The 144,179-nt window shown below is 44.7% G+C and overlaps 3 protein-coding genes and 1 long non-coding RNA gene across 6 annotated transcripts; 3 read left to right on the plus strand and 1 right to left on the minus strand.

Moving 5' to 3' along the window:
• Window positions 1-3,885: 3,885 nt before the first annotated feature.
• Window positions 3,886-6,566, plus strand: LOC146752878 (growth/differentiation factor 9-like). The gene is made up of 2 exons (XM_085531020.1): window positions 3,886-4,422; window positions 5,447-6,566. Exons 1-2 carry the CDS (start codon window positions 3,999-4,001, stop codon window positions 6,394-6,396), a joined length of 1,374 nt encoding a protein of 457 aa, XP_085387146.1. The 5' UTR covers window positions 3,886-3,998; the 3' UTR covers window positions 6,397-6,566.
• A 5,754-nt stretch (window positions 6,567-12,320) lies between these two features.
• Window positions 12,321-14,306, plus strand: LOC146752879 (liver-expressed antimicrobial peptide 2-like). Its single transcript, XM_085531211.1, has 3 exons — window positions 12,321-12,471; window positions 12,875-13,011; window positions 13,955-14,306. Exons 1-3 carry the CDS (start codon window positions 12,415-12,417, stop codon window positions 13,989-13,991), a joined length of 231 nt encoding a protein of 76 aa, XP_085387337.1. The 5' UTR covers window positions 12,321-12,414; the 3' UTR covers window positions 13,992-14,306.
• A 480-nt stretch (window positions 14,307-14,786) lies between these two features.
• Window positions 14,787-51,777, minus strand: LOC146752880 (AF4/FMR2 family member 4-like). Of its 3 annotated transcripts, none has more exons than XM_085531208.1 (19): window positions 51,668-51,777; window positions 40,920-41,046; window positions 35,670-35,706; window positions 33,901-33,949; window positions 32,568-32,588; window positions 31,961-32,015; window positions 30,913-30,950; window positions 30,411-30,570; window positions 28,962-29,897; window positions 28,193-28,281; window positions 26,865-27,102; window positions 24,891-24,988; window positions 24,255-24,318; window positions 23,970-24,106; window positions 23,496-23,567; window positions 22,294-22,387; window positions 21,736-21,779; window positions 20,677-20,897; window positions 14,787-20,101 (listed from the first exon to the last, which is right to left on the minus strand). In XM_085531208.1, exons 2-19 carry the CDS (start codon window positions 41,040-41,042, stop codon window positions 19,983-19,985), a joined length of 2,595 nt encoding a protein of 864 aa, XP_085387334.1. In that variant the 5' UTR covers window positions 41,043-41,046; window positions 51,668-51,777; the 3' UTR covers window positions 14,787-19,982. The 3 variants fall into 3 exon arrangements, with proteins under 3 accessions (XP_085387334.1, XP_085387333.1, XP_085387335.1); XM_085531207.1 differs by having other exon boundaries at window positions 30,411-30,573; XM_085531209.1 differs by lacking the exons at window positions 40,920-41,046; window positions 51,668-51,777 and adding an exon at window positions 37,563-37,783 and having other exon boundaries at window positions 30,411-30,573.
• Window positions 51,778-117,062: 65,285 nt separating this feature from the next.
• LOC146752881 (uncharacterized) lies at window positions 117,063-123,575 on the plus strand. The gene is made up of 2 exons (XR_014940342.1): window positions 117,063-117,198; window positions 120,609-123,575. It is a non-coding gene; the product is annotated as an uncharacterized LOC146752881 (long non-coding RNA).
• The last annotated feature ends 20,604 nt before the right edge of the window (window positions 123,576-144,179 follow it).

Here is a 144,179-nt window from a genome sequence, read left to right on the forward strand (position 1 = left end):
GGCGCTCAGACCTTTGCTGCTCAGAGGAGACCCCGCAGTGACCGCAGGAATTAGCGATGCGGCTCAGACTGCGACCACACAGATTTTAAAGCCCAGAGAATGGCATGTCGATGCACGGCAGAGCCACCTTAGCCACGTAACGCCGCTTATTCAATCTACAGCAGGGCTCTTTTCACCACGGAGATAACATCACATGAGACACAATCATCGTCAGGACCATTTTGAGCAGACAACAGGACGCTGTACCTTTAGCGCTGTACAGATGAGAGCAGCATCCCTGGGAGGGATTTCCGAGAGTCCGTTTCCAGCCGGGACCGCTTCAGGCAGGAATCAGCGCAGTAACACCCGCACGGCAGCTCCCGAGAGCACAACTTCGGAACTTCCCCAAGCACTGCAGTGTTTCACTGGCCCCTCAAATCGCTGCATAAGCGATCCCTCCCCCTCCGCCCTTCCCAAATCCGTCTACCTCCGTCAGTCCCAAATCGCTTCCAGATGGGTACACGCACTCTCAGCTATTGGACCCGAGCGGCGCAACTCACGGAGCGGAGCCGACCCCGCTCGGCCCAATCCCCGCAGCGCTGCGCTCTGCCGGCCCGGCCCCGGGGAGGCACGGAGGTGGGGTCACAGGGAGACACGTGCGGCTGGAGCGGAGCTGCTGGGGAGAAAGGAGGAGGAGAACCCCCACGGACACGGGGAAAGGGCGAAGCGGCCGCCCCGAAGTCGCAGGAACGGGCAGCGCCGGGCGGAGCAACGGCGTGGGCTCCGGTCCGTGGAGTTCGGAGCGGCCACGAGGGGCTGCTTCACAGCCCAGTGCTTTTATGGCTGAGGGTCACACAAGGACATGCACGGCAGCACAACAAAACGAACGATTCCTTGTTTTCCTACCAGCCGGTGGCTGCCAGAACGGCTGGAATTGCTATTTTATTTAAAAACTATTTTAAAACATCCGAAAAACGTCACACGTGGGTACTGTTATTTACCTACCCCATCAGCTGCCCTGCGCCAGGTGACAGCGGCAGCATCAGTGCCGTGCTGCTGCTTGTAGGTACCTTCCAACGTGAGGACATGGCAGATCTCAGCTCTGTAGCAGCACAAAAACAGGAGGAAGAAAGCCAAGCATCAGCACCCACCTCCTGGCTTGTCAGGAGGGGGTTCATTTGGGTTTTTGTCCTTCCCCTTTATATAGAAAAAGTAAAATAGAAAAGGGTGAAGGTCTTCTGCCAACCTGTCTCTGCATATATTACGAGCGCTTTGGTTGTTCTTAATGACCAACCAGCACACTCTAACCACATGTGCTTTTCCCCAGACCATGCAGCTGATGACAGCACTGCATGGTACCGCCCTACAAAGAATCCACGCTAACAGCAGCACTGCAGAGCCACCACCTCACCTCCTGCCTTCCTCCTTAACAAAGGGCACAGCCTGAGCTGCCCCATGGCCCTGGTTGGATTGAGCAGCCAAGGAATGAGCTCTCATCGTTCTTTTTTAATGAACACCTGATTACAACAAGGAGAGACCCACCAGCTTCTACGCAGTATAGGCTGAACGGGTGAGGATGTGAGTGCCATGTTTGAACACTACGTATCAACATTTATCACCTCACATAACATGGCTGATGGGAAGCAATGAGTGGATGAGTTGTAAACCAAGATTTCAGTACAGAAGAGCTCTAAGTGAGCACTCCACAAGCACATACCTTCACTGCAGCAGGACTGAAGGGACTGGATGAAGCCAAGCAGCCCCAGCAGCCCATGAGCAGAGGAGGGCCAGGCTCCATTCCAGTGGCCAAAGCAGGGCCGTGCTGTGCCAGGCAGTTGTTTTCACCAAGGGTGAAGTACAGCTTTTCTCACATTGCTGCCTATTCAGTCACTGAACTCTACTAAATGAACCAACTGAATGACTACCCTGCCAAGAACAGTTATTAATTCCAGTGGTACAAACTGCCCAGTCTCTCAATGCTGTGCTATATGCTCAGCTTCCTGCTGGTAATGCATCCAAAGGAGCAACAGTGCACCTATGCAGTGTGCCTTGCTCCTGGCATGGAGAACACAGCTCATCACAGCACTGCGTGCAGCAAGCTTCATACTCAGAGCAGGACACAGCTCCACAGCAGGCACTGAGCTCACAGTTACAGTGTAGAAGTAGTTAGCTACAGACCTACAGCATTATCAAGGGACCTTACAGAGAGCACCTGTTGCTTCTTGTATTTCACAGTACTCTGAATCAGCCCAACAAGCCCAAGTAAAGCACTTGGTTGGGGCAGAACAGCTGCACCTGCAATTGATGCTTCCGCTCTCTCATGGAAACAAACAAATGTCATTATCTTGCTACAGGGCAAAGCACCAAGTCTTCTCTGCTTCATAGAAATTCAAAGATTGCCATTAGTTTGTGATAGTACAAATGAGGTACTTGGTGTTTCCCAAGGAAGAAGAAAGAAAAGATATTGGAGAGCAGCTTTAATAGTCATGAAACAGCAGAAACCATCATCATCATCATAGTCTCGTGCGGGTTGGAAGGGACCTTAGAGATCATTGAGTCCAGCCCCCGGGATTCGAGCCTCTGTGTAGCAGAGCGGCACTTCTACCACTTGCGCCACAGGGGGGATTCGAACTCCGGGCCCCAGCGTTGCAAGGCGGCATCCTTAACCACTGCGCCACCGGGGCACACATCATGTTTGTCTGACGTTAACACAGGGAGGGAATGGTTTACATGCACAGGAGAGCAGCAGATCAGCTCTTCAGGTGTCACTGAAGGATGCATTTTTAAAACAAACAGAAGTACCGACCTCATCCAAAGCGCTGTTACACAGATGGCCTTAGACCTGATGGCATCCCCTTATCTCATCACAGTCAGAACAGCTCTAAGAGATCTAAGCAAAAAGGTTATGTTGTTTCACATTAGAGATTGGTTGTTGGAGATGGAGGGAGAAAAGCAAACGACCACACCTGTCATTGACATATGATCAGCTAATCTCATTTATTGCTTGGCTGCGTGTACATTTATAATACAGATAATTAGCTCATACATAGTGCAAAAGCGGAGCTCATCATTGGTTCCCAATTACATACCATCCCCAAGTATCTTTGCAACTTGGAGTTATCATCCTGATAGTTACTCCCTTGCTGAGTTCACAAAACCATGGCTAGTTTCTCACCATCACAGGGCATCCTGTTGCTCTTGCTGTCCTTGCAGGTGGTACAGCTGCTTGTTTAGCTGCACTGTGTTTATGACCCTTCTCAGCTAACTAGCTGTCAATAACACTCCAAAATTGGTATCTGAATTAAACCTTCCATTCCAAATGAAAGAATTCTGTAAGTTAATTAAGCATTCTCTGAACAAGCACACCTTATTTAGAAGCCCTAAGATGCAAAAGCCAGATTACAGGTGACACTTCACTAGATTACCGATAGCACAGCTCTAATTAAAACCATCTGGCATGAAAACACGTTTTCCTTACTAAGTAAAACAAAACTCCACCCCTTTCCTTACATCATGCAACGAGTTTCTAAACACACCAAGCACTCACTACTACTCCAGATGGAATCTTTAGGAGCAACAATATTTAGCATCTTATATATATTTAGCAATGATAACTGGTGCTGTTGCTGAACTTCCTTTAACAGCTAACACCCTGATACCGGAGTGCCGGCAGATCGCGCTCACTCAGCCGGACCGGCGGCATCACTTGGGCTCCCGGCTCCCCCTGGGGGCTGATCCACGAACATGGTGCACTGCAGTTTTCACCAGGTGGAGAAGTTTAACCCTGAGAAGCAGCGTTTGTTGGTGAGACGCTTCCACGTGCAGAGACTCAGCCCGGCCGCACACACACGCACGTGGATTCCACAGCCAGCTGCGGATCTTCCCCTTTGGTTTCAAATCACAAAGAAACCTCCCTTTAGAGTCACAGCTGAAGCATATATAAGGGCTCGCACTCGTGTGCGTTCGTTTTTTCTTGAATATTTTGGGGGAGGCGTTGTTAGGCTGCAGCTCTGAAGAGCATGGAGGGTACCTGGAGGGTCTGCGTTTGTTTCTATTGCTGCATTCACTGGTTTTCTTTCAGCATCCAGTGCTCCCCCCGCTCCAGGGGTCGCGCAGCTCCAGACAAGGGCTCCGGGCTTATGAGAGCTCCTGAGCTCCGCGAGCTCTACCCGCTGCTGCGGCTGCCCAAGGGAGCGAGCCGAGGCTGTGCGCTCCTGCCCCCCCTGCTCAAAGTGCTGTCCGACCAGGGATGGCAGAGCTGGGAACGTGGGACCCCCAGGCTCCAGCTGGACTCCCGAGCCCTGCGGTACATGAAGAGGCTGTATAAGATGTACGCCACCAAGGAGGGAATCCCAAAGGCCCACAAGAGCCACCTCTATAACACTGTTCGACTTTTCACCCCGTGTTCTGAGTGCCAGCACTGCCACAGGGACCTGATTACAGGTAGGTGATCAGGTAGGTGATTTACAGCACAGGCTGCTGGAGGCGTTTTGGTTTTTAACAGGCAGCCTCATGCCAATGTCTCCTAAATACAGCAGCAGTTAAAGCAGTGGTCTGAATCCAAATCAACTTGGAGCAAATTTGGAGGCTGATGTTGAAATTCATAACTTTAGATAAAAAAAATCATTAACATAAAGTTGTAAGTTTATTAAGATCCACAGAGACCACATCTGACTCTTAACCCTTTGCTTCTCTGTGTTTGAAGATCACTTAATGCACTTGTGTCTACCAAAGAACAATCTCTAACTCAGGAAAGCAGCAGTGCTGAGCAGTAAGAGAAGCAGCAGTGCTGAGCAGTAAAAGAAGCAGCGTGCTGAGCATTCAGCTCTACACCTGGAGAGAAGGCCAGCACGGGGCTTCATCAGCCTCAGAATGAGACAGAAATTGCAGTAAATACAAATAACATCATGGGAAATGACAACAAACAGCGTGTACTACAGTAGGGACAAATGAGACAGAAATATGCATTCAGAATAGCTTGGAAGCTGTCATTCTGTTTCATGAGAGAGAAGCAAACTGACAGAAATGACTTTCTGCTTTGCTGTTAGTCAGCATCACTGGCAGCTGTTGGTCAGGAATGTGTGAGTAGGAACAATAACTGCAGCTAATGCTAAAAATCTAAAGTTTTAAAGGGAACATGGCAGCACACCCGTTAGAACTTACATCATTTCATGGTTTCCTGCACAGTCCAAAGGCTCTGGTTCCTTTTTCCCCATTGGAACTGCCAACTTTGTGTGCTGTTCCTTAACTGCACTCAGTGCCTCTTAGAAACCTTGGGCCTTCTTGGTTTTGTTGATAAGTTTTGGTTCTGACTGAAGTAGACATTCCATATAATAAAAATATGGGCATCTAAATTGGTTTCTTCTGCTGCTTACCAATTTCTGGTGATCCACTATGTCAGAGCATTTATGTACCGGTGGCAAATCAAGATGCATTAACTGTGCAAGATCTTTGTTTCTCTTTTCAGGAGACCTTCACTCAGTGGATCTGCTCTTCAACCTGGACCGTGTTACTGCTCTCGAGCACTTACTCAAGTCTGTCTTGCTCTACTCATTTGACACCTCAGTTCCCACTTCTTCCTTTACGAGCACGTGCCATTTGGCTGTTAAGGAGCATGATTCTTCTAGCCAAGAATGTCCCAGCATTTCACACTCTGTAGCTTTTAGCCTGCACTTTGAAGTTAGAAAGCGCAAGTGGATTGAGGTTGATGTGACTTCTTTTCTGCAGCCTCTCATTGCTACTAACAGGAGGAATATTCATATGGCTGTGAACTTCACTTGTCTGATGGGTAACCCACAACATAACACTAAACAGGATAATCTCATTAATATGGCTCTGGTCCCCCCTTCTCTTCTTCTTTACCTAAACGATACCAGCGAGCAAGCTTATCACAGGTGGAACTCACTTAGACACAGAAGGAAAAGCCCAGCGCGGCCCAGGCAGAGGAACAGCCTGTTTGCTGATGTGACAGGTGACAAAGGAAGAGAGAACACGCAGGTTAAAAGGGCATCCAGGCATCGAAGGGAAGAGAATCTGAAGGAAGCTCCAGCAACTCCGCCTCAAAACCTGAGTGAATATTTCAAACAATTTCTGTTTCCTCAAAACGAGTGCGAGCTTCACAGCTTCCGTTTAAGCTTCAGCCGGTTAAAATGGGACAAATGGATCATAGCACCGCATAGATACAGCCCTCAGTACTGCAAGGGTGACTGTCCAAGGGTGGTTGGGCACCGTTATGGCTCACCTGTACATACAATGGTGCAGAACCTCATATATGAGAAACTGGACTCCTCTGTTCCCAGGCCCTCCTGTGTTCCTGCTGAATACAGCCCTCTGAGCGTCCTGACCATAGAGCCTGATGGCTCCATAGTCTACAAAGAATACGAGGACATGATAGCTACTAAATGCACTTGTCGGTAGGGGGTGCACCTTAACCTGCTTCACACTTGCTTTAGGTGTTTTGTAATCTCAGAATATTTGTGGTGTTTGTGTAATTCTGACGGCTCTTTCAAACTGAATAGGAGCATGGAGTTAATTAGTGGGTGTTTATATAATAGCACTGTTTTTGTAGCCACTCGGGCTTTCTAGAATGTGGAAATAAATGTAAGTATCTTTTTATTGGAATAATGTTGCATTTGAACAGAAGTGGTTTCAACTACCAGGTGCCTATTTTAAGCTGTTTTGGTACAGATTTAATAATAAATAAAATGAGTGCCTATCACACATATCACTTGAATTCAGTGTCTGCTAGTCTTACTTTATATAAAGAAATCCTTTGTAATGGCACTTCTGTTAAGCTTCTGGATAAGAGGAAAGGCTCATGTTAAAATTATTCTCAGTATTTCATTCTTTTTCCTTTCCAAATTTCCAGCCCCCCCCCCCAGTGTTTTTCTTGTAGTAGGAATGTTGCAGAAAATGCTTGTTTCAGGATGAGAACAACTCATGCTAAGAGAGCTTTGGCTGCAGCTCACACAAAGGGGGCTGCTTTTGGTAGGGATTTTTTAATAGAATATGGTGCTGTTTTGAGTGTGGGGGTTTTTTTAGTTGCGAAGAATAGCTTTTAAAACAATTTGTGAGCATGTTGTTGCGTAAACTCCCGTTCTCTACCAGCCCTTAACATTAGATCATGACTCACACGGCTCCGTGGGGCTTAGGCTGGGAGCACAGCCTGGTGGGGACAGCACGGAGCCCAAGGACTGTACATGGCTCACAGGGCACTGGCAGGGCAGCAGACGTGCTTTAGTCCCTCGGCATGAGCCTGGAGCTGCGGTGCTGCCTGACACAGCCCAGCTCTGCCCATTGCGTTGGCCTGAAGCTGCTGAACTAAAAATAGTGCTGACTTTGGCGCTGTGTGAGGTTCATCTCACCAAGGGCTCCAGGCGAAATGGTTCCACGTCAAACAAAGTCCTGCCTCAGCTTGGTGCTGTGTCTGATTGGCTTTAAAAAGGGTTGCTTGCTGAATGTACGCCACTCCCACCGATCCATTCCAAATGATGGGAGCTGAGCTCTGCCAAACGTGTGTGTATTTGAAGCCGCCTCCTTTCACATTGTGGCTGCGGCTCTTTCAGCAGTGACAGATCCTGGCAGCGCCCTGTGGTGCCTTTTCTCACAGTTTTTAGGGCGTTTTGGCGTTTTTAGGGGATTAAAGATGCTGCGCACCCTGCAGCTGGTTCAGCAGAAGCGAACACGGAGATGTGAAGTTATTCGCTCTTTATCACGAGTGTGGAAAAGTCAATGGAGGACAAAGCATTCAGGCTGTGGAAGCTGTAATGGGGGCAGCTACAGAAACGTATCACCTCATATCAGAAACGTGATGGATCCGAGGGCGCATCCTCTGCGCAGTGATAACGCACCCATTGCAACCAATGGCGACCAAGGGCCGCCTCGCCGCCAGGAAGCAGAAGCAGCATGTGAGGTTCCGTTCTGAGTCGCGCTGCAGCGGGGCGGTGTGACAAGGTGACACGGTCCGGCCATGGGCATCCACTTCGGGAACCTGGCCCAGGTGCGGCACATCATCACGTACAGCCTGTCGCCCTTCGAGCAGCGCGCCATCCCCAACGTCTTCTCGGACGGGCTGCCCAATGTGTGGTGGCGCTTCAGCTCGCAGGTCTTCAAGGTGGCGCCCCGTGAGTAGGAGCGGGGCTGAGCGGGGGCCTGATGGAGCTCGGGGGGGCACAGTGAGCAATGGGGTCTTATGGTGGCAATGGGGCTTTGTAGTGGCAGTGGGGTCTTATAGTGGCAATGAGGCTTTATTGTGGCAGTGGGGTCTTATAGTGGCAATGGAGCCTTATGGTGGCAATGGGGCCTTACGGTGGCAGTGGGGCTTTATGGTGGCAATGGGGCTTTATAGCGAGGTGTCATGGCTGTGTTGCCGTAGAAGCACAGCGGGCAGCCCGTGCTGCTCTGTGCCGTGCCCTGTGTCAGTGTTTCCTTTCCGTTTCCAGCCTTCCTGGGCACCTACCTGCTGTACTCGTGGGGCATGCAAGAGTTTGAGAGGCTGAAGAGGAAGAATCCTGCTGACTATGAGAACGACCAGTGACTGCACCGCTCAGTGTCACCGCTCTGCGTTACTTGTTCCATTGCTCATTCACGGAACCAGAGGGACAAGGAGATAATACATAATAATGCCTAATAAACTTTAACTTTGGCCTGTATCTTTATATGAAGTCTGTGTCTTACATTGTTTAAGGTGAATTATACCCCGTTATCTGTCAGGTGAATGCCATACAGAGATAACAGTACTAAAATCCTCTAAGCTCAAATTGCTTTATTTCACATTTCTCTCTGACTCTATTTTCTAGATACATTTCTCAGTGTATTCAGTTGAAGGCAGCCCTGGCTACAGTACAGGTGATGAGAAATAGCAGAGCATTGGTGAGCAATTTGATCTTTTTATCCTCCTCTCACTGGCCACTTTTTGCTTGAATTAGAACATATTCCAGTCTGTGTACCTGTGAAGAACAGTCTGATATGATACTGACAAAAATTGCCCAGCCTGACTGATGGTTCAGAATTGAATATGAGCTTTGATCCTTTATACAGTTACCAGGTTATCATATTTATTAATAATAATCAGATGATAAACTGCAATTCTGATGTTTGGTTAGCGTTAACTGGCTGAATTAAAAGCAGTTCCTAGGGAACTACAAGGAAGTAAAAGGATTATTTTAACACCCAAAGATGATTTAAGGAACTCTATTACTACCATTAAATTTTCAAATGCATGACTACAAAATTCACCCCGGGGCTCTTACATGTATGACACGTTTCCCTCTGCAAAGTCCAGAACATTTGGCCCATTCCTTTATCTTTTATTTTTCTTAGTGTTGAGCTGTCTGCCTCAAATTCAAGCAAAGTAACACCTTTATCTCCCTGTCACGCTATTCCTGTAGCTGGTACTGAAAATTTATCTAATCTGGAGAGTGTGACGTTCTTCTGTGATAGATCGTTTGTGGGTTAAGGGCTGAGCTGTCTGGAAGTCAAAGATGCTCAGTCTCTCACTTCAGCAAGCTGTGGATATACACTTCCAATAGCTGCAGGCTTTCTTGTTCTGTACTCCCAAGTGCAGTCTGAGGTTGGCAGAAACAAGCAAAGCAAGCTACTCAGTGCTGTAAGTTCTGCTAAAAATAATCTATTTCAGTTCTATTTCTACTTAAGCAAGGGAAGAATAAACTGGGTTCTCCAATTCTGAGCAGCCAAACATGTCGGCAGCCATACTTCATTCAGAACTCTTGTTTGGGTCTTATTTACTTACCCTCAAACAGCAACAGGAGTTGATTCGTAGCCTGAATAACAGGACATCTAAGGTTTCGTACTGTGGGAGTTTGAGTCAATACTTCCTTTTTGGTACCTCTCAGCAGTTCTGTTGAGCATGAGCAGCTCAGAACAGAGCCCAGCCTCTCGTGAGGTCTCTGCTCCCATTCACAGACAGCTGAACTATGTCCAGACCAGCTGCTAGACTGCTGTAAACAGGTGGCAAGTTCAGCTGCCACTGCTGAGTTTACCTACAACCCAGCAGCCCCGTGAGCTTCAAGCGACAGCACCGCTGCCTTCATGCTGCAGGGTCAGCAGCTGGGCTGGAGCTGCTCCCTGTCTGTTCCTGCTGCTGGCAGCACCTGCTGCAATCCCGCTGAGCTGTTCTCATCTCTGCAGTTGCCTGCGGGCCCAGCCGTGCAGCAGGGAGCAAGAAGCAAACCTGGCACATTGACATGCTGCTGCAGTGATGGCTCCCACCTGCCAGGTGGTACGTGGGAGCTCAGCTGAGCAGCATTTCAGAGTCTGAACAATGCAGCTGAAAATCAATCTGTCCCCTCATTTATTTCTGATGTTCCTTCACTAAATGCTAAAAGTGGCAACACAGCAATGTTTTACATTCTTTTCAATTGTTTAAACAATTGCAGTGGCTATCTACTGGCCTGCAACAGACATCTGGACTGCACTGCATTTGCACACATGGAAACAATCAGTCCCTTTTTTTTCTTGCACAGATGAAACAGATGCAGCCCAGAAGGGATCTGCAACTACAAAGACACTATAAAGAACTTATAATACACAACAATTTTGATGTATCATCACACGACTAGTTTTAGCTAGCAAAAAATGCTGAGAAACAATGACATGCTGGAGGCACTGCTCTTAGAGTTGAGATGCCATTCAAACCTGTGCTCCACAGGTGAAGGCAGTAATTAAAACTCAGTTGTATGTAAAGAAAGGATTCAGTAGAAGAAACAGTTGAGAAATTCACAGCAAAATGTAAAAAAAACAACCAACCAACACTGAAGTTCAGCTATTTGATCTGCAGTGATTATGTGAGACCCAAGAATGCAAAATAAAGACCAGTTTTGATTCCTCCTCACAGGGAAGCAAGACAAATAAGGGGAAGTGGGAAAATGTAAGAGGAACGCCAGGAAAGGAGCAAATCTTCCTGCAGTGGGTTGGAGGCAATATGCTGCAAAGGGCTTTCATTTAATCCCAGTGAAATTTGGGCTTCGCAGTAATCATTTGTAGGCTGGAACCTGACAACCAAGCAGGCATTATCTTAATCTATGTAACTTGCCTTCCACGCTGGCACTTATGCCTCCATATTGGGCAATCACAGAAAACTGTAGCCTACTGCATTCACATTTGGATTTATAATGTAGCTGAAGCACAATTATTTTGTACAGTACCTGAAATATTTGTTTTTAAACAGACTGCTTCCAAATCTACGTGCAGAGCTTGACACAGCTATACTGGTGTTCTGCTACTCTGCAAGTGAAAAAAGTCATTTCCTTGACAGATACAGCAAACCTGGACATACGTGGTAGCTGGGTGCATGAAGCATCACAGCCAAAAAGGAGTAAATAGTGACAAGGTGCATTTACAGAGTAGTAATCTTAGACACACACCTACTCCTACTTGTCTCAGTGGGAGACAAGTGGGGGAAGCATGTTTCAACTTTGATATTTTGGAAGAAATGGGAAGCAGTATGTAGTGCTTTTTAAACATTATTTTCTCTGGGCTGTTGGCAATCTTCTATCACCACAGAAGAGTTTAAGATTTCCCTTAATTACAGTCTGCCTGTCCACATCAGTGGGAGTTTTGTAGGCACCTTTCAGAAGATGAATCGTGAGGTAGACTATGAGATACAGAGGCAGAGTACAGCAGAGAGCATTCATCTCCATAAACCAGTCTTGCTACATAGAGCAACTCACCTCCATAAAATCCTTGCAGCCATCCCTTCTACTTTTTTGCTTAGCTATCTAGAGATTAACTGCACATGAGGATCCTTGAAAGGACAGATCTGTGATTTACCTACCAAGTAATAACATTATTTTGACATTCCAAACCCCACATGGAAAATATTATATCTGATTCTCAAGTACTGCTTTGTGGGAATAAAGGTTAAATTATTTGCTTGTGATTCTTTCACACACCAAGAATGAGAAGCAGAGTCGAAAGTTTGATTCTCTGCTCAAAATACTCTCAGGAGAGCAGTATTTACCTCCCAGCTGGCAAACTCAGAGCTGTGCATGCTGTGAATGTCACAGAAGTCAAATAAGGTTATGGCTTTTTGATCTTCACCATGAGACTGTTGGCCACCCACACTTTTACTTGCAGGCACACAAGGGAGTTCTGGTAACATGCTAGATAGGTGTTAAAGAAAGAACAGTTGGCAAATCTGGTAAGCTGACCAGACAAAGTACAAGTGGAAGGAGAGTAAATCATTAGCTAGATAGATAGGCCTTGAACCAGATCGCTTCAGTAGATGCTAACTTTGTAATTCCCTCTTGCTCCTAAATGAACTTTGTTCCTGTAATGACTGACAGCTGATGCAACGATAAGAGAATGAAGCCTATAAAAATCTGGCTGTAGCTTGGGAAGTTCTATTCGGGGCTCTTCCAACCTCCTCCACCCACAGCTGCTCCTACAGTTGAAGTGGCAGCTCATCCTGTGAAGATGCACTGTTGGAAAAGCATGGCATTCCTTTTATTCTTCTCACTGCTGCTCAGTCAGGTAAGCACAGATTACTGTTTGAAGTGCTAGTTCAGACGTCAGACAGCAAAGACGTGCATGAACGAGAGGAACTGGCAGGAGTCAGCAGTGTGGGTAGAGCTCTTTTGGGGGACTCAGCATCCCAAAGAAGCAGAGTGTCTGCCTAGTGAAGATGGGTCACTTGCTCAGTTACTTTTCAGAGTAATTGTGCCTTCCCTCCCAAAGTAACTAAAATGCTGATTTTTAATAACTATTTCTTTAGGACTCGGATACAAACAATTATGCTTTAAGAGAGCAATGTCTGAAAACAAGGAAGATTTAAAGTCCTTCACTTAGTAATGCTTAAGATGATTGACCCGAGCATCAAAATGACCCTCTGCCCACTGCTGCTGCATGTTGCTGACAGTTGGCTGCTCTGTTCCAGGCACACTCTGCTTCCCTGCACCAACCACAGCCCCTCCAGAGACAGAAGCGGATGACACCTTTCTGGAGAGGAGTCTCACTGAGACCCGTTGGAGCCTCATGTAGGGATAACAGTGAATGCATTACAATGCTATGCAGGTACTAACCCTAATCAACATCATGGCTTGGAGACGTTTGATACTGTGTTATGTGGAGGAAGTTCCTACTTCTTCTCAATCAATTAAGATATGAGATTAACTCTGTGCATAAAAGAAAAAGATGCCAGGAATAAGGATGGAGCAATAGATTGAGACCTCTTCTGTTGGCAGTACAAACAGAACAGAGTCCAAGTGCCCTTGATGACAGGCCTGAGCCATTGCAGTGCAACCCCAGAAAAGTCATCTTAGAAAGAGAAAAAAGAACACAGAGTTAGAGACTGAATTTAGGTACTGAGGCCTTAAAAATTAATCCTTAAGGCCAAAATAATTCACTTTAAAGCATATATTAATTAAAAGGGACTAGTTCAGCTCTCATTTTGAAGAGAGCTAAAATACTAAAGCAAAAATTCCTCAGTTGCCATGCACACGAAGTATGAGTAAATTGTCCAAATCCATATAAAAAGTGATGTTGAAGTTACTTGGTGACTGAAAGCTGATTTTGTGGCACCTACTGTACTGCCAGAAAGCAAATGGAAGAAGAGCAGAACATATACATCATCTAGATGCAAATGCTACAGGAAATGGTAGTCAGGCTCCTCTTTTGCATGCATTTGAAATGCTTCTTGTGGTTCTACCAACTAGTATGGATGAACTGTAACAGCAGCTACAGGAAGATAAATAGACAGAAAGGTGTCTCTTATGGGTAACTTGTACGCCACTATCTGACTACTGGGTCAGACCTGGGTAAGCTGTTCTTTGCAGTTACCATGAGAAGCAAAGAATGTAAAACGAATAAAGTCAAACTGAATTAAGCCAGCGAGATAACAGCAGCACCGCTGCAATGGCTGAGTAAGATGAGCACCGCTAGGGCTGGATAGACTTGTGTAAGCCCTACATGGCCGCCAGTCTGAGCTGTCAGTGCCTGATGATGTTTTGTCCTCCAGGAAGAACCGCTGCTTCCTTAGAACTGCCTCCGAGTGACCTGCCTCTAAGAACACCCACTGCTGTTACTGCTGCCACGGCTCAGCTCTACTTGTGACGTATTTATTGACCACTCAGAAGCTACGACAGCAAATCAGCAACAAGTACATTCGACTTTCCTGCCACAGGAACTGGTAAAAGGACTTCAAAAAGATGGAGAGCATTCGCTCACCGGGGTTGTACCTCTGCAGCACGCACTGAGGATGGCCAAGCTCAATAAAAGGACTCTGCATCTCATGTTTGTTTTGTTTGTAATTGTTCATATATATATATTTATTTTAAGGTGCGTATTAAAAGTTTATATTCCGCAAACTACCTGGGTTTCCCCTTGCATCCTGTGACCACAGTGTCTGCTGACGGCACATCAGGCACTTCAAGCAGAAGTGCTTATTTCACAGTGGACTTTAGACATTTATCGTTCAACCTGGCAAGTGTGTAAAGTTGATCACGCTTCTGTCTCATTTCAGTCTCAATAGCTGAACTCTTAGCCGGACTTCAAATAAAAGCCTGTTAGAAGAGAGAGCAAACAAACTGATAATAATAGTGCTAGCAGATTCAATATACTAAATATATCTGGTGATAACTGGAAGAAGTATTTACTTTTAAATTATTTCTAATCAAAATTGCCTACGTCCCAAGCTGACCTCCCCGTCTGAATAATCCCATTATTTCAACATACCTCACATACTGGACGGTATCTTCCCTTGTTATGCAGAGTGCTGGGGTCAAAAAAGAAACCTCTGCTTAAAAATACAGCAGCAGGGAGCACGCAGCCCTTTCAACAGACAGGACCACTTTGAAGTTTAATACAGAAAATCTATTTGATATTTATTAAACTTAGTTTCTCCAGTTACAGTTTTGCATTGTACAAAGCATTTTAATGACACAGTAGTTAAAAAGATCTTTACAAATTGAAATGTGATACCCTTTTCTCCAAATATTTTAATTGCCATAAATTTGTTTAAAAATACACATTAAACGCATGTTTCAGACACTAAACTTTCTATAATCTCAATACCACAAAATACATAGAATATACTATACAGATGTGGAAAAAATCTAGTTAGTATATAATACTTTGCTCACCATTAACAGCTTTATTACGTGAAATGCACATACTGACTTAGAAATCCTAATTTGAGCCCCAAAGTACCCTTTGAAATTTCAAATGTATTGCAACAAATAAAATCACAGTTGGTGTGTTTCTTTAGGTTTTGGTTGAAGACGGACGCCTAAATATTCCCATAGAAACAAAACGTAACACATGGACTTGTCATGTACAAAGTGTGAAACAGAGACATCCCATTAGTTACTAGCAGTACCTTTCTGTATGATTCACAAGGGCTTCATTTATAAGAGACAGGTGAAAAGTTACCTTCCCTCACCCACAAACCCTCCCCCCAAAAAACCCTTCTTCATCAAATAATAATTTCAATTAAGATAAAGGATTTTTAATAAATATATAAGCACTTTATCCTCCATATACAAAATTTCTTAAAACAATTTAAAAGGGGGACCAGATACAAATGTCAGGAACTGTGCTTGCAAAAGTCACGCCTGGTCCTTAGAGTTGAGTTTTCAGATGTGTAACATCAATGCAGCCGAAAAGAAGCGCTGCAGAAGTACTGTGCACCCAACAGCACCGATTCCCCGGGCTGCATATAAAAACCAAGTCGGGGAACACTGCATTCCAATTTGCCCGTATCAGCTCCAATAGCAAACGCAGAGAGGTATGACAGGAGTAGGTACGTTTCCATTAAGTTTCCAGATGAAATTAAAACTTTTACATAAAGATGGCCTATATAAACCCTAACGCTGTAACACAGCGTTTCAAATTGTTCAGTATAGTGTATTCGATTGAAACTCAGCTGAGATCGGCAGAGAGCAAAGAACTAATGCTGTCGATAGCTGATCTAGCAACGACCAGAGCTCGTATTGAGAGAAAAATGTACTTATTACATCGCTAAGCCCTCCCTCCCTGCCTCCCCCCACCCCCAATACCGCTGCTTTCAAATGGCATCGTGGCATCAGAAACCAATTCCTTGAAAAGTAATGGAGTTTGACATACATCACGATTCCCTGATTGATTGATTGCTTTTAGGTAACTTTCACACTGTGGAGATTTGCCTCCTGGAACAGCTCTGTATTTGTCTGAGTTGGCCACCAAAAGCTTTGGCTAGTCTTCACACTTCAAGATATCCAGCATTAACATACAGGTTTCCATAACACTGTTTCATTAGATGGAATAATTTAAACCCTGACCAAAATTTTTGTCAGAAATCTAGAAATTTGGAAGTTGCTTACTCCCCAATGGGTAATTCAAACTTGACTTGCTCAGGCCCTTAACATAAACGCTGCGGTGACAGTAAATATCTGTTAGGTAACTGAAATATTAAATACAGCAAAGGTAGTCTCTTTTTCCAATAGTTTCCCATTCTGGAAAACTACATCATTATCTGCCTACGGCTTTATTTTACTTGCCCCGGGCAAGCACATCATTCCCATAAAGTACTGACTCTGTATGTTGGGGCCATTCATAAATACATTTCAGGGCTTTTTTTTTTCTTCTTCTTTTCCTTTGTTATCACAGCATTCAAGCCTCAGCAATCTAAAGGAATATACATTGCACTCCTGTATAATATGCAAGATTTATCACCAGTAAGATGGTGACTCAGCACTCAATAAATAATATATCAATATAGTCAGTTGCACCATAATCTAAAAACAAGTATAACATATACTTTGGACAGACTGATTTCATATATATATACATATATGTTAAAAGACACATACAATACAAATTGCATACTGCCATCAAAAGCCAAGAAGAGCCATTCACACGCTCTACTTTATGGCTAATAGTTTCAAATCAAAATAAAAGTATCGGGCTGTTTTACTCTGGTGTCCTGAAGATTTGTTTATAAGTATAAATGGTTGCACCTTACCATCTAGGAACCTGCAAGTTTCACAGCAAATCCAAATAATAGTGATATCTGAGCAAGCCTAGTCTGATTAAGCCATTTTTAAGATTCACCAACTGGGACCACGTTCGGTAAGGGAATTAAGATCTCAGTGTTGATATGTGCTTAAGATCCAATCGTCTAGGGAATCGTTGAGGAAGCTGGGAGTGAGGGATCCCCTCCTCAGCCACCAGCGCAGCCTGCCTTAGTGCTGACGCTGTCTGCATTTCCACTGCTGTTGTGTAGAGGTTAACAAAAGGACAGAGTTGGACTGTTAGTCTGCATCGTGGCACCGGGATGGAAGCATATTCAGTATTTGCATTTTTTTAATTGCTATGAAATCTGACAAAGTACACAACTTCTGTCTTAGAAACAATGGTAAAGCCCAAATCAGATATGCTTTTGGAAGCGTGAAATTAAGTGTCTCTGATTGAAATAGCCACAGATGAGTAAGGCATTTTTCAAATAACAAGACCACTGTGTATCTCCCATACAGACAGAAAACCTGGGCAGCACTCCAGGGAATGTTTCCCTGTGACGGATTCTGTCAGCCATTCCAGGTCCACATTTTAACACAATGTAAGAAGTCTTTCAGTTACCCAAAGACCCACTGACCTGGGGACAAGCAAAACATTTTTGTAAGAGACAACTGCGTGTAACACTAAAAGGTATTTGTGGGACTCTAAGGAAATAAAAAGAGAAAATAAATTCCCAGAGATGAGACCATTCCTGCTTACAGTCATGGTCACGGTGCACAAAGGAGCAAGCTGGAAGCAGCCGCACCGGCCGGTGCAGCACTACACAAAAAAAAACAACTATGAATGCAACTCCTACAAACGTATTTTTTATATAGCGTCAAAAGAGTGCTAGGCACTTTAGAGTATTAAAGGAAAAATTAGTTGACAGTGTCCTATTAACCAGGATGCAGAGTCTGAGGGTACAGAGTTTTGTCTCTAACAGCAAACACGAAAAGAATGCAATCTTGCACAGTGATTTAATAAAAAGGATGCTCCAACCAACAGACCTGATCAGTGATTCAGCTCTAACAGGAAAAGTCACAGGTCCGCTAACCAAACACATGTTGGTTCGTATGTAGCAAAGCTCTTCTGGAAGTACAAAACACGCTGGAACACAAAGGAAGCTCTACGAATATGCAGCTACCTTTTAGTAGGTTACTCATTTCAAAACTTCTAAACTCTTAAAGCCCATAGGACATACTGCAGTACTAAGTAGCGTAGAATTCTATTCCTTCTTTCGAGGTTGCCATGATTTTGGCACTTAACCATGATGACACAAAACTTTAGTGCAATATTTTTTCCTGAACGTGCACGTTCATCTCTGGTACAGAACTAAGGGTTAAATGGGAGATAAAACAAAGCAGCATTCCACAATCGCACTCTAAAGTATTCAGAGCTTGACTCTTTAGAAGACCACTGCAATGAGAAGTCAGTTTGCATGACAGACACTGGTACTTTTGAAAAAGAAATGGAATTTTACCCAAGTACTGCAGAAGACCACTGCATACAGTACACCTGGTCCTGCTGTAAAACATCTTGTAAACAGTTCATAAAATCTTCATCTAAAAGTAAGGCATAAGGCACACCAGACATGTTAGGGGCACTAAGCAATACTGAAAGCAGTAGCATTTTAAACCTTTGACTCAGACAAGCACCTCATGTGGAAAGGTACTTTGGTTTTGAGAGCAGTCGACTGCAACTCCATAAACTGTTTCTGTTACACCAACTCGCTTCCCTCTCAAATGAATATTCTGCTCCATCAAATGCATCAAACACGAATGGGACCTTCATTAACATGGGGTAAATACAAGTTTTAAATCCATTCTGCATCAAAACGATTAGACAACTTCCCTGTAATAGCAGGTGTGCTCCCCCACCCCACAATGGCTGTTGCACTGTTATGCTGTAGTGTCCATTAACCACCAGACATTTTTTCAGGCAGAAAAAAAAATGGACCTCCGTCTCTACTTAAGATTCCTGATTTTCCAGTCAATGAGAAAGTTGCAAATGGCAGTTCTGGTAGGAATTTAACTACTGTTGGTTTTTTTCACCACAAAACTGCTGATTTTGCAAGTGTCAAAAAATGACAAACAAAATGCGTTTTAAATGAAGAGAGATTAAAAAAAAAGCACAAGATTGTCCATTTCAGAAACCTTTCCTATATGCCTTTCCTATCAGACCGAAGTTCATCCCTACACCATTACTCTGATATTACATTCAAATTGTTTCATGATTTGCTATAGTGTTAACCAATGGTTTGAAACTGCCTTGAAAGCAACCCAAGTCAGAACCAGCTAAATTTTTTGTCCATATAAATTTCTTTAAAATTCATTTAAATGAAGTATTTTAATACGTAGAAGAATATCTGGAATTTTTTCTATTTAGTACAAATTCTGCAATAATAAAACTCTAGCTGTCATTTATTAGTTGATCATAGGCATTAGGCATGAAAAGTATGGTGTTTCTACACGTTAGAACCTATCAATCCTAATTCCTTTTACAGGTTCTACCACCACAAGACATTACAGAGTAACAAAGCTCACAGAGTACTTAAATAAAGTGTCTATGTTTAATTTTTCCTAAGTACTTGGAAGGGTAAAATTTAGGGAAGAAACAGCTAAAAACTACCCAAAAACTGGGCTTTTCAAAATTAAAATTAAAAAAATTAAAATAAATAGGATTTAAACCGACTATTTACGTATTGTGACGGGAATTCCAATGACTGATCCATCCATGATAGATTAGCCAAGCTACACCTTTATATGTCGCAAATTTAAAAATATTTAAATAACTTAAAAAGGGAATACTGAAGGAGTTCATTAACAAGATCGTTTTGGGTTAAAACACAAAACACAAATCAAGATGGGAGACATGTGAAAGCATTCTTTGTTTTTAGTGTCAACTAAGCAATGTGTTATGGCAGTCTTCCTTATTGACATGACACAGTGTTGTGGAGATAAATCAGAGGCAGCAAGAAAAATGTGTTCAATTTTCCATTCCTTCAGTTCGAAGTATCACTTGGCATCCAGGCGCAACCAGTGTAGTCCCTGACAGGTGTAACGCACTAGGTCTGTCATGATGCTCGAGTTAAAAACCAGAGGGCCCATAGCTTTATCCAGTTCGGCAAAGAACTCTAAAACAACAGAAACACAAATTAGGCACAGTCGTTCTCATTGGCTGCCGTAAGTGAAATATTGCTCTCCCTAAAAGAACACCACCTCAGCACAAACATTGCAGATCAAGGCAAAAGAAATGAAAGACGGCTGAAGATGGCAGAAGAAAGAGAAAGAGATCCTTTCTAAGCCCATTTCTTTACTGTTTTGCAGAAGGTAAGCATAATTACACTGTGGCCTAACTGTTACAAAGCATTCTTGGCCTTCTCCCTCGAATGTGTATATTCACTCCAGGATTTCAGAAAAGGAAATGCACCAAGTTCTACTTCCTAAAGAGAAAAACTTGCAGGAAATGCAAGACTTATTTATTTATTTTAAGCATAGCTGGTAGGAAATGTTAGATCTCCAACACCACCTGACAACCAGGACAGCCAGCCCAGAGCATCGCTGTCACCAAAGGAATTACTTTCCATCTTTCTTTTACAAAGGACCCAATTATTTATCATTATGCACTGTTAACTCCAAAATTGAAAACCTGTTAGAATTTAACACAATGTATACATCTTAGGTTACAACTTGCTTTGCCTACCCTTACCTTTCTGTTCTTTAGACAGCTGTTCAGCTTGGTCCCAAATTTCAGTGGCATAGAGGAAGTTGGATGTAACTTGGACGTAGCTGGCTGCCATCTGATGGATCCTCTGGGGGATCGTCACCGAAGACCCACTCCCTGAAGGGTTGGCTGCCCCAGAGGAGTAATTTCCTGAATTCCCTGGAGACAGCTTTGGAGAGACTGGAGACGGCATACCAACAGGCTTGCTGCTTATCCAAAGGAAAACATTACATTGTAAAACACGCACACAGATATGTCAGGTGTGTCATGCAAATGTCTTCCTACAGCTCAGAACATGGGATGCTAAGGCACTCCTACTTCACACACTGAGAACTCAGGACTGGCCCTAAAACAAGTGAGCTTTTGAAAACCTCTCATGTTCCTCCAGCTCCTGTATTTTAGCCTCACAGCCAAATCAACATGCAGCATCTTTCAATCAAATCTGTTGTTTAAATAAATTGAACCTCACATAGTAATAATGAAAAAATTAAAGCAAGGCAATTATACTGCTGTTGTATTTTCAAATAACATGATGCATATCTGAAATGCCCTCCTAAAATTCTGGTTTTTGTTTTGTTTTGATAGAGTAATCTATAAAAAGTCTGTTGTCAGGTTTCAAGAACAGAAGTAAACTGCTGTACCATGGAAGAGCTTACTGTGAAAGCACTTGTAGCCATCTGGGCTACAAGTGCATCACTGCAGCACTAATAAAGCTATTGTTTTGAGAGCAAAAGCATTACATAAAACAACAAACCACTGAGACAAGTGACCTGTGTGTTAAGGACACACTGAGAAGTTTTTTGTTCATTCCTCCCAACAAGGAGTTGCCTGAGAATATCTCTGTACAGCACATTTCTCAACCTCTTATCAGAACACTTACCTGAACAAAGGGATCAAAATCTAGACCTTAGAACAATTAGAAATTAGAACAAAAACAACAGAAGCTCAAGAAAGTAAAAGCTGCTCTTTGAGCACCTCAAACTCACAGTTTATGTGGAGAATGAGCTATAAACATAGAAATACAGGTAAACTTTTACTACCTACCTTCCCATACCAGGTGACGGTGCTTGAGAATTATTATAGGAATTCTGTTGGGAAAAAGTAAACGTATGTTTATACCTCAGCTAATTATATTTTATCTGGTTGTTTAATTGCTCATTTCTGAACATGAGTTCTCATGGCTTTTCTTTTAAGCATATAATAATATCAAAATATCCTAAATAATATCAAAGTACTTTCAAAATTGGGAAAAGCATCCATTTCACTGATGACTAAGACACAAATCAGCAAAGTTTTAACTTTGTTATATCAACAACAAAATTAAAATTCTCTTTGAAGCCAACTAAATTTACTAAAAGCTGCACCAAAATATTAATAGGAAGCTATCATTAGGACCAATGGGTTGATGACATCATAGTCATGCTGTATCCTCCCAGCTTTAAACTGCTCAGCTTGAATGTACTTTCAAGGTCCATTCCTAAATTAGGGCATACTGGAAGTTCACGTGCAGCAATCTGAACACCAGGCAGAGGAATTTTAAGTAATGTAGAGCTTCAATTTGATTAGTTTTTTAATATTTGAAGAAAATATATATCCAATTACCTTCAGATGTTCAGTCAGAGTTTTAGAATATTTCAATGCACTTTCCTTTTTCAGTTTGAAAAGCCTTAGGTATAGTAGAGATTGGCACCGAAGACTAACCAAAGACAGAACAACAAAACATTTCCAGTTAAAGTCAAGCTTATCACAACATACCAAAAGTCAAAAATGGAGTACCCATGTTTTTAAAAGCTTTTCTCTCCCAACACTAAACAGCCAACTGTCAAACTGTAACTAGACAAAGTCCCACACCACCTTTACTTCTCAAGAAAGTAAAGAACAGTTTTGTGCCTTAAGCTGAAACTAGGTTGCAGTGACTTTACTGATACAGCCTTCACTTTTTTCTCATGTCAGGACACACTGAATCTGGTGCATGCTGCTATAGTCCTCCCTCCCTTTTCCACCTGACACAGTCAGCTTTGTTCAACTGCTTGCTGCAGCCATTTAATTAGTCCAGAAGGCAAATGACAATTCTTAACAGCCATTTCAAGTTTTGCCATATCACTGTGTGAACACACAGCAAAGACCCCAAACCCTCCTTCTGCTACTCCTCCCAAATCCAATAGATAGTTTCCTTTCCAAGAAAGTTTCAAAACAGAACTGGAAATTCATTCAAATGAGTAAAGCAGTGTGCTCTGATTATGTTATTTTACTAAAATTAAAGCCAAGACCAGACAACAGTTTGCTTGTTAATGTAATCTCAAAGTTTCCCGAAGCATTTAGGTCACAGCCCAACATCAGCTGACCGTGCAACCAACTCAACAGTAGTCTGTTATTTTGGAACACTATAATTTACAAAGAGAGCAAATGAAGAGCTCAGTTCATCAACAGTAACTTTATCAAAACACTAAGGATAATGAAATTCACAAAGGCACCTCTATCATTTTTAGCCATATTAACAATTCCATTGCATGCGACAAGTTACCAATGACATCACGTTCTAAAATAAAAGCAGTAACTGACAGAACATTATGGAAGTCAAAGTTGAAGTCAGTCAGTCATTTTCTTAATAGCTGAAAGACTTTGCTGTTGTTAACAAGCCCTTACAGTAATCGATCTATAGCATCAATGGTACTGAACAGTCAAACAGAAAACTCCTATTTGGTTCAAAACACCTGAAAACTCAGTGTAAGACAGCATTTCACAGACTGAAATCTGTGTGTGTAATTAATCAGTGTGTAATATAAAGTTCAGGATACACGTACCAAAGCACTGCTAGCCTTTTGTCTGCAGCCGTAGCATCTGGTGCCAAGTAATTCTTCAGTTTCATAGTGTACCTATAAACAAATCACCAACAAGAAAACTATCAAGTAAATGAAACATTATACAATCATTTATCAGCCACCAAGTTCTTATGAAATTCAACTTTCAACTCCTTCACTGTTTCAGGTCTTTCCCTCAGACCCTAAACAGAACGTGGCTAGGCAATAATTGGAATAGTTCTGCTCTGCACATGTCACAAATTGTTAAGACATCACAAACTTTGGAATAAAGGATCTCAGCCCTCAAGAATACACTTGAAGCTTCAGTAACTGGAACAAAGTGGCTAGTGATCCGTTCTTAGTGCAGAGCAAGGGACTCCAAAAGTTAGTGGCAGAACATGAGTAAAATGCAGAAGCTTTGATTTCCAGCCCTCTTCCCCAACCATCTGAGTTCTGTGTGTGCTTTACAGCGCTTACTTGATTAATTCCACAGTTTCTGAATACATAGTGAACGGGGACTTGGATTCCTGAGCATTTTTCTCCAATGCATTCCCACACTCAATGAATGACACCACTGCATCTAGGTAGTACACAGCCTTCTCAAACCTGTCAGACTGAGAAGATTGGATAAAAAAAAATAAGGAAAATATTGAGAGGAAATACCAGAAAGTTCTAGTACAGACAGGCAGCAACACAGCACAAGCAGTAAACAAACTCCAGCATAATGTGCAAATACTGGATAAACATTGTAGATTTGCTTACCAATGCATCTGCATTATGTTTTAACTTCTTTGCTTGCTGTAAATAATGATCAGCTGAGTAAGTCCTACAATAGAAGACACATTTAAGGAGTCAGACCACCTACTCTGTACTTCCTTTTATGACAAAAGTTTGTTAATGTTACAGCTTTCACTTCATCCCCCTCTAACTCAAGTTACAATAACAGGAGGTACTGCATCACAATCCCATTTGGGTTCAAAAAATGAAGGCTCCTCTTTGCTACCAAAGACAACAACTGCTCACCATGGGCAAAGCAGACTCTGTTAAAAGAGAACAGGCAGCAGTGATATCCTGAAAGTGTGTGATGGATACATCAACACTTAAAAACAGGACAACCCTGGACTGTTTAGATCTACTGTTTGGTCCATCCACGCTCTGCAGGAACACACAGGGCAGACTAGAGTTTCTCCTCAAGGAGTGCACCATCTGCCAAATATTTGGTGCACAAAGCAGGCAGAGAAGCACGTTGCTGCAGAACAGCATGCAGATCTCCAGAGCATGAACTAGTATTCAGCATCTTTTGTGAAGCAAACAGGACAACCCTTCTCCACAGAAGAGCTCACTGTGCTGCAAGATTAGCACCCCCAAAAAGGGAAAGGCACCCTCTGCTTTTCTTACCTGTCATCAAAAACAAGTTTTGCTCTTCTGGACTTTGAGCTCTCTGTAGATGGAGCAGAAACAGGAGGGCAGTTCGATGAATTGTTCAGAATCTTCTCCTGAAAGGAAAATGGTCACCGAATCATGTCAAGACTTTTTTTTTATTTTTATATTCTCAAAGACAAAGAGGAATTTACTGTACACATTTTTCCCATGATTTCACACTCTGTAAGCAGTAAGTTCAGTTTAGTAGCTGCTTTAGCTGCCATTCACCATACAATAACACAGTTTCCCTGAGGCTTTCATCTCATGCTGGCACAGGGGATGACACAGAGGCTATAATTAAGCTGAGCCCTACTACACTAGGAGATCTCCCTTATTGCTAAATCATGATTTTCCACTCTGAACAAAGAGGCTATATATACTTCTATGACTTCTCATGTCTTTCAACAATAAACTACTGAATGTCTCTGGGTAGAAAAGATTAGTATTTCAGAAACACCAACTTCAAGGAGAAATAACAGCTGTCTTCACAACATGCTGCCCTTGCTCCCCTTAATTTTACATGGCTCAATGTGACACTTCAGGCTAAAGAAGGGACATCAAAACATCTTGTGAATTCTAAGTGAATCTCTTCTCACTAGATCAACAGCATAAGGCAATTTCCCAGCTTCAGTGTGCTTTCAGTTCTTTGGAGTCATCGTGACCGAAGGCCAATTACACAGAGTATTTAATAACCTGCCTTTATCAGATCCTTGCTAATTAGAAGGATCTCAAAGTTGCGAGGCACTGCACTTGCACAGCAATGCCCTAACTACCAGTGTAACATAAAACACCACCAAAACATGCAGGGAAATGCAGCATTTCCAAAGTATGAAAAGAAAAACATCAAACAAGTTAACAGCTGGTTTAGGGACAGTTCTATGCTGATGAATAAGGAAAGGCCAGAGCAGCAGTCTATGATGCAAATCTGCTATCTACAGGCTTCCTGTAAGTGCAGACACCGATGCACACAACCTTCCCAGGTTTCTAAAATTTCACAGTAATGGCATGTAAATTAATCCAGCAGGTCTCCCAGTTTAAATATTGCATGGACTCCACCCTAATGACTAAGCTACTTTCTGCCACTGCCGATGGCAATTTGCTGCTTCACTCCTCCCCAAATCAATTACCCTTCCTGAACACTTCAGAGCAATCAAGGAGAAATGGTACATTTGGAATCCCAAAGATAAAGGTGAAATCCCTCCAACTTGAACATATTACACTCAAATCTGGTTATACAACAGAAATTACTCTATGAAGATACCCAGATGTGCTCACAAGTTTACTCCTGTCCAGTAATACACATTTATATACTAATGAAAAAGCACATTACATATCATGACCTTACACTATCATCATCTTATAATGTTTTTGAAACCCTTCAACTACATATGTTCTTAATCTAAGTTGCTTAAAAAACACTTTCTGCATCACCTTTTCCACAGTGTTTTCTCTACTCTAACCACAGAGAGCTCTGTACCATCCTGATCTGGAATCATATGAACCTTTCTAGAATCCTAGGGTGAAAAATGAGAGCCACAGCTTTGTATCTCAGCACTGTGCACGGACCCAGCTCCTGTTCTCCTTAAAACGAGGACAAGATCTGTACTTGCTCCAGCGACATAAGAGTAACCTCATTATTCATTCAGTGTGAGCAGATCTGTAGTGATATTTCTCATTAACAAATTAAACAGCAAATACGCAGCATCTGTCATCAAAAGATGACTAAATGCACTTTAGTAATTAACATAAATATTTGGTAGGAATAAACATTAGCATTCGACAATCTCTCCTAAGTTATTTTCCAATTTAGAGTCTAAGCACCACGGTACGAAACAAGGCAAATCTGAAACTAATTACATTTCAACAACTGCAAATTATTTAGATGACACTGCACGTCAAAATGCAAAGCCAAGAAATAAGTTCAAGGCATTCACAGAACAAGCCCTTTACCTTTGTTTCTTTAGCACTGCCAGAACCTTTTCCCTCTATCTTCCTCTGTTTAGAAGATGAGCAGCTTTTACTGCCACTGCTGCTGTCCTTACTAACATTGCTGCTGGACTTCAAGGATGATGACGGACTGGCTGTCCTCTTCCGGGACCCGTGCTCTTGTTTGGAATCCTTCTGAAGGACTGGGGCAGCAGGAGATGGCAGTAAATCCTTCTCTTTAACAGCACTTGGTTTTAAAGACCTGGGCAAAATGAATACATTCAGTTTTGTTTTTTACTTTTCAAAATAGAAATAAAACAAAAATCCAGCATCACTTCTTTTTTTCTCTCCACACCCTTCCCCCATTTAAGCCTTTTCCCTCTCCTTTCCCACCCCCCAAAAAAAAATAATAAAACAAGATTTTTAATGTTAAACATAGCAAGACAGATTCAGAGGAAGCAAATTATCACCACAGTAACTAAACGTTACGAAGCCTGATTAAACTAGTTTTCATCACTTTATCTGTTCTGACCTGAAAACGCAGAAGGCAAGTTCTAACCATAAAACCACATCCCTCAACAGTTCTTAAAAACACCCTAAACACTTGTAATGTTAGAAATGAATGCCAGCATTAGCGCCAGTCTGTCTATTGCAGACAAGTCAGCCTAACAGCTCAGAAAAAAGATGGCCCAGATAACTGTTCTCCAGACGCCATTGGCCTTTTGGTACAGTCTTACCTTGGCTGCTGAGGATTCCAGTTGCTAATTCTGGCATCCCTTTTCACAGAGAACAGTACACAAAATAACTATTTACATGAAGTTTTTGAAAAACCATCTTGTTGCATTTAACCAAGTGCCCTTCAGAAAATCACACCAGCAACAAAACAAAATATCAGTACTAAAGGAAAAAAAACATGACAGACGAGCATCCATTTTTTCTACATTTCTTAACAGAAACAAAGAAGGCATTTAACTCAGAAAGACTTCTAGCATCTGTAGCCAGAAGCTGCAGCTTCTCACACATCAGTAATTCAACAAATATTCGCTGTAGAGAATTTTTTTTCCATGATATAATTATATCAGCTGTCTGTTGTTTGATCTGAAAAAGGTGAACCCTTCATAGTAGGGTTTACCTAGTCAATATTTTCAGTTATGGATATGAATTTCCACCAACAACTAATGGAAACTTCAAACTGAAGAATCAGAAACCATGAAATATTACCCACTGATTAGTAAGGAGACATTTTGTTGTGGAGGAAGGAGAAGAAGGTAAGGGAGAGATGGATACAGGCATGAGTCTTCTCCTTGATCACTCTGAGCCTTCAGTGCTGAAAAGACAGGCAAGATACTCACTCCCTACTGCTAGAAGTCTTGTGTCCTGATGGAGCTTTTTCTTCCAGTTTTGTTTTCTTGCTTTCACTGGCTCTGTTTTCATCCTCATTCTGAATACAGCAAACAAGAAACACATCCAGATAAATGTCTACATTTACAACTTCACGAAGACAGTAATTTTTCACATTTAACGGATTTAATTCAGTGGGCGTCTTGCAGCGTACAGAATAATACCTGTACAGGCTACAGAAACATCCCCTGAAGCAACTACCTTGTATCATATATTTGAAAAGTGGCAGTCTCAAGTTGTTCATTTTATAACACGCATATCACTATGAAATAACAAAAATCTGCCAAAGGCTTTGGTACGAAATCAGATTTTATGCTGGGGAGTCAAACACAGGTGTCTTATGAATGCCAGGAACTGTAAAACCCATGGAGTCTGTAAGAGATGTTGAAGACCAGATTTTTATATAAACCTAATCCTAAAGTTGAAGAGTTTAAGAGGATACACAATCTGTGCTACCTCCAGGAATGCAAGCTACAGTGCTAACACATCTAAAGGTACAACCCTCTGCCTTTCATGAATGAAAACTCCAATATTCCCTATTACAACGGCACAGGAAGGATCAATTTATTCTACATAGAATAGGTAGGCAAAGTAATCTCCTAAATTACTGAGCCACTGCAGTGAGGTATGACATTGGTTACTGGGCCATATGCTTAACCCCTTTAGCAAGATACTAAAAGGCTAAGATAACAGGCAAGATTTTATTTACGATACTGTTACCTGTTTATGTTTCCTTTTGCCTTTTGTGGAACTCTTATCAGAAGGCTGCTTCTGAGATTCTCTTGCATGCTTCTCTGGCACATTTTTCTTTTCCACTTTGGGCACATCAGCATCCTTGTAAGGCTTCCCTGGTATTCTTGATAAGAGGCTCAGGTATCCATTTTGTGAAGGTACCAACTTCACAATAAGTGGGTACCTTTCATCAGGATCGCTGAGTGGTGAAAGAAGCTCTTTCTCTTCCATAGGAGAGAACATTCTTTGCCGAAAAAAGCTGTCATCCTCCTCCATGGAAGATTTAACAGGAGTCCTATTGCTCTCGGAGTATTTGGGTGTTTGTGATGAAGGAGGCAGGCTTTCATTTTCATCTGAATCAGAGGATGAGGTATCTGTTTCTATGAATTCCCTGGATTTCTGGGCAGATTTGCTTGAAGCCTTGTATTTCTTTTTCTCTGTTGTAGGCCGAGGGGAAGATTTGGGCTCTTTCTTTATATTAGGTTTTCTGGAACCTTTAGTGGCTGCCTTATGCCTGTTTGAAGGTATGTTTGTTGCCATGTCTACTGGGGTTTCACTTTCTATTTTAAGACCTCCTCTAGGCTCTTCAACAGATGTCTTTTCTGCTTTCTTGGGCTGCTTTTTACCCACGGTCCTCCTCTGTGTTGAGCTGTCACTCTGGGCAGGTGATTTCTGCCTGCCACGACTGCTCTCTGAGCCCTTTTGGGTGGGTTTGGAATCTCGCCCTGGTGTTGAAGAAATCGAGTCCTTGGATCCGCTTTGATCAGCGTACCCACTTCCTGTTCCCTGATCCCGTCCCTCTTTTTTGTAGCCTTGTGAGGATGGGATGTTGCTGTCCACAGAAGAAGCTGGTGACACTTTATGTGAATTAACTTTGTTCAACCAGTTATCCAGTTGCCACTTGTTTATTGGCGGTGGCTCCGGCTAAAAACAAATTTCAATAAAGCACTGTTAGATACAGTGTTTCACGTGGCTTCCATCTTTTCTGCAGCCCTACTGTGCTGCAAGCCAAAGCAAGCGGTGCACTCGAGCATCTGAGGTCAGTAACTAATGAAAAATGCATATAACTACAGATAGCAGGTCTGCTTTTTCCTTCAATCAGAAGAACTGCAGTCCACAGGAAGCACTTGCTGCCATGGCATTCCAGACTAAAAGCTACTGGTCTTTAAGCTACTGTTCCCATGTCTTCTGCACTCCAACAGATAACTATGGTAAAAATCACCTCAAATAGCAAATGTGTGCTTATAGAAAATATAGTTATCATGTCAAATTACAGGTACTTTAGCAAAAGAATATGTGGAAATATGTGGAAATAATTCTACACTTGACAAGTTTTTGTTTAAAAAAAAAAAGAGACCGAGAACATGTTCATTTTTTTCTGCTTTTAAAACTCAGGATTAATGCCTGATGACAGCCCAAATGCGTGACAAATCCTACCTCAGGGGATGCACTCTGTGATGGTTCATTAGCTTCACTATCACTGGAACTGCTTTCACTTTCAGAGTCAGATCCTGAACTGCTTTCAGACCCACTGTGGCTGCTTGAGTCATCCCTTGAATTATCTGCTCCTTCACTGTTATGTTGTGAAGGTTCAGAACTACTGAAAACAAAAAGGAAGAAAAATAAACAAACATTACTCAGTGCAAAGGCATCCTGGAAGTTCTTCCATTAGGAAGAATAAAATGTAATATTTTAACTAACATTTGCTAAAGAGTTCAACTGAGCACAATTCACCTTGTTCCCCTCCTCCCTTCACAATGTTGTCAGTATAATATTTGCAGAGTATGTGTTGGCCACTGATTAAACTCTAATCACCTTCTGGTCTAATCAAAGACAAACAACTAACACTGATTTTAGAAACGAGATCAAGCCAGAAGCGCTGACTGGACCAAACATCACTACCATTGGATTGCAGCATAGAAAGTAAAGGAATGCCTACCTTCCAGGTGTGCTCCTTGGAACTGTTTTATCACAGTCCTGCAATTAAGAAGAAGAGCATGAGGCTTCTAGAAGCATATGCAATTACATTGCAAAGTATTGATATCAAGTCTTAAAGATTCTAAATACTTAGCCTGAAGAGTGCTCTAATTCAGAAATACAGAGGTTTAAATTTGCCTGCCTTTGGCTTGTACAAAAGGAAAAATAAATCACAGTTCTTTTATCCAAGCTTTTACCACAAACGTGTCATCTCAGAACCCTCCATATTCTGACAGTAGTTCTGAGATTTCCTATTTTCTCCACTCCCCCATGCCATGTTTTAGAACCAGATGATACAAATTTTTACTGTGCTATTCCAGAAATGTTCTATGTCCCAGTAATTAAACAACTAAATGCACCATCTTCAAGTTTTCCATGTGAAAAAATAACAAACAGCGGAACTGAGAACAGCAAAAAAAGCAGCATGGACTTCTGCTGGGTAGCACAGACTCAAGAGGTATGTTTAATTCAGCAGGCTGAACACCATCTCTGGCTGGAGATGCACAGAGTTAATATTGCCAAGGAGCAAAAGATACGATAAAAATAAAGGAGCTGCTAGACTTATAGTTACAGAAACAACCTGGGAGTAAAAGACACACACAGCAGCTCTTATCCCGAACAGTTGCTGCATGGACATCTGTGTGCCATGCACTCTTTAGCCAGCACAGAACATGAGGGGCTCTCCCTTAGGTGGCAGCCCATTGTGTGTGTTAGGAAACTGACTCTGTTTCCATTCCACATTTAGAGAAAGCCCATTTGAAATCATCAAAGCATGAGTCCCTAGGTAAAAAAAAAAGTACTGTTCTCACAAAACCAGATCATTTTCCTCACATTTGCATTTTAGAGTACCTGAAGTTTGTTTGAAAACTTGCTAATTGTTTTTCGTAGCTCAATTGTAAATTCTCCTTCAGCTGTTCAGTTTGCTGTTGGACTACTGAACATTGCTGATGTAACAAACCATCAATACACTTGGTTTATTCTACTGAATCTTTGGTATCTTGTGAACATACCTGCTCTCCATCGCTGTCTTCGCTACTGCTAAGTTTTAAGTCATCTTTCAACATACTAAGTAAGTAAAAGGGAGAAAGTGAGACAAGTTTTTCCATGTAATTTAATTACATTCAAAGCACTCTTCTATATTCCAACAAGTTACTGTTTATGCTACAGAGCTGGGTGTGTGGGTGAAATCCACAAGTTACCATTTAAAACATTTAATGTCTAAGAATGGCAAGTTAAGTCATTCTTTAAAGAAAACTACGGGCTGTAGTGCTTTGATTCCTTTGTTCGTTCTTTAAAGTTTAGAAAGGAATTCTGACACGTTTTACTAATGCAGGTGGAGCTAAAACATCTGCGTTCAACCTCTTACACACCACGGACAAGAATACTGTTTCCCATTGAATTAAGAAATGTGATTGCTTCATGTCTAGTGGCAAAATCCCAACTGTTCGACATCATAAATTTTCTACTATTCTTCAAAGGTATAATTGCTCCTATTTAGGGTAGTCATACATACACATACTATTTCATGACACTGAAAGTACAGGAACACAAAGAAAACATAGTGGGGCATTTGTGCTTATTTAAAAACACCTTCGTTACAAAAATAAAACGTCTTACTCTGTCTGGTTCGATTCACATCTGGAGAAAGAAGATAAGAAAGGATTAGAATACTTCCCAATTTCACAGTACAGCTGTTCTACTTATAATCTGAAAAGAAACAGCAACCTCGAGAATCTACTTAGACATCTATTTTCAGCTGCTACCCTTATCAAAAGATGCATTTATCTCACTTTTTAACGCTTTCTTAACAGAGCACAATCGCTTTATCGGAAATTCTATTGACACAGCAAACATCTCCTCACCCCTCTTCCCATGCACCTCACTTTAACTAATGTGAAGTGCTAACTCCAGTTCTTGCATCTTCCTACACCCTCCCATTCTGGAACCAGCACAGCCCTTTCATAGAGGACTACACTGCTATAACAAAAGAAAAGCCAAATGATGAACTCCTACTGCTACCACTTATTGAAGTGGCTGTGTATAAACATCTGAAACCTCATGTTTTAAGGAACTGACATAGTCTATAATAAATAAATAAATGAACAAGCCACTCTTCAATTATTTCCCATTTCTTTCTCACAGATGATTTGTTTTTTAATCTTATTAATACTAAAAATGTAAACAGAAAAACTAAACTTCATTTCGTAACTGCATCACAGCAAATACTAACTTAGAATACCTTCAGAATCTGCAGTTGCTTTCAGTAAACATTCCATCAGGTGGAATGGGCATTTTTTGTTTGGAAATTGTATTTAAACAGAATGTAATCAATTTTCAGGTATGAATAGGGCAGAAGACAGTTAGATTCTTCCTGCTGCTTTTTTATTTTTTCTTTCTGATGTCTGATTAATGAAGCATAATGTTAGGTCTGTGTACGCAAGTAATAAAAATGCCTGTCAGTCACTTAAGAGAATGAGTAACTACTCGTACAAACTTAACTAGATCTCAAACTTAATTTACTGTCTCCTCTAATAACAGAACAGTTCCTCATCCTATTTGTGCAACTGCAACAAGCTGCTTCCAGCTGACAGCTTAGCAATGCACGTTTAGTAAATCCTGTCCCATCCTGCCCATTCTCACACACTGATACACTTCCAGCTCACCAGCCAATTCCTAGGGCCAAACTCCTGCTCAGTATCCTACAGCTGAGAAGAAAGCAGGGGGATGGAAGGAAGGCACAGCGCACCTGTTACACCGGTGTGCCATTATTTGCCCTACTGTTCCTGAAAATAGGTTGAAATCAACTATTTTTTCCCTCTCCTGTCAGTTAAGTGTAAAGCATGGCAAAGAGTGTGCAAGAACTGACACATTCTGGTAAAGAAACAGCTACTTCCAGAATCTTTTAAAAGTTGACTGTTACGTGAGAAATGTTTTCTCAACTGCTACTTACGATTTGGATTGATGGCCATTGGATGTTTTTGATGAAGGATTATATCGTTCTAGAAGGAAAAAGAAATAACGCTGTACTCTTTTGAACACAGACAGCAAAACAGTCACTGCAAAGTGGACAGAACTAAACAGGCTTAGCCAAACAAACTCAAGAATGGCGGAGTGAACAGGAGAAAGAGGGACCAGCTGACGTCAGGTGCAGCCTCTCACACATTGACCAAGTGAGAGAGGAGCAGAGACAGACTGCCAAGAGAAGCAATGACCTTAATCAAGAAAATCTAGAAGGCTTTTTTAAATCGTTGCTGTCTAAACCAACACACACTTAATATGTTTCTGAAGGTGTGAAAAACTTCTGCTTCTATCAAGGTAGGATACAAGTGACAATCCTGAAGTAAAAGAGGATAGGTCTAGCTTAGATATTAGGAAGAAATTCTTTAGTCAGAGTGTGGGGAAGCCCTGGCACTGCTGCCAGAGAGCTGTGGGTGCTCCATCCCTGAAGCCAGGCTGGGTGGGACCTGGGCAGCTTGGTCTGGGGGGAAGCTTGGAACTGGATGGCATCTAAGGGACCTTAGAGCCCAAACCCTCCCATGAAAATTATTCTATTACCCTCTACATGCTGAGGAGATCAATTAAATCAAGTTTTTAATCTGTTTCAGCATTCCTACGCAGCTTTTTAGTGAATGAAAAGTCTTTAAATCCAAAAAGCAAACTCATAAACCAAACCCTACAGTTAGAACACTGTGATATAATCTGCTTTTTGGTTTGTCTTCTTTTTCCTTCCCTGTTCTTTAGTTCTAGTAAATTACTAAACATAGCACAACAGAAACAATATCTGAGGTTGTTGGAAGTGTCACAGAAAACTGAAAATGGAGCTGAGAAATGGTTCTGTGTTTTTATCTATTTGGCCTCCCTGATGACATACCTAAAGATCAGCTGTTTCCAGAATGTAACCTATTGGCTAGCCTTATGGAATTAAGTTTTAATTTGTTTCCTTAATTCCCCACTGTATTAGGAGTTTAGATTAAGCTGCTTGTGAATACCTAAGAATAAACCATTCCGCTTTTACTATTTAATCTGTTTAATCACTTTGACAGGGACTGGTAAGACTGTTGGAAGGCAACAGCACAAATCTAATTCATTTTTGCCAGATATGTTACCTGGTTAAATGCTTCATTTCAGTAATATTCAAAATGAAGACACAGTCAAATAGGAATAAAAGGTGCATTTGTCTAGACTTTGGAAATACATTCTGGGATAATACACTCAAGAATATTAACAATTCTTGAGCAGTTCTCTTCAATTTTCATATCCATAATGCGAAAGTGGACAAGAAAAAGGAAGAAAATGCATTGTGCTTTTTCTATTAAAATATGAACTTCGTTGCTTTCCAGCATACCCAGGGGTTTTCTCTGTGGGTGTTTTCACACTCAGCTATTTTCAATCATATCAACCAAGGAAGCCTATTTTTCGAGAATTAAAAAAATAACAACAATTTAAAGAAACAATTTTATTTTTTTCCCCTTTTCTAGAAGTTATGAGTGAGTTACACAACAGTTATTAACTTTCCAGTTCTCAGCAAGAAGCCACAAATAAAATCAAGTGTTTATTTCATAAGTCTTGAGAAAATACGGACAATTTTTACGTGCAACCCATTCCATTACCAGCCTGGAGAGGTCTCATGATCTAATGGCCTGACTTCTTAAGGGGTACTAAGAATACTCAGTTGTAACAAAAACACTGCACATAGGAAAGGAAGTTTAATGTACTTACTCTGTTCTCCAGTGCCAAAACTGGACTGTTGAGACTCCTAAGGGAACAAAAGATCACAGGAGTTTTTTCAAAGGGAATTTTAACATCTCAAAAATCATGCCATAATCAAGCTATTGTTCTGACTTTAAAGGATGGCACATATCCTTTAAAAAACAACAACAAAACAAAACCAACACCTACTCCCAAAGAAAACCAACATGCTAAAAACAAAACCCAGTGGTAACAACCAAACAGAAACAGGGAGCCCTTTCCTGGGCCCAAGCTGCCTTCCCCAGCAGTGACAGAGCAGCGAGTACATGGGAAGAGCATCCTTAGCTCATCTGTCCCACTGACCCATCTGTCCCTGCTTGCTTGCTTGGAAGATGGGCCACGTGCAGTTGTCATACACAGTACCTGAATCTCCAGAAACTGTGCAACTTCTGCAAACCCTATCTTCCCTTTCTCACCTTCATCCAAATCCTCATGTAACTGAGCAACCTGGCTGTATAAAAGCCAACAGACAGTGATAAATACCTGCCTCGATATACAGTGGATTTGCTGTCTATGAAACTAGCCTTGAAAGACAGAGCCTCGCCAATTCTAGCACTGGTAAGATCTCTGTATTCCTGTTCCAGAAAACCCAATTCTGCCTCCTGAAACACAGTACGTTATCAAACACTTGAAATGTTAAAAAATAAATAAATAAACAAATAATCAGAGAGTATTGTGTTACTGAAAACCTACTTCTAAGCTAGTGTGCCATTTTAAAATAGGACCTTCCTGACCTCCTTTTAAAATGAGGACAACTGCTGACCTTATGCATAAAAACAGAGAATGTTTGAGTCAATTCACCAAGCTGATAGATGTACTCTGTGACAGTGAATTGCAGGGGTTTGGGGCACAGCTGTGCAGCAGTCTTCACAAACAGCCAGCTCAGTGACGTGATGCAATTTATAAATGCAGTTTCCAATTGTAACTTCATAAACACACAAAAGCTCTACCTGGCAAGGCATACTTACATATATCTGACTTCCTTTAACATTTTTATTTCAAAAGTGGCAGCAGTTGAAATCATGACTTGAATGAGTATTGTCAGTGGAATGGAGAAAGAGTGCAATTTTCTCAAAAACAAAACCTCTTAGGGAACTTTAAGATGTTCCCAATGCCCTTCATCTTTACTGACTGAAAGAAGAGACATTAAAATCAACCTATGGTTAAACTGCAAAGTCAAGATCAAGTTGCAGAAGTCTTCTTACTTCAACAGAGAGCAAAAGCCGTACTCTCTTCAGAATACAAACTGATTCTTATCTTTCACACAGGTTCAATGAGTACAAGCATGATTCCTCAGTTTCCTTTTTCCTGTCAACTAAGACAAGTAGGTAAATACTTGATAAAAGTACCTGATAAAATGTAGGTAAAACCAAAAAAAAGACCCTACAGTAATCAAAATACCACATATGCAGAACGACTGCGCTGTGCTGAGCACAAGATGAGTAACTGGGATTGTTCTCATCAATGTACATACCATAAATTCTACAGAAAGTGTCTGCCTCAGTGCTTACCTCAGCCAGCTTCCTATTTCTAAGGCAGTATTCCAGTTAAGGGCACTTTAACGAGGTGTTATGCTTAAATGTGCAACTTCTTCCAAATAACTCACCATCTATTTTGCCTCTGAATACACGTCTCTCAGAAACTCAAAGATTAATAAAGAAATAAACAGAAATATATATTTTTTCAAGTCCAATTTCTTGAGAAAGAAGAAATTAAGAACATTTGGAAGGATGGAAATGCTTTTCACAAAAGCACAGCAGATTGCTGAAGTTAAGTGGAAGACACTTCAACAGGTAAGAAACCATTGCTTGGACTCTGACACAAAATGGTGATTAGAATGGTAGTCAGGTACATAATTCTTACCTGTCCATTTTTGGTTTGGCTGTGGTGAATAGGATCCATTTCCATTTAATATCTGACAACCCAGGTCAGACCTCACTTTTAATTCTCAGAATAAAGTTTCTGGATCACAAGGATCACAAGGGATCGACGCAACTGACTGCTGCCTTCACAACTACTACAGCACGGGACACTGAGCAAACCCAGAGACCAGTGCACCTCTTCAGAGATGTCTGCAGGTCACCGCTCAGGTACACAGACATAACAGCTGTCAGTGACATCACACTCCCTGTTCTATGATGGAAAGATTCCATCCAATAAGAAACAGCTGCATTTCTGAATATATTTTACAAACACACCAGTCCTCCTGCTCTGCATTTTTTGACTGTGAACCCCTGGCTTTAAAGACTTACACAGGATGAAATTACAGAGCGTTAGGTGATGGGATAACATTTTTATCAAGAGTCAGGAATCTGTTTTTCACAGCACCCATAAAACTTTTTATGACCTATTTTCATGAAGTTTTATCTTCTGATTCAAAGACTTCCTGATAATTATAAGATATATTTATAGTAATGCAGACAGGCCCCAGTCAGGATTTTGGGTCCCTGCAAACACTTGCTGCACACAGGGAAAATGATCTTATGCCAGCAATCTTAGACATAAAATCCACCCATCCACCAAAACGAGCCTCATTTTCTACATGTAGGCAAAGTGTACCAGACTTCTGCACACAAGAGAAATGCTGTGAGATGCTGCAGCATATAACTTGTAAATAAATAGAAAGTTAAGGAGAATAAGATTTTCTAGAACAGTGTGGCTTGATTCAAGTAAACCAGCGCTGTGTTCAGCCTTCTGAATTCTGTTCCGGGTCTAGGCTGTACAAGCCTACGGCTCACTAACTTGCTGGAATTTGGAGAAATCCCACTGCCAAGAATGACAGAGGGGAGAAGGCAGAGGAAATTACAGACTTTGGAAACAGAGAATTTGACAAAGTTCCATGGCTAAGATGTACGCACACAAAATAAATAGGCTGGCAGAAAGTTGAAAGGCTCAGGGCAGCCATACATGGAATTTTTTCGCAAACTTTGTGAAGAAACAGAATCCAAGGTTGACAGATTCAGAAAGAAAAACACAGCCTCCCTTTTGTGTTCAGACGTCAACAAGGCTGTGCAATATTATGCAGTTCCTATCTGCAGCACAAAGGCCTTTGTATTTCTGCACACTTTCTTTCCCCCCCTGAATCAAACAGCCTCTGAGAGAAGAACGTAGGCAACACAGGCTGCTGACACCAAAGCTGCCCATAGCTCTGGGCTACCCAGGCAGTGACAGTACCAGGACCATCCAACCTTCTGTCAGCCTGTGGCACTTTGGTGGATGTGCACTTACAACACACAGCCTGGAACATTTGGCCAAAAAGCAACCATGAGTTGTAGTCGGAGCCTTTTGGAAAGCTCCATTCACACACTGCTCTGAATTCTTAAATGTTGAAAAGCTGGATAACTTAAAAAATAGTCTGTCTGTGTGCTTCAAACAAAGAAGTAACTAACAACTCTATTAAAATCTTTGATCAAATTTAAATGCAACTTTGCCCTGTTATCATTTTCTCATTTTATTTCATATGGCCAACAAAGTATCTGTGAAGAAGATTTATCCTTCAGCCTGGGAAGACACAAAAACAGCCAGGACACAGAACTCTAAGAAAAGCATTATTTAAAGCATTGCTTTTTAGGGAGGCAGGTGAAAGGAAGCAAACTAAAATGTCAGCCATATCTATTTATCAAAGACTACCAAGGGCTGAATGAAAGAACTGCCATTAGCAAATAAAAAACCACTTCTATGTGTTCTTCTGCATACAGGCCCCTTTAAAACTGCCCTCTTGATTGCACGTCAAATAGGATTTCCTATACAGAGGAGATTACCACTGTCTTAGCAGAGGCTGAGAAGACACCTGTTCATAGAAAATAATGACTAAATCCCTACAGGCAGAGAAGAGAAGGAAAAAGACCAAAATGCTTTGCAATACTTCATACTTATTTTGACAGTTTACACTTATTTTGATAGAAAGAAAGCCAAATGAAAAGTGTCTATTGATGCCCAATCCATGCTTATTCTCTAAAAAATGAAGCCGTTGTTAAAATCTACACAGTCAATAGAGTTTTTAGTCCCATGCATTAGAAGGTGAAGGAAACAGGCAAGCAGCCACACAAGTGAAAAATACTAATTAAATGGCCTGAAGATCCCTGTATCTTAAACCCCTACAAAGAGTCACAGTGACCCAATTCTCCCCAACCAACCACAGTAATGCAGTTCTTTCCCTCCCTCTGCTCATCTTTTTCTCCCTCAAATTTCCTCTTTCCCCTGAGAGGCAGATGAATTACAGCTGACTTCAAATAAATGGATCAATCACTTCACAAACTCAGTTCTGTTATTTTCTTATATTCCAATTCTCATTCTGGGCAAAGAAAGTGGATTTATTTAATCTGCAGCCAAATTCTAGGCCTTCAGCCAAGTTTCAACAGGGATTTTAAGTAGTACTTCTGTACAGCACCACTTAAATTGACCAAGAATAGTTGAAACACTAACCAGTGCTTCAAAGAATGTATAGGTGAGCTGCATGGAAGACTTTAAGAACTGTAGACATTGTCACCTTAAAGTCTATAATGTATTGGTCAGACAACGCTTTACTTAGCAGTAAAATAACATCAGCTCAACCTCACCACTCAGTTATGTAATTTTTAATTGGTATTTATACTGGAATAACTTGTTGCCAACACAGTTATAGGGGTTCTTTCCTGAAAAACCAGTTGGGGTTTTTTCTGTTGTTTCTTTTTTGCCCTTCAAATCAGTTTTACTGTATCCCAACCAGCTTTAGTTAGCTTCATACTTGTAGGTTTTAGTTATCAGGCACAGCAAACAGAAGGGAAGACAGGAATCAAAAAACTCACAACTTCCCTCCTGAGGGAGAAAAGTCTTCAGCTGCAATGTTTGACCTCCCGCAAACAAAACAGAGATAAGGGAATGGCTTTGTTTTCAAAGTGAGTTTTGAACTGTATAATGAAAACCTTCAATGGTACCACTTAATGACCACTGCAGCAGAAGCAGAAAAAAGGTTTTTTCAAAAAATAAATTATCTTGTCTCATTATCCCTTTCCTCCCTTGAAAATAGTCCCTGCTTCATAAGTATTAGCATAAATCTGCCTATGGAGATGATTAGTAACTAACTGTCCATCCTTAGTTTCAATACTTGCTTAAATGCTGGTTAAGGTGACAACTGGGACCTGAAAAGATTTCAGATATAAACAGATTTGTAGCACATATTTCCCTACAATTTCCACTACAAAACAAAAAAACACATTTGTACAAATGGCAGAAACTCACAACTTTGTACGGTTCAGCAAAGAGAGGAGAGTTGGGTGGAAAGGCTTCTTCACCCTGCTGGATTTCTTGATTTCGCCTTTCCCTTTCTTTCATACGCAGCACATTTCGGTCTTCACGGTTCATGTTGCTGCAAAAAACAACCAACAATTCCCTGGTCACAGAAGGAAAGAGGAGGATGGAAGCACACCCTGTTCTGCAAGAGATCCCAGGTAAGAACCCCCCGCTGACTGCAGCTCCTCAAAACTGAAAAGAAGTTTGTCCAGCTTAAAACATTTCACATTTAGAGCAGCTATAACCTACAATCTGTTCCTGACAGGGACAGTTTATGCACTTAAATAAATAAATCACAGAGTCCTCAGGCAAACAACTGGAAGTTGGAGCCTTCAGCTCTGTTGGCACTGCGATGCAGCAGTCAGGAGTTGTCCAGGCTCCAGGAAATCCAGAAGGATCGGCCCCTCTGGTAGCCCAACAGACAGCACACATTACAGTGCTCTACTGCAAAAATGTAGATCAAAAACATAGAAATCTCACATATTACAAATCTTCCTTGGAAGCCTGGCCTTGCTGCTTGCATTAACAGCAACGTGTCAAATTGCAGAAATGCAAAATCCACAAACAAGTCAGCAATGATTTCCTTTGAGGTTCATAAAGCACCAGGACTTACAGGAGTAAACAAAATAAGGTATAAATAAGGTCTCCAACTCTTTTTTGTACGTGTCATGCTGTACTTTGCATTAAGAGATTTATAAAAGTGGCTTCTTGATCTACAAAATGATGGTAGGTGCATCCAGAACATAAATACTATTCCAATTTAAGTGTAAAATGAAAAAGGTGTCTGCTCAGAAAGTCATTATTTCATATTTTCAGACAGCTGCCTGATTATTAGAAATACAGCATCATAATCCTGCCACAGAGCTCATCTGAAAGCTCTATGAAACCAGCTGTTCCATTCTGGGCACAACTTCCACCTACCACTCAGCTTTTAAAAAAACATTATTTGTGCTTTTCACCTTAAAATCATTTGAGCCTTTCACTGCAGTTTCTTACTCACTTGGCTTCATTTTTTCCTACTGCTCTGCCCACAAGCACATCAAAACCAGAAGAAATCCCCGGTGTAAGTTTAAATGTGTGATGCTTTAGGGTGTGAGTTTGTTGCATTTCCCTGAGATACCTGCACTGTAAGCAAGCTAAAAGCATCAGCATCATCCAACGTGACGCTGACATCGAGCCTAGGAATGTGCTAACTTTTAACGTACATATGAAAATCACTTCTTCTCTAATTGTGCTAAAATCAGTTGAACTCATGCAACTGCAAGTGAATGCAAGTCTGCCAGCTGAGGGAGGGCCCTGCACGCTGCAATGCAGCCAAGCTACAAACTACAACCAATGTTCACAGTGATGGCAGAACGTAAACCTGCCTTGAAAGTTGGAGGTATAAACAGCTTTTTCTTTTTTCCTCCTTCAGATTTCTTGTATATCCAAGACTTAAACAGCAACAAATGTCAGACTTAATCACAGATAGTGACCTGTTAAAGCCAACCATTAGGATCTATGCCATTTTACTATCAAAGGCAAAATGTTTGGCAGGGAACAGAGTATCTACACCTACCTGTGGGTAGTTCATTCAATAAAAAGCACTAAGATAATGAATCATATGCAGCTATCCCTTTAGAAGATAATTACACTTTACAAGTAGAGAGTTACACTTTAACACGAAGATCTTCACTGAGCATCACCTTTCAAAACTGTATCAACATCTGTTGAAAAAAACAAGTGTACCATACAAAGATATAAAAACAAATATAAAGGGAGTTACAGTACTATTTGAGTATAAGCGTAAAAAGGTCAAAAGAGTCAAAACAGTTTAAATCTGCTCTCCACTAAATATCCCAAGACAGACGGAAAATTTGATTTAATATGCTGTTACCCTTTTTTTCCTCCCAGTACATTTCACTTGGGTCTCTCAATATGCATTATGCTACATTTATATTCCTAGTTAAAGAGTCATAACTTCTTCAGAGCGAAGAAGCAGCAAATGCCTGCCATGAATCTGTGCAATGAAGTGCTCCTTAAAAAATCAAAAATGCATGAAATGATCTAGAGCTGAAAGCTGAAAATCATCCATGCCAACCTTCAAAATTACCATTGTGTTTACAAATGTCATAGGAGAATATGATTTTAGTTCCCAGGATTTCCTGTCTTCACAATGAGAAAAATATCTGATATTTAGCCAAGACTTTGTCTTGAGGCTTGTATACAGAGTCATGTCCACAGCATGTGAACATTTGGGTGAACACTTCCAAGGCACAGCACGCATGCCAGTGCAGCTAAGTGCTTCTACCCTGACCTGGCCTCTGTTATCCTGATGAATTTTCATTCAGTGAAATGAAGTAGGATTCTTGGGGTGGGACATCGCAACTGCTTAACTGCACACAAAAACACTCTGTAACAGCATAAAGGAACATGAAGCTGTACTTAACCTTTTTAAGTGGGCTTTTCCTGCAGCCATATTTCTCATAAAGTACAAAGAGGAGAGTAAGCCATACCCTTTATCCTTTTCTGCATGTACAGCACCACACCACCCAAAGCAAAACACTGCTAAATACGTATTAATTCACATGGTAATACAGAGTGAATAAGATGGAAGTACAAAGATAGTAGGACTCTTCTGTTACCTACAGCACTCTGCTAGCTGAGTGTTTTCCTGGGAAACAACCAACTGAATACCTGTAGAAAATTATATTCTGAATCTTTCCTTTTGTGGACCCTCCTTAAATGAATGGAATTTCAGACTTAAACCCTATAAAACTGCAGAATTAAAATTGAAAAACTAGGACCTTAACATTTCTGTGCAAATCAAGATGAATCTGAACATTTGTAAAACATGACCATCTTGGGAAATGAGAAATGTCTTTGGATATTTATTATGCCACAATTTAAAAACATTCTGAAATCTCAGTAGCTTGGGCCTGAGTTAGCTCCCAGTCAGATGGAAAGATTTTGTTTAAAGCTGTAAATCCTTCTAATGGTATTTAACTGTTTGAGTCATTGGAGAATTTCCTGTCGGAGTGACAAAGTGCGTAAATAAAAACTAAAGCATCTGAAATATCAAAGAGATCACAGACACCTTTGGCTTCAGTCTATAGGAAAAAGCTCAATTGCCTCATCTCAGTGCAGCGCCCAGCACACAACATCAGGGCAGAACACCAGACAGAGAAAGCTTTTTTGTGTGTGTTTACACAAACAAACCCAGTAGGGAGTGTAACTGACTAGGATAGTTTTCAAGATCCCTTCACAAAAGCGATCCCAGAAATGCCAAAAAGTGTAGCACATATTTAGTCTGAGACTGAATTGAGGAAAAAGCAATCACTTCTTTCAGGTGAACACTCCAAAGCTAATGGGAATGCCTTTTTATAAACGCCAAGGCAACTTTTAAAGATTGAATATTAGAACTAGAAGTTATTTTTGCTGCTGTAGGTGTCACAGAGTTCTCTCTAGAGCTCACTCCGGGACAGTGGGCACAAACCCGGGGCAGCAGGAACAAAAGCCCCCCCCCTTTTCTCTAGCGGCAGTGCGGCGTGGCCCGGCCCGGCCCGGCCACGTGCGTTTAGGGAGACGGGGAAGGGAAGGGAGATTACGATTAGGTCTAACAAAAAATGAGGGAGAAAAAAAGGTGATCTGAGAACGAATGGCAGTTTAATAACCTAATAATGCTAAACAAACAACAAGAGAGTATCAACAAAGAGAATACCAAGTCCCCAATCTCACCGGTGGAGCTGTGGAAGGCAGGAAGCTCTGACCACGTTGTCTCCTCGCAGGGAGCCGGCCAGCAACCCCCGTCCCCTTCCTCACTTCCCTTCCGGTGCCCCACCCCACATGCCCATTAAGGCAGCCCACAGAAAAAAAAACTTGTCCCCTTTACTCCCATTATTAGCATGGTGTTCTGATGTGGAATACCAACACCAACCAAATTACAAAACCATAACATTCCACCCCTTATTACACAACATCACATCATGCCTAACTTTTATCAACATATAAACAGAACAGTAGTTAACATGCATTACATATGTACATACAGATATATATATATATATATATATATACACACACATGGAATCACAGGCTGCACTCCCCCAGCATCAAATTTCCCTGTGGCACACACTGAACATCCCCATCCTTCTGCATCACCCACCAGGTGCACCCAGGTCCCTGTGCAAAGACAGTTCCACGGAGGGGCCTCCCCTTTCCAGAGGCTGGAAGGACCCAAACCGCTTTTCCCAGCATATTCTTTACATGCACCACAGGAACCTTGTCTCCCTCCACGGTACGCAGGGAGTTGGACTGTGTAGGGCCGTCTCGGTTGGCTGATCCTCGGGTGTTTACCAGCCAGGTGGCTTCTGCTAGATGTTTCTCCCAGTTCTTAAATGTTCCACCACCCATTGCTTTCAGCGTGGTTTTCAGCAAACCGTTGTGGCGCTCGATCTTACCAGCGGCTGGTGCGTGATAGGGGATGTGATAGATCCACTCGATGCCATGTTCTTTGGCCCAAGTGCTCACCAGTGAATTTTTGAAATGAGTCCCATTGTCTGATTCGATCCTCTCTGGGGTGCCATGTCGCCACAAGATTTGTGTCTCTAGGCCTAATATGGTGTTTCTGGCAGTGGCATGGGGTACTGCATATGTCTCAAGCCACCCGGTGGTTACCTCCACCATGGTGAGTACATAATGCTTACCATTACGAGTCTTTGGCAGGGTGATATAATCAATCTGCCATGCCTCCCCATATTTATACTTTTCCCATCGCCCTTCCCCCCAGAGAGGTCTCATCCTCTTGGCCTGTTTGATCATGACACAGGTGTCACAATCATGGATGATCTGCGCAATAGCATCCATAGTTACGTCCACCCCTCGGTCTCTAGCCCACTTATGTATTCCATCTCTGCCAGTCTCTACCAGTGAGGCTTATCTCGGCCTCCAACACAGACAGTTCCTGCGAACCCCCAGTCACCCCATGTATATGTATCCGTTCTGTCCCTTCGAAACCTGAGGGTATCAGAGTGCACTGTGCACCGGTATCCACCAGTGCTTTATATTTTTGTGGTTCTGATGTGCCAGGCCACCGAATCCACACAGTCCAATACACTCTATTATCCCTCTCCCCCCCCTGGCTGAGGGCAGGGCCCCTCTATTGGTTGTCTGCAGCGGTAGAGGCAACCTCAGTAGTGGCTGACCTCTTTTGTAATTTTCTTACCCGTGCTCGCAGTACAAAATTGGGTTCGTCATGCCACTTCTTCATATCCTCTCCATGGTCACGCAGGTAGTTCCACATGGCACCACGTGACATAGGCTCACTGCGGTCCTTCACTCGGACAGGTGTGCGTTTGCGTCTGACAGCTGAGACTGCCACAGGTTCACTGTGGTTCCTTGCCGCAGACCAGCTCTTCTGCATGTTGTCCTGTCTTCTCTCCATTTGGTCCATTCTATCCACCATTTTACAGATGGCTGCGATGGTGGTACGGTGTGGCAGTAGTGAGTATTCGATATTTTGCAGTGAAAGGATGAGCTCAAAAATTTCAGGTCTCCTATCCAGCTCATCATACCTGTTAGAGTTCGTTAATAGTACACTGGAATACTTCCCTGGTGCTGACCGTATGAGTTTCTTGCATATTTCCGGAGTACCGCTCACCTTTTCTGGGTCATGGTAATCCTCTGGGTCCCCAGGGTCAAACGTGGGATCGAACAGCATTTCTGCCACAGCCATTTCTCTCAGGTACTGGATACCTTCCTCAGCTGTACTCCATTTTTCCAGTACAGGCTCCAAATCACTTTTGAGAAGACAGGTTGCCTTTACAGCTGATAGAATCCTCTCCCCGAGATTGGCGACTCCATCGAGACATCTGCTGATCCCTCTATCAATAGATGAGTCTTGAGCAATGTTTCCTAATTGACGAGCCTCATCGCAGCTTAGGGACATGCAGGCGGCCCCATTGTCCCAACACCGGAGCAGCCAAGTGACAAGGCGTTCACCTGGGAGTCGGGCAAACTCCTTTCTCGCACTTTGGATTTCAGTAATTTTCAGAGGTTTACGAGTAGAGGAAGCAGTGACTTTTCCCTCATCATCACTATCTTCTCCGCGTCTGTTAGTCTTCTGGGTTGCCTTTCTCAGTGGTTTTGGGGAGGGTCCCTCACCAGGATCTTCCTCTACTTCCTCCATCCGTTCCAGACGTGAGGGCACACGCTCCCATCTCTGGCCTTCATCGTCACTATCTTCTCCATGTCTGTTAGTCTTCTGAGTTGCCTTCCTTGGTGGTTTTGGGGAGGGTCCCTCGCCCGGATCTTCCTCTACTTCCTCCATCCGTTCCAGACGTGAGGACACACGTTCCCATCTCTGGCCTTCCACTGGGGCGACTGACACTGATGCTGGTGCTTCCTGTGGTCGGCTGGGATTAACTTGTTGCCTTCCCCTTAGGATTTGGATCTCATTCTCGAGACTCTCTATCTTTTTCATAAGCCATTCGTTCTGAGATCCCCCTGATCTCCCACACTCACTCAGGGGTTCTATTAATTTCCCAAGGTCCCTCTGGTGTTCAGGGGTGAGATTACCTGATACTGGGGGTCCCGATGCTTCTGGCCCTTTTCCTGAGTCTCTCTGCACTATTCTTTGCAAGTCTCTCTGCAATTTATAGTAAACTACTACAATCAGAGAGACTAACAACACAGTATTCCAATTGACACCCCAGTCATACTTAAGGAATTCAGAGCATTCGTGAGCCAGTTCAAGCACGGTGCCTGTGATGTTCGTTAGTCTGGAAGGGAGCCAGGCAGATATCTCTATCCCTGCCAGCCATTGGCTTAATAAATCTACCCCTACCCCCAACATCAGGAAGTCCTTAAGCCAGGACCACAGGAACCTAGGGACTATCAGTCCTACATACAGGGCTGCTGAAAAAAACCACCTAATTACTGCCCAAAACATTGCCCTGAGCTCTGCCTGCATCCTCCACCAAAAATGTCACGGAGTTCTCTCTAGAGCTCACTCCGGGACAGTGGGCACAAACCCGGGGCAGCAGGAACAAAAGCCCCCCCCCTTTTCTCTAGCGGCAGTGCGGCGTGGCCCGGCCCGGCCCGGCCACGTGCGTTTAGGGAGACGGGGAAGGGAAGGGAGATTACGATTAGGTCTAACAAAAAATGAGGGAGAAAAAAAGGTGATCTGAGAACGAATGGCAGTTTAATAACCTAATAATGCTAAACAAACAACAAGAGAGTATCAACAAAGAGAATACCAAGTCCCCAATCTCACTGGTGGAGCTGTGGAAGGCAGGAAGCTCTGACCACGTTGTCTCCTCGCAGGGAGCCGGTCCAGCAATGCCGTCCCCTTCCTCACTTCCCTTCCGGTGCCCCACCCCACATGCCCATTAAGGCAGCCCACAGAAAAAAAAACTTGTCCCCTTTACTCCCATTATGAGGCATGGTGTTCTGATGTGGAATACCAACACCAACCAAATTGCAAAACCATAACATAAGGAAACAAACATTTGGGGAATGGCAGAATGGGGTAAAATTTACCGTCACGTCAAGAAAGTTGAAATTTCACTCTCATGTTCTTGGTGTGGTTTCTGCTATAATTATTTGGCCTAATTAAGCTTTTCCCTGACGAAAGCCTAGAAGTATATCACAAGAAGGACCAACTTACCCATGACCTTTTATTTGTCTTACTCAAGCATCTCCTCCTGACCAAAACTGACAATAAAATATTCAGCCAGACTACAGGTTTGAGCAGCTGGGTTGTTTCTAGGATCTCCTGCAATCATAAGCTTGTAACACACACTTGTCTTTTGACTAAGTGTCTTTTACAGTGCAGTAAAACAACAGGTTTTCACATGGCTATTCCTCATTTACCTTGCTCTGAACTCATTCACAAACCATGCGGGATCAGTCCAGGGAGAAGGGGAGGAGAGGGGAAGGGAAAGGGGAAGTCCACTGTCCTCTAAAATCAGGCTTCTTAGCCTAAAGCTCAACAGCAAATAGCAGTCCACTTCCCCACATTGCTAGACTCCGAGCATTTAAAGAACATCAGCTGACCTCATTATGAGCTCTAACATAGCCAAAGGAATTCACATATTCAAATATTCTCTTGAGTGATGAGAAATATGGAGCATAACTTCAGACTTCTGCTGTTAAACTCTCATTTCTATCATCAACCAGGGTAACAGTTCAATGCTGTTTTAGATGGAAGACTCATACTTTAAATAACTCAGCTCATTAAGGCTTGGATTCCCTACTACAATTAGCTAAATTCCAGTTTGGATCATGCTTCACCTTGGATCACTTAGGGATTCAGCCACTTAATGGTACTAACTCAGTTTGTCTACAGAGAAGCTGTTTTCTATAGCAACAATAAGCTGGGATTGCAACTGGATGTCGGGAAAGCACAAATCCCGCAGTTATCCTGCACCAACATCCTCTCCTTCCATCAGAACTGCAAGTTTTTAAACCAGACTCATGCAAGCTTGCATGACACACCTTGTGCAAAACTGTTGGCAGCCATCAGGACAGCCAGTTGCTTCCTGTATAGACACTGTTCCATCAGTTTGGGTTTTTTGCCTCGCTAGAACAACATCCAGTGGTGAAAACTCACACAGCTGAAGCAACCACGCTGATATACCGCAGTCACTGGAGGTGCTCAAGAGGCACGGGTATGTGGCACTGGGGACGTGGTTAGTAAGTACAGTGAGGGTGGGCTGGGTTGGGCTCAGCTATCTCAGTGGTCTTTTCCAGCCTTGGGTGCAACTTGTAAGAGGGAATGAAGCAGCAAACTGCCCAGCACTGAGCTGTATTCTTCCGACATGTGGTATCAATGAAGTGCTGTATTTCCCTATCTTCTCTGGAACTATTATTCATCTAAACTAACTGAAACAGTAAGCCTGAACCTAGATATAAATCAGGATCATAGTCACCCGTGGTTCCTTATATATTCAGAAATACACTCTAGAGGGTAATTCAGTGCATCTAGAAATTAAAGTAGTCTCTGAAGGTCTTTGTATTTTCCAATGTCTGTTGGCCGCAGAAGTATGTGAAGTGATGGACATGGCCCAACGATCAGCACTGACAATCAGCTGCAAGTTAATATCTGCGGGTTGTTTGGCTTGTTTGCTTGTCTGTTTTATTTCCTACAACCATTCAGTTTGGAGAAAAGATGAGCAACTGCCAATAGAAGTGATAAGTGAACATTTTGGGACACAGAAGCAGAATTTTGTGACAACTGTCAGCCCAGAATATGTTGATGATGAAGTTGTCCTAACAGTGCATGCCAGTGATTTGACAAACCCTGCTCGGTATGACACAGTTTGTCTTCAATTTTTGGTATCTTTGATTCCCAGTTGGCTCTTAGGCAAAAAAAAAAAAAGCCACCCAAACAACCTAGTCCTCATCTCATCCTTCCCATCCAGCTGCTGCCTCACAGAAGGGGTAAAATAAAAACTCTCTTGGACTAGCAGAGAGATTTACAATGGAGTAACTTAAGTAAGGATGGGAGACTGAAGGTGTTGGGGAAGACATCCAGGCTTTAGCTACAGGGCATGCATGCAGAATCACAAAACAAAGGCCAGTCAGAGAAATCAGAGCTTCGTCAGAATTAATGGGGTTGTTTCTACATGCCCACCCTATCTGCCAGTGTAAAACCTTCCAATGAAAAAAAAGAAAGCTACAGATGGGTGGGGAGAATTGTTGGTGAAATTATTTGTGATATTTTTTGCTAATAATATGCTTAAAATCCTGGAGCAAGACTTAAAGTTAAGCAACTCACTCTATGTAAGTAGACTTACAGAAGGGAACCATAAAGCTTATGGAAGGGAACTGTCAAGCTAATCCACAGCTAAAACAGAGTAGAGACGAATTGCAGGAGCTTGTTTACTTTGCAGAAGTGTGAGCTTTAACCACTGCTGAGCTCCTAGTACAAAAGTCTGAACCAATGCAACAAACCAACCCGTCCATGTTGTACAAAAGAATGTACTGACACCACCAGAATACAAAATTCAATGGCTAAAAATACCAGCAAAAATCATCCAGCCCTTCTCCATTGCTCCAGGACATGCTCAGCTCTTTGTGACACAGATATTTCACTAACCTTTTCTGAAACCCACCGTGAAGGCTTCAAAGCCCCTCCAAATGACATATCCAGTCATCCAACCATTAAAAGGCTTTTCTGTTGTAGAACTTGCATCTTTGTCATTGCAATTGAAGTCCCTTATTTCTGCACAGAGAACAGATTGTTTGCTTCCACTTTCTAAAAGCCTTTTATATACTCAAAGCCTGCTATCATATTATATATGAGCACCTTCAAAGAGCCAACAGAGTCAATGATTTCATTGGAAGCATCAGATTTTATGACTCGCAGTAAGTGATCACCATAACTCACACTCACATCTCCTGCGTGTAGAGGAGATCCTCCTTGCATCTACAAAGATGCAAGAAGAAAAGAGGCAAAGAAGGGGTAAAATAAATCCCATTTTACATTTGGGATGCTTAATTCCAGCCTTGAAGGCTGATTTGCCCACTTAACAGCTGTGCTCTTCAGAAGCAGTTGTTCCACAGTTATTTAGAGAGAAAGACAGGTTTTGTACTTGGTTGTTAACACAAAGAACAGCATAAACACACAAATGAACTCAGCTTTGCAGTGTTGTAATGGCTGATGAGGGAAGCCAAGGATCCTTCCACACTGTCAGCCTTCATTTCCAGAGACATACCTTTGGGGGTGATGGTAATGCTGCTCTTGTCATCTCTGGACTCACACAAGTACTCTCCCTCATCCTCAGCCCGGATCCCTCTTATTGTCAGGGTTCTTCTGACCCCTTCCTCATCAATCTGGAAACGTTTGCTGGGTTTGATTGCAGCTGCATTCCTGCGCCACACCACCTTCCCTGTGGCATGGCTCACTTCATAGCTTAAAGTGACACTGCCTCCAATCTCAGCATTAACAGCTTCGAGCTTCTTGGTGAACTTCACTGGGATTTCTAAGATGCAGAGGAAAGAAAAGAACTATGAGAATGCACAAGTTAACAAACGTGTTCTACAAAACCAAATGAAAAACCCCATGAACAGACACACTCGGGGATCATGGCAGGCTGAAAGAAATCCAAAAGATAGAAATCTGGAGATATTATCAGCATGGAATTATATTATCATTCTATTTCTGCAATGTAAGAACAGCGCCTTAAAGAGACTTAAAGACTACCTTCCAGTGTCTCTAATCTTCTACCTAATGAGATGTGTGGTGGTTTTTTGCTGCTATTGTCGGTTGGTTGGGATTGTCTCTTATTGCTGGTTTTATTGTTCTGTTTTTTAGCATCAGAGTCTAATTTGCCTGACTACCATTAAAAATCTGTACAGATGGAAGAACCCCAGCAGCCACAGTTGTATTTCATGTCACTGGAGACACAGCCAATGGAATCAGAGATCTGGGAATGTGACACATTCAACCTGTTGACATGACCTGCTAGCAACCACTCCCATGCAGTAACAGCCAAAGGGAGCTGGTGGGGTGCATGCCAGCTGCAGATTTCTCCAGTGTGGGTGTCTGAAGGGACACAAACCCCATTCTACATCCTCCTCATCAGCTCTGACATGCTTAGCAGAGTCAGGAAGAGCTGAGGCTCTGAACACAACCTACCAACTGCTTTAGGAAGAGATAGAAACTGGGTGATGACAGTGAAAAGCAAACACCAGAAAAGAACCCATCATAGTCCCTGAGCTCTCAAGTGGCCAGCAGAGGACAAACTTGGATCTCTGGAGGCAAGAAGGTCTTTTCTGGTCTATGCTGGGGATGCTACAGCAGCTGCAACAGCAATTCAAGCGTAAAGGTTGGAACAGCTTGTAGAATAGACCAATCTTCTTCACTTCATCCTCCCATAAGAAAAGAGCAGCTGTAAAAAAGGACACAACTTGCAGGCTTCTACCTCCTTACCTTTCACTTCTAGAATTCTAAAACTAACTGAGAAGTATTAATACGCTGAGTATGGCCTAAGTAAGGCATATTTTCTATTCATTCTACTCCCAATCTCTTGGCCTCTTCATCTTGTACAACACTTTGCCACAGAACTGGGCAGTTCTGGGACACACAGCAGCAGAGAGGATTGTCTTAATCACCTTCCTCCCTATCTCTTTCTCTGCTCTTCAGAACATCCCATGCCTGCTTTCAGCTTCTGCTCACTGACACAGATCAGGTGATGAGGCATGCAAAGATGAACAAAATCTATATAGAAGTTCCTTAGTCAAAAATATTCCACAGCCACATTTTCACCTCGCTACCACTACATTAAAAAGGAGAATCCAATTAGTGGTGTGGGTCATTGATGTTGTTCCAGGGGGAATTGTGGCTGTTCATGCCCACAGTGTAGAAGACAGACAGTCTTCCTCTAAGCCACATAAACAGCTGCTTAGTGTTCCCAAAGCGAATATCAGCTCTTCTGTTGAAACAAAGTGTCAAATCTAGGCAAGAAAGAACCTAGGAACTGAAGGAACCAAGAGGGTCCTTGAACACCAGTCCCATGGTTGCAAGTCACTATGCAAACATATTGAACCCAAAAGAACATCTGTCCTGCAGGCAACCAAAACCTGAGTTCCTTTTACTTAAGACCCACTGTGAAACATCAGAACACATAAACATGTGATAGTCAAACCACTGGCTGCCTTTTCATGACACAGAACAGTATTCCTGGCTTCCTGATGGAAGGTTGGGAACATGCAGCCAAAGGGACAGGATCAAAGGCCTCCCTGAAATCTAGAAAGATTACATCCTTTTCCTTCATACACTGAGTCGGTGGCCTTATCATAGAACAAGATTTGATGACCAAGACTGGTTGCACACACGCTCCCTCACCGATGTTTAGGCCACCAGACTGTTTACCCAGGCAGAGCTTCAGCACACAGAGGCATTTTGACCAGAACCTTGTGCTGAGCTCTAAAACTTACCCCCAGGCTTCCTGACTGTGTGGTACTGGCACGTCCTGTTTGGGATGGAATTCTCAAGGGAATGTGCTTGTCACGAGCCTTCTTAGACTGAAGCAAGAGATAGGTTGCCACAACTGGTCGTAATTCTGCTAGAAAACAAGAGGATGTAGATCTCTTCAGAAACATTGTCAGTACAAAGACAATTTCTGCATGTCTGCCATATTTTCCCCTTGATGTGCAACCTTCACGTCTGATCACATTAGGGTAGTTTCAGGCCTCAGCTGATTCACACAATATGTAAGAGATAAAGAAGCAGACTATTCTCGTTTTTGCTTGAAAGTTAGTGTATTGTACAATTGCTGGAAGTGAAATCTAAAGCTGGTGCCAGAATCTCTCTACTGAAGTGAATGGCAAAGCTCCTACTAATTCAGTTTGCACAGCATTTCAGCTGGACTCCCATTTCTGGGGCCAAGTTTCAGCCCAGCTCCAAGGAGCATCGACATTCAGCTGGATTTTCAGCAGCTTTTTGACTACTATGAGAACCGTGGGTACAATGCTTGAGAGACTCAGTGTAGTATAATAAGCTTGAATTACTTATCAGGCATTAGAAGTCCTTTGAATTAAGACTGTGATAATATCACAGACTTGAACTGAAGAACTTTTTCCCCTTGTAGGTCGATCGTTCTCTTTATTCCCTGTACCTAAAAAAGAAGTAACAGTGACTCCACAATTGATCTTGCCTAGATAAAACTTACATTTTACATCTAGTCTTACTAAGGTTATATGGAAATCTTAACAATCCTTCAAATTCTACCACTTTCTATTTAACAGAAAGACAACTCAATTTCAAGAGACAACTTTCAGATTCAGGTTAAAGCCAGAGTACCCATCATGTTTTAAATCTCTTCTACAGCTTGGAATGTCATTATTGACATTTATACAGCATCTCTAGAAGCACTCAGTTCAGCTTTTCTCATTTATTTTCTAAAGTTACTGGAATTAATTTATTTCCTGAAGTATTTGTGAACTGTAATTCCCCAAATTTGCTTGGTTGTCCTACCTGATGTGTTGATATTTTCCACCTATCAGTGAATCATTTCAAAGCAGGGAGTTAAGCCAGCATGTGACATCTGCTGTTCATCCATCAGTTTCTGTTTTGAGTCTGCCTGGACTTCCAGAGATTCATAAGGATTTCAGCATGGTAAAAAAATAACAAAAAGGCTGAGAAAACACAATTAAAGGAGAAAAAAGGAATAAATGTGAACTTCAGAAATGCAGTTATTAGGTAGACTATGAAGTTCTGCAGTGGTAACTTACCTCTGAAAGGTGTGAAATATTTCATGTTTGAGAATAAGTGAGTGTTAGAGTCTGTTAATACAGTAAGGTTATTTACTGTAGGAGTGGGCTTAAATACAGAGAATTACTGACATACGTTTATTACCTCTGACGTTAATGCTGATCTACTCTCTCTTCTCTTGTTGTGAAACACAGAAAGCTGTTACACAGTCTTCATCAAGGTGTCCCAGCTGCAAGAATAAGACCTATACTGAGGAAACAGCTTTCAAGTCATCTCACAGCCCAATCTCACCGTGGTAGTGTTCTGCTGTGCAGCAGTCAATAATTAGCCATGATTTCAGATTCTTTTTTAAATAGTGTTATGGCTACATATTACAAGGAGTAAACAGAAAGAGTCGTCCAACTTCAGCAACTAGTCCCTCTGTGGCAACAGGTCCTGAGTTCTGAATTCAAGTACAAAAGCCTGTCAGCAGATGAGACCTTTTACTAGAGCAGAAGTGACGCTTCTATCTCTTCTTGATTCCTAGTTCCATGGCGTGCACAGCATGCTGTGCTGCATGCACAGCACAGCTGTTCTTCAGAGCAACAGTGGCACCCAGTGACCAACAGCAGACATTGTCTGCAAATACACAGCAACTTCCCAGGATCTGCAGCAACAATCTCCCCACACACTCCACTGCACACAGACACTATGACCCTGATTAGACTCAAGCAGCAGACTGAAAACAAGTCAGAGTTTTAGATTCCAGGATATTTCAGGACCTATCATGTGTGAAATTCAGTTACACAACAGTGATTAGGTGCCTGCGTTTCAAGCAACTTTCAGATCACGGCCATGTAAAATAAAACAAATTCAGTGCAGAAATAGCAAGCTTGTACCTTAATACCTATAGGATTATCCATGTTATAGTGCATTCTGATTGAGTTCTAAAACTTTCTCATCCTAGATCACTTCAACAAGTTCCACCAGTTCAAGCAATGCAGTTCTGAGATCCTGTGTATGTCAGGCAGATAGAATTGAACAGTGCAGGAATAATCTCTGACAGCTTTAAGAGCTCCATTCTGCTTACAAACTCTCAGTCCAAAACTATTCACAGTTTTAAGGCAATGAACACCTGAAGCAGTTGGATCATCTGCCATTTGCCACATTCTGCTTCTTGGCATCACGATTAGCACAAAGGGTTTTCTGCTGTCCTGCAGAGATTGTGTGGACAAAGTCCTGCTTACAAATGGACCAAGTTTCAGTGTACAGCAGAGTTTGTACCAGACTAAAAAGCCAGTTCATTCAATTCATGTGCTCAGGTTGTTATGCACTCCGAAAGGAAACAGAACTAACTGTTGGATTCTGAAGGCAATCTGTGGGTTCCTACATTACCTCCTGATTCTGGAAGAGGAAATTCTAATAGCAAATGCAGAACTTTGATCTTTGTAGACATGAGAAGAGCTGGCATTTAGGAACATTCATTTCAGGGAAATCAAATGATGTGTCTATATTTTTACTACAGATAGTATAGGGAGCAGCCAGTTGAAGAACCAGATACAAAAAATCCAGCCCATTGGCAGGAAAATACTTCTCCTTAAATTCTGTATGCTATCATGGTACAGAATTAGGCTACAGTGCCACATAGGCCAACCAAGCGTAGAACCAAATCCACAAAATACTGGTAGACAAAGCAGCAAAAACAGGGACAATATTCAGCAGACAGGCCTTTCTACCCACAGCTCAGCATGTTCTGCCATCCGAAAAGCAAGGCCTCTTGTCAAGCTCAGCTATTTCCCTTCTCAGTGTATTCTAGCACCACTGATGCCCACTGGTATCCTCCTGTAGAGTGCCATCATATTGTCATCATCCAAAGGAAAAACCCACACAGCAGAGCATACAGCAGTACACCCATGCTCCAAATATCCGCCTGAAAAACAAAAAGACAAGCTTACACACCTGAAGCACCTCAAATGGCTTCCTGACAGACTGGATTGTCTGCCCTTGCCAAAGCCCACATATAGCCCATGAAAAGCTGGCTCTTTCCCTCAGGAAATAAAACCTTATCGTCCCAGAGAAAGCATATAACCCTCATTCAATTGCCCTTCCACTCAGCTTAGAGCACGACTAAAACCAGCACCTTCACCTTAGCTCATCACACTGCTGCAGTTCCTTTTACAAGGATTTCACTGGCAAAAATGAAATCAAAGCCGTCACAAGGGATTTAGCACAGTTACGTGTTACTGGCTACGAGAGCTGTCAGCACAGTCACCTGTCTGGCTTTGCTGCTGTTCTATTTATGTATAGGCACAACAAGGTTCAGACACCTCACAGTGCAATTCTCACTTTGACTGTAAAGAAAAAGGAGGCTTGAAAAGCAGTGTGTGGAAAACAAAGAAACAAGAATTAGAACAACAGTGGGGCCATGGCACTTGTAGGAATTGCTCCGCCTTTAACAGCAGAGCGATTCAAGAAGTACGAGGGCATCCCAAACCAGACCAGTTTGGACAGATTAACAACTTGTCATGGTTTTGTAATTTTGCTATCAGTATCAGTATTCCACATCATAACATCATGTAAAGTATGGATACTTCTATTGAATGTGCAGTCCACAGAAGAAGACTACATATCCCATAGAACAACAGGGTTAATGATAAGTCACGGGACCAGGACGCTGTATAATCTCGTTCCCAGGCTGGAGTGCCCTGCTTCTTCTCTCGAACTTCTTGGAGAGTGGGAAGCGTTCCAGCCGTGTCGCCTAGAGTTCACAGTAGGCCTCTCGGTTTTCGGGGACTCTCTCTCTCTGTTTCGTTCAATTTGTTAGCCTCAATTATATTATATTGTGTTATCTTGTATTTCGGTATCATATTTAGTAAAATAAGTTTTTCCTCCTTAGATTGTCGCTGTTTTATCCCACTCCCTTTTTTCCCCTCCTTTCCGGGCCCCGGGAGGGGGGCCCACGGGGTGGCTTCCCCTGTCACGGGCATAGGTAAATCTAAGTAACCCGTGACAGATTTTTTGGTGGAGAATGCAGGCATAGAGCTTTTTAGCTTTTAGAACAACTCTCTCTTTACTCTTAAAGAGTTTCGTTAGGGGAGTGTTATCTTTTCGTAGCTGCTCACTGAGAACGTGACCTTGAAATACCAGACAAATTGTCAACATTAAGGGCTGCTGTACATTCTCAGCACTGCTATCTAACTTTTGTGTAGAAAACAAAGGGATTTCTTTCTCCCTTAGAGCAAAGCTAGCTAGCTCTGACTTTTACAGAGCCTGCCAGCTATGAATCCACTCTTCATCCCAGTTGCTCTGTTTAAGGGATTGAAAGCAATTATGATCTTCTTAAAGTATTGGTCAACTATTAACACCATAATTTGGTGTTGTGGAATTGTGCAGGTATATAGCCTAATAAGGTGGATACTGATGGAGACACCTGCCTGGTACTTTTATGAGATGTGGTATGGTCAGAATTTTGGCACCTACATCCCAGATGGAATTGTGAATCTTACAAACACTTGCATCCCAGATGGAATTGCGAATCTTACAAGTACTTGCATCCCAGATGGAACAGGCAATTTTACAAACACCACCATGTTTAATTCATTGTACAGGCTAAAAAAACCCTTTTTATTTAGGTTGTACTCTCAGATTTCCACACGCCTTTCAATAACTGAGATAGGGTTCATACTTGCATCCATGTTATCACTATTAATGAATGCATATATGTTCCTATGCATTCGTTCTATGCGGAAGTCTCCTCCAGAACCAGAGAATGATGACTGGCAGGGAATATGGAAAGGTTTAGGAAAAGTCTTAGAAGCATGGGGACCCGCAGTGTCATGGGATTTCACTCTTGAACACCTAAGGGACCCTAAGAAATTAAGTGAGTATTTGGGTCAGAGATCTAAGGAGGTAAACCTTATGTGGGGTTTGGCTTATGCATACCGTGCTTTGTATCATACTATTCTGGAGAGAGAGAGTTTCCGATCTGAGATTCAAGCCCAAGTTAATTCTGATCAGTCACAGGAGGCATCAGTAGCAATATCAGTTGCCCCTGTGGAAGGCAAGAAATGGAAACGGGTGTCCACGCGTCTAGAACGAAAAGAAGGAGAAGCACAGGGGGGGGCTGCAGAAGACCCAGGTGCCGGGCATGGAGCAGTACCGAAAAAAGCAAAGGCAAAAACCAAGAGGCATGAAGAAGAGACTGATGATGAGGAGGAAATCACCTATTGTCGACCTCTGAAGCTGACTGAAATCCAAGGCTCAAGAAAGGAGTTCACACGGCGTCAAGATGAAGGTATCCTTGCTTGGTTGCTTCGCTGCTGGGACAACGGGGCCAACAGCTTGTCTCTAGATGGTAATGAAGCTCGCCAACTAGGAAACATTGCCCAAGATGCAGGTATCGACAGAGGGATTAGCAGATGTTCGGATGGAGCTGCCACTCTCTGGTTGCGGCTGTTAGAAGCCGTGAGAGAAAGGTACCCCTATAAGGATGCTTTGAAGCCTAAATTTGATAGTTGGAATACCGTCCAAAAAGGCATTCAGCGCCTGAGGGAATTGGCCATGGCGAAAATGTTGTACAGCCCTGATCCAAGCGAACTTGACCCTGAGAGAGTGAGGGCCGATCCTGACATGTGGCAGAAAATCACAAGTACAGCACCAGAGAGAATGGCACAGTCATTGGTAACAGGTTCTAAAGGGTTCGTGGACAGATGGCCCCGAGTTGTTGAGCTGATTATAATGCTTCAAACCACCGATCAGCAGCTCCCTCAACTGCATGCCGCAGTTTCTGCCATCTCACGGCTAGAAAACCGAGTAGATGAAATGTGCAAGAAATTGTTTCCATCAACTAATTGTAATGATGATCCCGTAATAGTATCAGAAACAACTGATGAAGGTCAATCCTCATACGGGCCACCAGGTCTAATGAAGGATCTGATCAAAGTATTCCAGTCCTACTCCTCACCTGCATCATCAAAAGTCTCAGCTGTTAAACGCACACGCTTCCCAGCTCGAGCAAAGAACAACAGTACGATTGCACCGCGTGTTTCCATGTGGCGCTACCTACGTGACCGTGGAGAAGACATGAGGAAGTGGCATGATCAGCCCACGTCTGCACTACGAGCACGGGTGAAAGAACTACTAGACATACCAACCACCAGTGGAGTTGCTCCAGTCATCACAGGTAACCAATAGAGGGGCCCTGCCCTCAGTCAGGGGAGGGAAAGGGATAATAGAGTTTATTGGACTGTGTGGATTCGATGGCCTGGCACATCAGAACCACAGGAATATAAGGCGCTGGTGGATACCGGTGCACAGTGCACCCTAATGCCCTCCAGTCATGAAGGGACAGAATCAATCCATATTTCTGGAGTGACTGGGGGCTCTCAAGAATTGACTGTGCTGGAGGCTGAAATAAGCCTCACTGGCAAAGACTGGCAAAAACATCCTATTGTGACTGGCCCAGGGGCTCCATGTATACTGGGTATTGATTACCTCAGAAGGGGGCATTTCAAGGATCCTAAGGGGTATCGATGGGCCTTTGGGATAGCTGCTGTAGATATGGACAACATTAAGCAGCTGTCTGTTTTGCCTGGCCTGTCAGAGGACCCGTCTGTTGTGGGGCTGCTACGAGTAAAAGAGCAGCAGGTACCGATTGCTACAAAGACAGTGCACAGACGGCAGTATCGCACCAACAGGGATTCCTTGCTCCCCATTCATGATTTGATTCGCCAGTTGGAGAATCAGGGAGTGATCAGTAAAACTCACTCACCTTTTAACAGTCCCATATGGCCAGTGCGTAAAGCCAGTGGAGAATGGAGGCTGACAGTAGACTACCGTGGCCTGAATGAGGTCACACCCCCATTGAGCGCTGCTGTGCCGGACATGTTGGAACTCCAGTACGAGCTGGAGTCAAAAGCAGCCAAATGGTATGCCACCATTGACATTGCCAATGCCTTCTTCTCTATTCCTTTGGCTGCAGAATGTAAGCCACAGTTTGCCTTCACCTGGAGGGGCATTCAGTATACTTGGAACCGTTTGCCCCAGGGGTGGAAACACAGCCCAACCATTTGCCATGGGTTGGTCCAGACTGTACTGGAACAAGGTGGTGCTCCTGAACACCTGCAGTACATTGATGACATTGTTGTGTGGGGTGATACAGCAGAAGAGGTTTTTACAAAAGGAGAGCAGATCATCCAAATTCTTTTACAAGCCGGCTTTGCTATTAAGCGAAGCAAAGTAAAAGGACCTGCCCAGGAAATTCAGTTCTTAGGTATAAGGTGGCAGGATGGACGTCGTCACATCCCAACAGATGTGATCGACAAAATCACTGCCATGTCTCCACCAACTAGCAAGAAAGAGACACAATCTTTCCTGGGTGCAGTAGGCTTTTGGAGGATGCACATTCCAAACTACAGCCTCATTGTAAGCCCCCTTTATCAGGTGACGCGGAAGAAGAACGATTTTGCATGGGGCCCTGAGCAGCAGCAGGCTTTTGAACAGATTAAACAAGAGATAGCCCGAGCTGTAGCACTGGGGCCAGTACGGACTGGACAGGATGTAAAGAACATCCTCTATACTGCTGCTGGAGAGAAAGGCCCCACTTGGAGTTTGTGGCAAAGAGCCTCAGGAGAGACCCGAGGCCGACCCCTGGGATTCTGGAGTCGATCATATAAGGGGTCTGAAGAGTGCTACACTCCAACTGAGAAGGAGATCTTAGCCGCGTATGAGGGGGTTCGGGCTGCTTCCGAAGTAGTCGGGACTGAAACACAGCTCCTTTTGGCACCTCGACTGCCAGTGCTGAACTGGATGTTCAAAGGACAGGTTCCCTCCACTCATCATGCTACCGATGTCACCTGGAGCAAGTGGATTACGCTGATTACACAGCGAGCGCGAATGGGAAACCTCAATCGTCCAGGAATCCTAGAGGTAATCATGGACTGGCCTGAAGATAAAAGGTTTGGAACATCACCAGCAGAAGAGATATCACGTGCTAAAGAGGCCCCACCATACAACGAATTACCAGAAAATGAAAAGAAATATGCCCTATTCACAGACGGATCATGTCGCATTGTAGGGAAGCATCGCAAATGGAAAGCTGCTGTGTGGAGCCCCACACGACAGGTTGCAGAGGCCACCGAAGGTAAGGGAGAATCAAGTCAGTTTGCAGAGGTAAAAGCTGTCCAGCTGGCCTTAGATGTTGCTGAACGGGAGAGGTGGCCAATGCTGTATCTTTATACTGACTCATGGATGGTGGCAAATGCCTTATGGGGGTGGTTACAGAGGTGGGAACAAAACAACTGGCAACGGAAGGGTAAATCTGTTTGGGCCGCTGAATTATGGAAGGACATTGCTGCCCGAACAAAGAATATGGTTGTAAAGGTGCGTCATGTGGATGCACATGTGCCCAAAAGTCGGGCTACTGAAGAACAACAAAACAACCATCAGGTAGATAAAGCTGCCAAAATTGAGGTGGCTCAAATTGACTTGGACTGGCAGAATAAGGGTGAATTATTTCTAGCTCGATGGGCTCATGAGACCTCAGGTCATCAAGGAAGAGACGCGACATATAAGTGGGCCAGAGACCGAGGGGTGGACTTAACCATGGACGCTATTGCGCAGATTATTCATGATTGTGAAACATGTGCCATAATTAAACAAGCCAAAAGGATGAAACCTCTCTGGGAGGAAGGGCGGTGGCAAAAGTATAAATATGGGGAGGCATGGCAGGTTGATTATATCACCTTGCCACGATCTCGCAGTGGTAAGTGTTATGTACTCACCATGGTAGAGGCAACCACTGGGTGGCTTGAAACATACGCAGTACCCCATGCTACTGCTCGAAACACCATATTAGGTCTTGAGAAACAAGTCCTGTGGCGACATGGCACCCCAGAAAGAATTGAATCTGATAATGGGACACATTTTAAAAATTCCCTTATAAATACTTGGGCCAAAGATCATGGCATTGAGTGGATTTATCATATTCCCTACCATGCACCAGCTTCTGGTAAAATTGAACGATATAATGGGTTGTTGAAAACTATGTTGAAAGCAATGGGTGGCGGAACATTTAAGCACTGGGAGAAGAATCTGGCAGAAGCCACTTGGTTGGTGAATACTAGAGGATCTGTCAATCGTGATGGTCCTAGTCAATCTAGCCCCCTACACACTGTAGAAGGAGATAAGGTCCCTGTTGTACATGTAAAGAACATGTTGGGAAAAGCTGTTTGGGTCCTTCCAGCTTCTGGAAAGGGCAAACCTATCCGTGGAACTGTCTTTGCCCAGGGACCTGGGTGCACTTGGTGGGTAATGCAGAAGGATGGGGATGTTCAATGTGTGCCACAAGGGAATTTGATGCTGGGGGAGTGCAGTCAATAATTTTATGTATTTATATGTATATATGTTTGCATGTGTAGTGTATTTTAGTTATTATAGTTGTACATTTAGTTATGTTACATGTAATTCTACTGTTTAGCTATCATAATTTTACATACGTGTATATATATGTATATATATATTTACCATGATGTAATAATGTATAATAAGGGGTGGAATGTCATGGTTTTGTAATTTTGCTATCAGTATCAGTATTCCACATCATAACATCATGTAAAGTATGGATACTTCTATTGAATGTGCAGTCCACAGAAGAAGACTACATATCCCATAGAACAACAGGGTTAATGATAAGTCACGGGACCAGGACGCTGTATAATCTCGTTCCCAGGCTGGAGTGCCCTGCTTCTTCTCTCGAACTTCTTGGAGAGTGGGAAGCGTTCCAGCCGTGTCGCCTAGAGTTCACAGTAGGCCTCTCGGTTTTCGGGGACTCTCTCTCTCTGTTTCGTTCAATTTGTTAGCCTCAATTATATTATATTGTGTTATCTTGTATTTCGGTATCATATTTAGTAAAATAAGTTTTTCCTCCTTAGATTGTCGCTGTTTTATCCCACTCCCTTTTTTCCCCTCCTTTCCGGGCCCCGGGAGGGGGGCCCACGGGGTGGCTTCCCCTGTCACGGGCATAGGTAAATCTAAGTAACCCGTGACACAACTGCAAGTAGTGGGTTCCAAAATTCCAGACATGAAATCAAAGCTGGAAAAACTCTTTGCATTTACATCTCTCAATTTTTAGTACATTGTGCATTACAACGGAAACAATTCTTCACATACAACTTGGAAGCTAAAGACAAGTCTGACAAAACAGACTGCACAGAAATGATGGATAATGAACAGAGCAAATTGCTCTTTCAAAAACTTAGTAATAGAAAGAGATCTCTGAAGTTGCTGTTCTGTAGAGCACCAAAGCAGTCACTTGAGGCAGTTCAGGATTAGCCTGAGACAAACCAGCCAGCTGTGTGAACTGAGACCAATTGCACTTTTCTAGTCTGTGGCCACTGACAGCTTCTGAGAGCTACCAAGCAATGCAACCTAGCAGAATTCAGAAGGGAAACCAAGAGAGCCTACCTGAGCTCCACTGCCTTGAAATGCTCTGTGGAGAGGGAAGGGAAAGAGGGGAAAACAAACACCGCTCTACATCCCTTTGAGCCAATATACGCTTTGCCCTGGATTAGCTCTGGTCCTGCATAAGCTGGGCTTCCACAGCATGTGTTCAGGTGGTAATAAAGGCCTGCCTGGAATAACACAAAAAATAGAGAGAAATGTTTGCTTTAACAGAGTTTATGTCTTCTGATCATAACACTTCAGAAGCCTCAGAGGCTTCTTCTCCTGTGTATATTTTCATTCATCTTAGATTTTGCTTTCATTCAATGTGACCTCTCTAGGCAAATATTGTCTAACACCATGAGTATCACATAAATGTGCAGATCTCAAGCTGCTCACTTATCTAGTACCCTTGGCATGATGCTTTATTTTCCTCAGCTGATCATCTAGATTGTGCCTGTTGATTGTGCAACAACAGCCTGTTGGTCTCGATTACCTGTGAGAGGCTCTAAATTTGGCCAGGAAAAATCATTTAAGGATAAGTAATTATCTGGGAGTCAGTAAGTCTTCCCATTGTTTCATAACAGCAGAGATACACACACACACAAACTCGTGGAACCCCACTGCTTTGCACAATCCTGTGCACACTCACATGTGTCATGCACTGATTTCCCAGCCAGTCCTCGTAGGGTCTCTTACTTAGGACAGGAGTGCAGGGGAGCAGCCAGAAGCTGTTTGCATTCCCTGCTGTCTGCTGGGCAGCTTTGCTGGAGATGCTTGGGTTGCTTTGTTTTTCCTTGGGAGGTGGGAAGGAGCTTTGGGTTGGAGGCACATCCCGTGCCAGAGCATCCCAATGGCACGTGTGGGGCACTGATCTGCAGCAGATGAAGGGGAGGAGGTCCCAGCACAGCTCTGCACCATGCTCTGCCACACTGGGCAGCTTGTTCCTGGCTCAGCAGCGTCATCAGACAAGAAGCAGGGAAGGAAATCAAGGATGGGGGGTACCATCAAACGCAGTTAGTGCATGCCTGTGCAAGACAAACAGACCCAGAGCTTGCGGGTTGTTCCTGCTTTTGTAGCATTTGTGTGCTGTAGCTGAGCAAAAGGTTCTGCTGCTTGAATCTTCTTCTGCAAGAGCCGCCTACCGGTAAATGTCTGCGGGGATGTACTCGGTGTGCACTTCTGAAGCCATTTGAGAACCTAGTCGTTCTTGCTGCAGGACCCCTGTCTTCTGTTAAAAGCTGAACGGTCCCCAGAGCACCTGTTTCCATCAGCTACCACCATCCAAAGCAGCCAGCCTTCTTACAGTCACCTGGCCCAAACATCCCTTTTGCTCTACACTTGATTCATGCAAGAGATGGGAGCTCGGCACGCACACCATCCTTCCAACACCCCATCCCTGCAGCAAGGGATCACAGCGCTGGCACAGCTGAAACAAAAAGGGTGTGCGAGTTTCCTGTTAGCACTCAGTGTGAACAAATCTACCAATGAGCAACACCGTGAGTCCCCACTCACCTCAGCACAGGTCAACCTGTAACCCCAGCCTTCCCCTATCCACGTGCACACACACACCCGTGTGCCACCCTGCCTGCTTTGCACACCCCCATGCACGCACTGCATCGTGTGCCCTCCTTTGCATTCACAGACATGTGCCAACCACCCCTGGGAACACGTACGTGCCTACACCTTCCACAAACACCCCTTTGTGTGCACCTGTGTGCAACCCAACTCCTCAGCACACACACACGTTTGTGCCACACTGTCCACGCACTCACCACGTGCCCTCCAGCACCCAAGGATTGCAGAGATGCTCCAGACTGTGCCAGAGATGAAATATCACAGTGCTGGGACATTATTGATCACTAAGGAAAACACTTGGAAGCATATTCAATCTGCAGAAGCTGTAATTACTGGGCACAGTCAGCTTTCCTATGGCTCAGCTGGAGGAGGCGGGTGCTCTCAGACATCTGAGACACTTGCACAATGCTGGGATCATTCTGATGGAAACTATGTCTTCAGATATCATGGTTAAAACCATCCAAGATGATCATGCAGAGCCTTAGCTCTGGAGCAGCACTTCTTCCCCACCCTTCACTACTCCAAGCAGCTCCAACAAACTTCTCAGAAGAAATCCAGGCCAGCACAGACCTGGCAGACCAGAACCAAGTGCAGCTTGTGTGACGGCAGTGCCCACTCCTTGCTTCCACCCTGCTCCAGCAGGTTAAGGAGTCTGAGCCTCACTGGCCTTTGACAGCTCAAGACTTTCATCATCTCATGACAACATTTCTCACTAAGATACACCTCAGGCATTGAATTCTCTTCTCACTACCTCCTCCCAGTCCTTCCCTAGGAACAGAAACCATTCAGATTCTACAGCAAACTACAGCATCTGCACTGCAAGAGCACACTGAACCACCTGCAAAAATGAAACGTGGTTTTGGAGAGTGGGTTTGAAAACACACCTTTAGACAGCTGTCTCCCTGTAGCCAAAAGGAAACCAAGTAGCAAAAGAAGAGTCCAGCCTGAAACATGCCCATGCTACTAGCCCAGGTTTTTCACAGTCAATGCAGAATCCATCCTGCTCTTGAGCTAACAAATGACCAGTGGGTCTCCTTTGCTCCACGCCTTCTCCTTCAAAGCCAGAAAAAGAAAGAATAAACAAGCAGAAGAAACCCAGACGTACCTTTCCACACACAGAGCAGAAAGTGGAACAGCAGTTGTCTCCTTCCTGAGACATGGTGGGGAGCATCCCAGAGGAAGCCCAAGTTCTTTGCTTCTCTCCACAGGGACTTCAAGCACTCTTGGCAAGAGCTGCTTTTGTTCTTTCTTCAATTGCTTCCATCACCAGAATCTCCTTTGGAAAAGGAACCCGAATGAAAGAATCAGCAAATGAAAAAGAATGAGCAATAACCACTTTCCCAGTTTTCTTCTGACATGCAATTTAGACTCTCAACTCTGGCAAGGTCTTAAAATCAGCTGGTTACAAGAACTGTCCCAAAATATATCCAGCTTCTGTACAGCTGCCGTTATTTCTGACAGCGAGTGTAATCACAGAATCATAGAATGGTCCGGGTTGGAAGGGACCTCAAGGATCATGAAGATCAATCGCCTCCCTGTCCCTGCTGGCCATCCCCTCTTCTGATGGAGCCCAGGGGACCATTTGCTCTCTGAGCTGCAAGAGCACGCTGATGGCTCACGTTCTGTTTTTCATCCACCAGGACCCCCAGGTCCTTCTCTGCGGGGCTTCTCTTAAGGACTGCTCCTCCCAGTCTGTAGAAATGCCTGGGATTCCTCCAGCCCAAGTGCAAAACCTTGCACTTTGCTGTGTTGAACCTCATTAGATTCACCTAGGCCAACCTCTCGGTTGAGCTCCCTCTGAATGGCATCCCTTCCTTCCACTGCGTCAGCCGCACCACTCAGCAAACAGCAGAGGGTGCACTCCATTGCATCATTGGTGTCACTGATAACCATGTAAAAAAGCACTGGTCCCAAGACAGACTCCTGGATGACACCACTTGTTATCGGCCTCCACCTGGACACAGAACCATGAATCACCACCCTCTGTCTGTGGCCTTTCAACCAATCCCTTATCCACCAGGTGGTCCACCTGTCAAATCCACATCCCTCCAGTTTAGAGATAAGGATGTGGTGGAGGGCCATGTCAAAGATCTTGCTCAAGTCCAGGTCAATGACATCTGTTACCTTCCTTTTGTCCACAAATGCCGTCACTCCATCATAGAAGGCCACCAGATTGGTTCGGCATGGCCTTCCCCTGCTAAAGCCACGCTGGCTGTCTTGGATCACATGCTCATTCCTTATGTTATCAAGCATGTCTTTGAGGCGGATCTGTTCTTCACCATCTTCATCACAGTTCTACATATGAATCAAATAATTGGTGTTGGTGTCACCAAGAAAACCTTTGTCTTCTACTCCTGCTGCAGCTTTCACCAGAAGCAAAGGGAGAGGCCACCTCCTAGATCCAAATTTTAAGAAACCAACGCCCAGTAGGTGCCATCTGAAATAAAATAGCAGAGAAATTAAGATGACTCTTCTGCATCCAGCTTTGATCACTTCTTCACTCAGGCACACCACCATGTGTGATCAAGGAGATGCTGCCTCTAGGCTGCATTCAGCTTACAGACTGTGTGGGAAATCACAGCTTGAACCTCTCATTAATCAGCTGAGGCAAGTGTTGGGTCAGCTGCGGGAGCACAGGTGAGAGTAATCTAGCTGTGCTCCAGTAAGGGGTGGACCTCAACTCCACCTCCTCTGAGACCTCATGTAAGGGCTGACCACCACTGGCGTAGCATCTCTTGGAGGTTGCTCCCCAGTTGAGACTGCCTCAGCTTTCTGATCAAGGTATCAATATGGGTGAGTTTCCCTTTGCTAATAACCTTTAACTATTTACCACTATCTTGGTTATCATCTTTTTACTGGCCACCCTTACAGAGACCATAAGGGTTTGGGCTTCCAAACTCTCAGCAAGCATTTGGATCAGCCAGCTTCCTGCTGGGGAGCCCCCTGCATCACTGCTGCCTATTCTGGTACTGTACCCGCAGATGCTTCAGAGCTCATTAGCATGGACTTCCTTCCTCCCCTCAGCAGCTGCTCCTGCGCTCACCTTCATTCCTACTCAGATACCGGCTGCTTCCAGCACCAGCTGACCTGCAATTCACAGAAAGGAAATGTGGGAGTCATGCAAACGCACAAGCCCAAGGCTGCGTCACCACCACGTATGGCAGCCTCAGGAAGTCAGCTGCAACTACAGCCTTTGTCAGAATGGAAACAGGCACCGTCAATTAAGTGTGACCTCTGAACTCACTGCCACCATCAGAAACAGGCACTGAAATCGTTCACTTCACTGCAGCTGGTTATCTCCAAATTCTTTTGCTTTTGGGAAATGATGGACATGGAATTGAAGGACACCAGAAAATTGATACCTACTTCATTGTAGGTGGTTAAGCTTGGAAGCAAGACTTGAGCAAGAAAAGCTTCTCAGCTCCTTGTAAGGCACTAAGTGATGGGATGATTTCCCATCCCTGCAGAAATCCTGACCTCTGCCACAGGTGGGTGAGTGACACAAAAGTTGAGCTGCCCATTCAGAAGCACATGGAGCAGGCCATGGAGCGGTTACATACCAACACATGAACAGGCACTTTCCCATTGGAAGGGAAATCCCTTCTCCCTGCCATGCCATGCCCACACCGCTCCTCAGGGCTGCACTGACAGCACAGACAGAATTGAAACATCTTTTGTCATCATTGTGGTTTTTCACAGACCCAGACAATGAGATACTGGGTTGCTGTGTGGGCTCCAAGGCGGCACTGCCATTTCCAAGCCATTGCTTCCTAGGGGCACAGAAAGTAAAACACTTTAACAAAATCTCACCCAGAGATTGCTATTTTACCATTCTTCCATGCAAAACAGGAGGACAATACAGCGGATTTGTGCAGCTGCATCAACACCCCGGGTGCTAAAGGAATGCAAAGACAGAAATATCAAAACTACAAGGAGGGAAGCTATGTTTAGTAATATCTTTTCTCATTTACAACAGGCAGTTGGCACTACTAAAGGAAAATCCCAGGCCTCAGGTTCTGACAGTGCGACAATCTGGTACGGACTCAGATGTGAGTGATCCAAATGGTTTATTCCAGGTTCTAATATCACTTCTGTGCATTCACACGTTTTCTCTCTTAACTTCCCCACAGCCTTCACATGTCCACAGAACATCCCACAAACTCTCCTTTACGGCGCACGTAGGCACTCATCCCACCAGAGCCATCAGTCATTCCTAGCCATGTGCTTCTCCTCCAGTCACGGACAGTATCACACGGCCATAATGCATCTTAAATGACTTAGTTTTTCTGTTCTTTCTGGAGGTGTCCTTGGTTCCTAGCCTTACCTTCTCATGCCGTTCATCTTGCTCTGCAGCTCCTGCTCTGAAGAGTCTTCTTATGTTCCCACGTGACAACTAGAAAATGAAGACACAGCCCCTGCCACCAAGGTCAGCTCTGCAGCACACGTTACCTGAGGAGCACTTGGCTACTCATGCAAACTGCACAGTGCAAGGAAGATTCTTGCATGTTGCAATTCTTCTTCTCCTGGCTCAGAAATTAGTTTTCCTACCTAGTAAATGTGAAAATAATAATAATTAAAAAAAGAAAACAAAAGTCTGACACAAATCAGACGTGATTGTTACTATGAAATTCTGGAGGACAAGGGATTTAACCTCTTTATGAAGAAGCTGACTGCAAAGGACTAAGAACAGCCATGATCACATTGAGAACTTGCGGGTAAAATTCGGGACTGAACCAATAATGGGCTTCTGGAGGTGAGGGTCTGCTCCAGGCCGCCTGGTCAAGGGAGCCTGTTGATGGGCCCTGCTTACTGCAGCTACCAGAAGCACCGCGCTCACTGACTCTCAACTTGATGGGGGATTCCAGTCAGGCTGGGAAATCAGCATGGCTGGCTGCAAGCTGTCTGAGACTGCTGGAGTGCACTGGGAATAACTTTGTGGGCCAAGCATTAAGCACACCAAGCAGAAGGGAAGCATTACTGGACATGCTGCACAGCAGGGGTTAAGACTGGAGGTGGTCAGGGCTGTAGTGACCATGCCCTCCTAGAGTTCCTCATCTCAAGGAATGCGGGCCTGGCAAAAAGCAAAGTCAGGACCCTGAGCTTCAGGAGAGTCAGCTGCAGGCTGTTCAAAGAATTCTTGGATGAGGGACACTGGAGAACTGCTTTCAGGGGCAAAGGGTTGAAACATTCCTTTGTCTGCACCCCTGTGCAACCCAACTCCTCAGCACAGCCCTGTGCAAGCACACATTTGTGCCACCGCGCCCACGCACTATCCATGTGCTCACACACACTCACACAACCACATCCCTTAGTGCAGCCCTGTGCGCACACACACTCACACATGTGTAACCCCTTCCTTTCACTCCCACAGTGCACACACACACCGGTACCACAATGTCCTTGTGCAGCTCCAACACTCTGCACACCCCTGTGCACGTACATATATGTGCATGCTCGTCCTTGCACACATACCCACAGACCTACACACACCTGAGCAACCCCACTGGTTTGTGCACTCATGGACACAAATGTGTGTACAACACCATCCATGCACAAATACACACACAAACACACACACACACACACACACACAATCATGGATCCCCACTGCTTAGCACAATCCTGTGCACACTCACGTGTGTCATGCACTGATTTTCCAGCCAGTCCTCGAGGGGTCACTTACTTAGGACGGGAGTGCAGGGGAGCAGCCAGAAGCTGTTTGCATTCCCTGCTGTCTGCTGGGCAGCTTTGCTGGAGATGCATGGGTTGTTTTGCTTTTCCTTGGGAGGTGGGAAGGAGCTTTGAATTTGAGGCACATACCGCGCCAGAGCATCTCGATGGCATGAGGGGGATCAGGGCCCCTCTATTGGTTACCTCGGTGGCTTGCAGCAACTGGAACTTTCCCCCTTTTGGAAGGGTTCACCTTGGTGGTTGTTTTGTGTTTTAATTCTTTCACTCGTGCCTGATGTAGATGAATCCACGGGGGTACCAGATGATAGAGACCATGGTTCCCACGATCGCCTATTGAGAAAGCTAAACAACGTGAGTTCCTCCCGACTCATATCATCAAAAATCTCAACCATAAAAAAGAGACGTCTTCATATTCAAGCAAATGACAACAGTAAGACCATGCATGTTCTTTTGTTGTATTTCCTGTGTAATCATGGGGAGGATATGAAGAAGTGGATCCACTGATGAAGAAGTGCAGAATCCACTTCTGCACTTCAGGCACAAGTTCCTTAGAATTGGAAGAGAACCTTAAAGGCCATCTTGCCCAGCTCCCCTGCAATAAACAGGGACATTCACAGCTAGATCAGGTTGCTCACAGCCTGGTCATTAGTCATCCCGGAGGCAAAACACACACTGAACGATTTCTCCCTGCAGTCATAAATCCTTGGAGACAACAGCATTGACACTGCATGTTACTGAAGCAGTAAAAGAAATTGCTCTTGTAACTCTCCTTGTGTTAAGGAAAATGATGATAAAAAGCAATGGAATGCTTTGGCAGGACACCAAAACCATTCACCTTCGTTGATATCTGCTGCAATGGAACCTTCCACTGGAAGAAGCCCCTGATGACTTGTCACCCCATAGTGGTGAGCTTGAGAAGCAGGATTGCTGCACAATAGAATGAACTGTAGCTCCTAAGCATCTCTTACATCCAGGAGGGCTGTGATCAGACCCACCTATCACCTTCAGGTGCGCTTTCTGATACCCTGTCTGACTTCACTGTCACTGTGCCAGCATCCTCAGGCTTAACCTGCTTCATTGTCAGTGTGCAGCAATTGCCAACATTCTTGATGTCATTTCAATTGTTGGTGTAAAGGAGGTTGCCATTCAGGAACCATTCCACGTCCTCGTCATCATGGGACAGCTCGCAGGAGAAGACAGCAGAGCTCTCTTCTTCAATTTCCACATCCTGCAGGTGCTTCGTTACTTCTACATTGTGGGCTGTGGGGAAACAAGGTGAACTGTTACCACTGTTACTATAAATCATACTGGGATGTGGTAGAATGGTTGGACTAGATGATCTTTGTGTAATCTTCTCAGTGGAGATTATACATTTATAAAGTTAGCAGGAGAGAACAGCAGAAATCAACCTCAAGAAGAGAAATGTGAGGTGAAATAGGACATGGAAGAGGCCACCCTCCCTGCTCATACCTTCAGCTGTCAGCGTGGCCTCAGTCTCTGCAATTCCTGCCTTGCACTTGTACACACCAGCATCATCGGGCTTCAGCTTCAGAATCTTGAGCTCTGCTGAATGCTTATCCCTCTTGATCTTGTACTTCTCAGAGGGTTCAATGGGTGTGTGGCCCTTGAACCATTTCAACACCTTTGGAGAAGGCCTGAAGTCACAGGACAGGATGACAGAATGACGTTCCAAACCTGTCTTGTCCTCCAGCTTCCTGGTGATTTGTATATGGTAATCTGCAAAGCAAGGGTGGAAGAGAAGAAAGGATGAGGACAATTGGAAGAAGAGGAAAGTCTCTTGCGTCTATTCCATTCCATTTCATTTCATATTCACATCGGTTCTTTGAACCACTCTAAAGATAAAACAAATGATTGCCTATAGGGAATGCCTTTGACTACATTTCCATAAAGTAACACTGTATACTATATACCAAATGCAAGGTCCAGCTCTTGCTTATTAAACTGCTCCCAGTTGAGGCAATTATTCAAATAAGAGTGAGTTGAAAATATAACAAGTACTTTAGGATGTGAATGGAGACTCTTATGCTGGGGACAACAGCAGATAAAAAGCCTGGAAGTTTCTTTCAGATGAAATCAATGACAAACTGCATCAAATTTAGGTGCTACCAAACTTAAACTTGTCTAGTTCAGAAATACAATTAATTTCACCTGATTTGACTTCTTTGCTATAACCAAGGACAAAACCTCAGCTCTGTAGATCTGAATAGTAAGCACATCACAACTATTCAAACAGATCTTTTACTGAGATGCAGCTGTCTCATTTAGTGTCCAACGACTTTGAACTGGAAATGGAGCAGACCAAAGCAGAATCTAAACATGGCTTCTACAAGGACTGATCAAGTGCGGCCACCGTCAAATTCAAAGTACCTGATACAGAAGGATCACACTCACTGTCAGACAAAACCTCTTTGGAGAGGTGAACTGACTGCCCTGTTCACCCCCACTTTGGAAATAACTGCACTCATTTCCTACCTGCTCCTGGCAGTGTGGGATGGTGGGATAGCATCACACTTCCCACACTAAGCTTCCCACCTGTCACTTGTTCCACCCTAACCTCAGTCCCAAAACAAAAGGGGAACTCCCTTCTGAACAATCTTCACTTCATTTCAAATGTCCTTTCTGCTTGACCTCCAACCCACCCCCCACTCAGGAGAAAGATCCCCCTCTTACACCCTACCATCTTGCTGCATTCTGATGTTGTCATCAGCCTTCAGCTTGTTGTCATCTTTGTACCACTGGCTCTGAACCTCATCATGTGAAATCTCACAGACAAAAGATGCACTCCCATACTCATTCACTTCCACATCTTCCAGTGGTTTAGCAATCTTGATATCTCCAGCTGTGAAACAGTAGAGACATATTTGTCACGGTATTTCTTTAACTGAGTGCAGCATCTTTTCTTTACACACATTTGCATAGAAAATAAGTAGGATTATGTTTTATTCTAAACCATCATCCATTCCTGAGTCATTTCTCTCTTCAACACAGTCAATGCTTTATTGCCCTTGAACTTAAAGATAGACTTACTAGCTACAATGGAGCTCCCTGCAAACAGTTTTCACGGAAACCAGAATCTCATTTATTCTAAAACTCTTCAAGCAAAATTAAGGGTAGAAAAAGAATAGAATGGAATGAATCTTTAAGGTCATTTAGTTCCAATCCCCCTGCTATAGGCAGGGACACCTCCCTCCAGACCAACTCTTCTCCTCAGGGTCAAGGCTTCTCTCAAATCATTCTCCTCTAAGCCTGTGCCTGTGCTTGGGATTGCCCTGACCCAGGTGCAGGGCCTTGTACTTGGCCACACTCAAGTTCATGAGGCTGCCAAGGGCCCACCTCTCCAGCCTGTCCAGGTCCCTCTGGGTAGCATCCCTTCCCTCTAGCACATCAACAGCACCGCTCAGCCTGGTGTCATCTGCAGACTTGCTGAGGCTGCATTTGATTCCACTGGCCATGTTGCCTACAAAAATGTTAAATAACACTGGTCCCAACACCACCCTCCACCTGGACACTGAGCTATTGACTGCAGCTCTCTGAGTGTGACCATCCAGACAGTTCCCTATCCTGCAACTGGTCCATCCATCAAAACCATTATTCTCCAGTTTGGTGACCAGGATGTCATGCAGGACGGGATCAAATGCTCTGCACAAGTCCAAGTAGATGATGTCAGTTGCTCTCCCATTATCCACTGATGCTGTTACTCCATCATGAAAGGCCACCAAGTTTGTCAGACATGGCTTGACCTTGATGAAGCCATATTGGTTACCACAAATTACCTCATCTTTATTTTCCAAACTATGCCAAGGAGAACTAGACAGAACTCTACAATGTCGTGTCACTACAAACCTGTCTGAACCATTGGCTTCTCTGCATGCTCATCACTAGTCTCTCCTTAGCTTGTGTGCCCACAAACAATGTATGGGGAATGTCAGCCACAAATCTTACCTAGGGGACATCTTTGCTTCAAAATCCTTTGAACATCACACAATCCCTTTTAACTCTCCAGGTCTGCACTTATTTATGTCAGAATCAGACCATATTTCTGTGCTGCTATATCCCTTTCCTTCTAAAGGGCCTGGATATAACTTGGATTAACATCAGGAGAAGAGTTCCTGTATAGAATCATAGACTTACCCAGGTTGGAAAAGACATTGAAGATCATCAAGTCCAACCGCAGCCTAACCAGTACCCTAACTCTAAAAACCCTACACTAAATCATATCCCTGAGTTCCACATCCAAAAGGCTCTTAAACACAACCAGGGATGGCGATTCAACCACCTTTCTGGGGAGCCTATTCCAGTACCTAAAATCTCTAGTACCTAAATCTCTCTAAAAGAGCACAGGTATTAATCTGACCAGAAAGGTTCCTGTTTGTTCATAAAATGTGCCTTTTCCGCTCCATCTTGCATAGGCCACTGGGCACAGGGTAGCTGGGAGACCACAGAAAAAGTGGTTCTGTGAGCAATAGGGAAACTACTGCCTAATCCAACTCCTCCAATCTCTGCGCTCTGCCAGCATGTCTAAATAGGGTGGCAGATACACACAGGAGATAAATATTTCCACTTCCCTCAGCCAACACTGCTCTGAATTTCTATGGGACACACAGTTAGATGAAAAGGCATTTGACAAAGAAGGAAATGAAAGAGTTTAATCTGCTGTGTCATTCTCTCGGTAGCCAGAATAACTAACCCTCGCCAGTGTTAGTTCAAAGAATAGGCAGATTTTATCTCCTGACATGAGCAGTAATTCAAAGAAGCTGGTATATGATCCAGTATCCTGCATATTCACTGCAGGCAGGCAAAGACATTATGAGATAAGGGAGATCTACACATCACTTGTTATGAACACCTCATAAAGATAAAACCACACACAAGAGGAGAGTTTATGAAGAGGACCACTCTTGGACTGCTTTCCAAGAGGCATCAATTAGTAACTCTCTTCGCTCATTTTTCACACTACTCTACAGTGTCCTCCTGAGCCCCCTTACTCCTGTTGCCAACTGCTGATGCAGGGAATCACGAGGAACCAAGGATTCATAGTTGTTCCATCAGTAGTCCTTGGTCAGCTCTCCCTCCCTGCCCCTTCTGTTTTGATCCCACTAACCAAATTTTAGTTAGTCTGAAAAGAGGATGGAAACCTCCGCAGCAATTAGTTTCTAAATATCTTGCAATGGGCAGCTTGTAGGAGCCCCATCTCAGCACAGGAGGCAGGACTGCTTAGCCCATGCACTAGTGCATTTACCAGCACAGATGTAAGCCCAGATCTATGCACACCAAATACAGGCTCTCAGTTTGCACAAGGAGGCATACATGGAGCTGAAGTATTAGGCAGATATTGTGGTGGGGCAGCAGTTATTGAGATGCCAGACACAAAGGACACAGATAAGGTGGAAACTCAGCTTTACCATTATGACTGCTGATGGAACATCTAATTTCACTGCTCAAAAGAGAACTTACATATAACTGGAAAGGATGAAATTCACAGGGGAAACCACACACAGACACACACAAAAGCAATACAAAGGAGATGAAGGATGGTTCACATACTAGTGATTCACTCTGAGACGCAAGCAAATGAAAGAGTATCCCCAACCATTTGCCTCCTGAAATGCTAAATATATAAACTTGTTGCAGTTATAGCTCTGCCAGACGTGAGTCATACACTGTAAAACCTTATGGGGTCAATCAGTTTAACTTCAGAAATTCATTACACCACCAGAAACAGACAAGTTTGACCAGGCTGGTTCATTTCAGCTCTTCAAAACTGTTGATAAAACTGCCCGAGAGCTGAAATGCTTACCAGCAAAAGCTAAAAACTGTAAATCAAATGTAATAGGCTGGCTTTGTCTACTGTATAGAAATGATGCCTGAAAAAAAGAAAAGAAAAAAAAAAAAAAAGAACCTAAACCAGAACAAATGGAATGGCTGCATAAAACAGCCAGTACTGAAACAGCAACCCAACCTGGTTGCAGAATGAGAGAGAAAATGAGAGTTCACCAAAGTCATGGGACAGGACACATGTTCATGTTCATGCTAACACTGAACCCAAGTGGCCACATGAGGACAGCATCTAGTAGGAAATCAGAAAAAAGCATCCTTTCAGGTGGCATCTACCAGGGCACAGCAGACCCATGTGTTCAGTAACTAGTCTGATGCTTCAGAGCCCACTGATGAGCTACAAACTGGGGTTTGACCAGAGCAACACACGGAGGGAAAATGTGTCTTGAGCATAAAGAAGAAAGAGAAATATATCCAAAATGACTAACCAAGAAATGCCAAAACTGCCCATGAAGCATTTCTACCTGTGTTGTAAAACACCACAAGCGGATTTATTTGCTCTTTCAGTTAAACATACCATGAACCTTTAGGGTAGCTGATGTCTTGTCTTCAGCTGCTTGGCACGTGGATGTTCCCTGATCTTCATATTCACACTTGTGAAAAACGAGGCTTCTCTTATTTCCCTGGGAAGTAATGCCCACTTTTTTACTTTGACGGAGCTCCTTCCCATCCTAGAAGGGAAAATATCAAGTCACATCTCCATGAGTCCTTCCATCTCTGCACTGAGCAAAGGGAGCCTTCAGATCTATGCTTAATTCACCCACTCCCCTAGAATTAATTGAACTGTGCTTACTGGAACATATGCTGAAGCTTAAGCACAGTGCAAGGTTTTCAACATGTAGGAATGGCTATAGAAAATTCAGAAATTCTGGCTGATCTATGACAGCTTAAAGCACTGCGGAGGACTGTTAACAAGCCTGTTTGGACATCACCTTGAATAAATGACATTATCCCCAAGTAAGGAAAGGAACAGCTGAGCACCGGGGAGGTACACAAAGGGCCAGAGCAAATTCTCACACTGTCAGGTGCAAAGAAAACTCAGATTTCACCCTAAAACCCAGATCACAACAAGGCTACAAAATCCTGGCTGAGAGTTTCTGTGTTAGAGTTGAAGCTCAAGACTGTGCTCCAACCAACAATATTTTGTGCAGCAAGACCTCAGGAGTTCACAAGAAACACAAAACAAACTTCCATTTCAACTTGATAAATGAACTCAGGACATAATAACAAAGAGTGCTGATCTGGGCAATTAAAAGCGCATAAAGAAAAGAGAGCAGTGCAAAAGCTATCAGGCAAAAGCTCAAACTCTCATCCCTTGGAAGTGAAATTAAAGGCTCTCATTCATTTCCAGAGAAGTCAGAAAGGAAAATACCATTACATGCCATACCTTGAACCACTTGACGTCCACCTTGGGCCTGGACAGCTCACAATCAAATGTGACCTTGTCCTTCTGAGTGACGCTAATGTCTGCCAATGGTTTGCTGATTTTCACAGGCAATTCTGAGAAGGAGAAAGAAGGATGTGGATTTAGTTGGGAATGAGGTCTCTAGGAGCATCTGGCATAAGGAATAATGAAAGGCAGTGCCAACTCTCCATGCTTACTAGAACTTGTCAGTAACAACAAAAAAACCTATTGTTTTGAGCACATTATCATTACTTGTGCTAGGGACAATAATGTTCCAACAATCCTCTTGATATATCAGGGATACTCTGGTGGCAATGGCCCAGTGCATAACATTCTTATATGCATTATTGACATAATTGCCAATAGAATATTGGCATAACTGCCAATAGAAGTGATAAGTGCACATTTTTGGACACAGAGCAGAATTTTGTGACAACTCTCAGCCCGGAATATGTTGATGAAGAAGATGTCCTAACAGTGCATGCCAGTGATTTGACAAACCCTGCTCTATATGACACAGTTCGTCTTCAATTTTTGGGATCTTTGATTCCCAGTTGGCTCTTAGGCAAAAAAAAAAAAAAAAAAAAAGAAAAAAAAAAGTCACCCAAACAACCTAGTCCTCCCTCATCTCACCCTTCTCATCCAGCTGCTGCCTCACAGAAGGGGTAAAATAAAAACTCTCTTGGACTAGCAGAGAGATTTACAATGGAGTAACTTAAGTAAGGATGGGAGACTGAAGGTGTTGGGGAAGACATCCAGGCTTTAGCTACAGGGCATGCATGCAGAATCACAAAACAAAGGCCAGTCAGAGAAATCAGAGCTACGTGAGAATCAATGGGGTTGTTTCTACATGCCCACCCTATCTGCCAGTGTAAAACCTTCCAGTGAAAAAAAGGAAAGCTACAGATGGGTGGGGAGAATTGTTGGTGAAATTATTTGTGATATTTTTGCTAATAATATGCTTAAAATCCTGGAGCAAGACTTAAAGTTAAGCAACTCAGTCTGTGTAAGCAGACTTACAGAAGGGAACCATAAAGCTTATGGAAGGGAACTGTCAAGCTAATCCACAGCTAAAACAGAGTAGAGACGAATTGCAGGAGCTTGTTTACTTTGCAGAAGTGTGAGCTTTAACCACTGCTGAGCTCCTAGTACAAAAGTCTGAACCAATGCAACACAAAATTCAATGGCTAAAAATACCAGCAAAAATCATCCAGCCCTTCTCCATTGCTCCAGGACATGCTCAGCTCTTTGTGACACAGATATTTCACTAACCTTTTCTGAATCCCACAGTGAAGGCTTCAAAGCCCCTCCAAATGACATATCCAGTCATCCAACCATTAAAAAGCTTTTCTGTTGTAGAACTTGCATCTTTGTCATTGCAATTGAAGTCCCTTATTTCTGCACAGAGAACAGATTGTTTGCTTCCACTTTCTAAAAGCCTTTTATATACTCAAAGCCTGCTATCATATTATATATGAGCACCTTCAAAGAGCCAACAGAGTCAATGATTTCATTGGAAGCATCAGATTTTATGACTCGCAGGAAGTGATCACCATAACTCACACTCACATCTCCTGCGTGTAGAGGAGATCCTCCTTGCATCTACAAAGATGCAAGAAGAAAAGAGGCAAAGAAGGGGTAAAATAAATCCCATCTTACATTTGGGATGCTTAATTCCAGCCTTGAAGGCTGATTTGCCCACTTAACAGCTGTGCTTTTCAGAAGCAGTTGTTCCACAGTTATTTAGAGAGAAAGACAAGTTTTGTACTTGGTTGTTAACACAGAGAACAGCATAAACACACAGATGAACTCAGCTTTGCAGTGTTGTAATGGCTGATGAGGGAAGCCAAGGATCCTTCCACACTGTCAGCCTTCATTTCCAGAGACATACCTTTGGGGGTGATGGTAATGCTGCTCTTGTCATCTCTGGACTCACACAAGTACTCTCCCTCATCCTCAGCCTGGACCCCTGTTATTGTCAGGGTTCTTCTGACCCCTTCCTCATCAATCTGGAAACGTTTGCTGGGTTTGATCTCAACTGCATTCCTGCGCCACACCACCTTCCCTTTGACATGGCTCACTTCCTCTTCCTCTAAGCCACATAAACAGCTGCTTAGTGCTCCCAAAGCGAATGCTCACCAGTTGTTTCCAACTTGAAGGTCATCTTCTGGCCAGCAGCCTCGCAGATGTATTCTCCAGCATCTTTCTTCTCCAGCTGCTCCACAACCAGACGCCGTGTTTTGCCCACAGATTCCATTCTGAACTTTCTGGAGGAGGCAAGCAGTCTTCCATCCTTGTACCATTTTACTTCGGTTGGATCCTGTGCTACTTCACAGCTGAGGGAGGCACTTGCTGCCAGGGCAGCACTCACCTCTTTCTGCACCTGCTCCTGGTTTATAAACACAGGTTTTGGCTCTGAGGGAAGAAAAGAAAAAGTATTGACTGAGGGACTGAAATGAGACCAACTTGCAGGTCTGTATGTACAGGTTGGAACAGGTTTAGGTTACCACTTGTGCCCAAACTAATAGCCTTCATAGAGAATATCAGCTCTTCTGTTGAAACAAAGTGTCAAATCTAGGCAAGAAAGAACCTAGGAACTTAAGGAACCAAGAGGGTCCTTGAACACCAGTCCCATGGTTGCAAGTCACTATGCAAACATATTGAACCCAAAAGAACATCTGTCCTGCAGGCAACCAAAACCTGAGTTCCTTTTGCTTAAGACCCACTGTGAAACATCAAAACACATAAACATGCAATAGTCAAACCACTGGCTGCCTTTTCATGACCCAGAACAGTACTCCTGGCTTCCTGAACAGACTCCTCATGGCCTTTACCATTGCCACAACTGTGACTGTCAAAGGCACAAAGGAAATATGCTCACCAACGCGGTCCTTTGTTCTTTGTGTGTGATTTGCAGATATCTATCTTACTTTGAGCTCTGGGAATAGTCAGCTCTACCAGGTCTCTTACTGTGAGTAGCAGACTCACCTATCCAGATGCAGCCTCCAACATAAAGGCATAGTAAAAAGGCAGTGTACTACTAGGAGAAGTTCCTGCTTCTCCTGCCATGAAAGGCTGCACGTAGAACATGCACTCCAGCCTCACTGCACATACTTACCTCAGTCAAATGTTTCGGTGAACAAGAATTACAGTTTGGGACCTCAGGCACAGGAGAGATTTGAATAATATTTTGAATATTGCTTCCATTGTACATATATCAGTAATTATTATTCTACAGACTGACTGAAACAGGTCTTTGTGCCATATTAAACCAAATACTTGCTACAAACCCAGGCAATCAAGTCTAGGGAAAAAACCTCAGCACAGACTACTGCACCTTGATCACTTTATAATAGAAACTAGATTTTACTTTACTGTTCTCTGCTGTATTTCAGACAACACCTGTCTCACCTGTGACATGAATCTTGAAGGTGAGTTTCTGGCCAGCAGCCTCGCAGCTGTTCTCCCCTGCATCTTTCTTCTCCACCTGGCTCACCACCAGCCGACGCTGTTTGCCCTCTGACTCCACCCTGAACTTCTTGCTCGAGGTGATCAGTTTCCCCTCCTTGTACCACTTCACCTCCGTCTTCTCCTGGGCCACCTCGCAGCTCAGCGTGGCATTTTCTGTTGGTGCAGCCTTCACCTCCTTCTGCACCTTCTCCTTGTTGATAAAAGCATCTGCTGCTTCTGGAATTGAAGGCAAATGGGCACATTTAAGACATGAATCTTTTCTACACAGCCTTCCCCAAGTGCCCAAATTAGTCTTTGGACTGTACCGTTGAGGACAGCTTTCCCACTCACATTTCCTGACAGTGCTATGAACTGAATGCCAACATCTGAACTATATCAATTGCCAGTGAAGAACTTCCTCCCTGCCAGACCAAAACAGCTTAGATAGCCCTAAACTTGTTTTCATTTCCACCAGTATCATGTTCCAAAATCTTCAAAAATTAAAAAACACCCCTTTCCCCACTGTCCAGCAGCACACCAGCATACGCAGTCATTGAAAAGTCTGTTTCATACAAGGGGACAGGCATTACATTGTCCAAACAAGCTGACAGCTGTAAGTTGCTTTGCCAGCAAAAGCCAGGTGAGGGTCAAGGTTAAATTCTGTTTGTGATTAAGTCATAGTGAGGAAATATATTTTTCTCACCTACTTATTTCTGAAAACAGTTCTAATATCTCCTGAGTTTTCAGAGCCAGTAATAAAATGGTTTCCCCTATGGAATCATAGAAGGGTTTGGGTATAGAAGGAAGCTTTAAAGATCATCCAGTCCAACCTCTTGCCGTGGTCAGGGACATCATTCACTAAATGAGGCTGCCCAGGGTCCCCATCCAGCCTGCCCTTGGACACACCCAATGATGAGTCACCCACAACCTGCACTGGACAATCTGTTCCAGTGTATCACCACCCTCATCATAAAGAACTTTTCTCATGTCCAAACTGAGTCTACCCTCTTCACTTTTGAAACCATTGCCCCTTCTTATGTTGCTACAGACCCTGGTAAAAAGCCTTTTTCCACTTTCACATCAGAGTCTCCTAATAAATAGAACGCCTGTCTTCCTCCATTTCTGGAAAGAAAAGCACCAGCTTGAAGCCTTTCTATTTTTAAGCATTTCTTTTGTACCTGCTATAGAGAAGAAAACAAAAGAAAATACAGGAAAACCTTCTTAGTTGCAGGTTTCTTTAATTTAATGGAAACCACCAATGCCGCCTTCTAGCATTGTGACCAAATGCTGTCTCTGAGACTATTTAGGAAGAAGCATTTGCAGGGGTGTGCTTGTGCCCTGAAGATATCTTTATTATTCTTTAATTTCCCCTGTAATTATTGACTTTTTTGCTATCATTACATCTATTTGAGATCCCCAGGGAAGCTCCCCAGTTATTTCCAGCCTGTCTTAAGCTGAGGCTACCCATGTCCTCTGCATTCATACCTTCAGAAGGAAAACAGAAAAGTACACGAATTAAACAGAACTTAAGCACCGTCTACATCACTGAATGCTGGGGTGGAATGTGTCAAACTTTCCCCTCCTTCTTTGTTGGGGGGTTACAATACAGTTCAAACAATTTCTCTCACCTGTTACATCAATCCTGAAGGTGAGTTTCTGGCCAGCAGCCTCGCAGCTGTACTCCCCTGCATCTTTCTTCTCCACCTGGCTCACCACCAGCCGACGCTGTTTGCCCTCTGACTCAGCCTTGAACTTCTTGCTCGAGGTGATCAGTTTCCCCTCCTTGTACCACTTCACCTCTGTCTTCTCTTGGGCCACCTCGCAGCTCAGCGTGGCATTTTCTGTTGGTGCAGCCTTCATCTCCTTCTGCACTTTCTGCTTGTTGATAAAGGCATCCTCTGCTTCTGGAATTGGAAAATATTGGGTAAAATAGACATTAGATATGAACAGCTTGTGACTGGAAGACATTAAAAGTTGCTTCTATGTTGTATTGGGCCATTTCCCGGAGCAACACTGCTTCACAGTGTTTATCACACATTATAATGCATCTCAGCACAGTCCCTATGGTCATCCCATCCCTCTGGGTAGTCTTTACTATCAGCTGGGACTCCTAATTTTCAGATTTCTTTGAATGAAGACAATGACAGATCTTCATCTGTGTGTCTTTTTGATATTGCTCCACTCTACACTGGAGATCAGCCAAATACAGCTCAATTATGAAGACCTCAAAATCAGGAAACCATAGAAAATTCAGAGCAGAAAACCATTTTTTGACTCTACCCAATGGCAATGATATAGCCCTTAATATGGTGAATAAATACTTGGCCTACATTGCATTTTGTAGCTCAGTTTTATGCATAAAGAATGGTTTTCTACTCTCAGCAACCCCAGATTCTTCAGAGAACTGGCTGATGTCATCTCCTCTTAATACCTAAGACATATAGAAGAAAGTGTTTAAAGCCCACCTTACCATTTGTGTCAACAAATAGAGTTAGCATCAGAAAGATATCAAGTGTAATTAGTTAAGCATACACACTTCAGTTAAGGTGATTCAGTTAATCACCTTGCTAAGTCGGATCGATTAATGGCTTCATCTGAAGAAAAAAAGAGAAAGTGGTTTACATCCTGACTCAGGCTTATTCAGCACAGCATGAAGATACAGTTAGAATTGATTGTAATGTCTCTGCTCATTACATTTGGGTGATGGAGTTTCACCTCTGGAGGTACTCACATACAAACGTGTGCTTGATTCTCCTGTGTAAGGAAATAGTAAGTTCTATGCAGACAGTTCTTATTTCTTTTAATCAATTCTGTATTCTGCACATGTTCTTCTGAAGCTAGAATGAAGGCAGCTAAGTAACGTGTTTGCAATACATGAACAAACCTATTCAACACCTAAGCTAACAAGCAGCATTTGATGAGCACATCAGTATTTCATGCCCTTCATTCCATCCAGACAGAACCTGCCTGAGGAGCAAGCTGATGGCTGTCAGCTACAGGCAGACCTAGCTTAGTATTGCATTTCTTAGAGCAACAACTGTCACTTTCAGTCACTGAATATACCAAGGCCAATTGCTATGCCAGGCACATTTATGGCATCAGTGAACAAATAATGCGTTAAAAATTGTAATAGACAGGAGCCATCTATTCTTTTAAAACTAGGTGACCAAAGAAGAACAGTCCCTCTAGAGTCAAGCTGTTAAGAACTAATAGCATCAATCAATATCACGTAGATAGATTACTTCCCAGACCTAAGACCATCTTGTGACCATTTGGTGCTATTAATTAAGCCCTCTTGATGGCTTTTTTGTCTGAGCCATGTGACATTTTGTGATAGGAGTTACTGCTAGTGTTCCCTTAACCCTACACCAAAGTAGGAGGTATCCATTCTCAGGGAATCATGCAGGCTTCCTCTGTATTTGATGCTCACAGACAGCTCTTAGCTTAGCTCTCATCCAATAATGTTCATCAAACAGTGCAACTTGTCCTTTGGGGATGCCTTTGTTCTGTATCAACCAGTTCCAACGGAGTCTTCTCAGCTTGTTTTAGATCAGTTTTTCAACAGATAAAGCCAGGGTCTTTGAATTACAAAGTGAAATTGCAGAATGCATGATTCTCAACCAAACAGAACAGCAGGTGGGATGCAGGGTGAATACCTGAGCCAACACCACCTGCAAGCAATCCTTCAATATCTTAGGAATCTCTAGCCATCCCAAATCCAGTGTTGTGCTTCATCTATCATCTCTGCTGAGTTTTTAGCTAGCTGATGGTGAGCATCATGGTGGTGATGGGTGAGCAGTCAGACTAGAGGGTCTTAATCCTTAAGGATCCTGTGATCAGAGGAATGTGAATGTGCTGTTAAAGGTCACAAGCGCTGCACTGCAGCATGAGCATACACAGCGAAAGGCTTTCAGTAGAGCTTCAGTTCATGAATGAGGACTGGGTTATGGAAAATAGGCTCAAGATAGAAACCAGAAAACAGATCTTAACTCCAGGTTCTGTGAATGCAGCCAGCTGAATTTCACAGATCTTGAATTTCAATGACAATTTCTTGTGTTATTTTACCCTCCAGCTCCACCCTGAACAGGAACATGTCAGTGACAAGCATTACTCCTCCAGGCTTGACCTGACAGTGCTTGACTTGTACTATGAGCTAATGCCAGGAAGAGCAGGAAAAGAGTTTCATCCACGTGCCTTCTCCTTCCTTAGTAAAACCAGTGTGAAACTGCAGCCACGTCAGGCTGAAGGAGACGTCTCAGATGTCCTGCCTGGATGCAGGAGGTCACGTGTCAGAGGATGTCTGGCACGTCAAGTCTCATGGCAGTGCAGTGCATGACAAACTGCAACAACACTTTCCTGTGGGCTCCTTTGGGCACGAGGCCCAGCGGGTGACACACCTCTGGCTGCAGCTCTTCAGAGCCTCCCAGCAGCCACGTGATGCCCATGGGAGAGACACAGCTGACCCGCACAGCAGATGATTTACCAGCTCGCTCTGATTTACAGCAAGAGAAGATACAAGTGGTGATGCTGAATGGTGAAATACTGCGAGTGTGTGGCATGGGTATAAGATTGGTGAGCCTGAGGATGTTCAAAGTCAGGCTGGACAGGGCTCAGAGCACCTGATGGAGCTGCGGTGCCCCTGTTCATTGTGGGGGAGTTCAACTAGCTGACCCTTAAGGGTCTCTTCCCTATCTATGAGATACACAAAAGCTGATTCTGCAGTAACCAAGCTACCAACAGCAGTTGTTTGTCTTACAGCTTGCCAACACAGGTTTTAAAATAACAGCATTGATTACTCATTTGATAGTCACATTACAGTGCAAAGCACATGGAAACGTCCACCAGCTAATTCAATTAATTCTAGGGGCAGACCTGCCAGTATGAAATATTATGCTAACATGACAAAGAGAGAGAAGAAAAGCAAAACTAAGACTAGCTGACAAGCCTTGGCAGGAAGTTCTGCTCTCCATCAATTTAGTCCCATTATTCAGTTCTGTTGGGAGCTGTCTCCATGCCTCTCTGGAGTTTGTTCTTTGAGAAGAAGCAATTAAGTAAGCTCTCCAATGCCAAAGTGCATACACTACTCTAGGGCTTTGTTGTTTCTCCATGGATCAACAAGGGTGACAAGCCAGCAGAATATGATGAAGAACCTCATGCATACTCAGTGTAAAAAAGAAAAAGGCAATTGTTGCTGGGAAGAAGGTTCATTTGCATTTGTGTCATCTGCAGAGGGTACTGCAGAAATGGAAAGTCTTCCACTGGAGCAAACAAAGGGCTCTCATTTATTGCAATCAAGGCCCAGCGTGTGGATCTCAGAGATCAGACCTACACCCTGAAGCAAAAGAGACCTGCGTGGGAAAGTTCAGTTTCTCTCTACATCAGTGTAAGAAAAAGCCCACCATGGAATGACAGCTAAGTAAACATCCCTGTGACTCTTCACAGGTCTCTTCTACATTTGGGATCACTGCTACAAAAAGAGATGTTGACATCATCTCTCGTGGCCACCCTGAGAGAAGAGCAGGAAGGCTGGGATGCTCTTTTTCCTATCTTTCCCTTCATTTCCTCTATATCTTAGGGACGAATCACAGCACAGAACACAGAAATCAAATGGCTCTACAAAGCAGACTGGCCAGTTCAAGTCAAAACAGCCACTGAAAACACCCCAGATGCTGTCTGACAACAGCTGGACTGTCGGGGAGTCAGGTGAATGCAGTCTGCTGGCCCTGGGCAGGAAGAGGACAGCCCAGACTGTCACATACCTTTCACTGAAAGCTGATAGAGCATTTTATCCCCCTCACAGATGCACTGATAACTTGCAGCATCATCCATTGAGACGCTGTGAATTTTCAGGGTGTGTTTCTTCCCCACAATGTGCAGTTCATATTTTTCACTGGCCTTGAGCTCCTTCTCATCCTTCATCCACTCCACAGTAGCGCCTGTGTCTGAAAGCTCAGCCTGCAGTTTGGCTTCCTCACGCAGCCGAGCGGAGATCTTTTCTACATCTTTGCTCTTATTGGTAAATCTCACTGCAGCATCTGTCAGGAGCAAAGGCCTCGTTATTTCAATTGATATCAGGCTAACGTGGTCAGTGTTTGCTGCAAGATCTCTGAAAAAGTTCTGCTAATTTCAGATTACTGCTAATCAGATTCCTGAAGCAATCTGGTTCAGATACCAAGCAGCTGGGTAGACTGGCTTACCCTACACTCAGTGCTATCATGTTTAGGTCATTACCAGGACTCACGTCAGTCCATGGGATGCAATTTCAGATATTTGGTACAGTCAGTGAATGCCTGCAGCCCCAGTTCTAATCATCAGATCACAGCAACTATGCCTTGACTGTAAGAGGAAAGGAGAATGATCAAAGCAAATACCTCTCACTCTCATCTTGCTGCTGACATCAACATTTTGGGCAACAAATTTCACTTCTGCTCCATCATCGTTCTTGGTGATGTTCATTATGATTAGGCTGTGAGTAGTTTGGGTTCTCTTGATGATGCAGGTCTCGCTTTCCTGTAAGACTTTACCACTGAGGTACCAAGTGCCGCAACACGTTGTTGTAAGGTCAATAGTAAACATGGCATCCCCTACAGGTACAGCTTCACCAGTTGTTAGGGAGGATTTCACAGCCAGGACTGGGTCTGAGGAAGAACAACATGAATGTCTTAATGCTTTTTAGATGCAAGTCTGGTATCTCATTTAGAGATTAAATCATAGGTACATTTCTACTTCTCCCTTTGCATGAGTGCTGGAAGAAGCACTTCTATGCTTAAGATCTGTTACAGATCTTGCACATGTGAAATATCAAAAGATAAGGATATTCATGTCTCTGTCACAGAAACATAACTTGTATCACTTTAGTGGTAGCTGGAGGTTGATATGAGATAGGAGAACTAGGAATAAGGAAAAGCCACAGCCTCCTTGGGCAACCTGTTCTAGTGCGTCACTACCCTCTGGGGGAAAAACACCTTCCTAAGATCCAACCTGATCCACAACCCCTACACACCCTCAGAGCCCCCTAGAGCCCCTAGTCCTCCTATTGCCCACCACAGCCCCATATGCCCCCTAGAGTCCCCCTCAACTCTCTTTACAGGCCCTGCACAGCTCTATAGAACAGTCTTATAGAACTACCTCTAGTAGAAGCAATCTCCACACAGAGATCCTTTCCTAGCGCACTGTGCCACGGGGGGAGCAAAACGGGGGGGGCACATACACACACAGCGCCAGGGGGGGCCCGTAACTGACCCCCACCCATCCTTTAAAGGGGTGGGGGGTCCGTTTTAATGGGGGGGGAGCCGAGACCACCTTCACCCCCCCCCCCATCCCCACCCCATCCTTTAAAAGGGGGGTGTCCATTTTGGTGTTGGGGGGCAGTGACAATCCGCCCCCCCACCCCATCGTTTAAAGGAGGGGGGGTCCGAGACCACCCCCCCCACCCCATCTTTTAAGGGAGGGGGTCAGGGGCTCATGGGGGGCAGCACATCGTGCGCAACATTGTGGGGGGGGGGGGCTCTAAAAGGGGGGGGTTACAAAAAGCACAGCTCTCAACTATAGATGGGATTGGGGGGGGCTCAATCGATGGGGGGGGCCCCTTCATGCAGGGGGGCACAGCGTAAGTCAGCGGCTTTGAGGGGGGGTGTTGGGGCTGTTTGGCCTTTGGGGGGGTTATTGGGTGCCCCACCCCCACCACCCCCACACACAATGGGGTGTTAATGGGGGGGGGGGGGCTTAGATTAGTTGCGTTCCCTATAGCACTGCCCCCCCCCGTCATTAACCCCCCCGCTTTATCCTTACGGCTGAGCCCCCCCCCCCGACAGCTCCCCATTCATCTTTGTCACACGACCCCGGCGCGGCTTATGGCACATCGTCGACCCCACCCCCACTCCCCATAACCCCACCCGGGGGGGGAGGGGGCGATGTGGGGAGGGGGGGGGGGGAGTTGGGGGGTGGGGGTGAGCAAAGCGCAATATAGGGGGGGAGGTCCTATAACTGGAGGGCAGTGGCTGCACAAAGAGCCCGCGGGGGTCAGAGAGCGGCACTTTGGCTGGGGGGGGGTCCACGGGGTCCGGGGGTAATGCTGCCCCACCCCCTCCCCCACCCCCCACTGCCGACCCCCCCCCGCGTTGCCCCCCCGCCCCAACGTCAGCTCCTGCGGCAGCTCCTCGTCGCTCTCCTCCTCCTCTTCCTCGTCTGGGGGGTCAATATGTGGGGGGGGGGGGGTCCCATCGGGCAGCGGCAGCTCCGCCGGCTCCGATTGGCTGAGCCGCAGTGCGCGGGAGCGGCTGTTGTGTGCCGGTCGGTGGAGGGGCGGCTCTTCATGGAGCTGCCCTGCAGCCAACAACAGCCTGAATGAGATCCTGGAGTCCCAGACGCTGGAGGATGAGCTGGGAAAGAGCAGAGGCTCCCCACAGAAGGGCAAATCACGTCTGATAACGTGAGTGTGGAGCACAGCCAGCCCCTTCCTCACATGTGTGGGGCTTCCATGTTCCTCTGTGCCCATTGCAGTGTGCCACCCCAATCCTGCTGCCCAGCCAGGAGTGGATGGGATGAGCAGGTTGGGATGCACAGAGCAGTGCTCAGACATTGCTGGGACATTTGTGCACTGCTGTTGAGCTTCCCTTTGTGCAGCAGGGGAGAGGATGGAGGTTTACAGGTGGATGGTTGTTACTTCTATGGCATTGCACAGGTGGTAGAACCTTGTCCATTCCCAAACTTATTCCAGGGCATGCGGGAATTTGTGCAGTTGTAGTTCCTGAATTGTGCTATGTAAAACCCTCCTGTAAATGGGGATGTTTTGTAATGCCTGCTGGGGCTGCAGGCAGCATTGCCTTCCTCCTTAGGGGGCAGGTTTAATCACAAACCTCCCTATTTCCTCTCACAAACATCCTACAAACCATGTCTGGGCATTGCTGTCTCGGCCTGGATCTCAGCTCCTGAGACTGTCAGATGTGAAGCAGCAGCAGCTGGGACAGGGCTGGCTCTGTGTGCCCTCTGTGGGTCTGTGGGCACAGAGTGGGGCAGAGGGATGACTGTGAGAGGGAGGAATTGCCCAGCCACTAGAAAGAGGAAATCAGCTGAAAAGGGGAGATTTGAGAAGCACTGAGGCTGTGGCTGCTTTGACAGTAAGAAGAAACCAAGCTGTCACTGTGCAGATGGGAACTCCAGTAGGAGAGCTGTGGTGGCTTTACAGATGGCAGACAGCAGCTGGAGTGTAGAGCCAAGGGTAGGGGGGGGATCTTCCTCTTAGCAATGCCATGCAAAGAATGATGCAGACTCCTGCAGGGTCGGCTTTGCTGTGTGACCCTGGGTGGAAGCAGCTGGAAGGTCTCAGCCCTTCTGCGTTATCCCAGGAGCTGGGGCAGTGCTCGGTCTCATCCCACCTCTGCTAATAGCAAATGCAGAATCCCTTATCTGAGTGCCCTTTTCTCTCATGTAGAGTCACCAACCCTGGGAAGTTCACAAAAAGTTTGGGTGTTGTGTTGAGGGATGTGATTTAACTGGGAAGTATTGGTGATGGTTGGACTGGATGATCATAAGATCATCCAGATCATAAGATCTGAGATCATAAGATCATAAGATCATCCAGGTCTTTTCCAACCTTGAAAATTCTATGGAGTTGTAGCAGATTGTGGGGGTGTAGGTGTGGTATATATATGTACACAGATGGGAATATCCGTATGGAAAAGATAGATCCATGTGTGTTCTGGGCTGCACTGAAAAAGGGGTGGCCAGCAGGAGAGGGAGGTGATTGTCCCCTCCTGCTCAGCTCTTGTGAGGCCATATTTGCAGCACTGTGTCCAGGCCTGGGAAGGATGTGGAGCTGTTGGGGGGGGTCCAGAGGAGGGCCACTGTGATGATCAGAGGGCTGGAGCAGCTCTCCTATGAGGAAAGGTGGAGGGATCTGGGCTTGTTTAGCCTGGAGAATGGAAGGCTGTGGGGAGACCTCATTGTGGCCTTTGAGTACTTGAAGGGAGCGTATAAACAGGAGGGGGAATGGCTGTTTATGAGGGTGGATAATGATAGGACAAGGGGGAATGGTTTAAAACTGAGACTGGGGAGGTATAGGTTGGATCTTAGGTAGATGTTTTTTGCTCAGAGGGTGGTGACGCACTGGAACAGGTTGCCCAAGGAGGCTGTGGATGCCCCATTCAAGGCCTGCAGGCATTCAAGGCCAGGTTGGATGGGCTCTGTCCATGAGCATTGACTGCAGACACTTGGAACTGATCATCCCCCTCTGCAGACAGGTTTACAGCCCCTGCACAGCTCTATATAACAGTCTTATAGAACTACCTCTAGTAGAATCAATCTCCACACAGAGATCTTTTCCCAGTGCTCCTTTGTGACGTCATAATGCCCCTTTGTGACATCATAACACCCTTTGTGACATCATAATGCACCTTTCTGATGTCATAATGCCCCTTTCTGACGTCATAATGACCCATTGTGATGTCTTAATGCCCCTTTGTGACGTCATAATGCCCTTTGTGATGTCATAATGCCATTTGAGATGTCATAAGGCTCCTTTGTGATGTCATAATGCCTCTTTGTGACGTGATAATGCCTCTTTGTGATGTCATAATGCCCTTTGTGACGTCTTAATGCCCCTTTGTGATGTCTTAATGCTCTTTTGTGATGTCACAATACCCCTTTGTGATGTCATAACACCCCTTTGTGATGTCATAATGCCCCTTTCAGACGTCATAATGACCCTTTTTGACGTCATAATTCCCCTTTGTTATGTCATAATGCTTCTCTGTGATGTCATAATGCTACTTTGTGATGTCATAACGTCCTTTGTGACGTCATAATGCCCTTTGAGACGTCATAATGCTCCTTTGTGATGTCATAATGCTCCTTTGTGATTCATAATGCCCTTTGTGATGTCATAATGCCCTTTCTGACGTCATAATGCCCCTTTGTGATGTCATAATGCTTCTTTGTGAGGTATCTGTGGTGCCATTGATAATGAAGTGTGATGAACTGGAAGGCTTTCAGTAGAATTGCAGCCCTAACATAAACAATGACTTGAACTCTGGAATTCTGTGTAAAATCATTAGCTAGCTTGTTGTCCGGGTCTTCAAACCAAAGGCTGTGAGGTGCTGCTCTTGTTGACACAGGCTGTGAAAGATGACTTGAGCTCTAAGAGTAATTTCACTTCTGCTCTTTATATGAACGTCAAATCCACAATTAGAATATTAAGAAGATAATATAAAAGTTTGTGCTGCTGGACTGAGGACTTCCATTAGCTGTTAGCCATAGTTTGGAACTTGCAAAGCAATCATATTGGAGCCTTGCTGGGCAACCTGCTCCAGTGTCTCACCACACCCACAGTAAAGCATTTCTTCCTAATATCCAATCCTAATCTACCTTCTTCCCATGTAAAGCCATTTCCCCTCATTCTGTTGCTACCTGCCCTTATGAAAAGTCCCTCCCCAGCCTTCCCTGTAGGCCCTCTTCAGATACTGGAAGGCCACTCTAAGGTCTCCTTGGAGTCTTCTCCAGGCTGAAAAGCCCCATCTCTCTCAGCCTGTGCACATAGCAGAGGTGCTTTCAGCCCTCTGTGATCACCTTCATGGCCCTCCTCTGGACCTGCCTGAACATCTCCAAGTCCTTCTTGTGTTGAGGGCTCCAGAACTGCGTGCAGTGCTCCAGATGGGGTTTCAATGAGAGGAGTGTGGAGGGGCAGCACCACCTCCCTCGACCTGCTGGTCATGCTTCTGTGCTTTAAGCTTATGCTTTAAGGTCCTATATGCTTTAAGGTTTAGATAGTGCAGTTGCCTCACCTCTTCAGGTTTATCTGTGAAGGTCCCTTCCAAGTGAACCGTGCTGATCCAGACAGTTCGGACTGCTCATTAAAATGTTTTAGTAAGTTGGGCTGGTCCTACGAAGCAGTATGACTGCAGTAAGCAGTGTACATGGTGCGCTGTGAGTACTGCACACATTCCTCTTGGCAGCTTGTGGAACAGAAACTGTGCATTGTTTGGATTGTGTAAGTATTCCTGTTGGTCTCTTGTGATGCTTACCTTCTTAGAGCACCTTTCCTCGTTTGGCTCTACATATTTTGGTACCTTACTTGTTCTGTTTGGCTTAGCAGGGAAGGTCTTCTTCTGAAGCATCCTCAGTCTTGGTCTGGGCAGCATACTTAGAAATGACATGGACGTTACATGAGTGGGTGGTCAAAGGGGGGAAGAACTCACCTTTCTGATCTGTTTCCTTTTAGAACACAGTCCTGGAGAGGATTTGCTTTCCTTGTTTCCTGGAGACTTGGATTCTTAGATGGTTTTGACTGCAGCTATTTCTGATGTTAATTCCTTTTTCTGTACTTTAGTAGCCAAGTGCAAGTGGAGTGCTTTGGGAATTGTCTGAAGTTGCCAGGTTGCGTGTGATCACATATGTAACGTGGAGTTATGTGTGGTGCCAGTGATAATTAAGTGTGATGAACTGGAAGGCTTTCAGTAGAATTGCAGCCCTAATGTAAACAGTGACTTGAACTCTGGAATTCTGTGTAAAATCATTAGCTAGCTTGTGGTCCGGATCTTGAAACCAAAGGCTGTGAGGTGCTGCTCTTGTTGACGCAGGCTGTGAAAGATGACTTGAGCTCTAAGAGTAATTTCCCTTCTGCTCTTGATATGAACGTCATATCAACAATTAGAATATTAAGAAGATAATATAAAAGTTTGTGCTGCTGGCCTGTGGACTTCCATTAGCTGTTAGCCATAGTTTGGAACTTGCAAAGCAATCTTATTTAGACTTTAGTGATGAAATCTTCTGATGAAATCCTCCTTCTAATTCTGCAAAAGAATCTCGATGAATCATTTCTGTCTGAAAAGGCTCTGGCATATGAAGATGTGCCAGACTGCAGCCATGTGCCAGATGCGTTTGGATCCATGGAATTTTCTGATGTAGCTTCAGTGTTTGAAGAATCTCCACTCAATCTAAATACTCAGAAAACAAAGCAGGTGTGTGAAGATGTACAGCTAGTTTCTTACAGAAAAAATACAGCTCTTAATCTAGAAATCTGCTTCTCATTGTATCTAGTGCTTACTCCATATTTAAGTATCTAGTGGACCTTGACCAAAGGAAGATAAAGATAGAGCAAAGAAGTATGTTAAGCATAAATTTTGTTGCCTTCTACCTGTAGGCCATGGTTGGTTTGACGTGATCCCTAACTCCAGTGTTTGGTTTGCACAGGAACAGCAAGCAAGGGAACAAGTAAAGGAGTCAGTGAGGATTTTAAAACACAATGGGAAGAGATAAGGCACAGTTAATAAGATTCTGGAGTTAGGCTGGAGGTAGGCAGAGGTTGAAAGGTACCGAAAGAAATTCAATCTTACTGTGTTGGACAAAAAAATCCACTGTGATATTATTCAAATTTTTAACTAAACCAAGTGATAATTCATATTTATGTTTAGATAAGCTGGTGAGGGTTAATCCTCAATGGAGAATTGAGATGAACAAATAAAAAAATGGCGTTTGACAGTCTATAAGAAACGAACTTATTCTAGGAGAGAATCAGAGTTTTCAACTGTTTTGTTCAATAGCCAAATAATGTATGATATTTTTATAAGCATTGTGCCTGACCTTCTCAGCTGTTAGAATTTCTTTGACAGTAACTTCTCCGGCTGTGATCAGAAAACCTTTTGTTCCGTCTCTGGCAGCATTCGAGGCATGATACTCAACTGGGTGATATGGAATTCACACTGTCAACTGCAGTGACAAGAAAAGTGGCATCTAAGAAGCGTGCAAACACAGAGAATGTTGATGCAGAGTCAGCGTTAAGAAATGAGATGCCCTTTGCATTTCCTGCTCCAAAGGCCTTCTTTTCGAAGAGCCAGACAGAGAAGCAAGTAGAAGGCATATCCTTTCAGGCGCCTACTTCCAAAGGTATGTTGTATCTAACAAATGGAAACCTAGAACATGTGTAGCTTAAAAATATTTTACTTTAAATATGAATGCAATACTTGTAGGTCCTAAAATTCTGAAAGGTTTCAGTGTGGGGTTTATTTGGTCACAGCACATACAGCTGCCAGCCTGTACAGCTGACAGTGCACTGCAAGCGGTTTAACCATATATCAGGGCACGGTACATGTCTGTTAATGATAGAAGTTCTCACAGTTTCACAAGGAGCATGCCTTGAGATGCATTCAGATAATGAGATAAGCGCTGTGTTCCTAAAACTAGCATGTGTCTCCACTCTCCATCAAGATCTAGTAGATAATTTCTTTAACAATTATGATGAGGGTTTTGTTTTGTTTTTATTTTTTTCTGGGCTATTATTTTGAGTGAAAGAAAAGGGTATGCTTTTATTTAAGCGAGCTTTTGATTGCATCATGCTTCTAAATTAAATGTAACCTACTGGATTCCTCATGATAGCATACGAGTACTTGCGTGTATCTGTTCTCCCTAGTAGAGGGAGAAGAGACTCAGTGAACCTGGACAGTGTTACCCAGGGTTGTGAGAACAGCTAAATGATTGTTGAGAACTGGTCAACTCGTGAGCCTGAGACCTGGGATCCTCCATCCTAGGGTGGAACTTTACTGGAGCACGTGGGTGCCACAGCAACAAAAGGACTATGTACAATAGACTGAGAGTTTGCTGAGTTTCTTGGTTGACAGAAAGCACAACTAACTCAGCAGCAAGTGACCCATTTGGGATAGGAGATGACAGCTGGACTTTGAACCTTTAGGACTGCCAAGAAAGAAGCCATCTGCTCAACCCCTGAGCTGCAAACTGCCAAGGAACTCCATACGTTGCCAGGAATGACAGGAGGGTGCCGACCATGGATACACAGCTACGGACTGATGGTAAACTTGAAACAGCTTGAAGTGAGTAAGGGATATCCAGGGTGCACTGGTGCTCAATATTCAAGAAGCCCATCAATCTACACTGGGCCAAAGGATACCAGTTTTAATATCTCATGCAGTGTTTACTGTATTGGAGGCAAAAGGGGGACATTGGCTTTCACCCCAAAGATTCCCGAAATACCAGGCCATCCTGGTAGAGCAGGGTGATATAGAAATAATTGTAACTACTATTGCCAACCCAGTATCTTTCCTTAGCGGAACTCCCCTGGTGGAGAACCAGGATGACATCACTGCTTTGAAACAACTGATGCTGCACATTACATCCAGTCGGTCGGAGCTGAAGGACGAACCCTTAGAAGATGCAGAAGACGCCTGGTTTACCAGCAGCTGCAGTTTTGTGAGACAAGGAGGCTGTAAGGCAGGACATGCAGTAACTGCTACTGAGCAGGGAATGGAAGCACAACCATCAGCCGTGGGGACTACCCCTCAGAAGGCTGAAATAACTGCCTTGATGAGAGCCTTAATGATATGGACAGATGCTAACTAACTATGTGTTTGGGGTGTCACACGCTCATAGTACCATCTGAAAAGAGCAAGGATTGCTCACACACAAGGAAAAGAGCATGATGTAAATGTACCAAGGGCTATTCTATGTTGTAGGGCACAGTTCTCTATCCAGGCCCAAGTCTGTGTGGGTGTCTCCTCTATCCACAAAGCTGCTCACACTGCAGGAGGCACAGGCTGAGAGGAGAGGCCAGAGCAGCTCTCCCACTGTGACACGGAGCAGCAGGATACAAGTAAAGGAAGGCCCCGCAGCTGTACTGGGAAGATTCCACACAGTCATCAATTTTTCATCTGAAAGGTAAAGAGGAATTCCCTTTTCTGCCCCTATCATCATTGGTCGGGTGAGTAGCAATGATGCCCGGTGTGCTTCCATCAATGGAGCAGAATAGGCGGAAGGCTGGGGTGCAGGCTGACCTCTGCTGAGGTGAGTGGGGGCTCAGGGTGTTGCTCAGTGGTAGATTTGTTCACACTGAGTTCTAACAGGAAACTTGCTCAACATCGAAGGCCTTGCAAAAGTCTGGCTGAGTGATGTCAGTTGCTTTTCCTTTCCCTACTGATGCTGTCACTCCACTGTAGAAGGCCACCAAAGCGACCAGGCTGCATGTCTCCGTTTCCGCTGTTTCTCCATTTCCTTCTTGTTGCTCCCTGTAACCAGCAGGTTCAGCCATGCTGCTTTCCTGCCTCCTCTGCTGTGTTTCGTGTGGTCGGGATGGAGCTCAGAGCTCCAGCTCTGAGAAAGGTTTTCTGAGAAAGTTACCATCTCTTTTCCATTCCTTTACCCCTAAAAACAGTTTTCCAGTGTCTCTCATGCAAGAATTCTTTGAACAGCCTGCAGCTGACTCTCCTGAAGCTCAGGGTCCTGACTTTGCTTTTTGCCAGGCCTGCATTCCTTGAGATGAGGAACTCTAGGAGGGCATGGTCACTACAGCCCTGACCACCTCCAGTCTTAACCCCTGCTGTGCACCATGTCCAGTAATGCTTCCCTTCTGCTTGGTGTGCTTAATGCTTGGCCCACAAAGTTATTGTCAGTGCACTCCAGCAGGCTCTCAGACAGTTTGCAGCAACTGGGATTGGTGCTGGGTGGTTGCTGGGAGGTGTCTCAGCAGAAAAGCTGGACTGGGGTGGGCGTGCTGTGTCAGTCCTCATCGCAGCTGGCAGAGAGAGTTAGAGGAGGGTGATGGGTGCTGCCTGCTCTCAATGCTGCTGCACTGAATTTGGGGCACAGCAGCACACTGGTGAGTGAGCTGGGAGGGAGACGGACTGCTGCTGTGCATGGCTAGGCCAGAGCTGGAGGATTGTCAAACACGTGAGTCATGCTGGTGCAGCCATTGCAGCTGCAGCAGGAGTAGAAGACAAAGAGGTTTTGTAGAGGACAGAGGGTGGTGATTCATGGTTTGATGTCCAGGTGGAGGCCGATAACAAGTGGTGTCATCCAGGAGTCTGTCTTGGGACCAGTGCTTTTTTACATGGTTATCAGAGACACCAATGATGCAATGGAGTGCACCCTCTGCTGTTTGCAGAGTGGTGTGGCTGACGCAGTGGAAGGAAGGGATGCCATTCAGAGGGAGCTCAACTGAGAGGTTGGCCTAGGTGAATCTAATGAGGTTGAACACAGCAAAGTGCAAGGTTTTGCACTTGGGCTGGAGGAATCCCAGGCATTTCTACAGACTGGGAGGAGCAGTCCTTAAGAGAAGCCCCGCAGAGAAGGACCTGGGGGTCCTGGTGGATGAAAAACAGAACGTGAGCCATCAGCGTGCTCTTGCAGCTCAGAGAGCAAATGGTCCCCTGGGCTCCATCAGAAGAGGGGATGGCCAGCAGGGACAGGGAGGTGATTGATCTTCATGATCCTTGAGGTCCCTTCCAACCCGGACCATTCTATGATTCTGTGATTACACTCGCTGTCAGAAATAACGGCAGCTGTACAGAAGCTGGATATATTGTGGGACAGTTCTTGTAACCAGCTGATTTTAAGACCTTGCCTGAGTCAAGAGTCTAAATTGAGTGTCAGAAGAAAGCTGGTAAAGTGGCTATTGCTCATTCTTTTTCATTTGCTGATTCTTTCTTTCGGGTTCCTTTTCCAAAGGAGATTCTGGTGATGGAAGCAATTGAAGAAAGAACCAAAGCAGCTCTTGCCAAGAGTGCTTGAAGTCCCTGTGGAGAGAAGCAAAGAACTTGGGCTTCCTCTGGGATGCTCTCCACCATGTCTCAGGAAGGAGACAACTGCTGTTCCACTTTCTGCTCTGTGTGTGGAAAGGTACGTCTGGGTTTCTTCTGCTTGTTTATTCTTTCTTTTTCGGGCTTTGAAGGAGAAGGGGTGGAGCAACGGGAGACTCACTGGTCATTTGTTACCTCAAGAACAGGATGGATTCTGCATTGACTGTGAAAAACCTGGGCTAGTAGCATGGGCATGTTTCAGGCTGGACTTTTCTTTTCCTTCTTGGTTTCCTTTTGGCTACAGGGAGACAGCTGTCTAAAGGTGTGTTTTCATACCCACTCTCCAAAACCATGTTTCATTGTTGCAGGTGGTTCAGTGTGCTCTTGCAGGGTAGATGCTGTAGTTTGCTGTAGAATCTGAATGGTTTCTGTTGTTACAGGAGGACTGGGAGGAGGTAGTGAGAAGAGAATTCAATGCCTTAGGTGTATCTTAGTGAGAAATGTTGGCATGAGGTGCTGAAAGTCTTGAGCTGTCAAAGGCCAGTGAGGCTCAGACTCCTTAACCTGCTGGAGCAGGGTGGAAGCAAGGAGTGGGCACTGCCGTCCCACAAGCTGCACTTGGTTCTGGTCTGCCCGGTCTCTGCTGGCCTGGATTTCTTCTGAGAAGTTTGTTGGAGCTGCTTGGAGTAGTGACGGGTGGGGAGGAAGTGCTGCTCCAGAGCTAAGGCTCTGCATGATCATCTTGGATGGTTTTAACCATGATATCTGAAGACATAGTTTCCATCAGAATGATCCCAACATTGTGCGAGTGTCTCAGATGTCTGAGAGCACCCGCCTCCTCCAGCTGAGCCATAGGAAAGCTAACTGTGCCCAGTAATTACAGCTTCTGCAGATTGAATATGCTTCCAAGTGTTTTCCTTAGTGATCAATAATGTCCCAGCACTCTGAGATTCCATTTCTGGCACAGTCTGGAGCATCTCTGCAATCCTTGGGTGCTGGAGGGCACGTGGTGAGTGCGTGGACAGGGTGGCACAAACGCATGCGTGTGCTGAGGAGTTGGGTTGCACACAGGTGCACACAAAGGGGTGTTTGTGGAAGGTGTAGGCACGTACGTGTTCCCAGGGGTGGTTGGCACATGTCTGTGAATGCAAAGGAGGGCACACGATGCAGTGCGTGCATGGGGGTGTGCAAAGCAGGCAGGGTGGTGAATGGGTGTGCGTTTGCACATGGATAGGGGAAGGCTGGGGTTACAGGTTGACCTGTGCTGAGGTGAGTGGGGGCTCACGGTGTTGCTCAGTGGTAGATTTGTTCACACTGAGTGCTAACAGGAAACTCGCACACCCTTTTTGTTTCAGCTGTGCCAGCGCTGTGATCCTTTGCTGCAGGGATGGGCTGTTGGAAGGATGGTGTGCGTGCCAAGCTCCCATCTCTTGCATGAATCAAGTGTAGAGCAAAAGGGATGTTTGGGCCAGGTGACTGTAAGAAGGCTGGCTGCTTTGGATGATGGCAGCTGATGGAAACAGGTGCTCTGTGGACCGTTCAGCTTTTAACAGAAGACAGGGGTCCTGCAGCAAGAACGACTAGGTTCTCAAATGGCTTCAGACGTGCACACCGAGTACATCCCCGCAGACATTTACCGGTAGGCGGCTCTTGCAGAAGAAGATTCAAGCAGCAGAACCTTTTGCTCAGCTACAGCACACAAATTCTACAAAAGCAGGAACAACCCGCAAGCTCTGGGTCTGTTTGTCTTGCACAGGCATGCACTAACTGCGTTTGATGGTACCCCCATCCTTGATTTCCTTCCCTGCTTCTTGTCTGATGACGCTGCTGAGCCAGGAACAAGCTGCCCAGTGTGGCAGAGCATGGTGCAGAGCTGTGCTGGGACCTCCTCCCCTTCATCTGCTGCAGATCAGTGCCCCACACGTGCCATTGGGATGCTCTGGCACGGGATGTGCCTCCAACCCAAAGCTCCTTCCCACCTCCCAAGGAAAAACAAAGCAACCCAAGCATCTCCAGCAAAGCTGCCCAGCAGACAGCAGGGAATGCAAACAGCTTCTGGCTGCTCCCCTGCACTCCCGTCCTAAGTAAGAGACCCTACGAGGACTGGCTGGGAAATCAGTGCATGACACATGTGAGTGTGCACAGGATTGTGCAAAGCAGTGGGGTTCCACGAGTTTGTGTGTGTGTGTATCTCTGCTGTTATGAAGGCATGGGAAGACTTACTGAGTCCCAGATAATTACTTATCCTCAAATGATTTTTCCTGGCCAAAGTTAGAGCCTCTCACAGGTAATCGAGACCAACAGGCTGTTGTTGCACAATCAACAGGCACAATCTAGATGATCAGCTGAGGAAAATAAAGCATCATGCGAAGGGTACTAGATAAGTGAGCAGCTTGAGATCTGCACATTTATGTGATACTCATGGTCTTAGACAATATTTGCCTAGAGAGGTCACATTGAATGAAAGCAAAATCTAAGATGAATGAAAATATGCACAGGAGAAGAAGCCTCTGAGGCTTCTGAAGTGTTATGACCAGAAGACATAAACTCTGTTAAAGCAAACATTTCTCTCTATTTTTTGTGTTATTCCAGGCAGGCCTTGATTACCGCCTGAACACATGCTGTGGAAGCCCAGCTTATGCAGGACCAGAGCTAATCCAGGGCAAAGTGTCTATTGGCTCAGAGGGATGTAGAGCGGTGTTTGTTTTCCCCTCTTTCCCTTCCCTCTCCACAGAGCATTTAAAGGCAGTGGAGCTCAGGTAGGCTCTCTTGGTTTCCCTTCTGAATTCTGCTAGGTTGCATCGCTTGGTAGCTCTCAGAAGCTGTCAGTGGCCACAGACTAGAAAAGTGCAATTGGTCTCAGTTCACACAGCTGGCTGGTTTGTCTCAGGCTAATCCTGAACTGCCTCAAGCGACTGCTTTGGTGCTCTACAGAACAGCAACTTCAGAGATCTCTTTCTATTACTAAGTTTTTGAAAGAGCAATTTGCTCTGTTAATTATCCATCATTTCTGTGCAGTCTGTTTTGTCAGACTTGTCTTTAGCTTCCAAGTTGTATGTGAAGAGTTGTTTGCACTGTAATGCACAATGTACTAAAAATTGAGAGATGAAAATGTGAAGAGTTTTTCCAGCTTTGATTTCATGTCTGGAATTTTGGAACCCACTACTTGCAGTTATTAATCTGTCCAAACTGGTCTGGTTTGGAATGCCCTCATCCTTCTTGAATCGCTGTTAAAGGCGGAGCAATTCCTACAAGTGCCATGGCCCCACTGTTGTTCTAATTCTTGTTTCTTTGTTTTCCACACACTGCTTTTCAAGCCTCCTTTTTCTTTACAGTCAAAGTGAGAACTGCACTGTGAGGTGTCTGAACCTTGTTGTGCCTATACATAAATAGAACAGCAGCAAAGCCTGACAGGTGACTGTGCTGACAGCTCTCGTAGCCAGTAACACGTAACTGTGCTAAATCCCTTGTGACGGCTTTGATTTCATTTTTGCAGTGAAATCCTTGTAAAAGGAACTGCAGCAGTGTGATGAGCTAAGATGAAGATGCTGGTTTTAGCAGTGCTCTAAGCTGAGTGGAAGGACAATTGAATGAGGGTTATATGCTTTCTCTGGGACGATAAGGCTTTTTTTCCTGAGGGAAAGAGCCAGCTTTTCATGGGCTATATGTGGGCTTTGGCAAGGGCAGACAGCACAGTCTGTCAGGAAGCCATTTGAGGTGCTTCAGGTTTGTAAGCTTGTCTTTTTTTTTTCAGGTGGATATTTGGAGCATGGGTGTACTGCTGTATGCTCTGCTCTGTGGGTTTTTCCTTTGGATGATGACAATATGATGGCACTCTACGGGAGGATACCAGTGGGTATCAGTGGTGCTAGAATACACTGAGAAGGGAAATAGCTGAGCTTGACAAGAGGCCTTGCTTTTCGGATGGCAGAACATGCTGAGCTGTGGGTAGAAAGGCCTGTCTGCTGAATATTGTCCCTGTTTTTGCTGCTTTGTCTACCAGTATTTTGTGGTTTTGGTTCTACGCTTGGTTGGCCTATGTGGCACTGTAGCCTGATTGTATACCATGATAACATACAGAATTTAAGGAGAAGTATTTTCTTGCCAATGGGCTGGATTTTTTGTATCTGGTTCTTCAACTGGCTGCTCCCTATACTATCTGTAGTAAAAATATAGACACATCATTTGATTTCCCTGAAATGAATGTTCCTAAATGCCAGCTCTTCTCATGTCTACAAAGATCAAAGTTCTGCATTTGCTATTAGAATTTCCTCTTCCAGAATCAGGAGGTAATGTAGGACCCCACAGATTGCCTTCAGAATCCAACAGTTAGTTCTGTTTCCTTTCGGAGTGCATAACAACCTGAGCACATGAATTGAATGACGTGGCTTTTTAGTCTGGTACAAACTCTGCTGTACACTGAAACTTGGTCCATTTGTAAGCAGGACTTTGTCCATCTCTGCAGGACAGCAGAAAACCCTTCGTGCTAATCATGATGCCAAGAAGCAGAATGCGGCAAATGGCAGATGATCCAACTGCTTCAGGTGTTCATTTCCTTAAAACTGAGAATAGTTTTGGACTGAGAGTTTGTAAGCAGAACGGAGCTCTTAAAGCTGTCAGAGATTATTCCTGCACTGTTCAATTCTATCTGCCTGACATACACAGGATCTCAGAACTGCATTGCTTGAATTGGTGGAAATTGTTGAAGTGAACTGGGATGAGCAAGTTTTAGAACTTAGTCAGAGTGCTGTAAAAAATGGATAATCTCATGAGTATTAAGGTACAGGCTTGCTATTTCTGCACTGAATTTGTTTTTATTTTACATGGCTGTGATCTGAAAGTTGCTTGAAACGCAGGCACCTAGGCACTGTTGTGTAACTGAATTTCACACATGATAGGTCCTGAAATATCCTGGAATCTAAAACTCTGACTTGTTTTAAGTCTGCTGCTTGAGTCTAATCAGGGTCATAGTGTCTGTGTGCAGTGTTTCTTTCCCTGTAATGCTCCACATCATTTCATTTTGGGAATATTGAATGAAATGGACTATGTGCCATAACTGTTGTTAGAACAAACTATGCCTGGTGTGATCTTATGCATAGGTTCTGTAACTGCTCTTCACAGCTCAGGTGTTTGACCTTCCTTTTGGTGAAGTGATGAAATACTGCCGGTTTCTATTTGTGCTTCTAGGCACCTTGAAGCTCTTAGGAATAGAACAATTTTCTCCAGTTCTTTTCAATGATATCAGTAACAGCTCGAGTGCTGCTGCCCACTAGGTAGACCCAAAGAAGCGGATTACAGTGAAACAACACACGAGCTGGACCTGAATGAGGATCACTTTCAAGACAGTGGCTCTGTTGCTTGAAGCCTATTTGCTTTTTCCTGACACCACTCTATTACCAAGTATCAACAACCTCTTTCATGATTCAACTTGCAAACGTTTGACACTAACCCTTGTGTTTCTATGCCTTCCTAGGTGATTCGAGCCCTTGTCAACCCCAGAGATCCAAACCAAGTAGTGATGTGCAGTGTGTTTCCATCAATGGAGAGTTCTTATTAAGCACGAATCGCTGCAAATCGGATGACAGCCTTCCACATGGTAACAGTGATGGACACAAGGGGCTCATCCACATTAATGCTCTCATATCTCCTGGCTCTGCTGAAGATGCTGACCTGAGCCTGCCAGACACAGCAGTCACCTGCCTGGATTGTGACCCAGCGCCTTTGCAGTGCTGCCCATCCCAAGCACAGCCCGAGTGCCCCAACAGCAGCACCACCATGCAGGAGCAGGTCAGCATCAGTGAGGTGAAGCTGAGCATCTTAGATGGGGACTTAGAGTCAGGCTGCCAGTCCCAGGCACCAGGCAGCAGCACCAGCTCTGAGCCACTCTCATCTTGACAAGAGGAGTCCCATCTTCACCCTTGACCTCTCAAGCCCTCCTGTCTTTTATTGAATAAAGTCACTCTCATGCTCAGTCATCGCCTTCATTTCTGAAAATGAAATGAAGGTGAGTCAGCGGAAAGCACAAGGCCATATTATATTAGGCTCTAGCAAATTTACAGGCAGTCACTGCACGAAGAGGTAGATCTGAGTTGCACATTATATGATTCCCACAAAGATTAGGGAAATCTGAAGCTTTCAATATATTTTTTATTTATTCTTTTTTCATTTCATTTTTAAACAACTGAACCAGACCCCAACCCTCACAGGAGCTGTAAAGATAACAGCATTAACCCGCAATGTAACTCTAATCCTAACCCTTACCCTGATTCTAAAATCGTCCCTAACTCCAAATGTAACAAAAAAAATGATGCTAGAAGTTTGTAGCAAAAGGAACCTTAACCCTGATCATAATCCAAAAAAAAAATCATTAAGGTAACAATAATCTTTACCTTAAAAGTAATATTAATCAGAGCCCAGATGATGCCTGCATCCAATCAGAAGCATGCTTTGTATTATTTAAGAGTTGTATTTTTTCCAGTGAACTCTCTCTATTATCATGTTTATAAAGTAACAGAGTCTGTTCTTTTTCTCCTGACACTGTGCCTTACTCCTGACATCCCCTGGAAATGACCCAGATAGGGCACCATCAAAGTAATGCTAATAGTAATGTCAACCCTAAGGGTATCTCTAGCCTCAGTGTTAATGGGACGCTAACAGCAATCCCAACAGCCTTAAACATTCTGGTGGTGTGAAAGAGGTGCTGCCTTGCACATGCTGGGCAGTCCCATTGCCTGTTAAATGCAGGCGGCAGCGTAGAAACATGATGCCCGTGGTCAGAATGCCCTGTGGCAGATCCTGGCACCGGAGAACTGACCGGAGAACCATGAGAGAACTGACAACAAATCACTCGACATCAGAACCGACCCAGTGGTTATTTACAAGCCTTGGGTGACCCAGACAGGATCTCAGAGTGGTGAATGTAGGTACAGAAGTTGTTACTACTCTGTTTTCTTCTAAAAGCTGCTCAGCTGCTTTGCATTTCAGACCATCCCTGGCTTCACTGTGTGCATCTGTACAATTGATACCAGGTGGTTTTTTTTCATCTCAGAAGTTTTGGGGGGGGGGGATGGGAAAGGGACATCAATTCAATTACTCATTTATTTACTGACAGACATTCACGTTTGCTACATTTGGAGAAGTTTTTATTTGTTTCCTGTGGTTTGGTTTTTTCTTTTTTTCTTTTTTTTCCCCCCCTTCCCTCCTCTTCCATCTTTGTATTCTTCCCCTATAATCAAAAGAGAACGGATCCCCAGGGTCTGTCCCGCAGACGTTCTTTCCGTGGTCTCTGCTGCCACCTGCTGGCCAATACACGGAACTGCCATTGTTGGGCGTTTGGTGCCACAGGAAGCACAACGCAGATCTGAGTTCTGACCGGTCTACGCAGCAAATCCGCCAATCTTTATTGTGATAAGCCCTCCACATGGCATTGCGCATGCACTCGAACACGCAACAGGCATAGATTTCTCCTAACTCCTTGAGGAGCAGGCAAGCAGAACAACTGAGCGCACCACTGCTTATGATTGGGCCACCCCCATCATAGAGATGTGTGTTAGATCTTTTACCCACCCCTGGACTGGCCTTGTTGTTTAACGATAACCTCTGAAATCTGAGTTACTGGTTCTACCACCTGTATGTGTAGAATAGGTAGCCAATAAATGCTCTTCAACTGTGATGTATCTTTATTCTGCTCCATGCCAAACCTGTGACCAAAACCTTATAGGGGTTCACAAAGAACTCTGGCTCTGCCAGAGCCCCCATCCAGACCCTTCTTGAGTTACATTCACATCTAGTTTGGCTGAAAAGGTTGGACTATAAATACTCAGTGCTTGGGCCTGTTTAACAGATATTTTTTCCTGATTATGCTGTCCATCGATCTTTTAAAACTGAACTCCTGCTCTAATCTGGTCTTTAAACATTTGTTGTCTCAAGACCCTAATGGGTCCAGACTGGATTACCTTAGGGGCTGGACGCCTAAGTCATGGCAGCAGATGGTTCTCTGACCTTTCCACCACCATTCAGAGACTGCATCTGGCCGTAGGCACTCTTGTCTCCCCATCAATTGGGCAGCCTGTTGTATTACAGCATCTGAGGGCCACTGGGGGGTTCAGTATGGATAACATAGACCCATCCTGATGTAAAGGTGATGGCTGTAGGATGAGATCCCTCGTTCCTGATGAAAAATTTATTGACTGGGCTCTCAAAATCATCTTCATAGATTGCCTCTTTCATGCTTAATTCTCTAATATAATTTTGTTAGTCCTCCATAGAAAACCACAGGCTGATATTTAATGGTATGTCATTCTTATTTGGCCATGTTATATGACACACATCTATCCTCATTATGTTGGACAGAGCATACAGTCTTTGCCTGAGGGCAGGGTGAGTAGTAATGGATGTCAGTTTTGAAATTTCCAGTCCATTCACCACAGCGCTTTCTGCCTCCATGTCCCATAACCAGAGCAGCTATGCTGGCATGCTCTCTTGGTTTCTGTCTAAACCACTGTACTATATCCATCAGTTCAGCTGCTGTATTATGGGCAGCAGGGTTTGGGGGGTTGGACACTGGTCAGGGCACTCCCACCAGCCTATCCTGCATTTTTTTTTTCATTTTTTGGTTACAATCAGTCAGATCTCAAATAGATCTAGTCCAAATGGAACCTCAAAATCTGACCTTTTAGTGCCTTCATTTACAGAGTCCATTTTATACAGATTCCCTTGTACAGGGTCCCCATGGTCCTCCAGAGAGATGTTCCTGATCTTCCATAGGAGAGTGATTGAATTAGGTTTTTTCCCCATCAAAACTGCCAGCTGTCTTTCCAGTTTTTCAACACTATCATTCAATAGCTGATTTGCATCAGCCTGAGCCTCTTCAGTTATGTTCAGACAGTTCAAGGCCATCAGCAGTGGCCATGCCACCATGAACGCAGCTAACTGTCATTCTCAAGTTGTAAGTATGTCTTTGCTAAGACCATGGAAATACTCAGTCAGGTGGGCCAAGGACTCATGGACCCTCCCTCCGTCCCACACAGGGCCCCATTTTTCAGTGACAGAAGCAATGCTGCATTTTGAGGATCCTAGGAATCCCAGGACATGCCCTGACAAAAGGTCATTCAAAGGGGTAGTCTTTCCCCATCCAAACCACCCCATGATATTCACAGAATCACAGAATTGTAGGGGTTGGAAGGGACCTCCAGAGACCATTGAGTCCAACCCCCCTGCTAAAGCAGGTTCCCTACACCACGTCGCACAGCTTGGCATCCAGGCAGGTCTTGAATATCTCCAGAGAAGGAGATTCCACAACCACCCTGGGCAGCCTGTTCCAGTGCTCTGTCACCCTCACCATAAAGAAGTTATTGCACACATTAGTGCAGAACTTCCTATGGTCCAGTTTCTGTCTGTTTCCCCTTGTCCCGTCTCCACACACTGCTGAAAAGAGTCTGGCCTCACCACTTTGCCCCCCACACCTCAAATATTTATAGACCTGGATCAGGTCCCCTCTCAGCCTTCTTTTCTCAAGGCTAAACAGACCCAGTTCCCTCAGTCTCTCCTCATTGGGGAGATGCTCCAGGCCCTTCACCATCTTTGTGGCCCTCCACTGGACTCTTTCTAAGAGATCCCTGTCTTTTTTGTACTGGGGAGCCCAGAACTGGACACAATATTCCAGATGAGGCCTCACCAGGGCAGAGTAGAGGGGGAGGATCACCACCTTCGACCTGCTGGACACGCTCTTTTTAATGCACCCCAGGATGCCATTGGCTTTTTTGGCTACAAGGGCACACTGCTGGCTCATGGTTAATCTGTCGTCCACCAGGACGCCCAGGTCCCTCTCAGCAGAGCTCCTCTCCAGCAGCTCATCCCCCAGCCTGTACTGGTGCATGCAATTATTTCTACCCAGGTGCAAGACTCTACACTTGCTTTTGTTAAACCTCATCTGGTTTCTTACTGCCCAGCTCTCCAGCCTGTCCAGGTCTCGCTGAATGGCATCACAGCCTTCAGGTGTGTCAGCAAATCCTCCCAACTTCGTGTCATCAGCAAACTTGCTGAGGGTGGTCATTGATGAAGATGTTGAACAAGACCGGACCCAGCACAGACCCCTGGTGGATGCCGCTAGTTACAGCCCTGCAGCCAGACACTGCACCGCCAACGACAACCCTCTGCACTCTGCCAGTCAGCCAATTCTCGACCCACTTCACTGTCCACTCACCTATCCCATACTTCCTCAACTTTGGTATAAGTATGTCATGGGAGACTGTATCAGTTATAGAGGTTATAGAGTTCAATTCCTGTAGTCAATTTGGCGGCCCAGGTGGGACCAGCTCTGTTCGCTGCAGGACCAGCTGAGAGGGAGACACTTTTGGTGCACCCTGAGATTTCTCTGACGGACTCCCTTCCTCACCTGATCACTGCAGGGACAGACAAGGACCACCCATAGGTGGACCAGGTATGTGTATGGTAAGTGGAGCCCATATGTCTTGAGGAGACATCCTACACAGTTTACAGCCATATGTGCTGCTCCCAGGGAGGTGAGCTCATGGCTTTGGTTGCCAGCTGGGTAGGAAGACTCCTTGGGTGAGTTCCTATGAAAGGGAACTGTATGTCATATGAATGGAAACAAGAACAAATACTCTCTCCCAGGTAGTTGACAATAGGAGGGACCTAGGTTGGTGTCTCCTACTGGTATGGGATATAGTGGATAGCCTGTCAAATGGTAGCCTGGGTTCTCCAAGTTGTAATCATGGGGCTTATAGGTTGTATGTTCAATATTATCATCTGCTTTAAGTGTTTGGTACCGTGTGTCAAGCCGACTCTGGGAAAAACATTAACGTTTGCAACTGGTCGACCAGAGTATGAGTGTTATTAAGATTCCAGCTAGAAAACGTTGTCAGCATTGTGTAGTATGAATAAACCATGGTTTTTGATCTAAATGTCAGAGTGAGTGTGGTGTGAGTGAGACACAGAACAGCTGCAGGGTGAGTGCTGAGTCCCGATCCATGTTTCCTTCCTCCTGTGAGGGAAATGGCCAGACACGGACAAAGTGAAAGACTGTGTTGTCTGTCCACTCATATGTACTTTCTGCTTGTATGTAAGAAGATGGGAGTTTGTACTCTGTAGATTAGTAAGATGGTCCTGAGGAGAGGTGTACATTCCACCTGACCAATGAGTGTCAACCCATTTATGTAATACTATGTACTGCTTGCGAGGAAGTGTGTGAGGGAGGTGGTTCAATCAGTGCTGGTTCTGTGGCACAGTGTTTATAGCTGACGAATACAGACTGTACTAAGGCAGTTTATGTGAACTGAAGAACTGTAATGTTTGACAAACTGTTTTGATGGTATAAGAAAGTGTAATTGTTAATGATATATGGAAGTGTACTTGAGGGAATGTGAAAGTGTATCTGAGCATACAAATAGAGGAAGCATTTACAGAGGAAAAAGGTTAAAGTGAGTTTACCTGCACTGACATGAGAGCTGCTCTGCTCTGTGAGCTGAGCAGAGCAGAGCAGAGACACAGTCCCCATGTATCAGGTAGTGTTATTCTGCTTACCAAATGAATGAGTTCACTACAGAAGAGGCAAATCTTCCCCTCTGCTCCATCTGTGGCATACTCTGGAGTTCAAGGCATTGCAAAGCTATGGCACATCTACTTTCTTTCAATGATGATACCTTAGTATGCTCTGGGCTCTCATTTCAATTGCATCTATAGAAGTCTAGGGTCATGCCAGCTGACAGGAAGCTGGCAAATGTTGTCTCCTTGTAAGGAAGAGCAAGAAAGATGACATGGGCAATTATGGAGCTGTCAGTCCAGAGCCTGGTAAAATTATGGAGAAAATGATGGTGGGAGTTATGGAAAAACAGCTGAAGGACAATTCTGTCATTGGTCGCAGCCAACACAAGTTTGTGAGGCGAAGGTTCTGTTAAATTTAAGCTCATTCTGTGATACAGTTATCCGTTTAGTTGACCAAGGGAAGCCAGTTGATGTAATCCTTGAGGATTTCAGTGGAGATTTTGACACTGTTTCTCACAACAACCTTCTGGACAGAATGTTCTGCATATGGCTAGACGGAAACACAATGTGGTGGGTGAGCAGTTGGCCAGTAGGTCAGTCCCAAAGGATTATAGTCAGTGGGTTCCATCAGGCTGGTAGATGGTCACTGTCGGGGTCCCCAGGGTTCCATTTTGGGGCCACTTTCCTTTCATGTTTATGCAGATGACTTGCATGCAGGACTAGAAGACGTTCTGAGCAAGTTTGCTGATGAGACCAGATGAGGAGGTGCTGTTGCCTCTACTGAGGGTGGAGAGGACTTGCAGAGAGATGTGGACAAGTCAGAGAAGTGGGTACCAGTTGGTACTAAGCACCACGTGCATAAAGTATAACAAGAACAAGTGCCTGACTGTGCACCTGGGTAGGGGCAACGCTGGACATACACACTGACTGGATATGGGACACTGGAGAGAAGTCTGACTGGAAAGGATTGGGGTGCTGGTCAGCATCACACTGAATGTGAGTCAGCAGTGCGCCAAGGCAGCCAGGAAAGCGAACATGAAGCAACTTATTGCCATCTGGGTGAGGGAAAGGATCGTCCCTCTCTGCTCTGCATTGCTACTGCCTCACTAGCAGCACTAGGTGCACTTCTGGGCACCGCAGAACATAAAGGACTTCAAACTCTGGGAGAATGTGCAAAGGAGGGCACTGGAACTGAGAGATCTGAAGTTCAGAGTTTCACAGGGATTGACTGCTTGTTCAGACTGGGCCCTTCTCACATCCCACATCCTGCGATGAAACACAGGGCACATATGGGACATGAACTTCCCACTGTCCTTGCACCCCATGCACAGCCTGGGATCTTCTGTCCCATGTCTTTCATTTAACATCATACAGACTTCCAACTCACTGCCCCAGGAAGGATCCTTAGTCAGCATGAGGTCCTCCCTGCCAAGGGTCTGGGGATCAGGGCTTGTCCTGTTTGCTTCATAAGACAAAGGAGAGGTTTCTTAGTATCAGAGCCACCATGCCAGTGCCTCTTCGTGCCTGTAGTCTTGGCTTCCAATTATCTGCTCTAACAAGTCCCTTGGGAAGCTTGCTTTATAATGGCCCTCAGTGGGCCCATTAATGCTCCAAGAAACTTCACTGTTACTTCTGACTTTGTCTTGTTGAGCACTCTGTGCAAACTTCTCTCTGCACTGGAGGTTGATGGACTCAGCAGCAAATGTGCCCGGGGGCCCATTATAACCTAAAGAGTCTCCTGTGCCTTGTGCCTTCCTGTGATCTTCTTCAGGATTTCTGAACTTGTTCAAGAAAATGGAGAGATATCTAGAGAGAGCTTAAAGAGGAAGAATTCAGCAGACATTTATTTTCTATTTATTTACAGCTGGGTTAAAACAAGACATTAAAGCAGCACTGTGCAACTGATAGTGATCCAGGATGTCCCAATGACTTCTATTCTGTTACTGTGTTGACAAAGGTCCTCCTCAGCCTCCCCACCCCATTTCTTCTCACACTGGCCCCATGGGACTTGCATCACTTTTTCTCACATCACTCTTCATCTCTGCCATCACCCGCTCAGTGTTAAACCTGCTTTGTACCAACTCCCGCTGGCTTTCAACAGAGAACCAGGTGCACATGGAAAAGGAAAATTTTTTTTTTTTTTTGGACTGCAAACTTAAGGAAAGTTGATGCAACTGAATCAACACTAAAACACAGTGATCAACTGCATGGCATGTCCAAGCTGTGTCTATTGAGTTTTATCTTTTACAGGGAATATTTGTTCAATAAATGACTTAGACACAGATAGGATGGAATAGATAGAATCACAGTGAAGGATCTGACAACAGAGTCCATCAGCATTTTGAGGAATGGAGCAAATTCCAATAATGTCCCTGTAAGTAAGAAATCAGACAGATAATTGGGAGGTATCTGACAAAACAAAGAGCAAGGGATGGGGAAATCTGGAGGGCAGTGGTAGGAGCATGTGTCCAAATGGACTGCTGAAAACTTGCCCTTAACTAAGGCCATTTATTTAGGACAGCTGGAGACACCTGAAAAATGAGGGATATCAAATAGGCAGCGAGGAATAGCAACGGCGGATGCCGGACTTTAGTCACAGGGCAATGACACTGGCACCGCTGTCTGTGTCTCTGTGCCTGAATGGAATCTGAATTATAGGAAAAAAAAAAAAAAAGGGGGGGGGGGGGGAAAGAAGATACAAAATCCCTACAAAGACTCATATTTACAACTAAAATTGGAACAAGACTCATGAGAATTTCTCATGTTGAGAAGGGTTCACACATTTTCATTGATTTCTATCTTTGTCTTCAACTCTTTGTTTCAGTTTTATTGACATCTATGATCATCTTTAAAGCTCAAAGATGAAAAAAGCACCTTTAAAGCCTCTAAATAAATAAATAAACAAACAAACAAACAAACAAATAAATAAATAAATAAAAAGAGATCCATTTGTCTTTTGCACGTGGCCTGATGCCCCTTTCACCTACACAATTCCCACAAGTCCTTCCATGCCGGAAAGTATGAGATCCAGCAGAGCACCTCTCCTCTTTGGTTCCTCCATGGCTTGGTCAAGAAGCTGCCATCTGTGCTCTCCATGGATCTGCTGGATGGCACATGCCCTGCTGTGCTGTCCCTGCTGCAGATAATGGAGTGACAAAGGCCACCAACTGGGACAAGGGACAGACAACATCAGATTCCCATCTGTCTGCAGAGGGCACCTTCCATTGACTCTCCCTGATCAGGAAGACAGGAAAAGACACTGATGGTCTCCTCTGTTGGCCATTTCCATTAGCTCTGACCTGGCTGCTGTGCCATCCCCAGGCAGAGCTCAGTGCACTCTCACAGAGGGCAGTCGCCCTTCTTTGTCTCCTCGCCCATCCATCCTAAAGACTCGGTATCCCCCTTGTGCTACAGTGCAGTTGTGGAAGCCATTCAACTGTGTCCCATGGTCCAAACAGGAGCTCAGGCCTGCAGCTCTACCAAGATTTCCAGCTTCTTGTGTGTTGGTGTTTGCATTAGTGCAAAACCACAGAAGTAAACATCCTAATTGAAAAGCATCACTGGACATAGCCTGACTGGATAGCTCATCTATGGTATCAGTGTGCAGAAGGTGGCACACAGACATTAGACCGATCGTGGGTCTTGGAGGTGACGTAGCAACACGGACACACTTATGGCATTGCTTTCCAGAAGGCCCTGTGCTGCTCTTGTAGCTGCATGTGAATTCACCAGACAGCCGGTGCTATCCCCTCTCTGGCCCTCAGCTGATGCTCAGGAAGGAGGTGTCTATCTCAGGGACTTACCACACGGTTTACAAGCACTAGCACACATCAGGAGCAGCCCAGGCACCTTGGGCATCACCCAGTGTCTGTTTGTAAGCAGCTACGTCCCTGCTGAAGGACTGAGGACTCAGAGCAGGAGCTCACATGCAGGCAACTCCTTGTGCACTTCTGAACTGAACCAGATGAATCCCAGCTCCTGTGGGTGTGTAGGGAGCTGAATCCCATTTCAGCTCCAGGATTTCTGTCAACAGATGAGACTCCTGCACTGCCTCAGCTGGATCACTGTCCTGCACAGGAAAAGTCCAAACCTCACCTTCCTTGTCTGGGTGCCCTTATTGTTTCATCAAACGAACTCTGGGAGCACTCCCCATATGTCTCCAATCAGTCACTGACCACTGGACATGTGGTGGTTAATTGAGCAGATTTCAAAGCACAGTCATGATGCTGTTTTCTTTCAGGAGCTGTTGGCCATGAGGACACAGGGACATTTCAGGCGAGATGAGTGGGAAGGATAAAAATGACATAATCTGCTGCTTGCTTGTCCAGGCTCCTGGGACACAGGGAGCTCATAAAACTGTGCAGGGCTGCAGAGAGACAGCTGTGCCCAGGAGCAGCTCTTGTGCACAGCACAGCCTGCAGGTGACAGAAGAAGAGGAGAGAAACTGGAGAGAGCTTACAGGATGTCTGTGGTGTGAGAGGGCTTCGAGCTCACTGCAAGAGGTTTGCTCACAGACCATGACAGGGTAAGTCTCACTACAGACCATGCAGATGCTTTTCATAGAGGGTTAACTTAATCTGTGACATCCAGTAGCAGATCTGTCTGCAGGCACTGCATATTCCTTTACTGTGTTAATAGCCTTCTGCTACAGCTGAGGGCTTCGGTGCTGCAGCATCAGAGCACAGCCCTGAGGGCTGCGTGTCCCAGCATGGCTGCAGGCTGTGCAACCGGGGCTGCAGGCGGGTGCCCAGGGCTGTCCTGCAGAGCAGGGTCCCTGCTGTGCCCCAGGGGCTGTGTGCCGGGTATGGGACTCTGCCGCCTGCCAGGCTCAGCACTCAGCCTGCCCGGGGAGCTGCCCAGGGCGCTGCGGGGAGACGGGTGGGGGGAAGGAGCCCCCCAGCAGGGCTTGTGCTGCCACAGCTGCTGCCTGGGTCAGGGGATCACAGCTCCACTGCACAACTGAAGGTTTCTGAGGGTACTTTGTGTGATAAAATGTTTGCTCATTAAGACCGGGATGTGGTAGCATTGTGGTGGAGTGCTTGTTCATTAGGACCGGGATGTGATGGTGGAATATGGAGGCCACAAGGGTTGCAGAACACTCTAATTTTATGGGTAGATTGTGTACTCTGCATAGTTACAGGCAAAGCGCGCCCCGATGGATACAAAGTTTCACGGAAGGACCAACCAAGGAACGACACACCAAGTGGAACGATCACGACCGACCAATTAAAGGACAATACACTCGGGATGGACCTTACAAAAGAAGTTGCAAGGGGCGGGAAGGCGCGGCAGTTGGAGGAACGAGGATTCCCCTGTCGCCCAGCGCTGAATTGCCTTTTTGTTTTACCCGCTACAATTAATAAAAGTTTCTAATTGGAACATTATCGGCTCATTGCTTGTAAATTGATGACAATTTGGCGCCGTGACTCGGACGGGAATACTGGCGTGGGTACGAGCCTGAGGGGGCACCCCGCCTAAATAGGCGGCCTCGGCTCCTATCCTCCCGCCCTACTCCTGCCGACGATCCGAAATTTAAAACACAAAGGCAAGGAAAAACCGGTTAACCCTTTAAATTTCGTGCACGAAAGTCCGGACGAAGACGCAGGACAGGTGAGTATAGTCCGGTCTGGGTTGGGAATCCGGCGTGTGGCGAGTGTTGTGTGCTTGTGAAGGGGGGCCGGCAGCCGGCACTAACCCGAGCGAGTGTGGACCCCACAGTAGTGCGGTTCCCATTGCCCGCGAGGGCGTGGGCCACGACCTGGGGGAAGCGAGTGAATGCAACACTGAGTGAGGGCACGCCGAAGGGTGGGTACAGGGTATAAGCGGGACCCTTTCACCACCACAACCCCTAGGGCTATGGGCTCTATGGAGGGTTATTCTTTGGTGTTCCCCTAGAGCTACGAGCACTAGGGATGATTATTATTCAGGTGTTCCCCTCGAGCTACGAGCACTAGGGATGATTATTATTCAGGTGTTCCCCTAGAGCTACGAGCACTAGGGATGATTATTATTCAGGTGTTCCCCTAGAGCTACGAGCACTAGGGATGATTATTATTATTTAGGTGTTCCCCTAGAGCTACGAGCACTAGGGATGATTATTATTTAGGTGTTCCCCTAGAGCTACGAGCACTAGGGATGATTATTATTCAGGTGTTCCCCTAGAGCTACGAGCACTAGGGATGATTATTATTTAGGTGTTCCCCTAGAGCTACGGGCACTAGGGGGAGCTACAGACGTTGAATAAAACAAGAGAGCAAGAAGTAAAGAACGAGATGGGGCAGTGTAAAACTAAACCACCCACCCCTTCTAAACGACCATCCATTCCTAAGGACTCACCTTTAGGGTTCATGCTAATTGCCTGGACGCACTATCCAGGAACAAGAAATAAAGATAAAGCAAAGATGATTTATTATTGTATAGAAATTTGGAGCGGACAACAAATTGGCCCGGCAGTATGGTGGCCTAAGTATGGTTCTAATGAAGATTGGGTACAACAGCAATTAAATTTTTGGGTAAACTCCAAAACCCCTTTCAATCAAGAAGAAAGTGACTATGCAGCAGTATGGGTCACTCGCCCAGAGGGTTTAGGAGTCCCCATTTTTAATTTGACACGAAAAGAAAAAGATGTCGAAAAACGTAAACCTCGAAGGGAAGAGGAGGCCTTAGTGGGACCCCCACCATATGCTGTACCACCAGCAATTCCCCTACCTTCTCCTCCTCAGTTGGATCATGGGCAGATGGATTCGAGAGAGGGAGAAGTACAAAAGATAGAAGGGGGAGGGCCTGTGACACGGGCAAAGGCACGACAAAATAACCTCTACCCTTTAAGAGAAATGCCCATGGGAGGTCCACAACCTCAGATGGGGTTTATATCAGTGCCCTTAAATTCAGGGGATGTTAGAGATTTTAAGAAGGAAATGGGTAATATACTAGAAGATCCCCTGGGGGTGGCAGACAGAGTAGATCAGTTCTTAGGGCCAAATGTTTATACCTGGGAGGAACTACAATCTATTCTAAGTATACTGTTCACAGCAGAAGAGAGAGGTATGATTAGGCGTGCAGGGATGCGCATTTGGGATGCTCAACATGCCCACGGGCCTGCTGCGGATATTAAATGGCCCTTACAGAATCCGCAATGGGACCATCAAAATCAACATCATAGGACTCACATGCAGGACCTGCGAACTATCATTATCCAGGGCATTAGGGAGGCAGTCCCAAGAGGTCAGAATATAAATAAAGCTTTTAATGAAAGACAAAAGAAGGAGGAAACACCCACTGAATGGCTAGAAAGGTTACGCAAGAATTTACCACTATATTCAGGATTGGATCCCGATACACCGATAGGCCAGGCTCTGCTCAAAACACAGTTCGTAGCTAAGGCTTGGGAAGATATCCGCAAGAAACTAGAAAAGATAGAAAATTGGCAGGATCGGGGGCTTGATGAACTTTTGAGGGAAGCTCAGAAGGTATATGTAAGAAGGGAGGAAGAAAGACATAATAGGCAGGTTAGGATGATGGTAACAGCGGTCAGAGAAAGTAGGGAATTGGAAAGGAAAATGGGGGGATGGACGCAAAATCGAATTCCAGGACAGCAAAAATTTAGGAAGCCTGAAAACAGGGAGGAGGAGAGAATATAAGATGGACTGTACTCCCCCAAGGCTTCACAGAATCCCCTAATTTGTTTGGGCAAGCCCTAGAACAGATCCTGCAAGAGTATCAGCTAGATCCTGATACCAAATTAATACAGTATGTAGATGATCTATCAATTGCTGGAGAGGATGAGGGAAAGGTTTGGAAAGAAAGTATTAAATTGCTGAACTTTTTGGGACTGAAAGGACTTAAAGTATCAAAAAGGAAATTGCAATTTGTGGAAGAGGAGGTTAGATATCTAGGGCATTACCTGAGTAAAGGAGAAAAGAAGATAGATCCTGAAAGGATACAAGGAATATTGTCCCTGACGTCGCCAAGCAATAAGAGACAAATAAGACAATTGCTGGGATTAGTGGGATATTGTAGACAATGGATCGAAAATTATAGCAGTAAAGTAAAGTTCCTATATCAAAAGCTCAGTACCGATGGATTAATAAAGTGGGATAGACAAGATGAAGAGAATCTACAAAAGCTGAAGGAGGATCTCATCAATGCCCCTGTCTTGAGCCTGCCTGACTTAAAAAGACCCTTTTATTTATTCGTTAACATAGACAGTGGTACAGCGTATGGGGTTTTAACACAGGATTGGGCAGGGAAGAAGAATTAAGAGAAGGGGAAAAATTATTTGTGGATGGATCCTCTAGAGTAGTGGAGGGAAAGAGAAGATCAGGTTATGCAATAGTAGATGGAAAGACCCTCCGGGTATTGGAATCAGGACCCTTGAGTAACACTTGGTCAGCTCAAGCTTGCGAGCTGTATGCTGTTTTACAGGCACTAAAAAGATTACAGGGAAAAGAGGGCACTATCTATACCGAATTTCCTAAAGTAGGAAGATATAAATATGTATTAGTCATAATAGACCACCTCACACATTATGTAGAGGCATTCCCCACAACTAAAGCAACAGCTCAGGTAGTAACAAAAATATTACTCGAACAAATCATCCCTAGGTATGGGGTAACAGAAGTAATAGATTCAGATCAAGGACCACACTTTACATCAAGAATCACTAGAAATATAGCTGAAGCCTTGGGAATAAAATGGGAAGAACATACTCCCTGGCACCCACAGAGTTCAGGGTGAGTAGAGAGAATGAATGGGGAACTAAAAAAGCAATTGGCCAAATTAACACTAGAAACTAAGCTCTCATGGATAAAATGCATTCCCCTTGCCCTCTTAAACCTTAGGGCCCAGCCCCGGGCTGACATAGGAATATGCCATATGATGCGGGAACCCCTAAAGATCACCCGGGGGTGTTAGATAAGAACATTCAAGCTTATATCACGGAATTAATGAAGTATAAACAGGAATTGTGGAAAAAGGGACAATTGACTCAAAGACCCCCTCTTGACATTACCCTCCATCAGATAAAGCCTGGAGATTGGGTTCTGATAAAGACCTGGAGAGAAACCACACTGCAGCCTCGCTGAGAAGGTCCCTGTCTGGTATTATTGACTACCAATACTGCCATCAGAACTGCTGAAAAAGGATGGACACATGCTAGTCGTGTTAAGGGTCCAGTACAAAATCACGAATGGAGAGTCACTAGTCCAGCGGGTGATTTGAAAGTAAAACTGTCACGAAACCCTCCGTCAAGGAAAATGAGAACATGAATTAACAATGATTGTATAAACGTATCAGTATAGAATTTAATGTAGAAGGGAATATTTTGACTATTGTGAATGCAACTGTTGGGATATGTTTTAGAAAGGTAGTGGACCCACTGCGAAAACAGGAATACACAAATTGGTTATTAGCCTTCAGAGTGGCCGTGGAAATTTTAATAGAAGGGGGTAAACCTGGGGGTGAATTTGGATCCTTACCAGCATCACTTAAGTGTATAACCAGTGGGAAAAAGAATAGGGTGCAGTACCCCAAAGACCCACTTGAAAGGGAAGCAAAACCAGCCCCTCCTGAAGAATACTCTTGCTGCCGAGAAGATTATACACCCCATGGCTCGAGGCAACCGAGTCGATGGGCGAGGCAGAGGAGATAAAACATGTGGAGGAGTCTGCTCCATTATGAATGAATCCAAAGATTTAGGATCCAGAAGATACCCCAAGACTGGAAATAACTCCCCCGAGCAATTAAAGACTCACTACTGCAGTGGGAAAACTGCCTATCTAAAACTAGCTCAATTGATAATAATATTAAGTCTCATTAATGAGGGTTGGGGTACAGAGGTACAGACACATGAGCCATTTAAGTGGTCCCTAATCAGAGGGGAAGATCAGAAGGTGATAAGCACAGACGTGACCCCAGGCGCTCCCATCCTTAAAAGTCAAGTATGTGACTTAGTACCAACACAACCATGCCTGAATCGCAAGGCAATCTATGCTTGCCCAGCATCAAATCCAGGGAAAAGTTATTGTAATTACCCAGGGGAATATTATTGTGCATACTGGGGTTGTGAAACGGTTTCACTGGGATTTCTGCCAGGGGGGGGACAAGATGAATATATAACAATTAGTTGGGGTCCCTCAGGTTGTACACCTCCGACTCATGGGACTCACTCTGGTGAAGTAACATGCCAACATTTAGAGATAAAAATCCTTAAAACAGAAAACACAGTGTGGTGGATAGGAAAGACTTGGGGGGTACGAATGTGGGAGCCTGGAAGAGACCGAGGGGGCCATTTCCTTATTAAAAAAGAAAGAGTTCCGCCAGACCCCCCAATAGGTATAGGACCTAACGTAGTAATAAATAACAATCAGAATAAGACAGAAGCTGTTACTGTAGGCCCGACCGAAGCAAGCCCTTATATTACCGAATATGGCACCCTTTGGAAAATAATTCAGTCTAGTTTCAAGGTGTTAAACAACACCTACCCAGAATTAACTAAGGAGTGTTGGCTATGCTATGATATAAGACCCCCTTTTTATGAAGCAATAGGGTCCGTAGCGAAGATTAGGAGAAGAAATGGGACTAACCCAGCAGAGTGCCTATGGAAAAAGGGAAGGCCTAATGTTCCAGGGATAACTCTAGCACATGTTACTGGAAATGGTGTGTGTGTGGGAACTGTACCTCTAGAAAAACGACATCTATGTAATAAAACTATAGAAGTACAAAGTCAGGAGAAACCCTCAGACTGGCTCCTACCCGCAGACAATGCTAAATGGATATGTGCCAAATTAGGGGTCACTACATGCTTATCGACTAAGATATTTAATCAAACCACCAATTACTGTGTACAAGTAATTATAGTTCCACGAATCATATATCACCCTAAAGATTATGTGATCAGTCAACAAGAAACCTCTGAACATCACCTGATTAAAAGGGAGCCATTCACAGCCCTAACCGTTGCAATGCTATTAACTATAGGAGGGGCCGGGCTGGGGACTGGAGTAGCATCTTTAATAAACCAGCCACAGGGACTGAAAACCCTTAGACAATCTGTGGATGAAGATCTACAGAAAATAGATGAAGCCATCAATGCGCTTACAAAATCGGTACGGTCTTTATCAGAAGTAGTGTTACAAAATCGAAGGGGGTTGGATCTTCTCCTATTGCAGCAAGGGGGACTATGTGTGGCTCTTAAAGAACAATGTTGCACCTACGTTGATCAAACGGGGGTAGCAATAGATACAATGGCTGAACTAAGAAAACAGTTAGAACAAAGAAAAAGAGCCCAGGAGTCTCAAAGAAGTTGGTATGAGAGTTGGTTTAATGGTTCCTCCTGGTTCACTACATTATTATCCACAATAATGGGACCAGTTATTATGATAATATTAGGTTTGACCTTTGGACCCTGTATTTTAAATAGACTAATCGTTATCGTTAAGAACAGGCTAGAGGCAGCCCACCTAATGGTAATTAGAGAAAGATATGAACCCCTTGATGGGGAACGAGAAGAGGATGCTCTAGAATGGAGTCGACAAGAACTAAAACGGTTTAATGAGCAAAACAAAATAGTACAATAAAAGAAAAGGGGGGACTGTGATAAAATGTTTGCTCATTAAGACCGGGATGTGGTAGCATTGTGGTGGAGTGCTTGTTCATTAGGACCGGGATGTGATGGTGGAATATGGAGGCCACAAGGGTTGCAGAACACTCTAATTTTATGGGTAGATTGTGTACTCTGCATAGTTACAGGCAAAGCGCGCCCCGATGGATACAAAGTTTCACGGAAGGACCAACCAAGGAACGACACACCAAGTGGAACGATCACGACCGACCAATTAAAGGACAATACACTCGGGATGGACCTTACAAAAGAAGTTGCAAGGGGCGGGAAGGCGCGGCAGTTGGAGGAACGAGGATTCCCCTGTCGCCCAGCGCTGAATTGCCTTTTTGTTTTACCCGCTACAATTAATAAAAGTTTCTAATTGGAACATTATCGGCTCATTGCTTGTAAATTGATGACACTTTGCAAGAAAAGAGCCAAGGCAGGGGGTTTCCATTTCCTGTTCTGGGGCAAAAAGGATTGGAGTCAGAAATCTAAAAGGGGCAATAAGAGTTCTGAGAATTTTTCATGAATCAATTGCTTGTTTTGTGAACAGTCACACATTATGTGCTCTCAGTCTCCCCTTACTCTAATAATTGAACCAATTGTAATTACCTTCATTTTCTGCAGGCATGAATAATACATTTATCTTAAAATCAGGCAGCATTACCTAACTGAAACTGAATGTCACTGAAGCTGGGGTAAGGGGCCCTAAGAGCACTTGGGGTAAAGATAAGACAAGAAACAGTAGGAAATATCCAGGGAGAAGGGATAAGATAATAAGAGGAAGGTTAGAGCTCCATCTGCTGCTTCTGCTTAAGGAATGCTGAACTACATTAAAATAAATGCAAGTAATGGTGCTAAACGTACACTGCTGTAGGAGAATTAAAACATTTCATATTATAGCAGGAGGAGTGTCTCTGAGAATGGTTTGGACTTGTCATTATCTTCTGCACTCTGAGCAGGACTCCAAGCCCAGGAACAACAGCAGATGCCCAACAGCAGCTCCATCAGCGAGTTCCTCCTGCTGCCGTTGGCAGACACGCGGCAGCTGCAGCTCCTGCACTTCTGGCTCTTCCTGGGCATCTACCTGGCTGCTCTCATGGGCAACGGCCTCATCAGCACAGCCGTAGCCTGCAACCGCCGCCTGCACACCCCCATGTACTTCTTCCTCCTCACCCTGGCCCTCCTTGACCTGGGCTGCATCTTCACCACTCTCCCCAAAGCCATGGCCAACGCCCTCTGGGACACCAGGGCCATCTCCTACACAGGATGTGCTGCACAGGTCTTCTTCTTTGTCTTCTTCATCTCAGCAGAGTATTCCCTTCTCACCATCATGTCCTATGACCGCTACATTGCCATCTGCAAGCCCCTGCACTATGGGACCTTGATGGACAGCAGAGCTTGTGCCACCATGGCAGCAGCTGCCTGGGGCACTGTGCTTCTCTATTCCCTGCTGCACACTGCCAGTACGTTTTCACTGCCTCTCTGCCAAGGCAATGTTGTCAACCAATTTTTCTGTGAAATCCCCCAGATCCTCAAGCTTTCCTGCTCAGACTCCAACCTCAGGGAAGTTGTGTTTCTCATTTTTAGTGCCAGTTTAGTCTTTGGATGCTTTGTTTTCATAGTGGTGTCCTATGTGCAGATCTTCATGGCTGTGCTGAGGATGCCCTCTGAGCAAGGACGGCACAAAGCCTTCTCCACGTGCCTCCCTCACCTGGCCGTGGTCTCCCTGTTTGTCAGCACTGCCGCTTTTGCCTACCTGAAGCCCCCATCCATTTCCTCCCCACTCCTGGATCTGACAGTGGCAGTTCTGTATGCAGTGGTTCCTCCAACACTGAACCCTGTTATCTACAGCACGAGGAACAGGGAGATCAAGCACGCTCTCAGGAAGTTGCTGCAGTACACACTATTCCAGCTTCCATAAAATGCACAACCTCCTCATTGGATTCCCAGTGATGGCTCTTTATGGTTTATGCCTCTTTTGTTGTTTGATTGTGTGAGATATAGCAACGTGCAAAAAAAAAAAAGAAAAATATTATTGAACTTATAAATAAAAATATATTTCACTTCTTTCCTACCTAATTTCCATTTTCTCTATCCAAGAGCTCATGGAAACATGTAACCAGATTCCCTGAATACATCTTAAGGTACCTAAAAAGGTTTTAAAATAGACATTTGCTTAGCTTTTCTTCCTTCCTACTTTGTCTGGATTTGGGGAGGTACAGCCACAGACAGCAGCTCAACGTGTTTTTTTTCATTTCTGATCTCCTTACACTGCCACAGTGCTCTGAAGTCCTCTCATTTGTGCAGTCCTGAAGGTCTTGTGTGTCTCATGACAGTCCTGTTGTCTCTACAGCAGCACTCTGGGGCTGCAGTCAGTAGCCGGCAATACGAACGGCTGTGTCAGGGCTGGTCTCCTTGCTGGTACTGCCATAACAAGAGGGTCCCTTTAGTGCAGGACCAGAGAACTGGAGGCCTCTTTCAAAGCTGGTGTAAGGAATATACCTCAGGAGCTGCTCCCTGAGAAGACTTCAAGATATTCTGGTGCTCTTCAGTGTGTGACCAGATCAGATTGAATAGTCCCAAGGAGATCAGTAAGAGACTCGGGGCAGTGCTGTGGTTAAAGGTTTATGGGTTGAGATAAAGAGAAAAGAGGAAAAAAAAAAAAAAAAAAAAAAAAAAAAAAGAGAGAGAGAAGAAAAAGAAGAAAAAGAAGAAGAAAAAAGAGAAAAAGAAAAGGATAATAGTTTTGACAAATGTATTTATACATATATATTTAGTATATTTTCACACATATACAATATATGCATTTGCAAACATATATGAACTAATTCTTATGTTTTTCTGTTTGCAAGTTCAGAACTAGTTGCAGGGGTTTTAACAGCCATAGTATTCACTGTAGGAACTGAAGTGACTCTTGGGCTGTCGCAGGAGTTGGAGCAATTGCCAGAGCTGGAATCACCGCAGGACCTGTGACTGAAGTTGGAGCAGCCACTGGGCTCATTGGAGGGGTTGGACCACAGGGCTGTACCTCCTAACACAGTGCACCTCCCTTGGGAGGAATTTGTTTCATTTTCTTATAGCAATACTTGAAACAGCTACAGGACCTGTTGCAGGAGTGACTGCAGAGCTCATTATGAGGGGATGAGTGACAGCGGGATCTGTCCAGAGCATGGAGCAAACGCAGGACATGTGGTAAAACCTTGGAGCTGCTGCAGGGTCTGTGCCAAGAGTTGCAGAGGCTGCAGCACTGTCAGCATTTCCAGCTCTCTGGATCTGGCACACTGCAGTCATGTGTGTTTCTTGGGGGCTACCAGAGCCACAGCAGAACTGCCCCCAATATTCTACCAGTTTCTCAGGATCCTGCAGTTGCTCGGAGATGAAGTTCCAAAGGCCTGGGGGTGCCCACCGCTCCAGGCAGCTGCCCAGACCGTCCCACACCCTCTGCCATGCAGAGCCTTCTCACCTTGGGGCAGCTCTCAGTGATATTCCTGAATAATTGTTTAACCTCAATCATAGATTCATAGAATCACCAAGGCTGGAAAAGGCCTGAAAGATCATCCAATCCAACCGTTCACCTATTACCAATAGCTCCCACTAAACCATGTCCCTCAACACATTATCCAGTCTCTCCTTGAATACCCCTGGGCTCCCAGAGACGACAGTGTAAATTGTGTAATTCCTAATCATATGGACAATATTACTTCCAAAACCCAAAGATGTCCAAAGTGCTGAATGTGCACAAAAGTTCACTTTGCCAATTTTATCGTGGTACAAACCAAGGTCAAACAGCATAGCAAAATAAATACCCTAATCCAGCATCCAGAGTTGACAAATAATGCAGCAGAGAAAACAAGCAGCAAGCAAGGAGATGTGCAATGCAGCTTCATGAGAAGACTCAGCAAGCTTCACAAATAGGGAAACTATCAGCACCATGGCCTGCACATCTCCAACTCCCACAAAGCCCTGTCCACTCTGGACAGATGTGCTGTTACCACAACCCTTGGAGCCTCACATCAGGCACCAAAATGACTGTGGTTGTTGAACCCAACATGTGGCTCAGCAGCACACAGTGCTTTGTGCACTGCCCCATTCCCAGTGGGATGGGGATGAGAACTGGGAAAAAGAGTACAACTTCTGGGTTGTAACAAAACAGTTTACTAGGAGCGATAAAAGGAGAGGAGTAATAGTTACCACTATATATCCGTTGATATGGAATAGTATGTAACAACTGATGCACAAGCACTTGCTCTGCACCACCAGACTGATGCTCAGCTGGACCCTGGGCAGTGAAGAGACTGAGATGAACTCCCACCCTTTTCAATACAATTTCTGCTTGCTGTCAGCTGATAGAGAACGTCCCTTTGGCCACTTTCAGTCAGCTGTCCTCACTCTGTTCCCTCCCAGCTCCATGTGCCCTTTACTGACCATGGCCTTGGCTCCGTACAACACTGCTTAGCAGCAGCTGTAAACATCAGAGTGTTATCAATGATTTTCTCCAAGAACCAAAACACTGCACCATAGCAGGCAGTCTGAAGAAAAAAAATTCATCTGAGCTGTAACTCAGATTCCTGCCTGTCCCCCTGCTCTTGTTCTTCCTGATCAGGAAGCAAGGAACAGAATCTGCTGCTCTTCTTTTTGAAACCTTTCCATCAGTTCTCAGCTGGCTCCTCTGCCATCCCCAGGCAGAGCTCAGTGCACTCTCACAGATGGCAGCAGCCTTTCTTCATCTTCATTGCCTAATCGTAATGAAGAGTCTGTACCTACTTTGCTACAGTTCAGAGGTGGGAACCATCCCACCATGTCTCTGTGAGACAAACAAGACCCTAGGCCTGCAAAGGCACAGAGATTTGGAGTTCGCTGAGTGAATTTTGTGGTCCTCTCATTAGTGTTAGGATTCTTCAGAAAGCATCCCCTTCCAGAAGCATGTTTTGATTTAGCCTGGCTGGGCCTTGAATCTACACCGTGGTACTGGTGTTCAGGGCCTTGCTCAGAAGCAGAAGCCTGCATGAAAGGAAAAGCCCTGTGGTTTTCTCTTGATTTGTCCCGTTTATTTCCCATGCTACCCGCACTGGTCTACAGGCACTTTAGGGCAGCAGCAGGTTGGGGTTACCCCCAGAGGGTACACAGTAAGATTTAGGACGGGGTATTGGCAACAAGACTTTCTCTGAGTAATCCTCACACAATTCTATAGAACAACTCAGAGGCTTTCCATTCAGTCTCCAACAGCAACAACATCCCTCAGCCCTTCTCTGTCACATCCAATTCCCCACCCTTCCCCATTTGGACCTGGTTTAAAGCCCTTTAATCAATCAGTGCAGGAGCATTTCAGATGGGGTCATGGAGGAGGCAGACTGCCATTCTTGGGGTGGCCATTTTCCCAGGAGGGCATGGTGGGAGGGCTTTGTCCCATCTGGTTCCACCAACACTTGCATCCACCCAGCAGAAGGCTGTGCCCTCTGTGTCCCACTTGACCTCTGCATGGAGCTTACAGTTGGCTGTGACATGGCTGAGAAGCTCTGGGCATGGATTAAGGGACAGGGAAGTAATGTGCCTTCCTAACTTCCTCCCTGCATACCTTAGCAACTTCCTTGTAATCTCCCCAAGTATCCTGTCCCTTCTTCCAGAGGGCGTAGATTCTCTTTTTCTTCCTGAGTCTCAACAATTGTTCCCAGTTCATCTGCACTGGTCTTCTTCCCCTATGGCTCACCTTACGGCATTCAGGGACAGCCTGATCTCGTGCCTTTAAGATTTCCATCTTGAGGAGTGTCCAGGCTTCCTGGACCCCTTTACCCATAAGGAGCGACTCCCAAGGGACCTGTGCTACAAGTGTCCTGAACAGGTCAAAGTCCGCCCTCTAGAAGTTCAGGATAGTAGTTTTGCTAGTCACCCTTCTGACATCTCCAAGAATAGAGAATTCTACCATTTCATGGCCACTCTGCCCAAGACAGTCCCCAACCTTCTCAACTCCTACCAGTCCTTCACTGTTAGTGAAGAGCAGGTCTAGCAAGGAACCACCCCTGGTAGGACTTCATACCAGCTGCGTAAGGAAGCTGTCTTGCATGCAATCTCTAAACCTCTTGGACTGATCCTCTGCTATTTATTATATTCCCAGCATATATCAGAGAAGTTGTAGTCTCCCAAGAAAATGAGTGCTGGCAATCTTGCGACTTCAGTAAGCTGCTCATAGAATGCCTCACCCATCAATTAGGCGGTCTATAAGAAACCTTTAGCAAGATGTCACACTTACAGGCCTTTCCCCTGATCCTTACAAACATGCACTTCATTCTGAAGCCCAAGCTCTTCAACATCAAAACTCTCTTTAATATAAAGGGCCACACCACCACCCTTCCTTCCTCCTCTATCCCTTCTGAAGAGCTTGTAACCATCCATCACAGCACTCCAGTCATGGCAGTGGTCCCACCATGAGTCAGTAATAGCAACTAGGTTATTGTCTGTCAGGTGCACAGTTGCTTCCAGCTCCTCCTGCTTGTTGACCAAGCTGCGTGTGTTGGTGTAGACGCACGTCAGCTGAGGCATCTGCCTCTCTCCCAGCTCAAACAGCATTTCCCTAGGCTTATCTCTGGTAAGCCCTGTTTTGTCCCCTCCCTTATCATAGCTAGTTTAAAGCTCTTTCGATAAGCCCCGCTACCGTCTGTGCTAGGATTCACTTCCCCCTTTGAGACGGTTGGGTTCCATTCATGGATAACAGGCCATCCGCCAAGTAAACTGCTCTGTGATCAAAGAAACCAAAGTTTCTGGCTCAGTACCAACCTCTGAGACAATTGTTCATTGCTTTGCTTTCCAAGCCTGCTCTGTGTCTCTCACTGCCACTGAAGGTATAGAACAAAAAATCACTTGATCTCCCACTTTGTGAACTAAATGGCCTAAATTCCTGAAATCTCTTTTTATAGTTTGTAGTCTTCTCTAAGAAATTTCATCACTGCCCACCTAAACTATGAGTAGTGGAAAATAATCAGTGGGCCTAACCAGCATTGGGAGTTTCTTCATTATGTCCCTGACCTGCAGCCAAGAAGGCAGCAGACTTCCTGACAACTCGGGTCCAGTCTGCAAATGGGGCCCTCTATTCCTCTGAGAAGAAAGTCACCCACCACGGCCACCCTTCTTTCTTTCATGGCAGAGGAAGTCACAAGGCTTGGTAGTGACTGCCTTGCATTAGGTTCCCTCCTAGGCAGATCCTCCATTGCCTCCCTATTCTTATCTCCTTCAGATTTCAGAGTGTCAAACCTGTTGCTTAGAGGGAGCAGGGGTTGAGGGATAGGCAGGCATGGAGGGGCTCCTGTGATGTTGAGTTGGGACTCTCTTCCAACCCTCCTCATCAGTCAGGTCTGTCTGACTGTGACAGGGCAGGGAGTCAACCACTTTTCTGGGGGTATCTGCCTGGCAGCCTTCCCTCGGGGATGCCAGCAAGTCACTCCACCAGCCCATCTCCAGATCACACACCCTGATGGTAAACTGTGAGTAAAACCTTGAGTAAAGTGAGAGTTCACGTAGAGAAAAGTATGAGTAGAAACCTGTATTGACATGAGGGTAAACCCAGAGTAAAACCAGGATCCCATCCATCATCATGCTCAGCCTCTAAGGGGAACATTTTCCAGTGTTGCTGTGTAAAAATATAGGTTCCTCACATCTAACCTATGTCTCCCCTTTTTAATTTAAATCCATTTCCATTTGTCTTGTTATCATCAGACCATCCCATCCTTATTCTAGTGTTAGGCATCTCATCCTCAGATGGAAACCCTGGGGCTGAATTGGGATCAGTTTTTCAAAGAACCACGGGGGCTGCAAGTTCACCTAGCTGAGTTCAGATGTGCACAGTGAGGTGTCTGTGTGTGAGTCCCTCATCTGAATCCTTGGTTTTTATTCCACAGGGACTGCACTGCTCGTACACAGTCTCTCAGTGATGCCCAAGATGCCTTGGGTGATCCTAGTTTTGTGCTAGTGCTTGTAAACTGTGACGGAAAATCTATGAGATAGACACCTCCTTCTGGAGCATCAGCTGAGGGCCAGAAGGGAGGTATTCTTGGCCATCCTAAATACCACTGCAGCCCTGTGCTTAGGGCACCCATTGTGTCTTTTGCACCTGTCCCCATGGAGTACGTAGTGATATTCAGCTTACCGAAAGGATGAGCTGAGAACAGAAGAGGCAGATTTTCTTCTCTGCTCCATCTGTGGCATAGTCTGGATTTCAAGGCATTGCAAAGCTATGGCACATCTACATTCTTGCACTGATGACACTTTAGCATGCTCTGGGCTCGCATTTCAATGGCATCTAATAAATCTAGGGTCATACCAGTTGACAGGAAGCTGGCAAATGTTGTCACATTGTAAGGAAGAACAAGAAAGATGACACGGGCAATTATGGACCTGTCAGTCTCACTCCAGTGCCTGGTAAAATTATGGAGAAAATGATGGTGGGAGTTATGGAAAAACAACTGAAGGACAATTCTGTCATTGGTCACAGACAACACAAGATCCTGAGAGGAAGGTCCTATTTAATTTCAGGTCTTTTTATGACACCTTTATCCATTGAGCTGAACAAGGGAAGGCAGTTGATGTAATCCTTGAGGATTTCAGTAGAGCTTTTGATACTATTTCTCCAGCACCCTTCTGGACAGAAATTCCTGCATACGGCTAGACAGAAAGAGAACGTGGTGTGTTGTAATACAAGAAGAATTTTACAGAGCAGCAGCCATGGATTGAGATAAGGAGTTCACAGAGCAGCAGCTACGGAGCAGGATAAACAGCATGAGAACAAAGGACATCTCTAGGAAAAGAATGAATGGCTCGTGGCTTTGAAGGGGGGTTATAGGGTTGTTATTGCAGTAGCTTTCCTCCAATTAGCGTCTGTGATTTTTGGACACCCTTGTCTGTCTCCTTTAAAATCATGGCTTTTCGGGCAATAAATTGACGCAGCTATATGTAACCATATTGGTGTTTGTCTGCTTGTCCCAGCACGCTGACATTTTGCCTTTCAGGTTCACCAGCAGTGGTGAGTGAGCAGTTGGCCAGTAGTTCTGTCCCAAAGGATTATAGTCAGTGGGTTCCATCAGGCTGGTAGATGGTCACTGTCAGAGTTCCCCAGGGTTCCATTTTAGGGCCAGTTTCCTTTCATGTTTATGCAGATGATATGCATGCAGGACTAGAAGATGTTCTGAGCAAGTTTGCTGGTGAGACCAGATGAGGAGGTGCTGTTGCCTCCACTGAGGGTGGAGAGGACTTGCAGAGAGATGTGGACAAGTCAGAGAAGTGGGTATCAGTTGGTATTAAGCACCAAGTGCATAACGCATAACAAGAACAAGAGCCTGATTGTGCACCTGGGTATGGGCAACCCTGGACATAAACACTGTCTGTATATTGGACACATGAGAGACGTCTGACTGAAAAGGATTGGGGGTCCTGCTCAACATAAAATTTTAAGTGAGTCAGCAGTGTGCCCAGCCAGCCAAGAAGGCCAACAGTCCCCTAAAGTGCATCAAGCAATTTATTGCCAGCTGGGTGAGGGAAAGGGTCGTCCCTGTCTGCTCTGCATTGCTACAGCCTCACCAGGAGCACTACGTGCACTTCTGGGCAATGCAGAACATAACAGACATCAAACGATGGTACAGTGTGCACAGGAGGACACTGGAACTGAGAGATCTGAAGTTCAGAGTTTCACTGGGATTGACTGCTTGTTCAGACTGGGCCCTTCTCACACCCCACATCCTGTGATGAGACACAGGGCACATGTGGGATATGAACTTTAACACCATCCTTGCACCACATGCAAATGCTTTTCCCAGTGCTTTAGTGTTCCACCACCCATTGCTTTCAACATAGTTTTCAACACCCCATTGTATCTTTTAATTTTACCAGAAGCTGGTGCATGGTAGGGGATGTGATAAATCCACTCAATGCCATGAACTTTGGCCCAAGTATTTATTAAGGGAATTTTTGAAATGTGTCCCATTATGAGACTCAGTTCTTTCTGAGGTGTCATGTCTCTATAGGACTTGTTTCTAACAACCCAATATTGTGTTTCTGGCAGTAGCATGGGGTACTGCGTATGTTTCAAGCCACCCAGTGGTTGCTTCCACCATGGTAAGCACAAAACGCTTATCATTATGAGATCCTGGCAAGGTGACATCATTCACCTGTCACTCCTCCCCGTATTTATACTTTTGCCTTGGCCTTCCCCCCAGAGAGGCTTCATATTCTTGGCTTGTTTAATTATGGCACATGATTCACAGTCATGAATAACCAGTGCAATAGCATCCATAGTTAAGTCCACCCCTCAGTCTCTAGCCCAATTATATGTTATGTCCATTCCTTGATGGCCTGAGGTCTCATGGAACCATCAAGCTTGAAATAATTCACTCTTGTTCTGCCAGTCCAAGTCTATTTGAGCCACCTCAATTCTGGCAGCTCGATCTACCTGATGGTTGTTTTGTTGTTCTGCAATAGCCCGACTCTTGGGCAAGTGTGCATCCACGTGACACACCTTTACAATCATATCTTTTTTTTGAGCATTTATGTTTTTCTACAGTTCAGCAGCCCAAATAGGTTTACACCTCCGTTGCCAGTTATTTTGTTCCCACTGCTGTAACAACCCCCATAAGGCATTTGCCACCATCCATGAGTCAGTATAAAGATAAAGCATTGGCCACCTCTCCCGTTCAGCCACATCTAAGGTCAACTGGACAGCTTTTACCTCTGCAAACTGACTTGATTCTCCTTTACCTTCAGTGGCCTCTGCGACCTGTCGTGTGGGGCTCCAAACAGCAGCTTTCCATCTCCGATGCTTCCCTACAATATGAAATGATCCATCAGTGAAAAGAGCATATTTCTTTTCATTTTCTGGTAGTTCGATGTATGGTGGGGCCACTTTAGCACATGACACCTCTTCTCCTGGTGATGTTCCAAACTTTTTATCTTCAGGCCAGTTCATGATCACTTCTAAAATTCCTGGACGATTGAGGTTCCCCATCCGCGCTTGTTGTCTAATCAGTGCAATCCACTTGCTCCAGGTGGCATCGGTAGCATGATGGGTGGAGGGAACCTCCTCTTTCAACATCCGGTTCATCATTGACAGTCGAGGTGCCAGAAAGAGCTGCATTTCAGTACCAGCTACTTCGGAAGCAGCCCGAGCCCCCTTATACGTGGCTAAGATCTCCTTCTCAGTTGGAGTGTAGCACTCTTCAGACCCCTTGTACGTTCAGCTCCAAAATCCCAGGGGTCAGCCTTGGGTCCCTCCTGAGGCTCTTTGCCACAAACTCCAAGTGGGACCTTTCTCTCCAGCAGCAGTATAGAGGATGTTCTTTACATCCTGTCCAGTCCGTACTGGCCCCAGGTCCACGGCACAGGCTATCTCCTGTTTAATCTGTTCAAAAGCCTGCTGCTGCTCTGGGCCCTATGCAAAATCATTCTTCTTCTGCATCACCTGATAAAGGGGGCTTACAATGAGGCTGTAGTTTGGAATGTGCATCCTCCAAAAGCCCACTGCACCCAGGAAAGATTGTGTCTCTTTCTTGCTAGTTGGTGAAGACATGGCAGTGATTTTGTCAATCACTGTTGGGATGTGATGACATCCATCCTGCCACTTTATACCTAAGAACTGAATTTCCTGGGCAGGCCCTTTTACTTTGCTTCGCTTAATAGCAAAACTGGCTCATAGAAGAATTTGAATTATTTGCTCTCCAGCACAGCAGCACTCAGTGGGGGTGTGACCTCATTCAGGCCACGGTAGTCTACTGTCAGCGTCCATTCTCCACTGGCTTTACGCACTGGCCACATGGAGCTGTTAAAAGGTGAGTGAGTTTTACTGATCACTCCCTGATTCTCCAACTGGCGAATCAAATCATGAATGGGGAGCAAGGAATCCCTGTTGGTGCGATACTGCCGTCTGTGCACTGTCTTTGTAGCAATCGGTACCTGCTGCTCTTTTATTTTTACTCGTAGCAGCCTCACAACAGATGGGTCCTCTGACAGGCCAGGTAAAACTGACAGCTGCTTAATGTTGTCCATATCTACAGCAGCGATTCCAAAGGCCCAGTGATACCCCTTAGTATCCTTGAAATGCCCTCTTCTGAGGTAATCAATACCAAGTATGAACGGAAACCCTGGGCCACTCACATAGGATGTTTTTTCCAGTCTTTACCAGTGAGGCTTATTTCAGCCTCCAACACAGTCAATTCTTGAGAGATATCCAGAAATATGGATTGATTCTGTCCCTTCATGACTGGAGGGCATTAGGGTGCACTGTGCACCGGTATCCACCAGTGCCTTATATTTCTGTGGTTCTGATGTGCCAGGCCATCAAATCCACACAGTCCAATAAACTCTATTATCCCTTCCACTCCCTTGACTGAGGGCAGGGCCCCTCTATTGGTTACCTGTGATAACTGGAGCAGCCGTACTGGTGGTTGGACTGTTTTGTAGTTCCCTCACCCATGCTCATAGTACAGGAGTAGGCTGGTCATGCCACTTCCTCATGTCTTCTCTGTGGTCACGTAGGTAACACCACAAGGAAACACGTGGTGCAATTGTACTGTTGTTCCTTGCTCGAGATGGAAAGCGCATATGTCTAATAGCTGAGTTTTTTGATGATACACGTGAAGGCTTTACGATTGTTAATGGCTTTACGACCTCTCACCTTCAACTGAAGCAGCAGCTAGGCCAATTACCAAGTGACACCAAGGTGATGAAGTGGCAAAATGGCAATTTATTGAAACAGACTCATCCTTATATAACCTACACCTTTTCGTCTACACCCACTGTATTACACATCACTAAGATTCTTCCAGAATATGGGGAAGGGCCTGTCACGTCACAACAAGCTACCGTCCCAGCTGTCCTAACAGCGAAGCAACCAGGTAACAGGAGATTCATTCTGGTGCCGTGTGAACTCCTTTCTTACGCCTTCGATTTCAGTCATCTTCAGAGGTTGACAAATAGTAATAGAGATTTCTTCCTCATCACTTACTTCTTCATGCCACTTTTCCTTTTGCCTTTCTCAGTGCTGATCCAAACCTGTCAGCTGGATCTTCTGTTGCCTCCTCCTCCACTTCTTTTTTCCGTTCTAGATGTGAGGACACCCATTTCCATTTCTTGCCTTCCACAAGGGCAACTGATATTGTTACTGGTGCCTCCTGTGACTGATCAAAATTGACTTGGGGATTTCACTTTTTGGCTTGAGCCTCAGCTCGGAAACTCTCTCTTTTCGGAACAGTGTTCTATAGAGCACGGTAAGCACAAGCCAAGCCCCAAATAAGTCGTACCCCCTTAGATCTATCTAGGCTGCACCATCCCTGACTCAAATACTGGCTTAGTTTCTCGGGATCCCACAGGTGTTCAAGAGTTAAATCCCATGACATTGCGGGCCCCCACGTGTTGGCGAACCTGAAGGCAAAAGTCAGCGTTCTAGGACAAACAACCACACACTAATATAGTTAAATATAGCTGTGTCCATCTATTGCCTGAAAAGCCGTACTTTTATAGCAAACAAACAAGGGTGTTCAAAAATCACACACACTAATTGGAAGACAGCTTCTGCAATAAGAACCCTAAAACCCCGCTTCAAATCCACGAGCCTTTCATTCTTTTCCTAAAGGTGTCCTTGGTTCTCATGCTGTTTATCCTGCTCCGCAGCTGCTGCTCTGTAAAGTGCTTATCTTGATCCATGGCAGCTGCTCTGTAAAATTCTTCTTGTATTACAACAGAATGGCAGTTCCCTGGGGCCTCCAACACACCTCCAGCCAGCTGGCAAATGCCACTGAGGACCTTTAGGAAAGACATGCCCTGGGTAGTGACAATGTCCACTGGACAACTGTGAGCCCCACAATGGGTCTCGTACCTGTGTGCCACCTTCTGAACACCAGTAGCATGGTGTAGATGCAAGGCCCAGCCAGGCAAAATCAAAACATGCTTCTGGAAGGGGATGCATTCTGAAGAGTCGTTACACTAATGAGAGGACCACAAACATTCACTCAGCTAGCTCCAAATCTCTGTGCCTTTGCAGGCCTAGGGTCTTGTTTGGTTCACAGAGACATGGTGGGTTGATTCTCAGCTCTGTACTGTAGCAAATGGGGTACAGATTCTGCATGACAGATGGGCAAGGAAGAAGAGAAAAGGCTGCTGCCATCCATGAGAGGGCACTGAGCTCTGCCTGGGGATGGCAGAGGAGCCAGCTGAGAACTGATGGAAAGGGCTCAGAGAGGAGAGAGGCAGATTCTGTTCCTTGCTTCCTTGTAGGGAATGATCAAATCCTTGTAGGGATTTTGTGTCTTTTTTTTTTTTTTTTTTTTTTTTCCTTTAATTCAGATGCTTTCAGGTACAGAGACACAGACAGCGATGCCAGTGCCATCATTGCCCTGTGACTAAATCCCGGCGCCCACCACTGCTCTTCCCTGCTGCCTATTTGATCCCTCATCCTCCAGGTGTCTCCCGTCTCAATTTCTGAAATACTCACGAGTCCTGTTCAATTTTAAGTTGATACCTCCCAACTCCCTTGCTGATCTATCCAGGGTGATTACTGGAATTTGCTCCATTCCTCAAAAGTCTGCTTTCAACTCCTTCACCATGATTCTATCTATCCCCTCTTATCTGTGTCTAACTCATTTCTTGTGCAGATATTCCCTATGAAAAATAAACCTCAATAGAAGCTGCTTGGACATGGCATGCAGTTGATCACTGTGTTTTCCTGTTCATTCAATTGCATCACCTTTCCTTCTGTTTGTTGGCCGTAAATAAAGAGAATTCTTTCTTTTTCTGTGTGCAGCTGGTTCTCTGTGGAAAGCCAGTGGGAGTTGGTACAAAGGAGGTTTAACACTGAGCAGGTGACGGTAGAGGAGAAGAGTGATGTGAGGAAAAGTGATGCAAGTCCCATGGGGCCAGTGTGAGTAGGAGTGGGATGGGGAGATTGAGGAGGAACTTTGTCAACACAGTAACAGTACAGAACTCATTGGGACATCCTGGATTGACATCAGTTGCAAAGTGCTTCTTTAACTTCTTGTATAAAACAAACTATAAATAAATAGACAATAAATGCATTTTGGATTCTTGCTCTTTAAGCTCTCTCCATTTTGCTGAACACATTCTGAAAACCTGAAGAAGAGAACAGGAAGGTACAAGGCACAAGAGGCTCTTTAGGTTATAATGGGCCCCAGTGAGCATTTGGTGCTGAGTCCATCAACCTCCAGTGCAGAGAGAAGTTTGCACAAAGTGCTCAAGAAGACAAAGTCAGAAGTAACAGTGAAGTTTCTTGGAATATTAATGGTCCCACTGAGGGCCAAGCTTCCCAACAGACTAGTTAGAGAAGATAACTGGAAGCCATGGCTACAGGCAGGCAAAGGCACTGGCATGCTAAGAAACCTCTCCTTTCCCTTACGAAGCAGACAGGTCAAGCCCTGATTGCAAGACCAGAAGTAGGGAGATCCTGTCTCTCATGTTGGCTCAGGGCACTTCCTGTGGCAGTGAGTTGGAAGTCTATATGATGTTAAGTGAAAGACATAGGAACGGAAGATCCCAGGCTCTGCATGTGGTGCAAGGATGCTGTTAAGTTCCTATCCCACATGTGCCCTGTGTCTCATTGCAGGATGTGGGATGTGAGAAGGGCCCAGTCTGAACAAGCAGTCAATCCCTGTGAAACTCTGAACTTCAGATCTCTGAGTTCCAGTGTCCTCCTGTGCACACTCTCCCATAGTTTTATGTCCTTTATGTTATGCGGTGCCCAGAAGTGCACCCAGTGCTCCAGGTGAGGCTGTAGCAATGCAGAGCAGACAGGGACGACCCTTTCCCTCACCCAGCTGGCAATAAATTGCTTGATGCACTTTAGGGGACTGTTGGCCTTCTTGGCTGGCTGGGCACACTGCTGACTCACTTAAAATTTTATGTTGAGCAGGACCCCCAATCCTTTTCAGTCAGACGTCTCTCATGTGTCCAATATACAGACAGTGTTTATGTCCAGGGTTGCCCATACCCAGGTGCACAATCAGGCACTTGTTCTTGTTATGCGTTATGCACTTGGTGCTTAGTACCAACTGATACCCACTTCTCTGACTTGTCCACATCTCTCTGCAAGTCCTCTCCACCCTCAGTGGAGGCAACAGCACCTCCTCATCTGGTCTCACCAGCAAACTTGCTCAGAACGTCTTCTAGTCCTGCATGCATATCATCTGCATAAACATGAAAGGAAAGTGGCCCCAAAATGGAACCCTGGGGAACTCTGGAAGTGACCATCTACCAGCCCAATGGAACCCACTGACTATAATCCTTTGGGACAGAACTACTGGCCAACTGCTCACTCACCACTGCTGGTGAACCTGAAAGGCAAAATGTCAGCATGCTGGGACAAACAGACAAACACCAATATAGTTACATATAGCTGCGTCAATTTATTGCTCGAAAAGCCATGATTTTAAAGGAGACAGACAAGGGTGTCCAAAAATCACAGACGCTAATTGGAGGAAAGCTACTGCAATAACAACCCTATAACCCCCTTCAAAGCCACGAGCCATTCATTCTTTTCCTAGAGATGTCCTTGGTTCTCATGCTGTTTATCCTGCTCCATAGCTGCTGCTCTCTGAACTCCTTATCTCAATCCATGGCTGCTGCTCTGTAAAATTCTTCTTGTATTACAACACACCACGTTCTGTTTCTGTCTAGCTGTATGCAGGAATTTCTGTCCAGAAGGGTGCTGGAGAAATAGTATCAAAAGCTCTACTGAAATCCTCAAGGATTACATCAACTGCCTTCCATTGTTCAGCTCAATGGATAAAGGTGTCTTAAAAAGACCTGAAATTAAAAAGGACCTTCCCCTCTGTATCTTGTGTTGTCTGTGACCTGTCCTTCAGTTGTTTTTCCATAACTCCCACCATCATTTTCTCCATAATTTTACCAGGCACTGGAGTGAGACTGACAGGTCCATAGTTGCCCGTGTCATCTTTCTTGCTCTTCCTTACAATGTGACAACATTTGCCAGCTTCCTGTCAACAGGTATGACCCTAGATTTATTAGATGCCATTGAAATGCGAGCCCAGAGCATGCTAAAGTGTCATCAGTGCAAGAACGTAGATGTGCCATAGCTTTGCAATGCCTTGAAATCCAGACTATGCCACAGATGGAGCAGAGAGGAAAATCTGCCTCTTCTGTTCTGAGCTCATCCTTTCGATAAGCTGAATATCACTACGTACTCCATGGGGTCAGGTGCAAAAGACACAATGGGTGCCCTAAGCACGGGGCTGCAGTGGTATTTAGGATGGCCAAGAATACCTCCCTTCTGGCCCTCAGCTGATGCTCCAGAAGGAGGTGTCTATCTCATAGATTTTCCGTCACAGTTTACAAGCACTAGCACAAAACTAGGATCACCCAAGGCACCTTGGGCATCACTGAGAGTCTGTGTATGAGCAGTGCAGTCCCTGTGGAATATAATAAATAGCAGAGGAATCAGTCCAAGAGGTTTAGAGATTGCATGCAAGACAGCTTCCTTACGCAGCTGGTATGAAGTCCTACCAGGGGTGGTTCCTTGCTAGACCTGCTCTTCACTAACAGTGAAGGACTGGTAGGAGTTGAGAAGGTTGGGGACTGTCTTGGGCAGAGTGGCCATGAAATGGTAGAATTCTCTATTCTTGGAGATGTCAGAAGGGTGACTAGCAAAACTACTATCCTGAACTTCTAGAGGGCGGACTTTGACCTGTTCAGGACACTTGTAGCACAGGTCCCTTGGGAGTCGCTCCTTATGGGTAAAGGGGTCCAGGAAGCCTGGACATTCCTCAAGATGGAAATCATAAAGGCACGAGATCAGGCTATCCCTGAATGCCATAAGGTGAGCCATAGGGGAAGAAGACCAGTGTAGTTGAACTGGGAAAAACTATTGAGACTCAGGAAGAAAAAGAGAATCTCCGCCCTCTGGAAGAAGGGACAGGATACTTGGTGAGATTACAAGGAAGTTGCTAAGGTATGAAGGGAGGAAGTTAGGAAGGTACCTTACTTCCCTATCCCTTAATCCATGCCCAGAGCTTCTCAGCCACGTCACTGCCAACTGTAAGCTCCATGCAGAGGTCAAGTGGGACACAGAGGGCACAGCCTTCTGCTGGGTGGATGCAAGTGTTGGTGGAACCAGATGGGACAAAGCGCTCCCACCATGCCCTCCTGGGAAAATAGCCACCCCAAGAATGGCAGTCTGCCTCCTCCATGACCCCATCTGAAATGCTCCTGCACTGATTGATTAAAGGGCTTTAAACCAGGTCCAAATGGGGAAGGGTGGGGAATTGGATGTGACAGAGAAGGGCTGAGGGATGTTGTTGCTGTTGGAGATTGAATGGAAAGCTTCTGAGTTGTTCCATAGGATTGTGTGAGGATTCCTCAGTGAAGGTCTTATTGCCAATACTTCGTCCTAAATCTTACTGTGTACCCTCTGGGGGTAAGCCCAACATGCTGCTGCCCTATAGTGCCTGTGGACCAGTGAGGGTAGCATGGGAAATAAACGGGACAACACAAGAGAAAACCACAGAGAATTTCCTTTCATGCAGGCTGCTGCTTCTGAGCAAGGCCCTGAACATCAGTACCACAGTGTAGATGCAAGACCCAGACAGGCTAAATCAAAGCATGCTTCTGGAAGGGATGCTTTCTGAAGAATCCTTACACTAATGAGAGGGCCACAAACATTCACTCAGCTAACTCCAAATCTCTGTGCCTTTGCGGGCCTAGGCTCTTGTTTGTCTCACAGAGACATGGTGGGATGGTTCCCACCTCTGAACTGTAGCAAAGTAGGTACAGACTCTTCATTACGATTAGGCAATGAAGATGAAGAAAGGCTGCTGCCATCTGTGAGAGTGCACTGAGCTCTGCCTGGGGATGGCAGAGGAGCCACCTGAATACTGATGGAAAGGTTTCAAAAAGAAGAGCAGCAGATTCTGTTCCTTGCTTCCTGATCAGGAAGAACAAGAGGAGGGGGACAGGCAGGAATCTGAGTTACAGCTCAGATGAATTTTTTTTCTTCAGACTGCCTGCTGTGGTGCAGTGTTTTGGTTCTAGGAGAAAACCATTGATAACACTCTGATGTTTACAGCTGCTGCTAAGCAGTGTTGTACAGAGCCAAGTCCATGGTCAGTAAAGGGCACATGGAGCTGGGAGGGAACAGAGTGAGGACAGCTGACTGAAAGTGGCCAAAGGGACGTTCTCTATCAGCTGACAGCAAGCAGAAATTGTATTGAAATGGGTGGGAGTTCATCTCAGTCTCTTCACTGCCCAGGGCCCAGCTGAGCATCAGTCTGGTGGTGCTGAGCAAGTGCTTGTGCATCAGTTGTTACATACAATTCCATATCAACGGATATATAGTGATAACTATTACTCCTCTCCTTTTATCTCTCTTAGTAAATTGCTTTGTTACAACCCACAAGTTGTACTTTTTTTCCCAGTTCTCATCCCCATCCCACTGGGAATTGGGCAGTGCACAAAGCACTGTGTGCTGCTGAGCCACATGTTGGGTTCAACAACCACCGTCATTTTGGTGCCTGATGTAAGGCTCCAAGGGTAGAGATAACAGCACAACTGTCCAGAGCGAGATAACTCAGGGCTTTGTGGGAGCTGGACAAGTGCAGGCCATGGTGCTGATATGTGTGGATGTGCTCCCTATGTGTGGAGCTTGTTGAGTCTTCTCATGAAGCTTCACTGCACAGCTCCTTACTTGGTGCTTGGATGCTTGATTAGGGTATTTATTTTGCTATGCTGTTTGACCTCAGTTTGTACCACGATAAAATTGGCAGCTGACAAAGTGAAGTTTTGTGCACATTCAGCTCTGTGGCCATCTTTGGGTTTTGGAAGTAACATTGTCCATATGATTAGGAATTACACAATTTACATTGTCGCCTCTGTGAGTCCGGGGGTGTACTGGATATTGTGTTGAGGGACATGGTTTAGTGGGAGCTATAGGTAATAGGTGAACGGTTGGACTGGATGATCTTTCAGGCCTTTTCCAGCCTTGGTGATTCTATGAATCTATGATTGAGGTTAAACAATTATTCAGGAATATCACTGAGAGATCTGCCCCAAGGTGAGAAGGCTCTGCATGGCAGAGGGTGTGGGACAGTCTGTGCAGCTGCCTGGAGCGGTGGGCACCCCCAGGGCTTTGGAACTTCATCTCTGAGCAACTGCAGGATCCTGAGAAACTGGTAGAATATTGGGGGCAGGTCTGCTGTGGCACTGGTAACCCCCAAGATACACACATTACTGCAGTGTGCCAGATCCAGAGAGCTGGATCTGCTGACAGTGCTGCAGCCTCTGCAACTCCTGGCACAGACCCTGCAGTATAACCAAGTTTTCTACACATCCTGTGGCTGCTCCAAACTCTGGGACAGATCCCACTGTCACTCCATCCCTCATAATGAGCTCTGCAGTTAATCCTGCTACGGGTCCTGTAGCTTTTCCAAGTATTTTGATAAGAAAGTGAAACAAATTCCTCCCAAGGGAGGTGCACTGTGCCAGGAGGTTCAGCCCTGTGGTCACTCCAACCCCTCCAATGAGCCCAGTGGCTGCTCCAACATAATCACATGTCCTGTGGTGGTTCCAGCTCTGGCAATGAACTCTGAGGTCCTTCAACTCCTGCAACAGCCTGAAAGTCAGTACAGCTCCTACAGTTAACCCTCTGGCTGTTAAAACCCCAGCAACTAGTCCTGGACTTGCAAACAGGTGTGCATTGGGATTAGTTCATATATGTTTGCAACTGCATATGTTGTATATGTGTGAAAATACACTAAATATATTATATATGTATAAATACATTTGTCATGATTATTATCTTTTTCTTTTTCTCTTTATCTCAACCCAAAAACCTTAAACCACAGCACTGCCCCAAGTCTCTTACTGATCACATTGGGATTATTCTCTCTGATCCGGTCACTCACTAAAGAGCACCAGAAGATCTTGAGGACTTCTCAGGGAGCAGCTCCTGAGGTATATTCCTTACACCAGCTTTGGAAGAGGCCTCCAGTTC

This window comes from Coturnix japonica, unplaced genomic scaffold (genome assembly GCF_054131305.1).
Source record: "Coturnix japonica strain WE unplaced genomic scaffold, WE-NBRP24 Scf040, whole genome shotgun sequence".
Classification (NCBI taxonomy): Eukaryota; Metazoa; Chordata; class Aves; order Galliformes; family Phasianidae; genus Coturnix; species Coturnix japonica.

What these genes read in the sequence shown, in the direction of transcription:
- LOC146752880 (XM_085531207.1), bottom strand. Translation starts at nt 41,042, where the DNA reads ATGAACCGTGAAGACCGAAATGTGCTGCGTATGAAAGAAAGGGAAAGG. An exon ending in AAGACAGCGATGGAGAGCAG is followed by an intron (nt 30,951 to 31,960) that starts GTATGTTCACAA and finishes TCTTAATTGCAG; the next exon opens with GACTGTGATAAAACAGTTCC. An exon ending in GAAACTGTGGAATTAATCAA is followed by an intron (nt 23,568 to 23,969) that starts GTAAGCGCTGTA and finishes ATTTGTTTATAG; the next exon opens with GTACACTATGAAACTGAAGA.
- LOC146752878 (XM_085531020.1), top strand. Translation starts at nt 3,999, where the DNA reads ATGGAGGGTACCTGGAGGGTCTGCGTTTGTTTCTATTGCTGCATTCAC. An exon ending in CCACAGGGACCTGATTACAG is followed by an intron (nt 4,423 to 5,446) that starts GTAGGTGATCAG and finishes TTCTCTTTTCAG; the next exon opens with GAGACCTTCACTCAGTGGAT.
- LOC146752879 (XM_085531211.1), top strand. Translation starts at nt 12,415, where the DNA reads ATGCACTGTTGGAAAAGCATGGCATTCCTTTTATTCTTCTCACTGCTG. An exon ending in TCTCACTGCTGCTCAGTCAG is followed by an intron (nt 12,472 to 12,874) that starts GTAAGCACAGAT and finishes GCTCTGTTCCAG; the next exon opens with GCACACTCTGCTTCCCTGCA. An exon ending in TGCATTACAATGCTATGCAG is followed by an intron (nt 13,012 to 13,954) that starts GTACTAACCCTA and finishes TTTGTCCTCCAG; the next exon opens with GAAGAACCGCTGCTTCCTTA.